Raw genomic sequence first — 143,526 nt, forward strand, 5'->3', positions numbered from 1 at the left:
ATTTCTTCTGTAGGTTTTTTTAATCTCTAAGATGGAGATGATAATGGTACTTGTTATAGTGAGGAGAAGTTGAATTAATATGAGCAAAGAATTATATTCGCTGTTATTAGTACTTTCTAATATTCACATCACTTTCTGTAATTTTTCTTGCGGTCAATATGACTGGAATAGAATTTTTTCTTTCCAGGGGATTCTCTGATTGTCCCAAGACAATTATTGAATTCATACTTACCTTTTTAACTTGAAATCCCACCTGTAAAGAATACTTATGTACACTAGAGTCTCTTTTTGAGCTCATGGTTTATTTCTGTCAATCTTACTTTCTTACTCTAGCACTTTATCTTACATATTGTAAAAATTTATTTAATATCTGACAGTGCGATTTTTTTGATTCTCTTTACCATCCCAAATTTTCTTGGCTAGTATTATGACTTTATTATTCCTGAAGAATTCTAATATAATTTTTCAAGTTAAAAAAAAAAAGAAGTGTTGTCATGGGATTTTTTAGTAATTTTGAATTATCTTTAGGAGAACGTACATTTTTTCAAAACTGCTTTCCTCCATACAAAATGTTGATGTCTCTACTTTCACACCTCTTACTTTACCCCTCAGTACAGTCCTGTACTTTCTCCATGTACAACATGGGCATTGTTTTTGAGTTTATTCCAGATTATTGTTGATGATTTTGTTAATTTTTTAAGTGAGAATTTTTTGCTATTATATTTTTTAACTGTTAAAACTGACACCTAGGAAGGAAGATTCGGTTTGTAAATACTCACTTTGTGACTTCTCATTTAAAATTGTAAGTTTTAAGTACTTGTTACAGAATCCTTTCTTTTCTGTTTTTAAAAATTTGTTTCCAAGATTCTCAAAATGGTCATAGCAAAGTAGTATAGGTGAGGAGACAGATTGAGAGAGGTAGTGTGGCTCATGTACAAACTGTGAGCACTTTCATGGCTGCCTTTATGCTGGAAAAGCTGCTGAAGAGTCCAGGATAAACCAGGGGTGGCTTTGTATGCAGTTGAAAGCCAGCTTTCCTGCCTGGTGAAGCCTGGTGGGCATGGCAGGTAGATGATCAAGGTCGAATGGAGGTTATTGGCTGCACAGAGCGCTGTGTCTGAGAACTGGAGAATATCACCATGGGAAATGCTTGGTGCCAGGAACAATGCAGAGGAGCTGGGGACCCTGTGTGTTAAGGATTTTCCAGCCCTGGGAGTGGGAAGATCAGACTCTGCATTCAGATCTGAGTTTGAATTCATCCTCTTTAGTTTACTTGTCCTCTGACTTTGGTCAAGCTATATACCCTCTTTCACTTCCTGTTTTCTTATCTCTCAAAATAGGAGAATTACAGCCTGCTGCTAGATTGTTTGGTCAGGTTAAATAATTAGTGTCTATAAGATGCCACGTACAGTCACAAGCTCAGTGAGAAATGGGCTGTCGGCTGTTCTTCTGCAACTCAGTGCTTGACAAGACATGGGGGAAAGCCAGTCCCTAATTTGTGTGTGATGCAAGTAGGAACAGAATTAATGACTTGCCTTTCCCTAGCAGTACTCTTACAGCTTTGCTTCATTTACTTCTTTCCTCCTTTCCTTTCCCCTTTGCCGTCCTACAACAAAAGAGCCTGAGATTCTCTCAGAATACTAGATTCAAATTAATTTAAAGGTTGGCTCATCCTCATGAAATGATAGTAACATAAAGAAAATCTGTGCACATCCCAGAATACATTGTATTTGATTTACACACATGCGCGTGCACACACTCACACACACAATCAGCCTCCCTCCCACTTGCAGAGGGAGAAGGACCACTTTTTCTGAGTTTTCACTCACTGAGCGTGAGAACAGTGTCTCTTACACAGACGTTCACCAGGCTTCGTGCATGGTGTTTTTAATTGAATTTCAGCTTTGTAGCCATAGATATAGTCTCCTAATAGAAGAGAGAAAGTGGAGACTTAGACATTCTGCTGAGATATTGGTGTCATCATATTTTAGTTGGAAAGGACTTAAGACAGAATAGAGTCGTAATATTTTATGGGTGAGAATCCATGATGTTGTAACTTGGACAAGAACCTGGACCTTCTGCCATCTTGTCCACAAGGGTGAAGAGGCAACTGGGCAGGGAATGGTAGGGATCCTTCTTGCTTGAGTTCCATGTTCTTGCTAGTTTTCATTGCTCAGCTGCCTTTAGTTTATGTCCATGAGGCCTCTCATGGGAAGGTCACTCTGTCCTGATAGATTGAGTTTCTTATCAGCAAAAAGCTCTGGACCCACTCATATTTCCCAGAGTTTTCTGCTGACCTGCTGACACTTTATATAATTGAGACCTAAGAAACTACTGAATATAAAATACTTATTGTTATTGTTTGCCCTCGAGTTCCATAGGAATGGGGTGCTGTCTCAGGCTGTCTAAAGCCAGATCCGAACAAAGATAGGGTGACAGGTTGTGCTGCTGTTTCTCCACAGTCGAAGGGGATTACCACCTTAGCTTTATATTCAAGGCAGATGAGTTCAAATCTTGCCTTTACCAGTTATTATCTTTGTGAATTTGGGGAGAAACTGTACTTTTTTGTGTCCAAATTTGTTTATCTGTAAATAAGTTCAGTATTTATTTTAAGGTTTCTGTTTTAGAATTGAATGAGCTAATTCCCTCATTTATACCTAAAATAGCGATCGCATGGTTCTATGCTGGTGCCTTGGTAGTTGATTACTAAGGGACACGGCAGTGAGAATGGGGGTGGGGGACCCCTGGATAATAGAGCTTATATTCCAGGATATGCTTGTAAAAGACTGGATGTGCAGTGGATTTTTAGTAAATATCTACTCCTTTCCTAATCTGCATTGATTGTGTATATATCTTTATACTAATATATGAACAAATTTTATTGCAATTTAAATATCTTTGTAGTATTTACAATATCTAGCTATAAAAATACGTGAAATAAAATGATTTGAATTTATTTTCTTTTCAATAAGCAAAACAAAATAAAATAGAAAAGAAAAAAGTTTTGAAGGAGTAGAAATAATTTTATTTCTGTGGAATCAATTCCTTATAATAGGTTTTTTGTTCGTGTTGTTAAAAAGCATATGAAATTGATAGGTTGTGACATACTGGAAATGAGGAAACAGTGGAGACATACTACCTCTAAGGCAGTCAATTTGTTACCAAGTCCAAACTCATTCTGCTTGCTGCATGACAGGCCAATAAATCGGGAGATGAGATGTTGGAGTAAGGAAAAGAGACTTTATTTGAAAAGCTGGCAGGCCCAGAAAATGGCATATTGTTATCCAGTAGAACTCTCTTCCCCAGGGCAGAATTCAGTCTCCTTTTATACCAAAAAGGGGCGGGGATGTGGCTGGTTGTTGCAAACTTCTTGTTGTATGAATTGTTTGTCCTTGAAATCCTTTGTTTCTGCAGCTGTCCATGTGGGTCAAATTATGGTGCACCCGTATAACCTCCAAAAAAAAGAAAGGTTATTCAGTATTTTACAACTTGCCATCTATACATAAGTGTAGAAGAGCAAATATTCTTAAAGATCAGAGCCCGGAGAATAGGCCCTCCTGGATATTTCAGGCTAAAGGCAACTTTCTTTTACAAAAGGTGCAGAAATATCAAGTCTGAGCCTAGAAAACAAGGTACAGGATTAAAGCCAAACGAACACATCTAACATGGAGTGAAATTTGTTCTTTCTATTACAATTTCTTTTTCTCCCTCATAAATAATTTTACTAAGAAACATGAGTAATTTTTTTATTTTTGCTTCTTAATAAAGGACTACAACTATATTTTAGTGAGCAGGGATGCTGTGCGTGCCTTGGGGTCACAGCAAACTCTTATTGGGGGTGGTCGACCCTGCAACATGCCTGATGCCCTGTGAGTGTTGGTGAGGGTCCCCCTAACCAGGGGCTCTCTTCAGGAACCACCATATGGGCGTTGACCTCTGGCACCTCTTTTTCAGCTGCAGGAAATTTTTTCAGATTCTATGATAGAAAAATCACTCCAGCTGGGGATAATCAGGGAATAAAGGAAGAGGAAATGGGCTTGAAGTAGAGTAGAAGAGAAGGACAGAAGCTCAGGGAGCCTGGGGGCTTAGCAGCGGGGCCTCAGGGGAGAGAGGAGCAGAGGTGTGGATGGGACCGGCTACGGAACCAGCTCCTGCTGCTTTCCCTGCACCCAAGCCACACAGCTTTTAATAGGGCCCAGGACTCTCTCCTGTCTGGATGTCACTCTGGGCAGAACCTTGAGAATCGAAGGTAAGGGGTGGGCAGCACTCACCTAGGGATTCACTGAGGAATTTGTTCAAGTCCACATTGACTTTTCCAGTCATGTGCCTTCACCTGTTCTTTATCTCAGGATCTGAGAAGCAGAAGCAAGGAACTCAGGGAGAGATCCAGGAAGATATCTGACTGTGTTAAGAGACGACAGTCACAGTGACACTGGGAGGGAAGACACTTGCAGCAAAGTAAAATAAATTCACAACTATTGCATCAGAGCTGCATGTGTGAGAGAGCCTAAGCCTGTCTCAGAGTGCAGGGGACAAGCGGAATGGAATGGTAAAATTAACACTGACAATTGAAATTTTGTTAAATAGCCTGCTACTTTTAATTTTATCACTTGAATGTATGCAGGTGTATTTCTATGAGCATTTATAGGTTCACACAACCCCACCAGCCCCTCTTGCCCCCATGGGGGATGGGATTTCTCAAGCACAGTGCCCCTCCTGCTTGCTTGGGCCACGCTGCGGGTCCTCGCCTGGGGACGGACTGCTACAGGACACTGAGTCCCCGAGGCACGGCCTGGGATACATGACAGGAACATCTGTGCTCTTGGATGACAGCCTCCATTTCCCCCTGCAGTGTAAGAATGCCGGTGACTCAGTTAGAAGCATGCATCCAAGCCATCCTTCCGTGTCATCACCATCTAGAAGCAGTGCCTGAATCTTCTGAATTTCTGCAGAATGTGGTTTACAATCACCTTCAACAAGTGAGTGTGTGTCCTCTTTCAAGTGGAGGAATTACTGCCGTTTTCCTGGAACTTACCACTAGTCCATCTGATTTTTCTGTGCTAGGATTCAGTATGGCCTGCTAATAACTCTGCAGTCAAATCTAGAAACCCTGATGAAGAGGATTATTTATTTTCTTTCTTTATATGATAGTATTTTACTTTCAAAATTCTTAGTTTTCAGTTCTTGGAGGAATTTTTTCGGGGGTTGGAGAAACAACTTTGCTCTTACCATCTTTGTTACCTTTTGCTATATGCGTCTCACCTGTCTTCTGTCACTTGTGAGGCGGTTCCATTTGTGACCCTGTCCGGGTTGTTCATAGTATAAAACATAAAATCTGTAAAAGTACAGTCCCTTTTACTCCGAAGACATTCCACAAATACTCCTTTAATCTGGGTGTGGTTTTAAGAAGACACAAACATTAGAATATATACTTGCAGGTTGCCAGTGCAAAATCCCCAAATTAATAGACGAGCGCAACATCTAAAATCTTTCTAATGTACCATGGATTTGTATGGATAAGTGAATTAGTTTGCTAAGAACTCAATCCTCCCAAGCTGATGCTCTGCCAGATGGTGGGGCCGAGGAACGAGGGCGTGTCCTGCCCTTCCTGAGCTGATATTTTCATGGCAAAGACCTTCACCAGGTGAAGAAATTGAAGTTTCTTCTAAGAACAGTGGGTCTGAAAAGAGTCCAAAAAGCGTGGGAGTGACACAATCCCATTTGTCTCAAGGAGGGGAGAGTGGCTGTGGGGCCACTTGGGAGACTCATGAGTCCTGGTGGGCAGTGTTGTTGGCTTCCACTTGAGCGGTGGGACGGTCAGTGGGTAAAAGCGAACATATTGAAGGCATGTTTAGATGGTAAAGAGGAAAGGGTCAATGCTTTCTGTGAAGGTAGGATGGAGTAAGGCCCAGGTTTCTGGGTGGATTAATGAGTTAAATAATGGTCCTGCTGTGTTCTGAGGAGGGAAAGCTGCAGAGGGAGTTCTGGGGGAAAACTGATGAGTTCAGCTGTTGGTAAAGTGAAAGGCTCTTAGATGCGTGGTCTGGGAGCTCTGGTAAGAGCCAATAGTGAGTAGGGGGTGGGGGGGAGAGAGACTTTCAAATCATTTTGTCTTGTGAATATACATATAAGAATGAGTAATGACACAACCCCTCTATATTCTGGATTTAAAAGCCAGTAACCTTTTGCTATATTGACTGCAGGGGTTCTTAATTTTTTAATAGAAATAAAATAAATAGAAACAAAATAGTGGAGTTAATGAATATCTTAGAGTTGATGTGTGCCCTTGTATGTATTTTCATACCTCATCTGTTTATAAACATAATCTACAAAAAGTTAACTTGCTTAGCATAAGAGTTAAACAGAGGGACGTGACACACTCTGTTGGTGGTTCAAGGTGATTTCTTAGGCAAATTATGTAGCCTCTCTCTGCCTTAGTTGCATCTTCTGTGACGGCCCCCGGGCCCCTTATCACAGCTGATTTCCTAGACTAGATGTTGGGAGGGAGGCTGCTGAAGGGAGTAAGAGGTGGCAACTGCTAGGGTCACTGAAGAGAGAGACAAAAACAGATTAAAGCCGAGAAACTGAGTGCTAATACCCTCAAAGGAGAAAGAATCCCTCAGTTTTTTGAGCCACTTAGCGTAAGGGAAAGAAAATCATGTGGATCCAAAGCTCTTGAGCATATGAGTATTGTGGGTGGGAGGGTTTCATCAGAAAAGGGTTGAGAAAAGGCCTTTTGGTTTCCCTTTACGTTTCCAGTAAGGATGAGGCGCAGAAGAAAAACCACCTGCTTCACTGTAGAAGGTGCTGTTTTTTGAGAAACTGACCAAAGGTTGGAAACCAGTCATCAGTGGTGCTGGCAAAAGAAGAGACTTCTGGATTGGGTGGGGCACTTGCTGTGACTTCCAGGTGACCTGCTGGCTGGGGGCTGTGAGGCGGGCAGTAGGTTTGCAGTGTGACCTGGGCATAATCTCTGGCATTGAGGCTGCTGTTCTGACTAGCAGAGCTGGGCAGACACCGTCCTAATGGGGCTGCTCGGGATGAGGTCTGGGACACCTGCCGTGCTGAGGGCGAGAGGAGAGCTCTCCTGAGGTTGTGTCCCTGTGAAGATTAGAAACGTCCTCCTGCAGGGGAGGAAGAGCCTCTGAGCAGCATGCCAGATGCACAGGCAAGACCAGCCTGAGCATGGAGATTTCAGGAAGCCGGAATTCATACAGGCCCGAACAGCCTTGTTCCTGAGAAACTGGAGGGAAAAGATGCTGCAAAAGCATGCTAAGTTCAGACACTGTGGTGTGTCATGAGTGATAGGAAAAGACTGTTCAGGCAGCCACGAGAGAACCCTGTGGGTGTCCCAGTTGGGCGTCACACAGGAGGGAGGAGCAGAGTTATATACTGTGTCACTTATTAGCTGTGTGACTTTGAGCAATATCACCCCACCTCTCTCTATATATATATACATCTGTAAAGTGACACAGTGACAAGCTCGTGTCATCAGAATGCTTAGTTTAGCTCTGATCCCCTTTGTCCAGTCCTGTCAGTGCTGCCCTGCAAGGTTCTGCAGCGGCTGCTCTTGCCCTGCGATGGGAGGGCATAAAAGGGCATTGTAGCACCCGAGGGCAGGAAGGGGTTGCTTTAAAAGCAGACATGTAGCCTCCTGCAGCTGCAGACCTGCAGGCAGTTTGGTTTATATTCTTGGAGAGGACTTTGGAGGCCTTTGCATCGACTTAAGACATGTTTTCCCTTGGGGACCTGATTTGCCTTTGCAGATTATTGTTGAAGATTTGGGCTTCTGGCAAAGCTGTTTTCAGAGATGGGTATATACGTAAAATATCATATAAAATAAAATGATTTATTTAACGTGTGCGACTTTGCAGCTGTTGGGAACAGCTCTGTTGGCCTGGTCTCCATGGAGGACACCAAGGATCAGCAGAGCATGCGGGAGGGAAGGCAGACTGCAGTGTTTCTGCGGGGGGTTCTCCCCAGCATGGTGCTCTGCTGAGTTGACTCTTCTCTGAGTTTGGTTGCCAGAGGAGCAGACAGCAAAGTAATGAGTTCTGGAGGGATTGTATAATGACAGGAAGAAATAGGAACCTGGAGATTTTCCGGACTAAAACACGCTTTTGGTTCCTGATTCAGTGTGTTCCATTACAGAATTGATGAGTTGTGTCTATTCTGGAACGTCATTGAAATAAACGTTCAGCCTAAATGTTAAGGGCTTTGATTTATTTGGCTGGAGGACTCGAGCCGGGATGACAGCATCTCAGATCACTCTGAGGGACTGCTCCCAGGAGGTAGGGGAGGAGCTAGGATATATAGAATCTTTACAACAAAGACCAGGTAATTGGAACAATAAAATATTGCTTGTTATCTAAAGAAAACCAGATATCTCAAGTTCAAGTATTTACTGCTTTTCTATGTATGGTGGGAAGCAAACATTTGGGTCATTGAATTCATTCCTTTGGCAAGCACCTGGCTATCTAGGGCCAGTATCCTGTCCTTTCTTGCTCTGAGTCTGCTCGGAGGGCACCACTGTGAGTGGTTGAGAGGCCGGGCTGCAGGCATGTTCGCTGGGGGTTGGCAGCAGCCGCTTTTGACTTGGATTCAGCATTCTTTGTTTACTGACATGGTTGCAGTATTTTCATGCACATTGTAGTATTTTCATTCACAGTGTTCCCCCTTGGTCCTAAATTCGACCAATATTTTGAGAGACATTTCATGACGAATTTTGTCCCACGGTGCTAGGATGGCTCATTCCAAGTTCAGGTGAAGAATCTTCTGAGTTGCCATTCAAGGTGTTAGTTTTTTTATCAGGCCCTGTTGATAGTAAAAGTTCTCTGGATCACCTGTCTTACTAGTCTATTATGATCCAGGAAGTGTTTAACCTTCTTTGCTCATTTCCATACCTAGAATCACACTATTATATTTATTTTATTCAGGGTTATAAATTTTATCTGTTTCTTCAAGATGTTTAGCCATCATCAATCTTGTGGGCCTAGTTACACATTGGGAAATGTAACAGACAACAATTTTATAAAATAGACAGGATATAAGTAATAAAGCTAGTAACGTTAATAAAGTCATGAGTAAAAATTTAATAGTCGAGAAGTTGTATTTTTGGGTTAAAATTTTGCTTGTGTTTCTGAGTTTGATCCTATGAGAAAGTTCATATTTATGGTCAGGGTCAGGGCAGGTATTAATTGTCCAGGTGAAATCTCCCACCTTGTAAGATCAACAGTGGCCTAAACAGAACTATAATTTCTTTTTAGAATAACGTTTCTGAGGGCTATCTAGTTAGAGCCTTGGAGTAGGGAAACCCACCAAGGTAACACAGAAGTACTAGACATAGGTAATTTATCATAAACTTAACAAGTGGAGTAGTTCATAATCAAAGGTTGGAGAAATTATCAAAGTAATTTTTATACAGTCCTGGTCCGGTGTCTTGGGTCAGCTGTCTGGCTCAGATGTCGTCTTCTTCTCATCCTGGTCTGGAAGCTTTTTCTCCATTTGGGCATTGTTTTAAGGTGAGCAGCGCTCTATAGGCCAGTGCACTGCAGGGGATGTTTCAGATAGGAAATTAATCCGAGACTCCGTTTCCTTCAGCTTTGGTTTGTATGGTCTAGTTAAGAGTACCTGAAAAAGGGTCTTTCCATTCAGGTTGGAGACAGTTCTTTAAGTCATGCCTGTTGCAGTATGTATAATCCCCTGGCTGCAGGTCATGAGGCATTGGAACTTTACCCAAGGATAGATTACTGAGCTTCAGAAACAAACCTAGAGTATTCTTTTCATAATTCAATTAAACTGTACAGTAAAGTGACATAACAGCAAGGAATGATCTGGGAAGTGTCCTAATAAATATGGACCTCAATTAACAAAACTAGAATTTAATATCCACTAAAATATAATTTTTTTCTCTCTAAAGTTACCCTCAGTTTTCTCAAATATAGCCAAATCAAGATTAATTTCTTTACAAGTTAAATCTGATTATTTGATCATATAGGCTTTTTAAATTGACTGTGTTGGAAGTTTTAATACGGAGTCTCAGGGTAGAATGTTAATAAGCTTTTCTAAGACCAAGAAAGCCACGTCAAGGCTTTTCATGAATTTTTGCCTTACAGATTTAGGTAAATTCTTTTCTCTTTAAAATCCTTAAAATACCTTTATACTCCTATATCTCTTAGGAGATGATCTCTCTAATTTGTCTGATAGAGCCACTGGGGACCTAAGTATTTTTAGTCTTTTGAGGGATCAGATAGAGAGAAAAGATAACTGTTCCAAGTCTGTATACATAGGTATAATTTATCAAATTGCTGTGAACCATAACTAGCTTAAGGAGAAGAGATTCTTTATGTCTTGGAAACAGGTTAAAAGCCAGTAGTATTTGAAACAAAATCAAAAATTATAACCATATTCACCAGGTTACTCAGTCCCATGTAACTAATTCTTTTAATGAGAGTTTTCATTAGAACTTTAAAATTTCTTACCCAGTTTAGTTCAGTGCTGTAGTTTGAAATTTATTAGAAATCAGTAAATCTCCTTGAAGAGAAAGCACTTTGCAAAACCATCAGAAGAAAACAATTAACTGTCTATAAATGATAAAATATTTAAAAGCATGGTTAAACACCGTTACACTATAATCAATAAAGAAACCTGTTCACTATACCCATAATTATCACTGGTAACATTTCAGATAAACCAGAATTTTAGGGAGTGCATATAATTTCTACAATACCTATATTAATAATATTTCTCATTCAATATAACCTTAGAAGTTTTATGATTCATTTGACAATTCCATGTTATTTAAAATGCCAAATGAAACTTTATAGTTAAAAATCTCTCTTTGGGATGTTTCAGGGGCCTTCTGTAGCATCCCAAACTTAACTAGAGATTAAAAGAATTTTAATTAATTAAATTAATTTTAATGTAATTAATTATAATTTTATATTTGGGGAGCTTTTTGAAAGATTTCAGAACACTTGATCAGATAAACATATAGATCACTGTAAAGTAGTACTAATTCATTAACAAGAAAATATGTCAAAGGTAAAGGCAGAACAGGTCAGCTAAGAGGTATAAGAAGTTTTACAATCTGTTACTGAAGGTGGATTAATATTTTAAGAAAATTTTTTCCTCTTAACAGAGAGAAAACCAAATCTAATCTTGTACCAGCTTACTTCTAAGATTCATTTACGTTGCCCAATTTGATTCTAAACTTAGCCAATTCTGACCTCGTACAAAACTTTCCTCAGGGTTCCTTTTCCACAAGCCTTCCACAGCTTTCTATACTTATATTAGTGTGTCCCTTATTTTGTCTTCCATTCAGAAGTAACCAGCTTCAGGAGAAAGTCACTATTTTTCATTAAGAAAGTATAATTCCATTCTTACATCTTCCTTTACACATTTATATTACTTTCCTAGGATACTGAGATCATTCCCTTACTAATAGAGACCATTTCTGTGTGGCACCAACCATTGATTAGTATTTCTAAACACCTTTAGTTTCACTGTAAGAGGAAGTTAAATGTTAAGTAATTCATATTTCAATCTTATTTTATCTGACAATGGCATAGATATTTAATAAAATCTTGTCATTTAACTTAATTTAGCACAACTCTAGAATTTAAAGATATCAAACATTTAGAGATTATTTTAAGCATACATTTTAAAAATATATTTTAATTATTTACCCAAAGCTCTCATCTCATTTGCATTTAATTTACTTAAAATTTTACCACAGCACATTACTGTTATTTTTTTTTGACAAATCTGCAACAGATATAACATGATCTTATTTGACTTTCATTAAACCTAGGTACAGTAAAGGTATTATACATAATATTGATGACTTTAAAGATGTCTATATTAATTAGAACATACTTAAACTAAACAATATCAAATATTATCTTAATATTGAATATTTTCCAATTCACATGATGCTGAAAGTCAATTTGTTAAGTTTTTATTATAAAAATACTTAATTTTTAAGCTCGTATATTTTTACGTCAATTAAGCAGAGCTCTTTGACTTTGAATTTTTTTTTAGCAGTAGAAATATCTCACTTCTATAATCTGTACGCAGGCTTATAAAAAGACAAAAGCTAGAGATCTCATAGATTCACTTAAAAACTTACTTATAAGATATTTATAATAATAGTTGGAGTAAGCTGAATTTGCTTGCTCAAATCACTAAGGCTTACTATTTATGAAACAGATAGTTAAGATTTCTTCACAAAGTCTGAAGGACCCGTCAGAGTTCTGAGTTCTAAAATGCCAAAAATTTCTTGGCCTCAAGTTTTATTTCGTTGAGCTAATTAAGCTCAGTCCTAGGTCACTGTTTGTTGTATTTATATTTCTGATCTTCAAGACAAAGACACTCTCTTCCATGTCCCCAGAGAACTGCTCTCTCACCCAGACCAAATTTTATCTCCTTAATTGGCATTTTTGTATGAGTGAGAAGAGCTGTAAACAAAGAATTCCATGTAATAAAACTTTAAGGTTTTCTTTATTATGTCTTCCAAAGCTTGCATAAGGCATTTATTAAGGTCTCTTTTCCTTGAGTTATAAGTTAAACCCAGGGTAAACCTATATTTTTTTATTAGCCACTCAAAATAGTTTTTAGTTTTACGTTATATTGGATGGCTCATGTAACTATATTGGTTTCCTTTAATTTGTTCAATTAATATTTTCAGAGGGACAGATATATGCCCAGCCTTATAATACCAAGAAGGGGAAGCGTTTTTCCACTGAAACATATCTATCCCACAACATAAGCAAAAGGTTTATACAAAGACCATTTAAATATACCAATTTCACAAACTTTTATCTCAATTTTATTAAATCTTATAACTTTAATTTTTATATTTATTAAGTTTAATCAATAATTCTTATTTCTAGAAGGAGTGCCAGAAAACTTTTTTTTGTGTGTTTGCATTATATATAATTTTATAGAAGTCTCTAGGATGCCCAAGTTTCAGCCAAAGAGCTTAGGCCCTTCTCGATTTTTAATTTCATTAATTGGTCTGTTGTCCCAATCATTGATCAAGTATTTCAGTCTACATATAAATATATTTTAAACTGTGGTAAATAAAACGGACTTGTTTAAAGTTTATTGTTGGGGGGGAGTAGGTGATCTCTTTGGCCCTTTTTTTTTTAACTTTACATAGTGTAGTATCAAAACCCTGTATGTAAATCCAAAAATGTCCATTTTATTTATCTCATTCAAAATAACCATATAAAAATATTATCGTTTTGGGATAAGCTACTTATCTGTTTTTTTGACATTTTTACAATCAATTTTCCAGTTATTCAACCTACATAACATTAATTATTCTAAGTTTTTATTAGCATCCCTAGAAACATTTATCAGAAAGGAAAAACACAAATGTAGCCTTTCAAACCAGTTATATTTTTTTATCTGAGTTCTTAGGTTAACCATTAGATATATTTTTCTGCATTTAAAATTTATTTTAATAGGTACCAATAAAACAGCTGTTTATAATGAGATCTCTTTAAACTTTCACCAATTAAAAAGTTTTTCCAAATTAAAAAATCCATCATATGGCCATCAAATTATATACAAATATATATATATATATATATATATATATATATAGTGATTTTAAACCAATAAGATGAAGAGGCCCTTCCACATGAGAGTCGGGGTGTTGCCTAAATAAAATTCAAAGGTTTACTCTCCAAAAGCTTAAAGCCTTCGTGGTCCAGGCTGATGCAGCAAAGTTTAAGATGGCAAAATATCTGAAAATTGGTACAATCAAAGAATTGCTTAGAATCCCAATTTATTTGTGTGGCCACCATATGTACACAATACTTGAAACTTTTGTATGGCAGAGTCCAAGGTTTCCTTTAAAAACTAAACTAAACATATATATACTTACATACACACACTTAAAACACCCAGAGAAAGATAAAACATTTACATTTCAAGGACACAGGAAGAGAAATCCAAGTTCCCCCTAAAGGGGATTTTGTTTTTATAAGTTCAGAATTCCAAAAAATGTTTTTATCAGGCCTGGTTATTTTCAGAGTGAGTTTTTTTTTTTTCTTATTCCCGATTAATGTTGTAAGTTTTGTATGTACATAAATCTGGCTGGGGTAATAGTTGGAGACTGGCAATCTGTCATTTCTTTTTCTTTTCTTTTTTGTTCTTTATTTTTTTTGAAAGTTCTATTCCCCATTGTAAGGTCGGGTTCTCAGAATAAATTTGCTAGTAAGTTTCCCACAGGGACAACTCTGTGGCATGAAGCCTTTGTCTCTACCACTCCTGGAAGTTTCTCTGTCACCCGAGAATGCTGTTACCAGCCAGGAGGATGGTCCGAATTTTGGAGTTGAAAATTTCCTCATAAGAGTTTTACTTTTATCCTGAAAAATTCAATGGAGGTAACCAAATGGAGGAAAATATTAGACCAGCCACTTACCTAACCACTCAGTCCTGAACCCAGTGTCTTTCAACTTGGACCCACTCGGGATGTCTCCACTGGGTGAGTATTTTCCTCATATGTTTCCACCAGCCCCACTTTGGACATATCCTCAAGGTGGGTATTTCCTGTTATCTTTCAAACAGGTCCCACCCAGTATGTCTCCACTGGGTGGGTAATTCACCTCAGTTTCTTTCAACTGGAGGGCCACGCACCTGGATACACCGCCAGATAAAACTTAGGATCATCAACCAATATGTGAAATCTGAGAACCAGGAGAGACTCAGCAAAAGTCATCTGGACTCCCCGAGGAGGCGGATGGGCACAAAGGGCCAGTGCTGGTAGCAAGGCTTCGGTTACTCGGAGAGTTCAGGTGGAGAGAAATCTGCTGTGGGTCCCTTCATGGTGTCCAAAACTGTTGACTGAAATACATGTGCAGCTTTAAAGTTAAGAGTTTTGTTTTATTTGGCGGGAGGACTCGAGCCGGGATGACAGCCTTTCAGAACTCTCTGAGGGACTGCTCCCAAGAGGTTGAGGAAGAGCTAGGATACATAGGAGCTTTACAACAAAGACCAGGTTGTTGGAACAATAAAAGATTACTTGTTATCTAAAGAAAGCCAGGTGTCTCAAGTTCACGAATTTAGTGATTTTGTATGAATGGGAGGAAGCAAATATTAGGACTCACTGAATTCATTTTTTAGACAAGCACCTAGCTATCTCAGGCCAGTAGCCCGTCCTTTCTTATTCTGAGTCTGCTCAGAGGGCACCATTGTGATTTGCTGCTGTGGCTGGGCTCCAGGCCTGTCCTCGCTGGGGGGTGACGGCAGCCTTTAATGACTTGGTATCAGTATTCTTTGTTTACTGACATGGTTGCAGTATTCTCAATCACATTGTAGTATTTTCGTTCACAGACCGATTATGGATAATCTGCAAACTTGGAAAGCAACCGAGATGGAATTACTGCAGATACCTTCTGCTTTAATAAGCCGTGTGCAAACATAAACATGGAGGAAGCATATACTTGGATTTGGAGGTGTAGGGAAGGGATTCTGCACATTACAGGAGAACGCAATGCAGAATTCCTTAAGTCCACCTTTCTTTACTGTAGTGGTTTCTGAGAACATTTTATGGTAATTAAACAACATTGACAAATGGTGGCACACATTGCATTTAAGAGATGGCCGGCTGCAAACTTGTATATTGGACAGGTGGAATTCATAGGCAAGTGGTCAGGTGGATGGGAGAGAGATGGAGCCAAGGCCTGGGCCCAGATTCTGGTTTAAATCGCCATTTCTTCAACATAGGGCCTTGGAACAGAATGCATACTCTCTTAACCTGTTGGTGAATCTGTGAAATTGGCATGATAATATTCGTTTCATCCTGGGATTGTTGTAAGATCTAAAGAGTATTATAGCACACATGAAGCATTTAACACACTGGCACTTAGCAGTGTTCACTGTGTGGGGCCGCCCCGCTTAGCGTGTGTCAGAGCCGTAAAGGCAGCATTTGTCTGTTGAGGATGCACTTGTAGCCCCTTGGCTAGGTTGTGAATTTGCTGATTTCCTTTAATACTTGTAACTCTGTGTGACATGGGCAGTTATTTTCATGGACAGATGAGGAATCTCAGGGTAAAGAAGACTGTGTAATTTGCCCAAATTCAGACCATAATTTTGGGTTCAGTGGCCTCGGTTCAGCATGGGCCCCTGGGCCTTCTGCTCTCTCCGTTCAGCACCAGAGCCAGATATGGAGTTGGCTGTTTCCCTGCCCAGAATATCCAGCAGGCCGCAAGACACCCCTGGCCCTGTGCTGCTTGAGCAAAAACTCCGGAGGAGAGGCAGTTACAAAAGGGATAAACATAAAAACAGACGACAGCAAACTGTGATCAGCCCTGAGAAGGAAAGGAACACATCTCGCCGTGCAGAGCTGGGAGCTTTCCCTTCTGGGCTGGTCTGGGTGCGTTCATCTCAGCTAAACAAGCTCTGCTGTTGCAGCAAGGTAGGAAGGCAGGGTGCGTGTGGGTAGGTAGACAGGGCCTTATTGATCGTACTCATTCCCCATTAAGTGGCAGCTTTCACGGGCACTTACCTAGTAAACAGATGTGGGCCATAATCATCACGCACATTGCTTGGAAGTTTTATTTGCCCCAGCTTTGAGATGAGGTCATTGAACCCGGGGAGTTTGCTGCATGCCCGTGATTACCTTGCAAATACCCCAACTGTTCTTTCAATCTAGACTGGTGTGGCTGTCATGCCCCAGCCCTGTGAATGGCATCGTGTAGCTTCTCCCAAGTGGCCCAAATGACTGACATTGATATGCTTAATTCGTTGGAAATGGTATGTGGCAATAATAGAAAAAGGTAGTAAGAAATTGTTTGGAAAACTGGGAAAAACCTATTCTTCCCCAGCTGGGGGAGCGTAACCTGTATCATTCACCCTACTCACTGCCTGTCACCTCCTCCCTGCCGACTCCGTGTTCAGAAGCCACTCTGAGCCTTGGGAGAACATTTTTCCTCATGACACTTTTGACTAGGACCCGCGACATCTCTGTCCCTGGTTAACTCTCTCTTCAAAGCCATTTAAATTTTTTGCAGGCTCCTCCACTCAGATGTAAGAATAGCCTCTTTAAACTTCTTGATGCAGCTCCTTAATGAAGATCTTGCGATGGAAACCTAACCAAAACTGGGATGTATGCACAGTGACTGCAACCTCAGCACATTGTGAGTTCATAATCAGAGGGGTGGGTGACTCAGGAAAGGCTTTTTTAAGGTAACAAGGGGAAAGTGAAAGGACGCAGGCTGTTTGAGAAAGAAACATCTCGGTCACAGCCAACAAGACACCTGTGTTCAGGATGGGGTGTGGCGAGTGCAGAGTTCTCACAAATAAAGAAGTGATGTGATGGGAGGGAGGACAGCTGGGTACTTTATTGGGGAGAAAAAAGTGGGCTGAACATTTCCTGGTTGAACAAGAGGATTGTGACATGATGTGCTTGTATTTTGGAGAGAAGGGTTTTGTGGGGACAGGCCTAGGATTACGCTGTCTGGCTGGGGAGTCAGCACAACAGAGAAACACAGAGATCCTGGCAGACCCCAAGGCCCAAGCTGGCGAGAGGCTGCCCACAAATTGGAGCCCTGGAGGCTGGTTCTGTCCCTTAGCTGGGGACTCAGACCTCGCTTCACAGCCCAGTCCTGTTGATACAAGAATAAAAAGCGTTGGGCATGAGAAGGGCTGTGCCCCACGCTTTCGTTTAGCCCCTGGGATGTGCCCCAACAGATTTTGTTCTTTGACTTCATGCAGTAAAGAATTCAAGAGCAAGCCAGTGTTGAATAAAGGTATATATATTCAGAGAGATACATTGAAATGCAAGAGAAACGTCACGAGGTGTGGGGGTTTGATGCACAGATTAGAAGTAGGTACACACTCCACAGACAGAGTGTGGGCCTTCTCCAAAGAGGGAGAGAGAGTGGTGACCGCGAGGTGGCGCTGTGTTGCTTGTTTTCTTGGGCTTGGTGGTTTCATATGCTAATAAGTAGAAGGACCAGCCCTAGGGCAAGGGGCTGGGATTCCCAGGGAGTTGGCCATTTCCCACCCTTTGACCTTTTGTGGCTATCATTGGGACTGCCATGTTGCCTGGGGCATGTTATTCACCACGTTACTATTACAATGGGTGTTTACTGAATCTCAAGATCTGCTAGAAGTTAAATCTCTTCATCCTGAGCCTCAAGGCCTTTTGGGGGTTGAATCCTTCACCATTTTGATGTCAATTGCTGTGGCCTTCCTTGAATGGCTGTGCTCTTCCCCCTTCCATCCTGTATCACTGTGATGACACAAAGACAGTAAAGGCTGGGCCCTAACCGTGCTCCTGCATTTAACGGCGGGAAGTGTGGGGTGGGCTTATGATGACTCTGAGTGGTGAGAAGGATGTTTCAGATTTTCTCACGTGAGACATGGGGATCTGCCAGCAGCCTCCCCAGATTTATCTCACGGGCATTATCCCTTGTGTTGTTATGGAAACAACAGGCCAGCCAAGAAACAAGAATCACACAGAGGGTTGGAGTACTGAGATTTATTACGCTGGCAGGCTCAGAGAGGTTTCTTTTCCAAAGCTCTGAGCACCTCCAAGATGTGCACATGAGGTTTTATAGGATTAATTACAAGTATGGGGCTATTAGCCAATAAGGCTCAAACAACAAAAAGCAAGGAATCAGTACACTGAAGCTTATCAATTTGGAACAGATCACGTTACTGACAAATGTTGACCTTGGATTTTCGGGTTAGCTTATTAGCCCAGTAAACTGACACTAAACTTCAGATTTACCAGGTAGCCCAGCAAAACTTACATCACTAAACCGACACTTATCACACTTAGATTTGTGACTTAGCTTGTTAGCCCAGCTGGGGTTTTCCTTCACAGTGTCACTTATTTTTTGTATTTTTCTTTTTTTCTTTTTTTAAATATTTAATCCAAATTTAATATCAGGGTTCTTTGGGAAAGAAATTTCTCTTTTTCTTTTCTTTGGGGCTCTTTTGGGGGGCAGGTAATTAGATGTATTTATGTGTTAGTGGAAGCCCTGGGGCTTCAACCCAGGTCCCCGTGCACGCTAAGCACAAGCTCTACCACCCGCCCCATCATCTTTTCTTTTTGGTTTAGCTGCCAAGAATCCTACAGCTGAATTTCTAGTCAGCCTTTAACACTTGCCCTGACTTCATGGAATCCATTTTTTATGAGTTTATCTCCCCCTGGTTTCATTTAAGTATTGAATATCCATTTTCTCTTCACTCTCCGTTTTGCCTTTTTGTTGTTATGGTTCTTAAGCTGTTTATAAAAGAATTGTTTAAATTCTCTTTTAGCAAGAGGCTGAATGTAAATAAATATGTAAACAAACAGCACAATTAAATGCTTTTATACATTCTGAGCTGTTTAGTAGTTACTTAAAAACTGAATTGAATATTAAAGTAATAGCATTTAAAAAATATTTTTTAATTTTTTATAAAAATATAGCTGATTTAAAATATGATATTAGTTTCAGGTGTACAATATATGCTCCATTTATAGTTACTGTAAAACATTGTCTGTATTCCCTGTGTTGTAAGATACATCCATCTAGCGTGTTTACATTACATGTTGCAGTTTGTATAAGAAAGTTGGGTAACGCAGAGCCTGGGACGTGGCTGTGTCTGACCCAGGTTCACGCTCATCCTGCCTGTCAGAGCTCAGGCCTTCACAACTGTCTGCACGGGAGCGAGTGGAGGCAGCTCTCATCAGTGCTGGCACCACCCTCTGAGTGGCAGTGACAGCAGTGATTTTGTGTGGAGGTGCAAAGTGTTTTTCCAAGAGCTTTATATTCGTTTCTGCATTTAATAATAAAAGCCCTCCTGTGAGGAAGCGTTTTAAGTTTTTAATGCATAATGCATTTTATTTTGATATTGATAGATTTCAAACCTCTGGAAAATTTACAGGAGTAGTAAAATAAATGCTTAGATAGAGTTCACTTTAAAGGGCACTATTTGGCTTTCTGTGTCTGGTTTATTTTAGCATTAAATTTCAAGGTTCATCCATATTGTAGCCTGAATCAGTTCTTTATTCTTTTTGTTTGATAATATCATTTTCCATTTTTTTTCGTTTTTGGTCTATTTAAAAATATTTTCATTGAAGTCTTGTTAGTTTATAATGTTGTGTCAGTTTCTTGTGTACAGCACAACACTTCAGTTAAATAGGAACATACCTGTAGTCATTTTCATACTCTTTTTAAACATAAGTTACTATAAGATATTAAATATATTCTCCTGTGCTATACAGTATAAACTTGCTGTTTATTCTTTACATACTCAGTATCTGCAAATCTTGAACTCCCAATTTATTCCTTCCCACACCCTCTCCCCACTGGTTACCATAATTTGGTTTCTAAGTCTCTGTGTCTGTTTCTGTTCTGTAGATATTTTTTTTTCTTTCTTTCTTTTTTTTTAGATTCCACATGTGAGCAATCTCATATGGTATTTTCCTTTCTCTTTCTGGCTTACTTCACTTAGAATGACATTTTCCAGGTCCATTGATGTTGCTACAATTTGCATTATTTTATTATTATTTTATGGCTGAATAGTAGTCTATTGGACAAATATGCTACAACCTCTTTATCCAGCCATCTGTCAGTGGACATTTCGGTTGTTTCCATGTCTTGCTATTGTAAATATTGCTGCTGTGAAGATTGGGGTGTAGGTGTCTTTTTGAATTAGGGTTCCTTCTGGATATATGCCCAGGAGTGGAATTGCTAGTTCATATGGGAGGTCAATATTTTGTCTTTAGAGGAACATGTATACAGGTTTCCACAATGGCTCCACCAAACTGCATTCCCACCACAGTGTAGGTGTGTTCCCAATTCTCCAGAGACTCTCCTGTATTTATTGTCAGTGAACTTCTGAAAGATGGCTATTCTGACTGGTGAGAGGTGACACTTGATTGCAGTTTTGATTTGCATTTCTCTGATAATGATATTGAACAATTTTTCATGTGCCTACTGGCCACTTGTACGTCTTCATTGGAGAAATGTTGCTTTAGGACTTCCGTAAATTTTTGAATTGAATTGTTTGTTTGTTTTTCTTATGAAGTATAAAAGCTGTTTACATATTCTGGGAATTAAGCCCCTAGCAGTTTCATTTATTGCAAATATTTTCTCCCATTCCATAGGTTGGTTGTTTTTTGTTTTGCTTACTGTTTTCTTAGCTGTGTAAAAGTTTGTAAGTTTAATTAGATCCCTCTTGTATATTTTTGGTTGTTTTTCTATTGCTTGAGTAGACTGCTCTAGGAAAACATTGCTGAGATGTATGTCAGATGTTTTGCCTATGGTTGTTTCTAAGAGGTTTATACTATCTTGTCTACATGTTTAAGTCTTTAACACATTTTGAATTCATTTTTGTGCATGCTGTGAGGAAGTAGTCTAACTTCAATGATTTACATTCAGCTGTTCAGTTTTCCCTACACCACTTGCTGAAGAGGCTGTCTTTACTCCATTCTATGCTCTGACCTCCTTTGTCAAAGTTTCAATGACCAAAAGCTTGTGGGCCTATTCTTGATAATTTTGTTTATCCGTTCATTGATGGGTGGATATTGTTAGTAACTTTTGGCTACTCTAAATGATACTGCTATGAATATTGATGTGAAATTTTTTATGAGAATATGCTTTCATTCTGTTGGCTGTACATTTGGCCCGCCATATCTGTAGTTTCCACTACATGGATCCAGATGACTGATTGTAAAGGGACTCGAACATCCCTGGATTATGGTATCCAGGGTGTGGGGTTCCTGAAACCAACCACCCAAGGGTATTGAGGGATGACTCTACATATAGGAGTGGAATTGCTGAGCCATATAACTCTAAGCTTTTGAGGAAATACCAGACTTCTCCAAAGAAGCTGCACCATTGCCCCTTTCCTCTGGCCGCATAAGAGGTCACTCTGCCTCCTGAATGACATTTCTTATTGTCCATGTTTTGGTTATAACCATCTTAGTGGGTGTAAAATGAGATCTCATTTTGTTTTTGATTTCCCTAGTGATGCTGAGCATCTTTTCATATGCTTATTGGCCATTTGTATATCTATTTAAATTCGTGGTAAATTTAAAAATTGGGCTTATTTCCTTGTATTGTTCAGTTGAAAGCATTCGTTATATATCCTGGATACTACTCTCTTATTAGATAAATGCTTTACAAAATTTTTCATCTATTCTGCACATTGTCCTTTCACTATATTTTTTTTAAACATTAAAACAATTTCTTTACAGGGGAGGTAGTTATGTAATGATTTATTTTATTTTTCTTGTTAAGCATGCACTCTCTCACTTGAGATACACATTTTCCCTGTCATTTCACTTTCTTGATGATGTCCTTTGTAAGGAAAAGGTTTTAATTTTGATGAAGTCCAGTTTATCTGCTTTTTTCTTCTATCATTTGTGCTCTTGGTTTTGTATCTATGAACCAAAAGCCTATCCTAGGCCCACAAAAATTTATACTGTGTTTTCTTTTAGAAAGTGTATAGGTTTAATTTTTACATTTCTGTCTGTGATCTATTTTGAATTAATTTTATTTGTTATATAAAATATGGGTGTTCAGATTCCAGATTGATTCTTTTGCCTGCAGACACCCAGCTGTCCCTGCACCATTTGTTGAATAGACTATTCTTTCAATGGAGTGTTTTTGGCCCCCTAGTGGAAAACTGTCTGTAAATGTAAGTTTTCCCCGTGGGTTTTTATTGTGTCTCTTAGATATATTTATCCAAACTTATGCCAGTATCATACTGACTTAGTACTATAGCATTTTAGTACACTTTAAAGTGAGTCCTCCAACTTTATTCTTCTTTTTCAAGGTTGTTTTTGCTGTCCTGGGCCCCTTGCACGTCCATGTGAATTTTGGGATCAGTTTTTCAATTTTTGCAAAGAAGTTAGCTGGAATTTTGATAGGGATTCCACTGAATATATAGATCACTTTGAGGAGTCTTAACATTTATAATAATTTTGTCAATCATTCCAAGAAAATGGAATGTCTTCCATATATGTAGATCTTTTAAAATTTATTTTGGTAATACTTCAAAAAGTTCAATGTACAAATCTTGTAAATTTTTGTTAAATGTATCTCTCACTTTATTTTTAATGCAAAGGCTGAGTTTCTTATGGGTGGGACTATATATCAATCTTCTTATTTCTAGAAGTCCTTCACAGCAAATACCCTAGGTATATATTTGCTACATAAATCTATCCACAACTATTCCCCGCCCCATGATATAAGAAACCAAGACCCAAGTTAAGCTACCTGAAAACACATATGTGGAAGTGAGAAATGAGACCCTTGGGTGGGGCTTTGTGCAGATGGTACTGAGAGCTTATTCAGAATGGCTTTTTCTTAATTTCTTTTAAACAACCCTTTCAGTGTATTTAGTCAGATACATTAAGAAAATGCCCTTTTGATGTGTGGAGTAGCTAAGACTATAATTTTCAGATAAATTCTAGTGAGAGTGTTGTACTTGAAATCTAATTTGCATCAATCTTTGAAGATTTATGTTTCAGGAGCTTTGACTAAAGAACACCTGTCTTTATTCAATAACGAGAACTAAATGCTCAAGCAACATGTAAGAGTTTGAGCAAACTGCCCCCGCCCCGTAGTGCTGGGTGGCTGCAGCTGTAACTGAGTCAGCGCTTACCTCTCCCAGTATGCTTGTGGTGATCTGCTCTAAGGGGCTCGTCCAACAGTTTGTCAGTAGTCTGTTAGACAATGTCATAAAACATTGATTGAAGGTTGCTGGAATGCAATATATTCTTATTAATATTAAGTAAGTACATATTGAGTGCTTACTGTATGATGGAATTGTCCCTCAGCCTCACATGAATATTATTTCTCTTAAAACCTCTCATATTTCCTTGTTATTCTCACTTTACAAATAAGGAGACTGAGAATTATGTCTTCTCTCTTTTGGGGGGAGCTCATTATCAATGATGAGAATTTGTAAGGAAAAAGATATTGATTCATCATGAGAAAATATTTTTGTGAGAGTCAGCAATGAAGAAGATGAACACTGAAGAAAGTGATCATTGTTCGAGTGAGACAAGCCCTGGGTTGTGCGGAGTCAGCATCCCTGTCCTGGACACGGTATGTGTAGGGCTGCGTGGTGGGTGAGGTGGCGCGGCCACGCAGGGAACGCGGATGCTGGGGCCTTAGGCTGTGCTCAAGCAGGGTGGGGCTTTCTCCTAAGGGCAGTGGACCATCATTGACAGATTTTAAGTAGGAGAGTGGGGTGCTCTCGTAGTTCACATTTGTCTTGTAGAATGCTTGGAAACATTTAGAAGGCTTGGCAGGAGGTGATGTGATGAGTCAGTGTAGGGTGGCTGCGAGGTGTAGCAGTGTTCAATTTTCAAGTGGTTTTCAGGCCCATGCTTATGGCTTAGTAGCTGTGTCAGTTTGAATGACACAGGCAAGGAAGTGAAACAATTTATCTAGTCAATTGAAGCAGTGATGTACCCAATTCCCAGGACTGTTGTGGAGATCCAGTGAGATACACTGTGCAGTGTGCAGCATGGTCTCCAGCACAGAGTCAGTGCTGTGTGAGTGCCAGTGAGTATCTGGTAGGTCAGTTTAGGGTGGTGGGACTCGGTGACTGAGGATATCTGGTCCTTGAAGGAGGGGTCCATTCGCATCTGTGAGTGATGGGCCTGAGTTGGGAGACGCAGGGAGACCTTACCCCCCGACCAGAGGCCCTGGGCAGGACGGCTCGGGAGGGGCACCGTGAAGACAGCTCTTTGCAGGTGGAGTTGGAGGTGCCCTTGAAACATCTACGTGCAGTGTCACGAGTTTAATAGGAGGTCTTGGCCCAGGCTGTGCATTTTCCTAAAATCTCAAGTCCTGAAGACGCCAAAGTATTGATCACTGAAAGTGAAGTCATACTTTAAAGGACAAATGAATAGTAGTATCATCTCTGTCATCAAAGCTCACGTCTATTTATTCATCACTCAGTTTGCTAATTGGGTACTTACAGAGCTCACTTCACCCTCCTCCCGTGGGATCAGGCTCCACAGAGAAGAGCTGGTGAGTCTCCCTCATTTCAAGAAGTAGACACATTTAGATTGTAGCGTTCTGTACCTTGCCAGACTTAGGATATTAGTCTGTTGGTTTAATTGTATTTTCTGTTGGCCATGTCCTGACAGGAGAGTAATTTTACCACATGGTCATGTTTCTATTAGCTGTTACTGAGATTTGCTGATCTGATACATAGTGTATGTATTATATTAACTTTGTAGAGTAGTTACCATTTTTCTGTCTTTGCCCTTTAATTTTGTTTGCCCCTTCAATGTTATATCCTATTTGGGGCCTTACTTTTTTTTAATTAAATAATGTCTGTTAGCAGTTAAGAAAACAAAAGCAAAGAAAAAATGCACATGAGAGCTAAATTTAGAAAATGTCTAGTGTGGTTTCTGTCTCGGCAATGGAGGGTTCTAGAAACTCTTAGAAACCTTCATTAGACAAGTGTTATAAAATGCTGATTAACAAATAAAACCTTCCTTCCTCATCTTTCAACCTGCACAACTAATTGTCAAGAAAGTGAGGGGAAATTCTCAGAAGCCAAGACAAACGAGAAAGCAGGGATTCTGGGAGATACGTGAGCGTTAGAAGCCGTGGGGTGCTGCTTGGCTTCTGGACTTATTTTCAGTTGCCTTGACAGGAGGGCAGGAGATGAGCCCCAGGCCTCTCAAAATAGGAGTTGGATGGGTGATCATATTATGGGCCTAGCCAATCCTGAGTATCTTGGTTTACTAAAGGGTGAAAGAGGAAAAAAAATTCCTCAAGGCAAGAAAGTAAGGAAAGTCAATTTTGTTGGAAGTAGGGAAAAATAACAAATCCAAAGTAAGGATATAGTTTAAAGCTGTTCTGACATTAGAGTGACCACAACCTCCTGGCAGAAAACCACAGCTACTCCTTGATTGATAAGTTGTGTTTTGAATGAATCAGTGAACAGCCATTCTGAAAAAGGCCTCCAGAGTCTTGTGGATCAAGATACTGGACAGCAAACACCTCTCTTCCAAGGTCTCATTCAAATAACCAGAATGGTTTTAAAGGAAACTATCAATAATCTGAGTTCTATTTATTGACATTACTATATGCTAGGAATTCAGAGGTGACTATGTAGTTTTCTCCTCTTTTATGGACCTTACTTTCTCTTTGGGGAGACAAAATGACATAGTTGGGTATCTTGGTGGAGGGAGGTGTTAGTCTGTTGCAATTAGCCAGGAGAGGAGATTAAGAAAACAGTGAAGGGTGGGTGAACTTTTTAGCTGAGGACAGTCTTGTTCACTTGGCTTTTAATTGCAGGCTCAATGAGCTGTCACTGGAGGGAATAGATCTTACGGAGGATGGACTTAGCTCAGGTCTCTTTGGAATGGACAAGGGAACCTTGAGATAGACTGTCAAATCTGTGCAGACATTAAATTCACTTGAACGTGCTCCATCCCTGAGCCAAAGATAGGACAAATATGCAGCACTTCTTGAGGACAGAGGAGTGGTTTTTAAGGTTCTTCAAGAATGAATCCCAGGGAACCGAGATGGCCAGTTGTAAAACTGAGACTTTGCTCTTTGGACGGTGTACCCATCAAGGGTATTGGCCTTTTATATGTTTCCATTTGTCTTTAATACATGTCTGTTGATGAGGACGTGGGCACAAGTGTTTGACACCTTGTCGAGGTGATTTTGGATACCTGCCTAGAAGCACGGGCACAGTTGCCGCTGCATCATACATCTTGCAGCCCGTCCCTTTCCCCAGCTCCGTAATCACGGCAGAGTGGTTCCTTGTTGACCTGTCCATCTCCTAAGTGACATCATAACCCATGAAAAGACCGGAGCATATTAACTTGGCTTTGTTAAAGTCAAAGGTACAGATCAAATATGGAGTCAGATTTGTAATTTCCTATTTCAGTAGTGCCATGGAGAAGACAGTTTGGTCAGCTTTTTGTAGTGCCCTGGAGGCATTCTCTCTCAGCTTCTGGGTGCCTCTGTAGAAAACCCTTCATAGCTGTCTGGCCTGCTGGAAAAGCACTCTGCCTGTTTTACCCTGAAGATGTGTTCTGTTTATAAACTCATCACTACTACTTGGAAAACAACTCAATAAAAACTCAGTTGGTTTTCCACCAGCCATGGGCAGGGGTGAGGTAAACCGTGTTATTATTTCATAAAATAATAGTAATAATAGTAATTGTGATATTAGTAGTAGTAGTAGTAGTAATAATAATAATAATAATATTAAAAGAAGTCTTAAAACAGGACTGAGCACATTGGAGAGAGTCAATAAATGCTTTCTGGCTTAAATCAAAAGTGATGACTCAGTGATTCCATGGCTGCTCTATTTGCTAAGCTAGTTACTCTTTGCTCCATTACACATTTTTTTTAAGTGAAAAAGAAATACAAGCAAATGGTTAAAAAAAACTCAAACAGAGCACAAAAATACACAAGTGAAAGAAGATTTCCCTCATCCTCTGTTCTTTCAGCCTTCTCTGGAAATGTCACTGTTTACTATCCTTTGGGTGCTTTTCCAGATATGCTTTGCACATTCCCACCTATGTATTTAAATTAGTTTAAAATTTTAGTTATTTTTAACTTAAAGGGATTTAAATCCTCAAGTGGCTTCTGGCCGGGTAATAGAAAAGAACAAATCTGACTCCATATTAGATCTGTTCCTTTGAATTTAACCCTATGCTCTGTCTCCTAGGCTTCATCTTGCTTGTAAAACAATGTTGCCTAGAGCCTGAAATAAACAGGAGATCCTATTCTGAAGGCTCTGACCTTTAAGGATATTTAACACTTTTTCATTCATTAAAAGATAGCAAATTGCATAATAGAAAATAACTTTTGTTTTGTTGGAGGATTGCAGGGATCTGACCCACGCAGATAGCTGCAAGAACAAAGGATTCTAAGAAGAAGGAATCCCTACACTAAGAAGTTTGCAACAACCAAGCACACAGGAAAGGAGCCTGAATTGTGACTTGGGGAGATGGTTTTCCAGGACATTAGTTTGCCATCTAGGTCTACAGAAACTTGCTATTCCGTGCCCCAACATCTGGTCTCCCAACTTATTGTCCTGTCCTGCACTGAGGAGAAAGAATTTCGACTTGGTAACACTCCTATCTACCTAGAAAGCTGGGCACTGGAGCTGAGTGTTATGGAAACAGGCCAGCCAAGAAAAGCACCAATCGGGGTGTTGGGTGTACTCAGAAGTATTATGCCGGTGGGCTCAGAGGGGCTCCTGCTCCGAAGTTCTGAGCACCTCCAAGACGTGCACATGAGGTTTTAAAGGCTTAATTACAAGTAAGGGGGAATTAGCCAATAAGGCTCAAAGAACAAAAAGCAAGGAATCAGTACGCTGGAGCTTATCAATTTGTAATAGATCACATTACTGACACTTGTTGAGCTTGGAATTACGAGTTAGGTTGTTAGCCCAATAAACTGACACTAAACTTCAGATATATGAGATAGCCCAGCAGAATATAGATCAGTAAACCGACACTTATCACACTTAGATTTGTGACTTAGCTTGTTAGCCCAGCTGGACTTTTCCTTCACATGAGGACAGCTCTCCCACACCCAGGGAACTACTGCGAGCCCTTGATGTTTCCACTAGGGTTGGGTATGGTTTACCCAGGAGGGATGGGGACTATGCACCAACACTCAGGCAGTCTGCTCTGTCTGGGGCTCTGATCTTGTACCATCCCGCTCCCCGCCAGCCCAACACCTGGGACAGTGGAGCTAAGGCAGTGATCATGCCTGCCTGTTTCCCAGCGTGTAAAAGGGGAATATGTACCTTTCCCAAGGTAGTTCTGAGCGACAACACCTGCGGGTGCTTGGTTCTCAGAGCAAGAGAAAACCCAGGTCCGCGTGGGGGCAATGGGTGTGATCCCCATAGGGCTTCTGCAGAAGCATCGGTTGGAGGGCTGGATCAGGGAGGTAAAACTTGAGCTGCGGGACTTGAAGGGTTACAGAATGGTACAGAGGCTCGTCTGCCACCTCTGGGTGCCCCAGAGGTAAAGCTTTTTCTCTCCAACACCGCTACCACCCTCCCCTCTCCGTATCCCTCCCTAGTCTCTGCTCATCCTGTCCATCTGTATCCCTCCACTTTTCCCCTCTGCTCCACCCACTCCCATCTTCTCCCTCCCTCGCTGTCCCACCTTCTCTCGCAGAACTCAGAGAGGATCGCTGGCCCTCCTGCGCATGCGCAGTCAGTGCCAAGTGGTCAGTGCACTGAAGACACAACTGACAAATAGAAGGGGGCCGCACCCTGTTACAGCGGGTGCTTTCACTTTTTGGGTCCTTATGTAACTGCGTGGTGTTATTCAGGATCACCCATTCTGAACTGTGTGATGGTGCTGCGGAGTCTCCTAGTTATTTGTTTCTGTAAGTACTCATGTATTTTTTCCAATGTGTGGTACTAGACATCTAAAAATGCATTTTTCAGATGAAAAATAATGTGTATTAAATATAAAAGTCTGAAAAAAGGGTCAAAAGGGTCTATCCTTTTCCCAGTATTCAGAGATAATAATTAACACTTTAAAATCTATTTTCTGTTCTTTTCATCAGTGTGTATTAACTCTGTCATAAAAACCAGCGAGCACTGTGTTCCTGTTTGCTGTATGGAGACCTCCATTTTCCATTCGGCTTATTACAATTTTTTTTACAGTATTCTATCTCTGCTGGCATGATTTTTAATGACCATTATAGCATTCTGTGTTGTGGAATCCCCGTCCATTTTACTTTGGACTTAAGTAAACTTTTAAATTCCAAGTAAACTTAACTGGAATACTGAAAAGAGAACTGTGGTGGTACCGAAAGTCCCCTACTTCCCTTCCCCTTTATTCCTGAGAGTAAAAACTGCTGACAATGTGGAGTATATATTTCATGACCTTTAGGCCTATGTCATATATATATACACATACATAAATGTATATGAGTAATCTATGTATATGTGTGTGTATATAAGCTTTATTGAAAAATAAGGCCATACTATATGTTTTCTGCAGCTCGGTTTATTCACTAAGGTATATATCACAGACGTCCTCTCCCTCCAGACTCACCCGGTCCTTTCAGATAGAGTAAAGGGGTCTCCTGATGTGCAGGTTTGGTCTCTTGTGTAAGGACACCTTTCGTGGGAGAGAACTGTGGACAAGGCCTTGGACCACGCCGAAACACCGGAACTTCAGTGGCCACAGCTCACCGTGATTTACCGCATCATTGTCTTGATGGTGGACACTTAAGTTTTCTCCATTTTCCACTGTCAGAAAGGGTGTCTGACTGGCATCCTTCTTGTACAAACATTCCTGTGATCTTGTATGAGTATTCCTTTAGTTAAGGTTTCTGGAAATTTAGTCCTTTGATGTGACAACTACATAAATCCCAGGCTCCTTTCAAGTGAATCTAGAAATTCCTTCTCCTGTGGGGAATGAAAAGATGTAGAATAAATTTTGTAACCAATTCTCTATCGCTGGGTATGATTCCACTTCAGCTTTTCTTCCCACCAATGTAAACAGTGCTGTGTAAATGCTCTGATGAGTACATCTTTTTGAACTGATTCTTTTTGTAAATGAAACGATTCCTAAAAGTGAAGTTCAGCCTGTGTGTACACACGTTTTCCAGGGTTTATATATCCATTGACATGTCGTCCTCCAAAAGATCACTCCCAGTTTGTTGTCTCAAAAATGGACACTAGCTGGAATATATTTTACAAATATTTGGCAATATGATGAGCAAAATGATTTTCATTGTTTTAGTTTGCACTTTATGACCAGTGTGGTATTGAGCATTTTTCACTCATTAGCCACCTAACTTTTAAAAAGTGAATGATCCCTTTGTCCTTTGCAAATATTTCAGTGAGGGAGCTTCTTGTTGCTTTGTGACAGCTCTATGTATATTATGAACATTAGCCCCTTGTCTTCATCAACATGTATCACAGAGCTTTCCCTTGTCATTTTTTGCCTTTCATTTTGTTCAGTAGGTTCATTTTTGTTGTGGCCCAAAATAACCTTTAGATAGTAAATGTCTTCTTTTTGGGTTTTATTCTTGATATTATTCTTAGAAATGCTTTCTTATAATGGTATAAATTTCTTCTGTAGGTTTTTTTAATCTCTAAGATGGAGATGATAATGGTAGTTGTTACAGTGAGGAGAAGCTGAATTGATATGAGCAAAGAGTTGTATTTGCTCTTATTAGTACTTTCTATTATTTACATCACTTTCAGTAACTTTTCTTGTGGTCATTATGACTGGAAAAGAATTTGTTTTTTCCAGGGATTCTCTGATTGTACCAAGACAATTATTGAATTCATACTTTGCTTTTTAATTTGAAATCCCACCTGTAAAAAATACTTATGTACACTAGAGTCTCTTTTTGAGCTCATGATTTATTTCTGTCAATCTTACTTTCTTACTCTAGCACTATATCTTACATATTGTAAAAATTTATTTAATATCTGACAGTGCAATTTTTTGATTTGCTTTTCGATCCCTATTTTTCTTTGCTACTATTATGACTTCATTTTTCCTGAAGAATTCTAATATAATTTTTTCAAGTTAAAAAAAGGATAAGTGTTGTCATGAGATTTTTTAGTAATTTTGAATTATCTTTAGGAGAACGTACATCTTTACAAAACTGCTTTCCTCCATACAAAAGGTTGATGTCTCTACTTTCATACTTCTTACTTTACCCCTCAGTACAGTCCTGTACTTCCTCCATATACAACATGGGCATTGTTTTTGAGTTTATCCCAGATTATTGTTGATGTTTTTGTTAATTTTTTAAGTGAGAAATTTTTGCTATTATATTTTTTAACTGTTAAAACTGACACCTAGGAAGGCAGATTCGGTTTGTAAATACTCACTTTGTAACTTCTCATTTAAAATTGTAAGTATTAAGTACTTGTTACAGAATCCTTTCTTTTCTGTTTTTAAAAATTTGTTTCCAAGATTCTCAAAATGGTCATAGCTAAGTAGTATAGGTGGGGAGACAGATGGAGAGAGGTAGTGTGGCTCATGTACAAACTGTGAGCACTTTCATGGCTGCCTTTACGTTGGAAAAGCTGCTGAAGAGTCCAGGTTAGACCAGGGGTGGCTTTGTATGCACTTGAAAGCCAGCTTTCCTGCCTGTATGGTGAAGCCTGGTGGGCGTGGCAGGTAGATGATCAAGGTCGAATGGAGGTTATTGGCTGCACAGAGCGCTGTTTCTGAGAACTGGAGACCATCGCCATGGGAAATGCTTGGTGCCAGGAACAATGCAGAGGAGCTGGGGACCCTATGTGTTAAGGATTTTCCAGCCCTAGTAGTGGGAAGATCAGACTCTGCGTTCAGATCTGAGTTTGAATTCATCCTCTTTAGTTTACTTGTCCTCTGACTTTGGTCAAGCTATATACCCTCTTTCACTTCCTGTTTCCTTGTCTCTCAAAGTAGGAGAATTACATCCTGCTGCTAGAGTGTTTGATCAGGTTAAATAATTTGTGTCTATAAGATGTCACGTACAGTCACAAGCTCAGTGAGAAAAGGGCTGTTGCCTGTTCTTCTGCAACTCAGTGCTTGACAAGACATGGGGGAAAGCCAGTCCCTAATTTGTGTGTGATGCAAGTAGGAACAAAATTAATGTCTTGCCTTTCCCTAGCAGTACTCTTACAGCTTTGCTTCATTTACTTCTTTCCTCCTTTCCTTTCCCCTTTCCCATCCTCCACCAAAAGAGCCTGAGACTCTCTCAGAATACTAGATTCAAATTAATTTAAAGGTAGGCTCATTCTCACGAAATAATAATAACATAAAAAAAACTGTGCACATCCCAGAATACGTTGTATTTGATTTACACACACACACGTGTGCGCGCACACACACACACACACACAATCAGGCTACCTCCCACTTGCAGAGGGAGAAGGACCACTTTTTCTGAGTTTTCACTCACTGAGCGTGAGAACAATGTCTCTTACACAGACGTTCACCAGGCTTCGTGCATGGTGTTTTTAATTGAATTTCGGCTTTGTAGCCATAGATATAGTCTCCTAATAGAAGAGAGAAAGTGGAGACATAGACATTCTGCTGAGATATTGGTGTCATCATATTTTAGTTGTAAAGGACTTAAGACAGCATAGAGTCATAACATTTCATGGGTGAGAATCCATTTTGTTGTCACTTGGACAAGAACCTGGATCTTCTGCCATCTTGTCCACGTGGGTGAAGAGGCAACTGGGCAGGGGATGGCAGGCATCCTTCTTGCTTGAGTTCCATGTTCTTGCTAGTTTTCATTGCTCAGCTGCCTTTAGTTTATGTCCATGAGGCCTCTCATGGGAAGGTCACTCTGTCCTGATAGAATGAGTTTCTTATCAGCAAAAAGCTCTGGAGCCACTCATATTTCCCAGAGTTTTCTGCTGATCTGCTGACACTTTATATAATTGAGACTTAAGAAAATACTGAATATAAAATCCTTATTGTTATTGTTTGCCCTCGAGTTCCATAGGAATGGGGTGCTGTCTCAGGCTGTCTAAAGCTCGATCTGAACAAAGATAGGGTGATAGGTTGTGCTGCTGTACCTCCAAAGTCAAAGGGGATTTCCACCTTAGCTTTTAGAATCAGGCAGATGAGTTCAAATCTTGCCTTTACCAATTATTATCTTTGTGTCTTGGGGGAGAAACTGTACTTTTTTGTGTCCAAATTTGATTATCTGTAAATAAGTTCAGTATTTATTTTAAGGTTTCTGTTTTAGAATTGAATGAGCTAATACTCTCATTTATACCTAAAATAGTGATTGCATGGTTCTATGCTGGTGCCTTGGTAGTTGATTACTAAGGGACTCCGCAGTGAGAATGGGGGTGGGGGACTCCGGGGTAATAGAGTTTATATTCCAGGATATGCTTGTAAAAGACTGGATGTGCAGTGGATTTTTAGTAAATATCTACTCCTTTCCTAATCTGCATTGATTGTGTATATATCTTTCTACTAATATATAAACAATTTTTATTGCAATTTAAATATCTTTGTAGTACTTACAATATGTAGCTTTAAAAAATACGTGAAATAAAATGATTTGACTTTTATTTTCTTTTCAATAAGCATAACAAAACAAAAGAAAAAGAAAAAAATGTTTGAAGGAGTAGAAATAATTTTATTTCTTGGAATCAGTTCCGTATAATAGGTTTTTTGTTCGTGTTGTTAAACAGCATATAAAACTGATAGGTTGTGACATTCTAGAAATGAGGAAACAGTGGAGACATACTACCTCTAATGCAGTCACTTTGTTACCAAGTCCAAACTCGTTCTGCTTGCTGCATGACAGGCCAATAAATCGGGAGATGAGATGTTGGAGTAAGGAATAGTGACTTTATTTGAAAATCTGGCAGACCCAGAAAATGGCATATTGATATCCAGTAGAACTCTCTTCCCCAAAGCAGAATTCAGTCTCCTTTTATACTAAAAAGCGGCGGGGATGTGGCTGGTTGTTGCAAACTTCTTGCTGTACGAATTGTTTCTCCTTGGAATCCTTTGTTCCTGCAGCTGTCCATGTGGGTCAAATTATGGTGCCCCCGTATAACCTCCAAAGAAAAGAAAGGTTATTCTCTATTTTGCAACTTGCCATCTGTACATAAGTGTAGAAGAGCTAATATCCTTAAAGATCAGAGCCCGGAGAATAGGCCCTCCTGGGTATTTCAGGCTAAAGGCAACATTCTTTTACAAAAGGTGCAAAAACATCAAGTCTGAGCCTAGAAAACAAGGTACAGATTTAAAGTCAGACGAACACATCTAACATGGAGTGAAATTTGTTCTTTTCTATTAGAATTAATTTTTCTACCTCATAAATAATTTTAGTAAGAAACATGAGCAATTTTTAAATTTTTGCTTCTTAATAAAGGACTAAAACTACACTTTAGTGAGCAGGGATGCTGTGCGTGCTTTGGGGTCACAGAAAACTCTTGTTGGGGGTGGTCGACCCTGCAACATGTCTGATGCCCCGTGAGTGTTGGTGAGGGTCCCCCTAACCAGGGGCTCTCTTCAGGAACCACCATATGGGCATTGACCTCTGGAGACCTGTTTTTCAGCTGCAGGAAAATTTTTCAGATTTTGTGATGGGAAAATCACTCCAGCTGGGGTAATCAGGGAATAAAGGAAGAGGAAAAGGGCTTGAATTAGAGTAGAAGAGAAGGACAGAAGATCAGGGAGCCTGGGGGCTTGGCAGCGGGGCCTCGGGAGAGAGAGTAGCAGAGATATGGAAGTGACTGGCTACGGAACCAGCTCCTGCACCTTTCCCCGCACCCAAGCCACACAGCTCTTAATTGGGCCCAGGAATCTCTCCTGTCTGGATGTCACTCTGGGCAGAACCTTGAGAATCGAAGGTAAGGGGTGGGCAGCACTCACCTAGGGGGTCACTGAGGACTTTGATCAAGTCCTCATTGACATTCCCAGTCATATGCCTTCACCTGTTCTTTATCTCAGGATCTGAGAAGCAGGAGCAAGGAACACAGGGAGAGATCCAGGAAGATATCTGACTGTGTTAAGAGACGACAATCACAGCGACACTGGGAGCGAAAACACTTGTAGCAAAGTAAAATAAATTCACAACTATTGCATCAGAGCTGCATGTGTGAGAGAGCCTAAGCCTGTCTCAGAGTGCAGGGGACAAGAGGAAAGGAATGGTAAAATTAACACTGATAATTGAAATTTTGTTAAATAGCCTGCTACAGTTAATTCTATCACGTGAATGTATGCAGGTTTATTTCTATGAGCATTTATAGGTTCACACAACCCCACCAGCCCGTCTTGCCCCCATCGGGGATGGGATTTCTCAAGCACAGTGCCCCTCCTGCTTGCGTGGGCCATGCTGCGGGTCCTCGCCTGGGGCCGCACTGCTACAGGACTACTGAGTCCCCGAGGCACGATCTGGGATACATGACAGGAACATCTGTGCTCCTGGCTGAGGGCCTCCGTTTCACCCTGCTGTGTAAGAATGCCGGTGACTCAGTTAGAAGCATGCATCCAAGCCGTCCTTCCGTGTCATCACCATGTAGAAGCGGTGTCTGAATCTTCTGAATTTCTGCAGAATGCGGTTTACAGTCACCTTCAACAAGTGAGTGTGTGTCCTCTTTCAAGTGGAGGAATTACTGCCGTTTTCCTGGAACTTACTCACCACTAGTCCATCTGATTTTTCTGTGCTAGGATTCAGTAAGGCCTGCTAATAACTCTGCAGTCAGATCTAGAAACCCTGATGAAGAGGATTATTTATTTTCTTTCTTTAGATGATAGAACTTTATTTTCAAAATTGTGAGTTTTCTGTTCTTGGAGGAATTTTTTCGGGGGTTGGATAAACAACTTTGCTCTTACCATCTTTGTGACCTGTTGCTATATGCGTCTCACCTGTCTTCTGTCACTTGTGAGGCGTTTCCATTTGTGACCCTGTCCTGGTTGTTCATGTAATAAAACATAAAATCTGTAAAAGTACAGTCCCTTTTACTCCGAAGACATTCCACAAATACTCCTTTAATCTCTGTGTGGTTTTAACAAGACACAATCATCAGAACATATACTTGCAGGTTGCCAGTGCAAAATCCCCAAATCAATTGTCTAGCTCAACATCTAAAATTTTTCTAATCTACGTTGGATTTGTATGGATAAGTGAAGTTGTTTGCTAAGAACTCAAGACCAGGTTTATAATACAGGCTGATTTAGCTCAGCAGGTCCTCCCAAGCTGAAGCTCTGCCAGAGGGCGGGGCCAAGGGGAGAGGGCGGGTCCTGCCCTCCCTGAGCTGACAGTTTCATGGCAAAGACCTTCACCAGGTGAAGGAATTGAAGTTTCTTCTAAGAAAATTGGGTCTGAAGATTCCAAAAAGCGTGGGAGTGACACAATCCCATTTGTCTAATGTAGGGAAGAGTGGGCTGTGGGGCCACTTGGGAGACTCGTGAGTCCAGGTGGGCAGTGTTGGTGGCTTCCACTTGAGCGGTAGGACAGTCAGTGGGTAAAAGCGAACAGATTGAAGGCATGTTTTGATGGTTAAAATGAAAGGATCAATGCTGTCTGTGAAGGTAGGATGGAGTAAGGCCCAGGTTTCTGGGTGGATTAATGAGTTAAATAATGGTCCTGCTGTGTTCTGAGGACGGAAAGCTGCAGAGGGAGTTCTGGGGGAAAACTGATGAGTTCAGCTGTGGGTAATGTGAAAAGGTATTAGATGTGTGATCTGGGAGCTCTGGTGAGAGCCAGTAGTGAGTAGGGGGCGGGGAGAGAGACTTTCAAATCATTTTGTCTTCTGAACATACATATAAGATTGAGTAATGACATAACCCCTTTATATTCTGGATTTAAAACCCAGTAACATTTTGCTATATAGGCTGCAGGGGTTCTCAATTTTTTAATAGAAATAAAACAAATTGAAACAAAACAGTGGAGTTAATGAACATCTTAGAGTTCATGTGTGTCCTTGTATGTATTTTGATTTCTCATCTGTTTATAAACATAATCTACAAAAAGTTAACTTGCTTAGCATAACTTTTAAATAGAGGGACGTGACACACTCTGTTGGTGGCTCAAGGTGATTTCTTGGGCAAATTATGTAGCCTCTCTGTGCCTTAGTTGCATCTTCTGTGACTGCCCCCGGGCCCCTCATCACAGCTGATTCCCTAGAATAGATGTTGGGAGGGAGGCTGCTGAAGGGAGTAAGAGGTGGCAACTGCTAGGGACACTGAAGAGAGAGACAAAAACAGATTAAAGCCGAGAAACTGAGTGCTAATACACTCAAAGGAGAAAGAATCCCGCAGTGTTTTGAGCCACTTAGCATAAGGGAAACAAAATCACGTGGATCCAAACTCTTGAGCATATGAGTATTGTGGGTGGGAGGGTGTCATCAGAAAAGGGTTGAGAAGAGGCCTTTTGGTTTCCCTTAACGTTTCCAGTAAGGATGGGGCACAGAAGCGAAAACCACCCCCTTCACAGTAGAAAGTGCTGTTTTGTGCAAACCTGACGAAGGTTGGAGACCAGTGATCAGTTGTGCTGGCAAATGAAGAGACTTCTGGATTGGGGCACTTGCTGTGACTTCCAGGTGACCTGCTGGCTGGGGGCTGTGAGGCGGGCAGTAGGTTTGCAGTGTGACCTGGGCATAATCCCTGGCTCTGAGGCCCCTGCAAGTTTCTGCAGCGGCTGCTCTTGCCCTGCGATGGGAGGGCATAAAAGGGCATTGTAGCACACGAGGGCAGGAAGGGGCTGCTTTAAAAGCAGACATGTAGCCTCCTGCAGCTGCAGACCTGCAGGCAGTTTGGTTCATTGTCGTGGAGAGGACTTTGGAGGCCTTAGCGTCGTCTTAAGACTTGTTTTCCCTTGGGGACCGGGTTTGCCTTTGCATATTAATATTGAAGGTTTGGGCTTCTGGCAAAGCTGTTTTCAGAGATAGGTATATACGTAACATATCGTATAAAATAAAATGTTTTTATTTAATATGTGGGACTTTGCAGTTGTTGGGAACAGCTCTTTTGACCTGGTCTCCACGGAGGACACTAGCGGTCGGCAGAGCGTGCGGGAGGGCAGGCAGCCTGCAGTGCTGCTGCGGGGGGTTCTCCCCAGCATGGTGCTCTGCTGAGTTCACTCTTCTCTGAGTTTGGTTGCCAGAGGAGCAGACAGCATAGTAATGAGTTCTGGAGGGATTGTATAATGACAGGAAGAAAGAGGGAGCCGTAGTTCTTCTGGACTACTACACTCTTTTGGTTCCTGATCCAGTGTGTCCCATTACAGAATTGATGAGTTGTGTCTATTCTGGGACTTGATTGAAATAAACGTGCAGCCTGAATGTTAAGAGTTATGTTATATTTGTCAGGAGGACTCGAGCCAGGATGACCGCCTCTCGGAACACTCTGAGGGACTGCTCCCAAGAGTAGGGGAGAAGCTGGGATTATATAGGAGCTTTACAACAAAGACCAGGTAGTTAGAACAATAAAACATTGCTTGTTATCTAAAGAAAGCCAGGTATCTCAAGTTCAAGAATTTAGTGCTTTTCAATATATGGGAGGAAGCCAACATTTGGGCTCACTGAATATATTCTTTAGACAAGCACCTAGCTATCTAGGGCCAGTAATCTGTCCTTTCTTATTCTGAGTCTGCTCAGAGGGCACCGTTGTGAGTGGCTGCAGGCCTGTTTTCACTGGGGTGCGGCAGCAGTCGCTGATGACTTGTTTTCAGCATTCTTTGTTTAGTGACATGGTTGCAGTATTTTCATTCACATTGTAGTATTTTCGTTCACAGAAAATTATGATATTACCCTGATTATGGATAATCTGGAACCTTGGAAAGGAACCGAGATGGAATTACTGCAGGTAACTTCTACTTTTATAAGCCGTGTGCAAACATGAACACGGAGGAAGCATACAAAAGGATTCGGTGGTGAATGGGAAGGGTTTCTGCATGTTACAGGAGAAGGCAAGGCAGAATTCCTCTTCTTTGTGGGCAGGGACGTGAGTCCATCTTTCCTTTCTGAAGTGCTTTCTGAGAACTGTTTATGGTAATTAAGGAACATAGACAAACGGTGGCACACATTGCATTTAAGAGCTGGCCGGCTTCAAACTTGGGTATTGGACAGGTGGATTTCATAGGCAAGTGTTCAGGTGGATGGGACAGAGATGGAGCCCAGGCCTGGGGCCATATTCACGTTGAAATCGCCATTACTTCACCATAGCGCCTTGGACTAGAATGTAACCACTCTTAACCTTTTGGTGAATCTGTGAAATGGGCATGATAATATTCGTTACTTCCTGGGATTGTTGTAAGTTCTAAAGGGTATTATAGCACACATGAAACACTTAACACACTGGCACTTAGCAGTTTACACTTTGTGCGGCCACCAAGCTTGGCGTGTGTCAGAGCCGTAAAGGCAGTATTTATCTGTTGAGGATGCACTGGTAGCCCCTTGGCTAGGTTGTGAATTTGGTGATTTCCTTTAATACTTGTAACTCTGTGTTCCATGGGCAGTTATTTTCATAGACAGATGAGGAATCTCAGGGTAAAAAAGACTATGTAATTTGCCCAAAGTCAGACCATAATTTTGGGTGCAGGGACCTCGGTTCAGCATGGGCCCCTGGGCCTTGTGCCTTCTCCGTTCAGCACCAGAGCCAGATGTGGGCTTGGCTGTTTCCCTGCCCAAAATATCCGGCAGGCCGCAAGACACAACTGGCCCCATGCTGCTTGAGCAAAATCTCCGGAGGAGAGGCAGTTACAAAAGGGATAAACATAAAAACAGACGACAGCAAACTGTGATCAGCTCTGAGAAGGAAAGGAACACGTCTCGCCCTGCAGAGCTGGGAGCTTTCCCGTCGGGCTGCTCTGGGGGCGTTCATCTCAGCTTAACAAACTCTGCTGCTGCACCAAGGCAGGAAGGCAGGGCGCGTGTGGCCAGATAGACAGGGCCTCGTTGATCTTACTCATTCCCCATTAAGCGACAGCTGTCTCGGGCACTTAACTAATAAACAGATGTTGGCCATAATCATCACGCATTTTGACTGGTAGCTTTATTGGCGCCAACTTTGAGAGGAGATCATTGAAGCTGGGGAGTTTGCTGCATGCCCGTGATTACCATGGAAATATTCCCACTGGTCTTTCAACCTTGACTGGTGTGGCTGTCATGTCCCGGCCCTGTGAATGGCATCGTGTAGCTTCTCCCAAGTGCCACAAATGACTTACATTGATATGCTTAATTCGTAGGAAATGGTATGCGGTAATAAGGGAAAAAAGGCAGTAAGAAATTGTTTGGAAAACTAGAAAAAAACCTATTCTTTCCCGGCTGGGGGAGCGTACCCTGTATCACCCACCCTAATCACTGCCTGTCACCTCCTTCCTGCCGACTCCATGTTCAGAAGCCACTCTGAGCCTTGGGAGAACATTTTGCCTCATGAAACTTTTGACTAGGTCCCGTGACTTCTCTGTCCCTGGTTAACTCTCTCTTCAAAGCCATGTAAATTTTTTGCAGGCTCCTCCACTCAGATGTAAGAATAGCCTCTTTAAACTTCTTGATGCAGCTCCGTAATGAAGATCTTGCGAAGGAAACATAGCCAAAACCTGGGAGTTATGCACATAGTGACTGCAACCTCAGCACTTTGTTAGTTCAGAATCAGAGGGGTGAGTGACTCAGGAAAGGCTTTTTTAAGGTAACAAGGGGAAAGTGAAAGGACGCAGGCTGTGTGAGAAAGAAACATCTCGGTCATAGCCAGCAAGGCACCTGTGTTCAGGATGGGGTGTGGCGAGTGCAGAGTTCTCACTAAGAAAAGAGTGGTGTGATGGGAGCGAGGATAGCTGGGTACTTTATTGGGGAGGAAAAAAAGTGGGCTGTACATTTCCTTCTTGAACAAGAGGATTGTGACAAGATGTGCTTGTATTTTGGAGAGAAGGGTTTTGTGGGGACAGGCCTAGGAGTATGCTGTATGGCTGGGGAGTCAGCACAACAGAGAAACACAGAGAACCGGGCAGACTCCAAGACCCATGCTGGGGGAGAGGCTGCCTGCAAGCTGGAGCCCTGGAGGCTGCTTCTGTCCCTTAGCTGGGGTCTCAGACCTCCCTTCACAGACCAGTCCTGTTGATAGAAGAATAAAAAAACGTTGGGCATGAGAAGGGCTGTGTCCCAGGCTTTTGTTGAGTCCCTGGGATGTGCCCCACCAGATTTTGTTCCTTGACTTCATGCAGTAAAGAATTCAAGAGCAAGCCAGTGTTGAGTAAAGGTATATTTATTCAGAGAGATACATTGACAGGCAAGAGAAACTTCACGAGGTGTGGGGGTTTGATGCTCAGATTAGAAGTAGGTACACACTGCACAGACAGAGTGTGGGCCTTCACCAAAGAGGGAAAGAGAGTGGTGACCGCGAGGTGGCGCTGTGTTGCTTGTTTTCTTGGGCTTGGTGGTTTCATATGCTAATAAGTAGAAGGACCAGCCTTAGGGCAAGGGGCTGGGATTTCCTGGGAGTTAGCCTTTTCCCACCCTTTGACCTTTTGTGGCTATCATTGGGACTGCCATGTTGCCTGGGGCATGTTATTCACCACGTTACTATTACAATGGGTGTTTACTGAATCTCAAGATCTGCTAGAAGTTAAATCTCTTCATCTTGAGCCTCAAGGCCTTTTGGGGGTTGAATCCTTCACCATTTTGATGTCAATTGCTGTGGCCTTCCTTGAATGGCTGTGCTCTTCCCCCTTCCATCCTGTATCACTGTGATGACACAAAGACAGTAAAGGCTGGGCCCTAACCGTGCTCCTGCATTTAACGGCGGGAAGTGTGGGGTGGGCTTATGATGACTCTGAGTGGTGAGAAGGATGTTTCAGATTTTCTCACGTGAGACATGGGGATCTGCCAGCAGCTTCCCCAGATTTATCTCACGGGCATTATCCCTTGTGTTGTTATGGAAACAACAGGCCAGCCAAGAAACAAGAATCACACAGAGGGTTGGAGTACTGAGATTTATTACGCTGGCAGGCTCAGAGAGGTTTCTTTTCCAAAGCTCTGAGCACCTCCAAGATGTGCACATGAGGTTTTATAGGATTAATTACAAGTATGGGGCTATTAGCCAATAAGGCTCAAACAACAAAAAGCAAGGAATCAGTACACTGAAGCTTATCAATTTGGAACAGATCCCGTTACTGACAAATGTTGACCTTGGATTTTCGGGTTAGCTTCTTAGCCCAGTAAACTGACACTAAACTTCAGATTTACCAGGTAGCCCAGCAAAACTTACATCACTAAACCGACACTTATCACACTTAGATTTGTGACTTAACTTGTTAGACCAGCTGTGGTTTTCCTTCACAGTGTCACTTATCTTTTCTATTTTTCTTTTTTGCTTTTTTTAAGTATTTAATCCAAATTTAATATCAGGGTTTTTTGGGAAAGAAATTTCTCTTTTTCTTTTCTTTGGGGCTCTTTTGGGGGGCAGGTAATTAGATGTATTTTATGTGTTAGTGGAAGCCCTGGGGCTTGAACCCAGGACCCCGTGCACGCTAAGCACACGCTCTACCACCCGCCCCATCATCTTTTCTTTTTGGTTTAGCTGCCAAGAATCCTACAGCTGAATTTCTAGTCAGCCTTTAACACTTGCTCTGACTTCATGGAATCCATTTTTATGAGTTTATCTCCCCCTGGTTTCATTTAAGTATTGAATCTCCATTTTCTCTTCACTCTCAGGTTTGCCTTTTTGTTGTTAAGGTTGTTAAGCTGTTTTTAAAAGAACTGTTTAAATTCTCTTTAGCAAGAGGCTGAATGTGAATAAATATGTAAACAAACAGCACAATTAAATGCTTTTATACATTCTAAGCTATTTAGTAGTTACTTAAAAACCGAATTGAATATTAAAATGATAACATTTTAGAAATATTTTTTAATTTTTTAGAAAGATATAGCTGATTTAAAATATGATATTAGTTTCAGGTGTACAATAGATGCTCCATTTATAGTTACTGTAAAACATTGTCTGTATTCCCTGTGTTGTAAGATACATCCCTCTAGCATGTTTACATTTCATGTTGCAGTTTTTATAAGAAAGTTGGGTAACGCAGAGCCTGGGACGTGGCTGTGTCTGACCCAGGTTCACGCTCACCCTGCCTGTCAGAGCTCAGGCCTTCACTCCTTTCTGCAGGGGAGAGAGTGGAGGCAGCTCTCATCAGTGCTGGCACCACCCTCTGAGTGGCAGTGACAGCAGTGATTGTGTGTGGAGGTGCAAAGTGTTTTTCCAAGAGCTTTATATGCGTTTCTGAATTTAATAATAAAAGCCCTCCTGTGAGGAAGCGTTTTAAGCTTTTAATGTATAATACATCTTATTTTGATATTGATAGATTTCAAACCACCGGAAAATTTACAGGAGTAGTAAAATAAAAGCTTAGATACAGTTCACCTTAAAGGGCACTATTTGACTTTTTGTGTCTGGCTTTTTAGCATAAAGTTTCAAGGTTCATCGATATTGTAGCCTGAATTAGTACTTTATTCTTTTTGTTTGATAATATCATTTTCCTTTTTTTCGTTTTTGGTCTATTTAAAAATATTTTCATTGAAGTCTAGTCAGTTTATAATTTTGTGTCAGTTTCTTGTGTGCAGCACAACACTTCAGTTAAATAGGAACATACCTGTATTCATTTTCATACTCTTTTTAAACACAAGATACTATAAGATATTAAATATATTCTCCTGTGCTATACAGTATAAACTTGCTGTTTATTTGTTACATACTCAGTATCTGCAAATCTTGAACTCCCAATTTATTCCTTCCCACACCCTCTCCCCTCTGGTAACCATAGTTTGGTATCTATGACTCTGTGTCTGTTTCTGTTACGTAGATAAGTTTATCTTTTTGTTTCTTTCTTTTTTTTTTAGATTCCACATGTGAGCAATCTCATATGGTATTTTCCTTTCTCTTTATAGCTTACTTCACATAGAATGACATTCTCCAGGTCCATTGATGTTGCTACAAATGGCATTATTTTATTATTATTTTATGGCTGAATAGTAGTCTATTGGACAAATATGCTACAACCTTTTTATCCAGTCATCTGTCAGTGGACATTTCGGTTGTTTCCATGTCTTGCTATTGTAAATAGTGCTGCTGTGGACATTGGGGTGTAGGTGTCTTTTTGAATTAGGGTTCCTTCTGGATATATGCCCCAGAGTAGCATTGCTAGTTCATATGGGAGGTCAATTTTTTGTCTTTAGAGGAACATCTATACACTTTTCCACAATGGCTCCACCAAACTGAATTCCCTCCACAGTGTAGGAGTGTTCCCAATTCTCCGCAGCCTCTCCAGTATTTATTGTCAGTGAACTTCTGAATGATGCCTATTCTGACTGGTGAGAGGTGATACTTGATTGCAGTTTTGATTTGCATTTCTCTGATAATGATATTGAACATTTTTTCATGTGGCTACTGGCTATTTGTACGTCTTCATTGGAGAAATGTTTCTTTAGGACTTCTGCCAATTTTTGAATTGATTGTTTGTTTTTTTTCATATTAACTGTAAAAGCTGCTTACATATTCTGGGAATTAAGCCCCTAGCAGTTTCATTTATTGCAAATATTTTCTCCCATTCCATAGGTTGGTTGTCTTTTTGTTTTGCTTACTGTTTCCATAGCTGTGCAAAAGCTTGTAAGTTTAATTAGATCCCTCTTGTATATTTTTGGTTGTTTTTCTATTGCTTGAGTAGACTGATCTAGGAAAACATTGCTGAGATGTATGTCAGATGTTTTGCCTATGGTTGCTTCTAAGAGGTTTATAGTGTCTTGTCTACATGTTTAAGTCTTTAACACATTTTTAATTCTTTTTTGTGTATGCTGTGTGGCAGTAGTCTAGCTTCAATGATTTACATGCAGCTGTTCAGTTTTCCCTACACCATTTGCTGAAGAGGCTGTCTTTACTCCATTGTATGTTGTCACCTCCTTTGTCAAAGTTTCAATGACCAAAAATTTGTGGGCCTATTCTTGGTAATTTTGTTTATCCGTTTATTGATGGATGGATATTGTTAGTAACTTTTGGCTACTCTGAATGATACTGCTATGAATATTGATGTGAAATTTTTTATGAGAATATGTTTTCATTCTTTTGGCTGTACATTTGGCCCGCCATATCTGTAGTTTCCACTACATGGATCCAGATGGCTGATTGTAAAGGGACTCGAACATCCTTGGATTATGGTTTCCAGGGTGTGGGGTTCCTAAAACCAACCACCCAAGGGTATTGAGGGATGACTCTACATATAGGAGTGGAATTGCTGAGCCATATAACTCTAAGCTTTTGAGGAAATACCAGACTTCTCCAAAGAAGCTGCACCATTGTCCCTTTCCCCTGGCTGCATATGAGGTTTCTCTGCCTCCTGAATGACATTTGTTATTGTCCATGTTTTGGCTATAACCATCCTAGTGGGTGTAAAATGAGATCACATTTTGTTCTTGATTTTGCTAGTGATGCTGAGCATCGTTTCATATGCTAATTGGCCGTTTGTATATCTATTTAAATTCATGGTAAATGTAAAAATTGTGTCTATTTCCTTGTATTGTTCAGTTGAAAGCATTCGTTATATATCCTGGATACTACTCCCTTATTAGATACATGCTTTGCAAAATTTTTCTTCTATTCTGCAAACCGTCTTTTCACTATATTTTTTTTAAACATTAAAACAATTTCTTTACGGGGGAGGTAGATAGATGAAATGATTTATTTTATTTTTCTTGCTAAGCACGCCCTCTCTGACTTGAGATAACAATTTCCCCTGTCATTTCACTTTCTTGATGATGTCCTTTGTAATAAAAAGATTTTAATTTTGATGAAGTCCAGTTTATCTGCTTTTTTCTTCTACCACTTGTGCTCTTGGTTTTGTATCTAGGAAACCAAAGCCTATCCTAGGCCCAAAAAGATTTATACTGTGTCTTCTTTTAGAAAGTTTATAAGTTTAATTTTTACATTTCTGTCTGTGATCTGTTTTGAATTAATTTTATTTGTTATATAAAATATGGGTGTTCAGATTCCAGATTGACTCTTTTGCCTGCAGATACCCAGCTGTCCCTGCACCATTTGTTGAATAGACTATTTTTTCAATGGAGTGTTTTTGGCCCCCAGGTGGAAAACTGTTTGTAAATGAAAGTTTTCCCCGTGGGTTTTTATTGTGTCTCTTAAATTTATTTATCCAAACTTATGCCAGTTTCATACTGACTTAGTGCTATAGAATTTTAGTACACTTTAAAGTGAGTCCTCCAACTTTATTCTTCTTTTTCAAGGTTGTTTTTGCTGTCCTGGGCCCCTTGCACGTCCATATGAATTTTGGGTTCAGTTTTTCAATTTTTGCAATGACGTTAGCTGGAATTTTGATAGGGATTCCACTGAATATATAGATCATTTTGAGGAGTCTTAACATTTTTAATAATATTGTCAATCATTCCATGAAAATGGAATGTCTTCCATATATGTAGATCTTTTAAAATTTATTTTGGTAATACTTCAAAAAGTTCAATGTACAAATCTTGTAAATTTTTGTTAAATGTATCTCTCACTTTATTCTTAATGCTGTTGTAAATGGAAAGGCTGAGTTTCTTATGGGTGGTACTACATATCAATCTTCTTATTTCTAGAATTCCTTCACAGCAAATACCCTAGGTATATATTTGCTACATAAATCTATCCACAACTATTCCACGCCCCGTGTTATAAGAAACCAAGACCCAAGGTAAGCTACTTGAAAACACCTATGTGGAAGTGAGAAATGAGACCCATGGGTGGGGCTTTGTGCAGATGATACAGAGAGCTTATACAGAATGGCTTCTTCTTAATTCCTTTTAAACAACCCTTTCAGTGTATTTAGTCAGATACATTAAGATTATGCCCTTTTGATGTGTGGAGTAGCTAAGACTATAATTTTCAAATAAATTCTAGTGAGAGTGTTGTACTTGAAACCTAATTTGCATCAATCTTTGAAGATTTATATTTCAGGAGATTTGACTAAAGAACACCTATCTTTATTCTGTAACGAGGACTAAATGCTCAAGCAACATGTAAGAGTTTGAGCAAACTGCCCCCGCCCCGTAGTGCTGGGTAGCTGCAGCTGTAAATGGAGTCAGCGCTTACCTCTCCCAGTACGCTAGTGCTGATCTTCTCAAAGTGGTTCGTCCAACAGTTTGTCAGTAGTCTTTTGGACAAAGTCATAAAACATTGATTGAAGGTTGCTAGAATGCAATATATTCTTACTAATATTAAGTAAGCACACATTGAGTGCTTACTGTATGATGGAATTGTCCCTCAGCCTCACATGAATATTATTTCTCTTAAAACCTCATATATTTCCTTGTTATTCTCACTTTACAGATAAGGAGACTGAGAATTAGGTCTTCTCTCTTTTGGGGGGAGCTCATTATCAATGATGGGAAGTTGTAAGGAAAAAGATATTGATTCATCATGAGAAAACATTTTTGTGAGAGTCAGCAATGAAGAAGATGAACACTGAAGAATGTGATCATTGTTCGAGTGAGACAAGCCCTGGGTTGTGCGGAGTCAGCATCCCTGTCCTGGACACGGCACGTGTAGAGCTGCGTGGTGGGTGAGGCAGCGCGGCCACGCAGGGAACGCGGATGCTGGGGTCTTAGGCTGTGCTCAAGCCCGGTGGGGCTTTCTCCTAAGGGCAGTGCACCATCATTGACAGATTTTAAGTAGGAGAGTGGGGTGCTCTCGTAGTTCACATTTGTCTTGTAGAATGCTTGGAAAAGTTTAGAAGGCTTGGCAGGAGGTGATGTGATGAGTCAGAGTAGGGTGGCTGTGAGGTGTAGCAGTGTTCAATTTTCAAGTGGTTTTCAGGCCCAGGGTTGTGGCTTAGTAGCCGTGTCAGTTTGAATGACACACGCAAGGAATTGAAACAATTTATCTAATCAATTGAAGCAGTGATGTACCCAATTCCCAGGACTGTTGTGGAGATCCAGAGAGATACACTGTGCAGTGTGCAGCGTGGTCTCCAACACAGAGTCAGTGCTGAGTGAGTGTCAGTGAGTATCTGGTAGGTCAGTTTAGGGTGGTGGTACTCTGTGACTGAGGATATCTGGTCCCTGAAGGAGGGGTCCATTCACATCTGTGAGTAATGGGCCTGAGTTGGGAGACGCAGGGAGACCTTACCCCCCGACCAGAGGCCCTGGGCAGGACGGCTATGGGAGGAGCACCGTGAAGTCAGCTCTTTGCAGGTTGAGTTGGGAGTGCCCTTGAGATATCTAGGCAGAGTCACGAGCTTAAATAGGAGGTCTGGGCCCAGGCTGTGCATTTTCCTAAAATCTCAACTCCTGAGGACGCCGAAGTATTGATCACTGAAAGTGAAGTCATATTTTAAAGCACAAATGAATAGTAGTATCATCACTGTCAACAAAGCTCACGTCTATTTATTCATCACTCACTTTGCTAATTGGGTACTTACAGAGCTCACTTCACCGTCCTCCCGTGGGCTCCGGCTCCACAGAGAAGAGCTGGTGTGTCTCCTTCTTTTCCAGAAGAAGACACATTTAGCTTGTAGCCTTCTGTACCTTGCCAGACTTAGGATATTAGTGTGTTGGTTTAATTGTATTTTCTGTTGGCCATGTCCTGACAGGAGAGAAATTTTACCTCATGGTCATGTTTCAATTAGCTGTTACTGAGACTTGCTGATCTAATACATAGTGTATGTATTATATTAACTTTGTAGAGTAGTTATCATTTATCTGCCTTTGCCCTTTAATTTTGTTTGCCCCTTCAGTGTTATATCCTTTTTGGGGCCTTACTTTTTTTTAATTAAATAATGTCTGTTAGCAGTTAAGAAAACAAAAGCAAAGAAAAAATGCACATGAGAGCTAAATTTAGAAAATATCTAGTGTGTTTTCTGTCTCGGCAATGGAGGGTTGTAGAACCTCTTGGAAACCTTCATTAGACAAGTTTCTTAAAATGCTGATTGAGAAATAAAACCTTCCTTCCTCATCTTTCAAGCTGCACAACTAATTGTCAAGAAAGGGGAAATCCTCAGAAACCAAGACAAACGAGAAAACAGGGATTCTGGGAGATAAGTGAGCGTTAGAATCCGTGGTGTGCTGGTTGGCTCCTGAACTGATTTTCAGTAGCCTTGACAGGAGGGCAGGAGGTTAGCCCCAGGCCTCTCACATTAGGAGTTGGATGGGTGATCTTATAATGGGCCTAGCCCATCCTGAGAATCTTGGTTTATTAAAGGGTGAAAGAGGAAAAAAAATTCCTCAAGACAAGAAAGTAAGGAAAGTCAATTTTGTTGGAAGAGGGGAAAAATAACAAATCCAAAATAAGGATATAGTTTAAAGCTGTTCTGGCATGAGAGTGACCACAAACTCCTGGCAGAAAAGCACAGCTACTCCTTGATTGATAAGTTGTGTTTTGAATGAATCAGTGAACAGCTATTCCGAAAAAGGCCTCCAGAGTCGTGTGGATCAAGATACTGGACAGCAAACACCTCTCTTCCAAGGTCTCATTCAAATAACCAGAATGGTTTTAAAGGAAAGTAGCAATAATCTGAGTTCTATTTATTGACATTACTATATGCTAAGAATTCAGAGGTGACTATGTAGTTTTCTCCTCTTTTATGGACCTTACTTTCTCTTTGGGGAGACAAAATGACATAGTTGGGTATCTTGGTGGAGGGAGGTGTTAGTCTGTTGCAATTAGCCAGGAGAGGAGATTAAGAAAACAGTGAAGGGTGGGTGAACTTTTTAGCAGAGGACAGTCTTGTTCACTTGGCTTTTAATTACAGGCTCAATGAGCTGTCCCTGGAGGGAATAGATCTTACGGAGGATGGACTTAGCTCAGGCCTCTTTGGAATGGACAAGTGAACCTGGAGTAAGACAGTCAAATCTGTGCAGACATTAAAGTTCACTTGAACGTGCTCCATCCCTGAGCCAAAGATAGGACAAATATGCAGCACTTCTTGAGGACAGAGGAGTGGTTTTTAAGGTTCTTCAAGAATGAATCTCAGGGAACCGAGATGGCCAGTTGTCAAACTGAGACTTTGCTCTTTGGACGGTGTACCCATCAAGGGTATTGGCCTTTTATATGTTTCCATTTGTCTTTAATACATGTCTGTTGATGAGGACGTGGGCACAAGTGTTTGACACCTTGTCGAGGCGATTTTGGATACCTGCCTAGAAGCACGGGCACAATTGCCGCTGCGTCATACATCTTGCAGCCCATCCCTTTCCCCAGCTCCGTAATCACGGCAGAGTGGTTCCTTGTTGACCTGTCCATCTCCTCTGTGACATCATAACCCATGAAAAGACCGGAGCATATTAACTTGGCTTTGTTAAAGTCAAAGGTACAGATCAAATATGGAGTCAGATTTGTTCTTTCCTATTTCAGTAGTGCCATGGAGAAGGCAGTTTGGGCAGCTTTTTGTAGTGTCCTGGAGGCTTTCTCTCTCAGCTTCTGGGCGCCTCTGTTGAAAACCCTTCATAGCTGTCTGGCCTGCTGGAAAAGCACTCTGCCTGTTTTACCCTGAAGATGTGTTCTGTTTATAAACTCATCTCTACTCCTTGGAAAACAACTCAAGAAAAACTCAGTTGGTTTTTCACCAGCCATGTGCAGGGGTGAGATAAACCAAGTTATTATTTCATAAAATAATAGTAATAATAGTAATATTAATAGTAGTATCAGTAGTAGTAGTAATAATAATAATAATAATAATAATATTAAAAGAATTCTTAAAACACGACTGCACATTGGAGAGAGTCAATAAATGCTTTCTGGCTTAAATCAAAAGTGATGACTCAGTGATTCCATGGCTGCTGTATTTGCTATGCTAGTTACTCCTTTGTTCCATTACACATTTTTTTTTAACTGAAAAAGAAATACAAGCAAATGGTTAGAAAAACTCAAACAGAGCACAAAAATACACAAGTGAAAGAAGTTTTCCCTAATCTTCTGTTCTTTCAGCCCTCTCTGGAGATGCCACTGTTTGCTATCCTTTGGGTGCTGTTCCAGATATGCTTTGCACATTCCCACATATGTATGTAAATTCCTTTAAAATTTTTGTTATTTTTAACTTAAACGGATTTAAATCCTCAAGTGGCTTCTGGCCGGGTAATAGAACAGAACAAATCTGACTCCATATTAGATCTGTTCCTTTGAATTTAACCCTATGCTCTGTCTCCTAGGCTTCATCTTGCTTGTAATCAATGTTGCCTGGAACCTGAAATATACAGGAGAGCCTATTCTGAAGCCTCTGACCTTTAAGGATATTTAACACTTTTTCATTCATTAAAAGATAGCAAATTACAGAATAGAAAATAACGTTTGTTTAGTTGGAGGTTTGCAGGGATCTGACCCACACAGATAGCTGCAAGAACAAAGGATTCTAACAAGAAGGAATTCCTACACTAAGAAGTTTGCAACAACCAAGCACACAGGAAAGGAGCCTGAATTGTGACTTGGGGAGATGGTTTTCCAGGACATTAATTTGCCATCTAGGTCTACAGAAACTTGCTATTCCGTGCCCCAACTTCTGGTCTCCCAACTTATTGTCCTGTCCTGCACTGAGGAGAAAGAATTTCGACTTGGTAACACTCCTATCTACCTAGAAAGCTGGGCACTGGAGCTGAGTGTTATGGAAACAGGCCAGCCAAGAAAAGCACCAATCGGGGTGTTGGGTGTACTCAGAAGTATTATGCCGGTGGGCTCAGAGGGGCTCCTGCTCCGAAGTTCTGAGCACCTCCAAGACGTGCACATGAGGTTTTAAAGGCTTAATTACAAGTAAGGGGGAATTAGCCAATAAGGCTCAAAGAACAAAAAGCAAGGAATCAGTACACTGGAGCTTATCAATTTGTAGTAGATCACATTACTGACACTTGTTGAGCTTGGAATTACGAGTTAGGTTGTTAGCCCAATAAACTGACACTAAACTTCAGATATATGAGATAGCCCAGCAGAATTTAGATCAGTAAACCGACACTAATCACACTTAGATTTGTGACTTAGCTTGTTAGCCCAGCTGGACTTTTCCTTCACATGAGGACAGCTCTCCCACACCCAGGGAACTACTGTGAGCCCTTGATGTTTCCACTAGGGTTGGGTATGGTTTACCCAGGAGGGATGGGGACTATGCACCAACACTCAGGCAGTCTGCTCTGTCTGGGGCTCTGATCTTGTACCATCCCGCTCCCCGCCAGCCCAACACCTGGGACAGTGGAGCTAAGGCAGTGATCCTGCCTGCCTGTTTCCCAGGGTGTAAAAGGGGATTATGTACCTTTCCCAAGGTAGTTCTGAGCGACAACACCTGCGGGTGCTTGGTTCTCAGAGCAAGAGAAAACCCAGGTCCGCGTGGGGGCAATGGGTGTGATCCCCATAGGGTTTCTGCAGAAGCATCCGATGGAGGGCTGGATCAGGGAGGTAAAACTTGAGCTGCGGGACTTGAAGGGTTACAGAAGGGTACAGAGGCAGGTCTGCCGCCTAGGGGTGCCCCAGAGGTAAAGCTTTTTCTCTCCAACTCCGCTAAGACCCTCCCCTCTCCAGATCCCTCCCTACTCTCTGCTCATCGTGTCCATCTGTATCTCTCCAATTTTCCCGTCCTCTCCACCCGCTCCCATCTTCTCCCTCCCTCCCTGTCCCACCTTCTCTCACAGAACCCAGAGAGGATCGCTGGCCCTCCTGCGCATGCGCAGTCAGTGCCAAGTGGTCCGCTGGTTGGAAGCTCCATATCCTAGCCGGGGATCGGGCCCAAAGGTTTCTCAACTCTGTCGCCCGGTAGGCCTTTGGTTCCTGTCTGGGGCCGGGGCCTCTGGCTGTGGAAGTGCAAGGTGGGGGGCTCCCGGAAAAGTGCTCAGGCGGTTGCGGGAGGGCGGTCCGCCTGTCACAGTCCCCAAGGGCGCCAGTCAGCCCGTGTTCAGATGAATTGCTCAGGCCAGACCCCTCTACCCGCGCCACCTGCCCCGGCGCCCCGGCCACAGCTGCCAAGGGCCAGGTGTGCACCTGCCACCTCTCACCCAGCCGGGATCCCCTCAGTCCGCGGCTGGCGTCCCCTTCCCCTCTCCCGCCCGCGAGTCCTCTCCTCCCTGGCTTCCTCTCCTTGGCCGCCGGCCCGTTCACGCCCCTGGGAGGGCTGTGTCCGGGCGGGCGGGGACTGCGGACTCGGACGGGGCGGGGGGCTGGGGCTGGGGCTGGGGCTGGCCTCCGAGCAGGGCTGCAGCCCCCGTCCCTCCCCTTTCCCTCCCCCCCGGGGCAGCCCTCCTCTCCCTTTCCGGCTCCCGGAGGACCAGCTCAGTGGCGCGGGCACTGCTCCCTGGGCTGAGAGCCTCAGGCTGTAACGCCCTGCTTCTCCAGTTGGAGTCGGGAAAAGGGAGCCTCAGTGCTGAGCGAGCTTCTGTCTCCTCCCTCAGTTTTTCTGCTGCAGGTAAGTACCTTGAACACTTTCAGGTGTTATCATGGCTGTGCTTGTTGATGTCACGTGTTTTTATAGTGAGAGTGATTACAGTGGTGAAAGCAGGGCTTGGTTCTGTTAAAAATGAGCTGAAGGCATGAGGCTGTGACATCCTCCTTCCTTCCCTCTCCCAGGGTGAAAGGAGTGATCCTCGATTTTAAAAAGATAGTTACAGTCCCTAACTAGCCCAGCCCAGCTAGTGTGTGTTAAGAGGAACAGCACCACCAGAGGCCTTGGAGACCCAGGGATATTGCAGTCCTAAAGAGCTCCTGGCACTGTTTGGTTTGTTTGGGTTTTTTGTTTTTCTTAAATTGTGTGATAGACTAGTGGTATAAACAGAAAAATAATTGTCAAGAAATATTTCTTCATGTAACAGTGTTATTGTGATATAGTTCACACACCATGAATTCCATCCATTTAAATGGTACAATTCCGCAGCTTTTAGCATATTCACAGTGGTGCAACCATTATTATTCCAGAACGTTTTCATCACTTCATAAAGACCAGTAGAAATGAATGACCTATCCACCCCTCCCCAGTGGTGGTTCTAAAGAAATTTCTTGGCTATTCCTGATCATAAATTAACTTGTTACATTCCAAGAAAAATCTGGTAGGAATTCTAATCAGAATTGCAATGAATCTGTCTATCAAACCTGGAAGAATTAATGTCTTTATGGCATAAACTTCTTCTACCCATGAATATATCTGGGACCCTATCTTTTCATCTGTCCAGTGCCTGGCCCATGGGAAGTCCTCACTACTTGTTGTACTTGTGAATGATGAGATTCTATACATCGTTAGTTGCAACTGTAGCCTTTCACAGAAGAGAAAAGTAACCTCAGGGAAGCAAGTGACTCTCTGATGGTCAGAAAGAGTGACAGCCAGTGCTGAAGTGATCTAGTGGACTTGGTGCTTGCAACCAGTATTCTCCACCACATACAGTTAAGGGGATTAGAGTGTTCTTTTTTTTTTCTTAATGGCGTTGCTTTTATTTTTACTTATTTTTTTAAATTATTTTTTATTTAAGTGTAGTCAATTTACAATGTTAGTTTCAGGTGTACAGCAGAGATTCAGTTATAAACATATGCCTATATATATATATGTTTTAGATTGTTTTTAGTATAACTCATTACAAGGAATTGAATATAGTTCCCTGTGTTATACAGCAGGTCCTTGTCATTTATTTTATATTTACTAATTTGTATCTGTTAATCCCCCCTTTCCTGCCTGCTAAACACAGTTTACTTTCTATGTTCATGAGTCCATTTATAGGAGCACCGTTTTTCCTAGTAATATATGCTCTTTGGCTGCTTTCAGTTTCAGTAATTTCATCTTATCTGTGGGTGCTTTTATTCTGGTGGCCTTTATGTGGTTTGCACATGTGGTAATAGAGATCTGTATTTGGGAGAAATTCAGGCCTCTGTAGTCCCTGGTACAGAGTGCCCACTGAATTGATGCTTGAACTGGGAAAAAGGCACAGTAAATTTTGGAATTTCAACTATGGTTGAGAATTCCAGGGTTCTATAACCTGTTTAGACAACCTTAATATTGGCTGCACCCATACTGGGTAATTTGGTGGAAATTCATGGTATGGTGGTGTAGAGACAGGGCCTTGTATGCTTCTTCTCTTTCTGTTTTATTACACTCATTCTCCTGGGCCTCCCAGATCCACCCCCAGAAGGGCCCAGGGCTGGCTTGGTGCTGCGCTGAGGCAATATTTGTTAATAAGGCCCTTTCCTCTTCTCATCTGAGCCTCCGGTTCTTTCTCTGCACAATGAGGGCTAAGACTTGATAAGTACTTTTCAGTTTCTTTTAAAGCCATGTTTCCTTTGAGAAACAGAAAATGCAAATCTCTCCTCTCAGCCCAACCCTTTAGATTTTGATAAGTCCTCCAAGGAGTGACATAGCTCTTTGTGGAAAATGAATGTGATTGTGATCCCAGGTGAAACAGAAAAGACTCTTCAGAGATTGATTGCAGGGAGAGGGCAGGAAAGCGGCATTATGTCACACTTTCTAGTGTGAGATCTGGAGCAGGGGCTTGGATTTAAATATGGTGACTGACGTGGCCTCTCTCTAATCTTGTAGAATGTGATAAACTTCTCTACCTCAGTTTCTTGATGTGTCAAGTTGGGGTGATAATATTTTAAGGCTTTTGTGAAACATTATACACATAAGCCATTTGTGTCTCGGTAGAAACCAGACCTGCTAGGGATTCAGGGATTTGTTTAAAAAAAATCTTGTCCATAGCAGACTTTCTGTGTGTATTTTAAGTTCCTGGAGGGTGAGGGTGGGTCTATAGCCCATCGTGGGACAGGTGGCCCATAGTTCTCTGTGCCCCAGATTACCCCTTCCTCCCCAGTCCTCTTCCTCAGTCCAGGATGAAGTTCCCTTGTAGATTTACTCAGAGGTCTTGTGGAAATAGCTTTTCATTTTATTGTTTCACCAAGAAGGGCTGCCATCATGATCTCTTTGGTCAGGCTTTGAAGGGCTGCCATCATGATATCTAGTAAGAATTCTATGGAATTGGGAGTTTCTATTTAATGAAAAGGAAAAAAAATTACAAATAGAAAATTAGAACAAGGGTGGTTTCAGGGGCTCTTTGAAATGGACACCATTAGCTTTGTTAGCTTCAGGTGCTGTGGCCTGTTGCCACGAGGACCCATTCTCTTGCTCTGAAGTTGGAGGTACCAGTGGGTTCAGTGGGAATGATAACTGAGTGTATCTCATGGGCTGGGCATTGACCTATTTGTACTGTGTGTTCCTAATTTGACACAGTGAGCTTACCTAACCTCAATAACCTCTTTAAAAAATTAGACTTCTTATTTTGAGATGTAATGTAGATTCCCATGTGGTAGTAAGAGATTATATGGAGAGGGCATATGGACCCTTTGCCCAGGTTTCTTAACGGTTCCATCTTGCAGTGTTGGGGTACAATTCATTACTGGCTCACTAACAATTTGAGGTTTGTGTTATTGCCCTCATTTCTATTCATGATTAAACTGGGGCTTAGAGAAGCACACAGGCCTACCCAGGTCACCCATTTTGTTAGTGCAGAGTCGGGTGAACGTGGGCTTGGGATTTCCAGGCAGTACCATTATGATGGTCTGTGGCAGGGAGCAGCATTCACTTGCTTGTTTATTCATTCATTCAACAAACATTTATTGAGTAAACTCTGTGGGTCATATGCTTTCTTTGGCTTATCTGATTATTCATCACTACTGAGAATCAGGCAATGTTTATATTTTTTAATCTGAGAAAATTAGCTCTGAGAGGTTATAACCCCCCCAAAGGAAGTATAGCTCATTAAGGAGGGATAGTACATTTGTACAGTCACCTCTTTTTATGCAGGTGGTACCCTAGACATTTTACATTTGCAAACATCCGTAATTCAGATATATTCTTGTAAGGCAAGGATTTTTTTTTAATTGAAGTATAGTCAAGTTTACAATGTTGTGTCAATTGCAAGGTGTTTTTTGACTTTTGAATTAAAAAATACTTTTTCAGGAGGGTAATTAGGTGTATTTATTTGTTTCATTTTTTAAAATGAGGTACTGGGTTTTGAACCCAGGACCTCGTACATGGTAAACATGTGCTGTACCACTGAACTGTATCCTCTTCCCCTAGGCAAGTTTTCTTATCCATTATTATGAAGCTTAGGGGTTCAAATAATTTGGATAGAAATCCAGATCTTTTAATCCTACTGTGGTCCTTTTCTTTATATTCTGCTGAAGGGGTTTGGGGAAAGCATTTTCTTTGTTCATTTTTTATTCAGCATTTTTGAGCAGTGACTTTGCATCAGGGCCTTGCTAGGTGCTTGGAAATAGAAAATAAGAAATGACCCTTCTCTGCAGAGGCAGGAAGCCTAGACCAAAAGCTGGGTAATATGATTTGAGATACATTAGCCATGTGCAGACTCTGAGGACAAACTGTACCCCCGGATTTGCTTTGGCTTCCCTTGCCTTCTGGCTGGTACACACCAGGTCACAGCAACCCAGATGGGCCTGTAGCACACAGCAGATTATATACCTCCATCTCCTCACCCCTCTCGGCAGGGCCAGCAACATGAGCATCCCTGACTACGTGCAGTGTGCTGAGGACCACCAGACACTTCCCATTGTGGTCCAACCAATGGAGATCATCTCAGAGGAGAATTTCTTTTGCATCTATCAGCTACTCACCTCGGTGAGCCATATCAGCCCATGCGGCTCCCAGTGGACATTCTGTATCCACTACAGGCACCACTATGTGCCTGAGAATGGGTGGAGCGTCTTCCAGACACACCGCAAAGTCGTGGGCCTTGTCACCATTACCAACTGTCTCTCTGCCAAGGCCTTGGAGAAGCTGCACGTGCAGAGGGGCTGTATGGCACCGGGCTTAATGACCCTCAGCTCTTTGTCTTTGTGCTGCATGGGGAGGTAGCCGAGCAGCCGTTCACCGACGTGTCCTTCAATCTACGAGGACTGCAGGGTGGTGGAGAAGAGGATCGAGGACTTCACTGACTCACTCTTCATCTTGCTCAAGTCCAAGTGGCTGGATGGTGGCCACAAGAATTTTGGGGCAAGATTCCCCTCATCTGCATCCCTTTTGAGAAGGAGACACAGACAGCAGGTAAGTTTACCTGGAGGCCAGCCCACCCTGGCTGTGTGCCGGATTTCTTCCCTACATCCAGAAAGGGATCAGCAAGGAAGAAGTCTGTCTTGTAGCCAAGGGGGGAGGGAGGTGCAGCCCGCCGGTTTACAGACATTTCAAAGTGAATCCGCCTTTGTTTCAGAGAGATCCTTTTAGGGTTAGTGTGGACACTTACTCCCGCTTTACAGCCAGGACCATGGTGGGAACCCTGGAGTTGCTGTCCAATAAATTAGCCAAAGCCACTGCTGCTAGGAGCACTGGGGAGGTGGCTGGACTGAGCTGAGATATGCTGTAGGTCAAATGCACATCAGACGCTGAGGCTTGTCTAGCAAAAGTATATAAACTATCTCTTTACTTCCTACATTGATTACATGTCAAAATGATAGTATTTTGCATACAGTTGATTAAGTAAGATCTGTTCTTAAAATCAGTTTCTAGTATTTGTTTTTTGTTTGTTGGTTTGTTTCTTTGTTTACTATTTTAAACGTGGCAACTGGGAAACTTTCTTTACATGGCTCTCATTTCATTTCTGTTGGGCAGCCTGTCCTGGGACAGTCTCATCCCTTTGCTTTTGGATGAGATGCTTAACCCCGAGAGGCGGAACGAGGCGCTGGTTGAGCTGGGGCTGGAGCCGGTGTCTCCTGCCTCCCAGACCCAGCACCTGTTCGGCTCAGGCCCTCTCTTCTTGCCCGACAGCCACCATGCCAAGTTAGGACATCAGAAACACCGCCAGGGACTTCCGAATGAACTCCTTATGCAGGGAAAGGCGTATCACGGTGTATGGGACAGAGCAGGGAAATGTTCATTCTCAGTTTGTCCCTGTGATTAAGTCAAAGGCCCCACTTTGCCTCGGAAGTACAGACGAGCTCTTTTGGGCTGCCTACCCCCCCCACCTTCTGCTCTGTTTCCCAGTGTATCTATCGTGCTGTCCCTCGGGCAGAAGAGGGTGAGATGTCTTTGCCGAGAAGTGGTCCCCCTTTGCTGGGGAGAGTTAGGGAGGCTGTGTCCCCCCGTCCTACGGCCTCTGTCCTTGAGTCTGGAGAGGGCTCATGGTGGTCCCACAGGTGACGGTCGGAGAACCTGGCACATGCTGCTGGGCCCGCCGTGAAGGCAGTGCTCTGTGATTCTTGAACTTACCTAAGATCAGATCCTACTTTCTGGTTGTTGGTAAGTTGGAGGAGAAGATGTTAGAGAATTGATAAAAAGAATGTCTAGACCAGCCCTGTGAGTGAGAAGAGAAGTGGACCCGAGTCCCACCTGCGAGAGCCCACCTAGCGGTCTCTGGATGAATTTTCTGTTCCTCCCAGATATACCTGTATGGCTTAAGGAAGGGGAGAGGCTTGTCGTGGCCATGATCTGTGCTTGTCCTCACAGGGTCCTGTGACCTACATGCCCGCACTCCCCTTCTGCTTCTTGGGGATGTGCTGGTATGTTTAGGAGCCTGGGCACTGCTGAGGGCATAGCTCCCAGCACCGTGCTACACCGAGTCTGGCTCTGTTCACCTCACCTGTCAACACCTGCTGAGGCCCCAGGCATTAGTCAAGGTAGGTGCATCGGTGCAACGTAAGCAGGGACCACCTTCTCCCCCTGGACAGACTGGTGAGTGAGCATTGGAAGCCTTGAGCCCTGCCCCAGCCCCCACGCCAGTGCCTCCTCTTTTGTCATAGGAGTCACTGGTGACATTTTTACTCAACAAATGCTTGTCTCTGAGTCTGCAGAGCCACCAAAGAATGCCAGCTTGTTTTTGTCTTTTGAAGTCTGCACTTGGGACTTGGCGGAGTAGCCGGATGTGTACTTAGCCCACAGTGTTTGACACTGTCACCATTGATTACCCAGAACCTCATGTACCAGGCATGGCTCCCGGCATCAAAATACAGCCGCGCATTAAATCTCCCTCCTTGTGGGTCTGTCTGTCCTGGTACCATAAGAGCTCAGCCAGTATCTGAACGTCAGTGAGATAACGCGGCCAGTGAGCTCGGGTCAAGCACATTCTCCTCCAGTCACTTTTACCCCATTGTTGCTTTTAGTATTCCACAGTCATTAGTTTTTTAAACAATGATTTGGTGCAGGAGCAGAGCCTAATTCTCTCCTGCTACTCTTGGTGGAAGTGAGTAAAACGGTCCAGACTGAAATGCGACCACAATTTGTAGCTCAAAATCTGCCTAGACGCTTGTAGGTGGAATTTGGGTTAGGGGCGCTGACCACGTTGGGGTCGTCCGGCAGCACCGCTCCCCTCAGGCCCCTGCTTTCCCTGGAGCAAGAGGTGAGGGTGGGTTTCACCATCCCCGCGTTCCTGGCCTCACACACTCACGTAAATTCTTGTACATGCTGTCAAAATCATTTTTGTTCTTGTGTGTTTCTAATTTCTCTTGTTCCTCTTTTCCTTTTTCTTTATTCCTTTTTCACTTGTACTGCCCAGTGAGCATGTTGTTCCATCTGAAAATGTGGGCTGTGCACATCCTGCATTGGAAATAGCCAGATTGCCATCCGTGCTGTCTCAATCGTTTTAAAAAGCAAAAACTTTACAGCTGTGTTGATCCATGTATTATCCTCGTCATTTTGTATTTTCTTAATTTTTGGACTATTTACTTTGTTTGCACATTACCCACTGGTTTTTGATACCTGTTAAAATCCTTGCTTTGAGGAACCTGTTTGGTCCTCCTTTTATTTGGTGACAAATGCGCCCTTATTAAATTTGTTTCATTGTTTTGAAGAAGTGAGATGCGAATTGATTTAGGCGGCTGCTGAGGGATTCTTTTCATGGAGTATTTAAAATTGTAAAGTCAAATTCTGCGGCAACTTGCACGATTCCTGCTTTTATACAAATGTGCTCGGCACGCGGTTCCTGGCTGTCGCTGTGTGACTTGCGTGACGGCGCTTCCTAGCCGGCGGTCACTGGTGAGGAAGTGGCCGGCTCGGGGGTGAGCATCTGCAGGGGACGCTGTTGGAGGAAGCAGTCACCGTTTGGTTCTTTAATTTTCTTTTTTTGCATTCAACTTCCCCGTGCCATTTACTTTACTTTGCCTTCATAAAGGGGCTGAATTGGGTCTAAAATCCATGCCACTATTTTGTTCCCTTTACGAGGCTGGTTTTTCTGAGTATCAGGAATACATGGCCTTCTCCTAAGTAGCTGGCTCACCTGGATCTGTTGGACACAGGGACAGCTAAAACGGCCATAGCTTCCTCTCTGCTTCAGCCAGTGGGCATTCAGAGCTGGGTCTGTGGTTTGCCTCAGCAGCCGTGCAGACCTCCCTACCCAGGGATTTACTTTTAACCCATGTTGGTAGTAAATAGCTGAATCCGTTTCTGTTGCAGCTGACGTCCACCACTGACGGCCATGTCATTAGTTTGTGGTAGTCAGTCTCCAACACCCCAGACAACCGTGAAGGAAGATGATTTGGCCGACGTAGGACCTTGGATTCTCACCCTCACCATGGTTCATCTCACCCGGTGGAAGGGCGTGGCCACCACCATCATGCTGACCATGAGGCCTTGTTTCTCCTTTCATGCTCTGGTCCAAATGTGGACACTTCATTTTTCACTGAATTTGTCTCACTTGAGACAGGCCAGAATATCTGAATGAGTCCGTCACATTCTGGGTGGTGAACAGAACAGAAGTAAGTGTCGCAAGTAGATGGAGTCTAGGCTGTCCGGGTTGGCAATTGCAGGCTGGGATCTGTGATGGCCGGGCTGTACCCTGGACACAGGCCTTTCCCGTGGCTCCCGTGAGCCCAGGAGTTGGAGTGAGAACAGCCTTGCCTGGGTTCCCACATCCTCATCTGCTCACTTTCAAGTGTGTCTGCTAATTAGGAGCTCCCCCAGACCTCGGGCCCTTCAAAGCTCAGACCACGGGAGAACCTTGAGTCCCTTCTCCTGGGCCTCCTGTGTGAGAATCCAGTGCCTTCTGAGGTGGCCAGTGGCAGGAGATGCCTCCCCCGCCGGGGAGCACCCTACGGAGGACTGTTACTCAGTGCACCATGCTGTGAGCTTGTGGGGTTCCGGCCATGGTCCCTGCAGAACCACACTTGAGATGGACTTATTGTCATAAATAACAGGACTGATTGCAGGGCAGGGCCGGGGGGAGGGAAGAGTGGAAATTGAATGTGACCTGAGACAACTAGGTGGGTGCTGGGGCTGTTACTAAAATGGGGAGTCTGGGAGATACCTGCCAGGAATCGAATTCCAGAGTAAATGGTGGACATGAGGCATTTTTAAGATGCCATTTTTCATCCAAGTTAGGACTTCAAAGAGGCACTCGGGTCGATGAGCCTGGGGCTCAAGTGAAGGAGCCGGACTAGAGATACACGTTGGGAGTCGTCATTCTTTGCTGGTGTTCACAGCCTTGCATGTGAATTAGATCTTCTCGAGGGCTGCAGACTGAGGCTGAGGGGGGGCAGGGCTGTGCCTGGGTTGGAGGAAAGCCCAGACCATGCAGCTTTGGTGTGTCAGTTAGCGGCGTTTCCCATTTTCAGAGCAATGCTATTTATCCTTAAGGGGCCGGGGGGTGGGCAGGGCCAGCCAGGAAGAAATCTGCAGGGAGGGTCGTGGCCACATGTGCGTCTTGGGAAGGTGCAGAGGCTGCAGGGTCTGGGAGGGTAGAGCCCTCAGAAGCTGAAGTTGGAGTGGGGAGTGGGGAGAATGTAGTCACAGTCACCTGTGAGGGAGGGAGGGAGGCCTAGGGAGTCCCCACCCTACCGGACTCTCTTTCCCATGAACAGAAGGCAGTCAGACAGAGGATCTGAGGTGAGAAGGGATGGGCAAAGGGAGGGGAGCCAACCTGGAGAATGGTGCTTGGAAAGTTCTGGAGTAGTCTCCCTGAAAAATAGAGCTAAAAATACCCAGACTCTTAAGAACATTGTTAGTGACTTGGGAGGAGGCAGTTGTTTTTCTGGCCTCCTAAGGGTAAGGCATGTATCCAGGGATACACAGAAGATACGGGTAGTCTGTTCTGGGGGCTTGATCATTACCGGGGGAACAGTGCAAGTTTAAAGGGGGAGAAGGGCAGCGGAGGGAAACTAGCCAGGCCCCGTGTCAGGTACCAGTCGGCCACCCTACTTGCGTATTTCATTCACATCCATGCCTCCCAGGTGGGCGGTGGCAGCCCCCTTTTGCAGATTGGGAAGCCTTCTCAGAGGGGTTAAGGAATTGGTCTGTTTAGCGGCTAGTAAATGCTGTAGCAGGATTCCCAGGTGGGCGGTGGCAGCCCCCTTTTGCAGATTGGGAAGCCTTCTCAGAGGGGTTAAGGAATTGGTCTGTTTAGCGGCTAGTAAATGCTGTAGCAGGATTCAAGCAGGGCCTTGTCAGACTTCAAGGTCATGTTCTCTCTACTGTTTCCAGTACTTCCCTGTTATACCTGGAATGGTGAAGTGGGTCAGCTTTGGAGCCTTTCAGAAAAAGTATGATTTAAGTGCCTCAGGACTGTTTCACAAAGCTCAGCATTCTTTGATGATTCTGAAGCACGCAGTGCTTTTCGCCCCACAGAGGTAACGTCTAACTCCTTTGAAGATGACGTGGTTGCAAATGATGTACAGGTGCAAAACCAGACTTTGCAGCTTCTGAACGGAAACTCTCCAGTTCTCCCTTGGTCAGCTTTCTTCCACGGGATGTACATGTGCTGCGGCGTAAGCCTGAGCTTTCCATATGGAGTGAGTGTTTAATATCCAAAGTTAGCATAAAACGGTCAGATGAAGAAAACCGACGTTGACAATTTATTTTTGGGTTCCATTAGTCAAGATATACTATCAGTTAATGACCCATATAGCAAATCAAATTCAGTATAGTACATTGCATTTCTTGCTTTCTATTTAGAGTTCTCTTACAGAATAAGGTTGCCTGCTTTGGAACATCAGCTCCACCACCACGGCACCTATCAGTTTGTTGGTGTGATTTCATTTACAGAGTGAATCTAATCTGGGCTTCCTAAGCCCCAAACACTCCTGTGCAAAATCACAGACTGTAGCCATCTGTTAGTCACGCAAATACTTCTAAAATTATATGATTCCAGAAAAGAAAGAAGAGAGAGAGAGAGATTGCCTTTATCAAATTTCCTTTCAGTTCTAACTGCAAACTGTTGTTGAGCAGCTCTTGTTTCCTTTGGATATGAATATATACATTTCTTTGCATGTAACCTAGGTTTTGGACTAGAACACCAAGTTCTTGCTGTCCACAAGCCACAAAAATAGTAGCCAAATTGGACACGTGTGAAATAGTTTATACTTTTTTATGAGAAAGTATCCTTGAATTTGGGACTTGGGCTGTGATTTTTGCTTTTTGATTTCCCCATCCTTCTTGTAATCTCTCACTCCTTCCCACGTGGCCCCCAAGGGTTCATGGTCTTATTAGGAGCAGGCACCCAGTTGGTCTCCATATATTGCTGCTATAGATAGAGCCCAGACAAGACCTAAAGGACATTATCAGAGAGGACTTCCTGGAAGAAATGGGCTCTAAATTCAGTTGTGAGGACAGAGTAAGAGTCAGCCAGGAGGAGTCAAGAATGTGGCTCAGGTCGCAGGTGCAGCCCAGGCAGAGGCCTGGAGGCTTTTGGCGTGGGGACCCGGGGAGAGTGCCCTATGCAGTCCACGGTGGAGGGAGCCCCTGCTGGGGAGGACACTGGAGAGAGTCTGGGGTGTAGGGCTTTGGAATAAGTTGAGTTTTACTAGAACTGACACAGTAGGCAGTGAAGGGTGTCAACAGAAAGTGACCCTCAGGGAAGGTACTTCAGGTTTTGCTTCTGATATTCTACAGACAGAAGGATCGGGATGGGCGAGAGCAGGTATGTCAGTCCCTTTGAGACCCAACCCGTCATTCATTTATTCATAACACGTGCACTTCTGTGAGTATAGGGGAGAGAGGGTATAGCCACGATAATAAGCAAAATGTATTTGCTTCTTGAGAGCTTAGCATTGTCAGAAGTTGACTTAGCCTAGAAAGCTCTAGGAAGAGAGGAACAAATTATGGAGGTTGGAGGGAAGGAAGGCTTCCTTGGGAAACAGTCAAAATGAGCCTGGAGGCAAGTGAGAGGGAGGAGCATGTCAGGGGACCCCTGAGGTCACTGGGAACCTGTGTACTGAGGTGAGGCTGGGCAAGCAGGGTCTGGGGTGGGGCTAGAACTCTAACAGGGAGCCTCTGAAGCATTTGAAGTGGGGTTGATGTAATCAAATTTGTGATTTGGGAAGGCTGCCGTGGCTCTGTGTGTGTAGCGGGGATGAGGGGGTAGGTGCCACCAAATGGGGGATCATTAGAAGACCATTCACAGGCTGGAATATGGGCATCGGGGCTACTTGGGGACGGCAGGGGCAGTGTGGATGCCGGCTTTCTTTATGGGGGGCTTGTTAGCGGGGCCGCCCTAGAGGCACCTTGTGGCTGGAAGAAAACTGATGGAGGCTGCCAGGTGGACTTTCGTCTTCTCTCTTTCCCTTCCTTGTTTGATTATCTTAGCTCAGCCAACATTTGGAACAAAAGAGCTAATTTCCAGGGTTGCCCAGGACTTTGTTGAGCTCGTTCAAGTGAGATCTGATTGGATTTAGGTTTGTGTTCAGATCTGGATGTTCACTTAGCTAGAAACGTCCTGTCATTTCGATTTCCATAGGGGTTTTTATTCTTGACAAAGATTGCTTTCTTGGTGAGAGGAAATTTAAAACAGCTGTTGTCTTTTTCAAAAAAAATCATCTTTTAAGAATTTTAATATTCAAAAGAATACGAATATATAAAATATTTAAGGAAGTCTTTGGTGTAGTTTCTTTGCTTTCTGAGCTAATGTGGAGTTAGAGCCTTTGCATTACTTAATAGCATATCCTTGTCAGTATTTAAAGAGCTGTTAGTGAGCGCCCCAGGTCCCACCTCTCAAAGAATCGTTAAAGTTTGCTCTGAAATAGTGAGGTCATAAAGGTCTTGTTTTCAGAAATCAAACGGTTTATAATACACAGCATAACTCCATTTATAAAATAATAATAAGTTCAAAACTAAGAAAGTGGAGGATAAATGATTTTTTTAAAGCCTAAACATAAATTTTCTTGTGCTAATGTTGCAAGTGGAAATTTTGAAAAGAAAAATCCTACTGCAATATCATCTATTTGGAATACATATATGAGTTTCACGCTTGAAAAGTATCTGCGCAGTGGTTTTCGAAGTCAGGAGCATTCCTGCTCAGATACTGGCAGTGATGGTTGCTGGTTTTCAATGCAAGAGACTAAATTTCCCTTCTTAGCTTTTTGGTTTTTTTATAGTGAGAGGGTTGAGTAGTGCTTTGCCAGCATGATTTTGGGGCAATTTGAGGGCAGATGTCGTGTACCAGCAGTGAGAAATTTCCATGCATTTTATTTTCTGGACATCACCAGGGTACATGTGGGGTTTGTGCCTGCAGGCTGGAATGCTGCAGGACTCCCTGATCATTCACCTTTATGTCCTGGAGCTGCTCCGGTCAGTGAATGATTTTCTGTGGCTTGGAGATAATGTGATCTGATGGAGATGATCAGATGTGCAGTTAAAATGCTATTACTTGAAATAAGAGTAACCTAGAAACATTTCTCTAACAATACAGGATGAGGGAGGAGGATTGGCTGAGCTGCTTGCAGTGGGGAGTCTTAGTTGACTCCCTCACCGTGACTCCTGCCAATATCCACCCCAGCCCTGCACGGTAGTCCTGCCGAAGCAAGCAAGCACTTTGCTCAGAAACACACTGAATTTCCTTGTGCCTCTCTTTGTTGGATTTTTTTGAAAGCACATTTTGCCCTTTGCTTAAATGCCATCCATGCTAGTCACCTCTTACACTCATTTTTCTGGCCTCGTCCTTAAATAGCTGCTGAATGGATGAACAGAATGTAGTATCTCCATGTAGTGGAACATTATTCATACGTAAGAGTGAATAAAAAAGACAAAAAAGAAGAGGAAAATGAAAAATGCCACCTGTTTTGGGAAGTCCACTTTGACTGTTCAACCCACACTTTTCCCTTTGAAACCCAATCACTTATGCTCCACTCTACTCTTGCTGATAGTACTTACAACCTTCTAATAATCTTTAAAGTTTTCAAAAAAAAAAAAAAGAAAGAGATGCTGATACCACTTCAAAATGTACAAGCCTTGATAACAGCATGTTAATTGAAAGGAAGCAGACACAAATGGCCACATATTGTTGATTTCAGTGACATGAAAAGCCCAGAATAGGCACATGCAGAGGCAGAGAGCAGGTGATGGTTGGAAGGAGCTGGTTGGAGGGGGATTAGGGAGTGACTGCTAGTGACAGGGGGATTCTTTGGGGGTGATGAAGTGTTCTGGAAATAGAAGGTGATTAGGACTGCACAACCGTGAGTGTGCAGAAGACTGCTGAGCACTGTCTCTGGGAGTGCCTGTTGTCGGGGCATCTTTATTTTTTTCTCATCCTGCAATGTGAAGAACCATCTTCTGCTCTGGCCGTTCTACTCCTGTGAGTGGTGCGGGTCAGAGACTTTGTAGAGTCATGTTTCTTTTTTCCCCCTGGCTGAATGTAGGCAAAAAAGATTTAAGCCTGAGAAAGTGCTCCATCTGCAGAAATGTCTTTTAGATTTGCATGGTGTAAAAATCTTGAGATCTTTTAATCGTTGAGGCCAGTCTGTGGGGGGAAATACCCCGTGAAGCCTGGGTGACCCGGGGAAGAGCCGCGCTTCTCTCCCAGACACGGGTGGGGATTGCACCCCCGTTCAGGCAGTGAAGGGCCCAGACCCGTGAGCAGAGTTGACAATTGTGAATATTTACGTGTATCCGCTGCTTCATCTTGGATATTAATTTCAAGCTGAGTCAGTTTGTGGCGGCAGCCTCATCCTACATCAGGAATTTATAGTATCTGCTCTTTGAGGTGAAGACCTGACAGACTTGATTATTTAACAGTCTGCCTTGAATTGATATCTCAGATTCCTTTGTCAAAAGCAAACAGCAGAAATACAGAAGTCCTTTAATGCCAATGTGACCTGGAACGGGTTTAGTCTCTGCCTCAGTGGCCTTATCTGTGAGTGGGGAAGATGATAACAGTGCTTCCCTCAGAGGAGCTGGTGAGGGGAGAGTCAGAAGCACAAATGGAGGACTTACAAAAGATGCTCTTGAATGACCGAATTTAGTGCTCTCATCCTGGTGAGGCCTGAGGGGCAGAGATGTCAGAACAGAGCAGTCCTAGCCGGAGCTCGATCCGTGATGGCAGCTGTTATGATCAGTATCACCACTGTGCGTTATCAGGTAATTTTAAGACTTGGTAATATGAATTCTTGAATAATGTTAAAGGACTAGACATCTCAGATCCAGTTTACATAGTCCTCAAGATTTCTTCTGAGAAATGGATGGTTTCTTCCCCATCTTAAATCTTAGATGAGTCTCTAAAAAATTCTGTATTCCTCCATCTTTTTGCTTTAATTTTCCATTTCCTAAAAAACAATGTTTTTAAATGGAGTTAATGGGGACTGAACTGAGTGCCTCATGCATGCTAAGCACATACTCTCCCAAATGAGGTATAATCTCCTCCGTGATTTTTTTTTAAAATTTACTTTCTTAGTTTACAGAGGTAAGAGGCCTCTAATTCTTTTTCTGGAGACTTGTCCATGAACCTGTAAATCTATAATTAATGGACAAAATTTGGTTTATTAAAAAATCATTAGAATATTCTGCAATTCATCCAAAAGGAAATGCTCATTGACTTAAAATGTTTCTCCTTTAAGGTGATTTCTCCTGTTTGGTCGAGCTTAATTTGTTAACAGCCATCCTCATCATCATAATGACCAAACTCGCTGTGAGTGGACACCTACCTAAGGCTAAAATGCTTTCCTCATGTTTTACTTCATAGCAGGTGTTTGATTGTAGGTATCAGTGTCTCCTTTTTTGCAGCTGAGGGATTGAGAGATGGGGCAGCTTGTCCCAAATTACACACAGCAGGCTGTGGCTAGCTCGGTGCTGGAACCCAGGCTGCACAGAATGCATTCTTAATTGCTCCTCTTATCAGCCTACCGTTAAGTGGTTACCCGAACACCTGTGACTCCATAAATGGCCGAGTTTAGTGATCTCAGACTGATGAGGCCTTGAAAGGAGAGACACCATTGAGAAGTTGAGACAGAGTGGCAGAAATTAAAATTGTTCATTTTCACAAATTTTTAATTCTCAGGTAATTACATAAAAAGTTATTTTTATTTTAGTGCTCTGTAAGCACTAAAAACAAAACATTAAAAATAATTATAGTGCAAAAGAGAAGTGAGCTCTTAAAGTCCAACCACTGCTAATGATGTTGCTTGTTTTTCTCTTGTGGCCCTTTTTGACAGAAATACTTACAAAGACTGAATTGGTTTTATGTAGTTTTAATATGGAAGAAAAGATTGTCAGTGAATATTGTAAGAAAAGTCTTTACTCTTTTCTTTCCTGTTGATGAATATGTACGTTATTTTCATGGCTTAAGTACATTTCCTCATTTGTGAAATTTGAGTAATATCGTTTAATATGTCTGACTGTGAGAGGTAGATGCCTTGTATACAAAGAACCCAAGAGGTGCTTAAAAAAAGTGTGCTGTCACAATGACAGATATTTTAGAAGGATCAACTCTGAATACTAAAGAGTGTCGCTTATTTCTGATACATATTCAATATGTATTTGTATGATATATTTGAATATGGTTTAAAGTAACAAGGATTCATTTATTTTTTTTGGTGTAGTATGAAGTTTTAATGAAATCTGTATCATTCTAGTGAGACAGGGACTAGTTAAATTGCCTTAATCAGATGACCTTGAAGATTATTTACACAGAATATGTATTGTTACAAATCAGAATTTATGTTGCCGTGTAACCATCCACTCAGACATTTAAATTCGTGGGATTCTGACCAGATCCGTTAAGTTTAGTAAAATCCATATTGATCATTTTCAGGGAATAAGCTCCTCTATTTTGTGATTAAAGAAAATTTTGATTTTTTTCTACATTCTTAACAGGTTTAAAATATCAAAATATTGATTTGACATGTCACTTTTTTAATAGAGAGAATAAAGCTCATGCTGTTTTATTATGTAAATAAATGTTTTTGTATGGCAACAAAATTGTATGATATCCTGGCTCTTTTAGTATTTTGCAAGATACTTAGATAACCTACTGTTGGAAAAATACAAACGTGAATTTTATGAATATAGGCCTAATACAGATCTGTTGGTTTTTGCTACAGTGCAAGACATGAGGCATAGGAGAGCTTTGCTGCTGATTGCCAGGAGGACAGATCCCATGTCTCAGTTTCCCCTCCTGTAAAATGAAGTGGCTGAACTGGATTCTTTCCTCTTCTAAGATGAGTTTCCATGAGCCTATGTCTTCTGTTTATATTCAGGAGTATTAGCAATATCAGATTAAATACTGAATATCCCTCCTTTCCCCCGAATCAAAGTGCAGCATGTGCTGCACTTTTATTTATCTGATTCTCGTTACTGATCCTACAGGCAATTTTTGTGTTGCATCTTTCCCGGTAACCTGAAAGGTCATTTTAGCCATAGGTGGCACTGTTGCACCTTCTTACAGTCTTAACTTTCCTGTTTGTAAAAGAAGGCTTAAACAACGTTATTTTATTTTGATTACTTTACTTAATGCTTCAGAATAGCCCAATGTCCATTATGTCTGTCTAACTGGAAAAGTTATTCTGCTTATATCTTAGATTTATTCTGTCATCTCACTGTGAACATTTCAGACTTGCTGTGCAAACAATAGCAAAATCGGGCTTTTCTTCTAGTATTAGAAACCAGTGAGCCGGGATTTTATAAAACAGCTAGAAGCGGCATCTGGAGGACCTTAAAGGTGAAAAGTGTATTGAGTTCCCTGAGTTTTGACCCCGCCGCTGTGTGTTAATTGGTGGTAGGAGATTTGGTACATATACGAAGGGGTGTAGTTTTTGATATGGTTTGCCTGCACGCGCTGCCACTGAGCCACTTGAGCCTGAGTCAGTTCGTTTTGAGTTTTTCCCTCGTCTGTGAGATAGGGACATTCGTATCTGATTTGTAGAATTGTGAGAATTAGAAATTATGTGCAGTGTTTACCACAGTGTGTATGTCAAGAGGGCTCTTAAACTTCAGCTGCTGTTTTGTGTGAAGCCATCATTTGAGAGTCTTTGGCAATTACTAAGAAACAGGAAAATAAGAAGAGATGGTTTTATGATGAAAGATATTTGAGGAGGTTCCATAGTTCCTATACCCATAATTTAGCATCAGCAGAGTCAGAACTGTTACACAGTCGCCCTAAACCAACGTTAAGCCACAGAATTATTTGTTACTTCATATATTTTGGGGTTTAAGGAGATCCAATACTTATACACATGTTGTCTCCAGCAGCCGACTGAGAGATGACACAAAAGAGTATACAGGCGATAAATGTCTTCTTTGTTACTGATGAAGCCACGTTCTCCATGAACTTCAAGGCTGCGCGAAAATGCGTGTCATGATACTGTGTCCCAGAAATACAGAATCACCCTGTCCCATGTAGCTCTGGGCCACAGCGAGCCTTCCCTTGAGAAGACCTGCCCTTTCATGCACAGGGCTTTCCTGCCATGGAGCTGAGCATCCCGCGTGCTTCCCAATGGTGACCAACACTGGAGTGAAAGGAAGGGTTTCACATGCCCTGCTTGTCTCCCCGGACTCACACCTCACTCTGTTAGTGTAATGAGTGCTAGCTGTGGGCCAGAGGCCAGGGGTGTGAATGGAGAAGCACTCTCCATGGCCCAGAGGAGTGGTTAGGAGACATCTACTCCCTCAGTTTAAACAGGTGGTTGGATGGAACATAAGGGTGCTCCCCAAGAGTGTATAAAAGGAGAAATAAGGATTTTATTTGGGACTTAGGCTAGCCAGGAAACACATAAGATGATTAGAGGGGAGACTTGTAAAACAATTTGATATTAAGTTGACATTTGTTGAACACCCAAAATGTGCTACATTCTTTTCTGAGAGTTTTACAGAAATGAATCCTTCAATCTTCTCAACAAGCGAGTAAGGAAGGTTTGATTGTTATCCCAGTTTTACAGTGTGGAAATTGAGGCACACAGAGGGTAATTAAGTTGGCAAAATCACAGAACTAGTAATTGGCAGAGCTGGTATTTAAACCCTGGATGTCTGGTTTTGAGGTTCCCAGAGATGGGCTTTGGGTGTTTAGCATTATCGGCATCCCTGAATCTTTGTACCTCTGTGCATCAGTTAGCCTAGAAAGGACAGGGAAAGGAGTGTTACACAGGAGCTCATAGTCATGTCTTGGCCACTGTCCACGGAGAGTGCACCGTGATTGGCGTTAATTGACTTCTGGGCAGTAGATCTGTTCGTATAATAGAAATATACTCCATTGAATTAATCTAGAAACCCTTCCTGCTCCGTTTCTGTCCATGCTTGCCATGTGACTGCCTGCCCGTGATTGGGCCGTGGAGGAGAAAATGTACTCATGGTTGAACTCTGATATTTCAGTCTGGTTCATAGATTCACATCTTCTGTTACATTAAAAAGTTAAGTTTCTGGTTTTCTTGCATCAGTGTCTCATGAGTTTGGTTAATGTGAAACCAGTCCATGGGAGCCCAGGGATGATGACGGTATAATTTCTGAGCACGTTGAGGCACTTCTACCCGTGCAGACGTGGCTGGAGGATGTCCAGCTTCCTCACTGATTTTCCCCAACAGCATGGTCCTCTCCCACCCCTGGATGTGAGGTTGGGAGCTCTCTGAGTAGGCCAGTCAGAGGCCGAGTCCACCAATCAGAAAATGATGAAGTACCTGGAAGTGGGTTTAATAGAAGACAAGGGCTTCCAGGTTGTCAGATGGGCTGTTCGAGTCCATTTGGTGAAAAGCTGTCCACTGTCTGTGGTTGAGCTACTTCTTTGCTGTTGAAAAGTCTGGAGTAGATGAAGGGATTTTAAAAAGCAGAAAGGAGTGCTTTCAGGTGGTACGTCCACACCGGTGAGAAGTGATGGATGACCGCCTTTGTGAGTCATAGACAGTCTTACAAACTTCATAAAACAGCTTTAAAAGCTCTTCCATCTGAGTGCACTTCATATGGGGTCCAGATCATCACTGGTCACACTGTGAGGGCAAGTAACTGATAATGGCAGAAAGGACACGGAGGCATCAAAAAGGTCTCAGTCACTTTCCCTGTTTAAAGGATGCAGCACAGTGTAATATATTTTAGCTGGTTTTTCACTGAAAAGTTTTTAGTGTTTTCTGGGACTCCCCAGTGCCCCAAGGTTCCATGCAGCTGGGTGTCCCCTCAGTGCAGCTCTGTCAGCGCTTGCCCTGGGCTGACACGGTGTCACGGGGAGCAGGACGGTCAGCGTCCCCGGCTCCTCCGAGCTCCGTCTCCTCATCTGCAGAGCCGGGTTTCTCATCCGTGTCTACTTAGTAGGGTTGCTGAGAATCACACGTGATGCTTCATGTGTGACTTGTGGTTGTCTCTGTGATTGGCATATAGTTAATATTTGATAGAAACACTTGTTTTTTTAGTATAATTGTGGCACCTAGATTGCAGTGGTTTTTAGTCTGCATTTTTTATAACTTTATTCTTATTTTTAAATATGCACTTATTTTTATTTATTTTTTTTGGAGGTACTGGGGACTGAAGCCAGGACATTGTGCATGCTAAGCAGGTGCTCTACAACTGAGTAATACACACCCTCCTTTTCTGCACTTGAAAGTAAATATTGCTATACACAAAATAGCTCTTAAACACCATCATGGGACCTAGTCACTGTATAGACAATTGAACACGTATACTATTTCAATAGGAATAAATGTTTTTGAGACATACATTTCTGAATCTGTTAATGTGCTTAAAAACGATCATAGGTAGTGATAAACACGAATCTTTGATCCAGTACTTCTTAGAGTCTGTTTTGCCATCAAGGGAAATTACATTCTACAGCGAAGGCTAATTGGGTCTCTTTGATATTTGGATGGTTTAGCAGATGATGAAGGCTTTCAAAAGCTGACAGTTTTGTATTTTAAAGTAACTACAAAGTTACCTTCTACAATTTGTAAGTACTAAGCTTGTGAAGTGCCCAGTAATCCAGGGGGTATTTGTCTGTGTCTGTGTCTGTGTCTGTGTCTGTGTGAACGTTGGTTTGTGTGATTTCAGGAAGGTAGAAAGAAATTCCATATAGACTTCTGATACCTTTCTCCTCCATTTCAAGGTGTTGGCATATATTTACACTAATAAATTGATATTCAGTTGTCATTTGGCATATTGGGAATAAGACTTTCTCATACTTGTTTCAGAAGGGTTAGGGAGCATGAGCTTAAGAAATGGGAGGAGATAGAGGCAGGGAGGTTCTTTAAACTTTGTGCAGAATTAGAAACAGTAACTTTTCTCTTTTCTTCTAAAGCAAACTGGCACTGAATTGTAACATACTATTACTCAGAATTGCTTTTCTGATCAGATACAAGTACCTCAGATTTTTAAAGGCAACATGAATGATGAAATGTGTTTTAGCAGTTATTTTTTAAAGTAGTCTCTTTTCAAGTAAAAGGCTATAGCCTGTTCTTTCTTCCAGCGGTACAAGAAATTCTCATTGTTCTGTTGAAATGATCTATGTGCTTACTTTCTTTTCTTTTTTTCTTTAAGTGCTTTTTTCATTGTGGTTTGAATGAATGTTTAAAATTTCTGGTTTTTGATCTTTAGAACATGCTGATTTATCAGAACTGTCAAAAACCTGATTGTTCATTGCTCCTTGTTTGGTGGGGCACCCTATTGATTTCTGTTGTCTGTTAAAGAGTGAAATTCTTCCTCTAGCCTGCAGATCATTAAGTGAATGGTTTGCAGTGTGCCTTTAAAATTATTTGTATGCATTGAGCATGTTTGTCCAGTGAATTTTAAATTGACTCACTGTAATGACTTTGATTTGATTCTGTGGCTTTTGCTCCTCTCCACAAGAATTTGAATTCTCTGTTGCATTTTGTATACGTGTTCTTAACAGGGGAAGAAATTTTGCATATTTTACAGAGGTGGGTTTTCCTATCCCCTCTGAATGCCTTCTAAAATTGATACAATAAAAATCAGTTATTGCAGTGCATAATTATTTCATAAATTATTTTTTGGCATAATCAGAAACAATGACCAAGAATGATAATAAAAAATACGAAAACCTTCCTTCCTTTGAAGAATAGAAATCAGGTAGTCAGGCTCCCGCATGCTTTGTGCCTGACACACTTACTCTCATGTCATTGTGTATCATGATTCGGAGATGGTATTGTTTCAGGTTTATAGATTTTTGTTTTAACATTTGTGTTGAATTCTTTCTCCAGGCTGATGTTTCCTGTTGGGTTTGTGGAAAGAGTAGAAGGGAAACAAATACTTTGTTTTGTTTTCAGGAGGCCTGAGTTGATGGGAAAAGAGTTGAGGGTGGGCTGAGGAAAAGAGTGACACTCCCTCTCCTCCTGGCTGAAATTGATAAACAAAGAAATCAATTAAGTGTATCGATATTTGACCAAAAGAATTTAGCGAGCCCAAACTGGCTAGAAATACACAATGGAAATTACTGAATTCAGCTTCAGAATGAGGTGCTTTACCAAGTAGAAGCAGCTTAGAGCAATCAGAAAATCAGTAATATGATGAGATATAAATGGAATATTATATCTTTTATTGCTGAAACTTTTCTACGTTAAGTTGTGTAGAGCTAAAATTAAGTTTCAATCACCAGGAGTTAAGACAGTGAGTGGTACTGTAGGATCGTTATTCACGGATGTGCCTAGACCCTGATAGAGTGGCTGAAGATGGCAGGAAAAGACCCACATCCAGGATTTTCATCCTAGGGTGTCCTCCATAATGGTTCCATGTGGAAGCAGATGATTGGGTTAACAAATTGTAACACACCCCAGTCGCCTCTGAATTTTAAGAAGAAAAAATATGCTTTGATACTGCTTTATAAGCAAGTTCCTGTGCATCCTCACTCCAGACTCCTTGCCTTAAAAATCAGAGACAATGCTTTGCTTGTGTAGTTGAGGTTTTAGATAGCACTCTGCTGGTTGTAAAGCAAGGACCGAGACCCTCAGCTATAAACGCTGGGCTTGTGTGTTGTTAGATAGTGTATTATCCCCAAAACAAGGACCTGGCTGGTCTGGTGGTCTGCTTTTTAATGAACATATCTAAAAATGTATCTTGTTCCCCTCACCCCATGACTTCCCTAAAGATACACTAATCCTTTGTACTCATTGTGTATTCTACAATCTCTGCCTCATCCTGTCTTTCCCGAATTTCCTCCTTACTATCTCACAACTGTTAACGAAGTTTTCCTTTGATTATACCCTATAAATATGGGAGCATTTGAGAGGCTCATGGAGATGGCTCCCTACTCCCTCTCGATTTCTTGACTTTTTCCACAGAGTCTTGAATAATCATTCCGTGTCAGTAAGACTTCTGCCAGCCAGAACCCACAGTTCCAGGTGAGAAGGATGCAGGCTTTATCTCTCCTACCGGAGGCAGAGACAGAAGAGAATTGAGATATGCTCCCCCGTGATCCCTTCCTGCCCCAGGTCTACTGCACTTCACTTGCAGCCTTCGGGCCTCTGCTCAGAGGGCCTCTGTCCCAGGACTGACCTCAGCGTTTTCTTCCCTTGTCAATATTTCCTGTGCCTTTCAGAACTTGGTCTCTTCTCTGCAATTCAAACCTGGCAGATGTGATGGTGGTCAGCGTGCTGGTGGGCAGTCCTTTGGGGACCCCCAGGAGCCATGTTGATTCTCCTGAGTCTCTCAATCGGGGTTAAAGAACAGTCCAGCACCGAAGGAAGCCCATTCTCGAGCGGTCAACAGATCATTTCATCACTTTCATTTTATTTTTCAATTTTTGATGGAGAAATTATTTGTAGCGAACTGTTCCAGATATTCGCCGCCTGCTTTCCTCATCACCATTCCTTGTTGTCTCTGGTGCTAGTTTTATAAACCAGGTTTCTTCTCTGGTCATTTCTGGCAGCTGGGCTTGCCGAATCCTTGATCTGTATTTGAAACAGAATGCTTCCTCGTGATGTCAAGGTGATTTTCCTATTTCTGAATATTTCGTGTACACTCAGCAACTGTTTCAAGTGAAATGCTCTTGTCCAATTTCGGTTAACTCACATTTGCTGATCTCCTGCTTTCATGCTGAGAGCAGTTTCTTTTTCCTCTAATAAAAGTTAGCAATTTGCATTTACTATGGAAGATACTGGCCCAAGGTCCTTTTGTTCTTAAGAGTTTGAATAGAATTCACCCATTAAATGTACAGCGGTTTTTACTCTATGCCCAGAATTGTGCATCCCAGTCAATCTTAGAATATTTTCATCCCCCCAACAGGAAGCCCCGTACGCATAAACAGACATTCTCATCTTCCCCATCCTCCCCCAGCCCCAAGGAGCCAATTTTCTCTCTGTGGATTTGCCTGTGCTGGACATTTCATGTAAATCGAGTCACTTCATATAAGTGGAAACGTCTATTGTGACTGACTTCTTTCACACTGAGTAACGTTTTCAATGTTTGCTCATGTTGTGGCCTTAGTCACTATTCTGTGCTATGCTATTGCTGAATAACATTCCACTCTATGGCTGGGCCCCACTGTTTACCCATTCATCAGCTGATACGCATTTGGGTTGTTTCTGTTTTTGGCTGTGATGAGTAATGTCGCCGTGAACACTCATGTGGTATTATTTATGTGGATATTTGTTTTCCATTCTCTTACCTGTGTGCCCAGAGAGCAGAATTGCTGGGTAAGTCAGAAACGAAATGTTCAACTCTCTGAGGCCCTGCCAGGCTGTTTTCCAAAGTGGCCACGCTGTGTTACATCCTCACCAGCAAGGGCTGCGTTCTCCGCTTCCTCTCTGTCCTCTTTAGTGCTTGTTACCATTTTTTTTATTATACCCTATTGTAGTGAGTGTGAAGCGGTTTCTCCTAGTGGTTTTGACTTGATTTCCCTTACAGCTAATGCTATTGAACATCATTACATTGTGCTTTATGGACATTTGTATATTTTCCTTGAAAAATACCTTTTCAGATACTTTATTAACCTTTTAATTGAGTTGCCTTTTTATTGTTGACTTGTAGGTTATTTTTTTTTCTTCATTTTGAGATACAAATTCCTTACCAGATAAGTGATTTGAAAAAATTTTCTCCTCTGTGTTGTTGTTTCACTTTCTGGATGGTGCCCTTTGAAGCAAAGTTTTAAATTTTGATGAACTGCAATTTGTCTCTGTTTTCTTTGTTTCTTGTGCTTTTGGGGTATTATTTAAACTCTGAGGTATTTTATTTAAGCTTTTATATATAAAATAACTTAATTCTTAGGACCGTTATAGGAGATGGGTGCAGTTGTTGTCCCCAGTCTATGGATAGGAGACTGAGATGCAGAAAATTTCACTGAAATATCAGTGTCACATCTACCTAGTGCTGTGGGATTTCAGACCCTCATGTTTGTCCCCAGCATTTATGATCTTCACCACCATGCTCCACTACTGCCTGGAATCATTAATGAAAATAACTTTCATTTTTTGATTTCTTGTTAGTTTGTTTTCTCATTGGGGACCTCATCTCCTTATTTTCCTTTCGGATATCAGTGTAGATTTATTTTAGGTCTCATGTAGGCAGAAGCATTGCTATCAGTTAACTTCTTTATTACTCACTCTCCAGTGATGATTGTTGCTAGTTGACCTAACCAAGTCATGCTTAAGTCTTTCCTGCTAATGACACTAAAAACAGTCATGACTTATAGAATGCTCAAAGAAAGTACTTGATTGATTTTATTTTGCTACCCAATCAAACCAATCAAGTAAAAACCCCAGTGTTGACACAGACTATAAGCACTCCAGTATAGGGTCACTGTCTTCCTTCTGTTTCATTTATTTGGTCACAGTGTCTGGATAGTGACTTGCTGTCCAGCAGTTTTGTGAGGATACTGTGCTCGTGAATCATTGTAAGGACAGAATTTTGAAAAAAGACTGTGTTGTTCATTTCACAAGGGAAAAGATAATATAGAAATACTGCTCAGATCTATTTTAAAATTAAACTTGGAATTTTGAGAAGAATTCAAGAAACCATACAAAGCTCTTTTTCACTAATTTTAGATCTATCTTAGACACATATGGTTACATAGCAGAGTAACTTATCAAGTACATTTGACAATAGGAGTGTAATATTGATTATTTGTTTTAGTTGAAATATTCTACCTGGGATAAAGTAATCAGTGCCCATAAATGAACAAATATGTTTGTATTTCTATGCAACATGGGAGCAGAGTTCATGTTTCTATATAATATGTATGACTGTGTGTTTTAATCTGTCTGTCAGTGTTTTTATAGTTTTTCAGCCATGTTGTAACTTCAGAATTCTTCTAACATATTCACTCCCGATACTACTGCAGTTTGTACTGTGTATCCTATCTTATGCATGGGATTCCACTGTCCCCTCAGTGAGGAATTTCCTCTCCTATTGAGCTAGTAGCAGAGTTAAAGGAACAGTGATTTCAAGGCCTTTGCTCTCCACGTGTTCGCAGTTGCCTGTCAATCACGATTTTCCCTTTCTTGTGTTTTCATTGTGCAATTAGAATTTTTGAAAATAATTATTAATATGTTTCACCAGTCTCCCTAGAAACTTGATGTGTTTGTGCTTTTCAGTTTTCAATTTATGAAAATTGTAAATGCACACTTGTTTTTAAGTAGTCCTTTTTCACTAGATATTTGTTTACCTCTTTATAGTTAAAATAATTTTTCCCAATGAATGAATCGGTGTGCATGTTTTAAAAGATACCTTACTTTTTATTTTTCTTATTCTAACAGGTATATTCGTTGTACAGAATTTAGAAAATAAGGATAAACACAATAATAACTTAAAAATGGCCTCTAATCTCACTTGTAGATACAGTTGTAATGTTTGAAATTGAGAATTACAAGTCCTCTCACTTTGTTCTACTCTTTCAAGTAAGTTTTGGTTACTGAGACCCTCGAATTCCCATATGAATTGTAGCAGAAGCTAGTCAGTTATTGCAGAGGAGCCCGCTGGGATTGTGATCGAGACCACGTTGTATGTGTGCTTCACTCTGGGGAGCACTGCCATCCCAAGAATATTGTCATCTGATCCAGGAATTTGCGTGGTTTGTCTTTCCAGGTATTTAGGTCTTCTTTAATTTATTTCAGCAATGTGTATGGTTTACATAGTATTATTTTACTTTAATTTTTGCCTTTATACTGAGGACAAGTGTGCAAGGTACCAGGATTAGAATTGTATTATAGCCCCGCAACTTGCTGCCACCATGGACGCTGCGGTCTCTCTTTGCCCTTTGTAAAATCTCGCACAAAATAGGACCTAAGTAACTCTCTCTTGAAAGAATGATTATATGATTGCTGGATGATGCTTGAGAGTCCTTGTGATGATGTCTTTTTCCCAGACTTTCCCCTCTTCTTAAATATGCCCTTTCTCTTCCTTTCCTCCAGCCTGGGTTTCAGCCTGCCTGTGGCATTGATTTTCCTTGTCTATGGACTCTTCCTTTCACTAGTTCCTGATAATGTTACATGTCGGCTGTGGAAACTTGCTAGATGTCAAGAAAGAGCAAATCCATTGCATGCTAGTATTTTTAGAGTGTGTTATTGAATTATCAATTGAAATTAAATCAGGCTGACCCATTGAGCCATCCCCTGAGCTCTTTTCGCCTTCCTACAGGTGATACTGCTCTCGTTGCTGCATGTGCCCTTCCCCCAGACTTAGTTTTGGAGTTGAGTAAATCACCATCACTGGAGCCCTCTCTTGAAAAGATGAAGAGAGCATTTGCTTGGGGACTTGGATGAGATGAGGTAACAGATAAAGAATGGAGCCCCACCTCATTCTGACCACTGCTCTTTCCGTTCATTTCTCCAGGGGAAGAGTACAATTCAAAAATATAAAGATTGTGAGCTAATGAAATATACAAGACAACCGATCATTTATTAAATACACTTTCATGCCAGAAACAAATGCATTATACACACAAAAAGCACATAAAGTACGGTAGTACTGTGGTTACAAACGTGGGCCGAGTTCGAGTCCTGCTCTGGAGTGACAAGTTCTGTGAGATGGAGAACTTGTAGGTCGGCTTAGCCTCTCCCGGACTTTTTTTCTGTCCTGCAGAGACAGGGCTCGCTAGTCATCCCTCCCCCGTAGAGGTGCTGTGGGTTGTAAATGATGCGCGTGGGCAGGCCGAGCACAGCTGCTCGTTCCTCGTAAGTGCAGGATAGCACAGCTTTTGCGGTTACGGCTTTATGACCGCACCGTGTAGACTCTCAGTGCTCCGAAGGGATGTCTTGCGGATTGGAGATGGGATTCTCACTTCTGTAAATACCCAAAGATTGTGTTATTGAGCCTTGCTGATATAAATCTATTCTTTAGAAAGTACATAATGTAGATATATTTTTCAAACATGCATGCTTTTTGTCTTTTATTATTTATACTTCTACCCTCTCATCACGTGGTGTGACTTTTGATGGAATCCAGGAAACAGTCCTAAGCCACCTGCCTCTTCACACTTCTTCGTGATGGTTTTCTTCCTTGACTAGAAGAGGGTTTTGCATAGGAAATTTTGTTTGCTCCCCTTCTCTTGGAGTCTCCCTGTTTGTCTGCCCATCTCTCACCTGTCCATCTGTCCATTTCTCTACCCACTCATTCTTCTAACTTGTTCCAAGAAGCACTTCAGGCAGCTTACAGAAGAACAGATACCAAATAAACAGGTGAGAAAATGGGGCCAAGTTCACAAATTGAGGCTTGGAGTTGAGCCTGTGTGAGAGTTGCAGGCGTGAGACACACGCCTCTGCCTTGTGACTTATAAGATAGACAGCATCAATGTGCCTGAGGCTCCCAGCACACACAGGGAAGCAGGATTTGTGGGAGATGCTCACTGGCTGTGAAATAAATAAGTGGCTTAGGAGAAGCCCAGCCTTTCCAACTACTAAGACTTAGGAGAATATTTTGAGTGTCTTCCAAAATCTGAGTATTGCATCTTTTCTTTTTCAGAGTTTTATGTATAGTTGGTTAACATTCTATAACTGGAAATTTCTCCAAAACTGCTGTCCACGTGAGTCCCATGACTCGGGAATGGGGTGGTTCTGCTCATTGACGGGTGTTGGCCAGAAACGGAAAATGACAGCCTCAAAGGAGCCTGGGATTTGTCAGTTATGTTTTGTCAGTGCTGTAGATTTCAGAAAATGCTTTTACCGTTTCTCTCCATCTGAGGAAGCAGCGTGCTCTCTTCCCAGCATAAGGAGCTCAGGGTCTCGGGATGGTGGGGGCTGACTGCACTGCCGTAAAGACAGCTGAGCTAGTCACTGCATGTGTGGTGCTTTCATGTAGTGCATTTCATGTTTTTTAAAAGGTTTCAACAGGTAGTTAATTAACTGAGTTAATTAACATTTAATAAATATGAGGCTTTTTTGAAAAGTCAGTTATAGGGAGAATATAAGTTGTGAACACTTTAAAAATGGCTTCATTACTGAAATTTCAGTAAGGAAGATTCAGTTTATCTTATTTACGCCTCTCTTTAAAAGTAACAAAGAAACAAGACAGAAAAAGCAGAGGATTATTTCTGTTCTTCCTCTCGGTTTGCAGGTGCCCTCACCTCCAGTGGCATCCATCCAGACACCAGCACTGACACTGGCCGTGCTCAGAAATGCCTCAGCCCTGAAGACACAACTGACAAATAGAAGGGAGCCGCGGCCTGTTACAGCGGGTGCTCTCACTTTGTGGGTCCTTATGTAACTGCGTGGTGTTATTCAGGATCGCCCTTTCTACACTGTGTGACGGTGCTGCGGTGTCTCCTAGTTATTTGTTTCTGTAACTACTCATGTATTTTTTTCAATGTGTGGTACTAGACATCTAAAAATGCATTTTTCAGATGAAAAATAATGTGTATTTAATATAAAAGTCTGAAAAAAGAGTCAAAAGGGTCTATCCTGGTCCCAGTACTCAGAGATAATAATTAACACTTTAACATCTATTTTCTGTTCTTTTCATCAATGTATATCAGCTCTGTCATAAAAACCAGCGAGCACTGTGTGCATGTTTACTGTGTGGAGACCTCCATTTTCCATTCGGCTTATTACACATTTTTCTACAATATTCTATCTCCCCTGACATGATTTTTAATTACCAGTATAGCATTCTGTTTTGTGGAGGCATCGTCCATTTTACTTTGTACTTAAGTAAACTTTTAAATTCCAAGTATACTTACTTGAAATTCTGAAAAGAGAACTGTGGTGGTACCTAAAGTCCCCTACTTCCCTTCCCCTTTTTTCCTGAGAGTAAAAGCTGCTGACAATGTGGAGTATATATTTCATGACCTTTATGCCTTTGTCATATATATATACACACATACATACACGTATATGAGAAATCTATGTATATGTGTGTGTATATATGCTTTATTGAAAAATAAGGCCATACTATATGTTTTCTGCAGCTCGGTTTATTCACTAACGTATATATCATAGACGTCCTCCCCCTCCAGACTCACCCGGTCCTTTCAGATAGAGTAAAGGGGTCTCCTGATGTGCAGGTTTGGTCTCTTGTGTAACGACACCTTTCGTGGGAGAGTACTGTGGACAAGGCCTTGGACCACGCCGAAACGCCGCTACTTTAGTGCCCACAGCTCGCCGTGATTTACCGCATCATTGTCTTGATGGTGAACACTTAAGTTTTCTCCATTTTCCACTGTCAGAAAGGGTGTTTGACTGGCATCCTTCTTGTACAAACATTCCTGTGATCTTGTATGAGTATTCCTTTAGCTAAGGTTTCTGGAAATTTAGTCCTTGGATGTGACAACTTCATACATCACAGGATCCTTTCAAGTGAATCTAGAAATTCCTTCTCCTGTGGGGAATGAAAAGATGTAGAATAAATTATGTAACCAATTCTCTATCGCTGGATATGATTTCACTTCAGCTTTTCTTCCCACCATTGTAAACAGTGCTGTGTAAATGTTCTGATGAGTACATCTTTTTGAACTGATTTTTTCTAAGTGTAACGATTCCTAAAAGTGGAGTTCAGCCTGTGTGCACACACGTTTTTCAGAGTTTACATATCCATTGACATGTCATCCTCCAAAAGATCGCTCACAGTTTGTTGTCTCAAGGATGGACACTAGCTATAATATCTTTTAAACATATTTGCCAATATGACGAGCAAAATGATTTTCATTATTTTAGTTTGCACTTGATGACCAGTGAGGTTTTGAGCATTTTTCACTCATTAGCCATATGACTTTTAAAAAGTGAATGATCCCTTTTGTCCTTTGCAAACATTTAAGTGGGGGAGCTTCTTGTTGCTTTGTGACAGCTCAATGTATATTATGAACGTTAACCCCTTGTCTTCATCAACATGTATCAGAGAGCTTTTACTTGTCATTTCTTGCCTTTCATTTTGTTCAGTAGGTTCATTATTGTTGTGGCCCAAAATAATCTTAAGATAGTAAATGTCTTCTTTTTGGGTTTTATTCTTAGAAATGCTTTCTTATAATGGTATAAATTTCTTCTGTAGGTTTTTTTAATCTCTAAGATGGAGATGATAATGGTACTTGTTACAGTGAGGAGAAGCTGAATTGATATGAGCAAAGAGTTGTATTTGCTCTTATTAGTACTTTCTAATATTTACATCACTTTCTGTAATTTTTCTTGCGGTCATTTTGACTGGAATAGAATTTGTTTTTTCCAGGTATTCTCTGATTGTAACAAGACAATTATTAAATTCATACTTTGCTTTTTAATTTGAAATCTCACCTGTAAAAAATACTTATGTACACTAGAGTCTCTTTTTGAGCTCATGATTTATTTCTGTCAATCTTACTTTCTTACTCTAGCACTATATCTTACATATTGTAAAAATTTATTTAATATATTACAGTGTGAATTTTTTGATTCTTTTTTCGATCCCTAAATTTCTTGGCTTGTATTATGACTTTATTATTCCTGAAGAATTCTAATATAATTTTTTCAAGTTAAAAAAAACAGATAAGTGTTGTCATGGGATTTTTTAGTAATTTTGAATTATCTTTAGGAGAACGTACATCTTAAAACTGCTTTCCTCCATACAATATGTTGATGTCTCTACTTTCACACTTCTTACTTTACCCCTCAGTACAGTCCTGTACTTTCTCCATGTACAACATGGGCATTGTTTTTGAGTTTATTCCAGATTATTGTTGATGTTTTTGTTAATTTTTTAAGTGAGAAATTTTTGCTATTATGTTTTTTAACTGTTAAAACTGACACCTAGGAAGGCAGATTCGGTTTGTAAATACTCACTTTGTAACTTCTCATTTAAAATTGTAAGTATTAAGTACTTGTTACAGAATCCTTTCTTTTCTGTTTTTAAAAATTTGTTTCCAAGATTCTCAAAATGGTCATAGCTAAGTAGTATAGGTGGGGAGACAGATGGAGAGAGGTAGTGTGGCTCATGTACAAACTGTGAGCACTTTCATGGCTGCCTTTATGCTGGAAAAGCTGCTGAAGAGTCCAGGTTAGACCAGGGGTGGCTTTGTATGCACTTGAAAGCCAGCTTTCCTGCCTGTATGGTGAAGCCTGGTAGGTGTGGCAGGTAGATGATCAAGGTCGAATGGAAGTTATTGGCTGCACAGAGCACTGTGTCTGAGAACTGGAGACCATCGCCATGGGAAATGCTTGGTGCCAGGAACAATGCAGAGGAGCTGGGGAGCCTTGTGTTAAGGATTTTCCAGCCCTGGGAGTGGGAAGATCAGACTCTGCGTTCAGATCTGAGTTTGAATTCATCCTCTTTAGTTTACTTGTCCTCTGACTTTGGTCAAGCTATATACCGTCTTTCACTTCCTGTATTCTTGTCTCTCAAATTAGGAGAATTACAGCCTGCTGCTAGAGTGTTTGATCATTTTAAATAATTTGTGTCTATAAGATGCCACGTACAGTCACAAGCTCAGTGAGAAATGGGCTGTCGCCTGTACTTCTGCAACTCAGTGCTTGACAAGACATGGGGGAAAGCCAGTCCCTAATTTGTGTGTGATGCAAGTAAGAACAAAATTAATGTCTTGCCTTTCCCTAGCAGTATTCTTACAGCTTTGCTTCATTTACTTCTTTCCTCCTTTCCTTTCCCCTTTCCCATCCTCCACCAAAAGAGCCTCTCAGAAAAGTAGTTTCAAATTACTTTAAAGGTTGGCTCATCCTCATGAAATGATAGTATCATAAAAAAAAACTGTGCACATCCCAGAATATATTTTATTTGATTTACACACACACATGTGCATGCAAACACACACACACACAAAATCAGTCTACCTCCCACTTGCAGAGGGAGAAGGTCCACTTTTTCTGAGTTTTCATTCACAGAGAGTGAGAACAATGTCTCTTACACAGACTTTCACCAGGCTTCGTGCATGGTGTTTTTAATTGAATTTCTGTTTGTGGCCATATATATAGTCTCCTAATAGAAGAGAGAAAGTGGAGACATAGACATTCCGCTGAGATATTGGTGTCATCATATTTTAGTTGTAAAGGACTTAAGACAGCATAGAGTCACAACATTTTATGGGTGAGAATCCATGATGTTGTAACTTGGACAAGAACCTGGGTCTTCTGCCATCTTGTCCACGCGGGTGAAGAGGCAACTAACTGGGCAGGGGATAGTAGGGATCCTTCCTGCTTCACTTCCATGTTCTTGCTAGTTTTCATTTCAGCTGCCTTTAGTTTATGTTCATGAGGCCACTCATGGGAAGGTCACTCTGTCCTGATAGATTGAGTTTCTTATCAGCAAAAAGCTCTGGACCCACTCATATTTCCCAGAGTTTTCTGCTGACCTGCTGACACTTTATATAATTGAGACCTAAGAAACTACTGAATATAAAATCCTTATTGTTATCTTTTCCCCTCGAGTACCATAGGAATGGGGTGCTGTCTCAGGCTGTCTAAAGCCAGATCTGAACAAAGATAGGGTGATGGGCTGTGCTGCTGGACCTACACAGTCGAAGGGGATTTCCACCTTAGCTTTATAATCAGGCAGATTAGTTCAAATCTTGCCTTTACCAATTATTATCTTTGTGTCTTGGGGGAGAAACTGTACTTTTTTGTGTCCAAATTTGTTTATCTGTAAATAAGTTCAGTATTTATTTTAAGGTTTCTGTTTTAGAATTGAATGAGCTAATTCCTTCATTTAACCTAAAATAGTGATCGCATGGTTCTATGCTGGTGCCTTGGTTGTTGATTACTAAGGGAATTGGCAGTGAGAATGGGGGTGGGGGACCCCTGGATAATAGAGCTTATATTCCAGGATATGCTTGTAAAAGACTGGATGTGCAGTGGATTTTTAGTAAATATCTACTCCTTTCCTAATCTGCATTGATGGTTTATATATCTTTATACAAATATATGAACAATTTTTATTGCAATTTAAATATTTTTGTCGTATTTACATTATGTAGCTATAAAAAATACGTGAAATAAAATGATTTGACTTTTATTTTCTTTTGAATAAGCAAAACAAAATAAAATAGAAAAGAAAAAAGTTTTGAAGGAGTAGAAATAATTTTATTTCTTTGGACTCAATTCCGTATAATAGGTTTTTTGTCGTGTTGTTAAACAGCATATAAAATTGATAGGTTGTGACATACTGGAAATGAGGAAACAGTGGAGACATACTACCTCTAATGCAGTCATTTTGTTACCAAGTCCAAACTCGTTCTGCTTGCTGCATGACAGGCCAATAAATGGGGAGATGAAATGTTGGAGTAAGGAATAGTGACTTTATTTGAAAATCTGGCAGACCCAGAAAATGGCATATTGATATCCAGTAGAACTCTCTTCCCCAAAGCAGAATTCTGTCTCCTTTTATACTAAAAAGCGGCGGGGATGTGGTTGGTTGTTGCAAACTTCTCGCTGTACGAATTGTTTCTCCTTGGAATCCTTTGTTCCTGCAGCTGTCCATGTGGGTCAAATTATGGTGCCCCCATAAAACCTCCAAATAAAAGAAAGGTTATCTATTTTGCAACTTGCCATCTGTACATAAGTGTAGAAGAGCTAATATCCTTAAAGATCAGAGCCTGGAGAATAGGCTGTCCTGGATATTTCAGGCTAAAGGCAACTTTTTTTCAAAAGGTGCAGATAGCAAGTCGGAGCCTAGAAAACAAGGTACAGTTTTAAAGCCAAACAAACACATCTAACATGGAGTCAAATTTGTTCTTTTCTATTACAATTTCTTTTTCTAACTCATAAATAATTTTAGTAAGAAACATGAGAAATTTTTTTTATTTTTGCTTCTTAATAACGAATTACAACTACACTTTATTGAGCAGGGATGCTGTGCGTGCCTTGGGGTCACAGCAAACTCTTGTTGGGGGTGGTCGACCCTGCAACATGCCTGATGTCCTGTGTGTGTTGGTGAGGGTCCCCCTAACCAGGGGCTCTCTTCAGGAACCACCATATGGGCATTGACCTCTGGAGACCTCTTTTTCAGCTGCAGGAAATTTTTTCAGATTTTGTGATGGAAAAATCACTCCTGCTGCAGATAATCAGGGAATAAAGGAAGAGGAAAAGGGCTTGAAGTAGAGTAGAAGAGAAGGACAGAAGATCAGGGAACCTGGGGGTTGGCAGCGGGGCCCCGGGAGAGAGAGGAGCAGAGGTGTTGTGGGTCCCGGCTACGGAACCAGCTCCTGCACCTTTCCCCGCACCCAAGCCACACAGATTTTAATTGGGCCCAGGACTCCCTCCTGTCTGGATGTCACCCTGGGCAGAACTTTGAGAATCGAAGCTAAGGGGTGGTCAACACTCACCTAGGGGGTCACTGAGGACTTTGCTCAAGTCCACATTGACTTTTCCAGTCATGTGCCTTCACCTGTTCTTTATCTCAGGATCTGAGAAGCAGGAGCAAGGAACTCATGGAGAGATCCAGGAAGATATCTGACTGTGTTAAGAGACGACAGTCACAGCGACACGTGGAGCGAAGACACTTGCATTAAAGTAAAATAACTTCACAACTATTGCATCAGAGCTGCAAGTGTGAGAGAGCCTAAGCCTGTCTCAGAATGCAGGGGACAAGAGGAAAGGAATGGTAAAATTAACACTGACATTTGAAATTTTGTTAAAAAGAATGCTACTGTTAATTGTATCACTTGAATGTATGCAGGTGTTTTACTATGAGCATTCATAGGTTCACAAAACCCCACCAGCCACTCTTGCTCCCATCTGGTGTGGGCTTTCTCAAGCACAGTGCCCTTCCTGCTTGGGTGGGCCACGCTGCTGGTCCTTGCCTGGGGCCGGACTGCTACAGGACACTGAGTCCCCAAGGCACGGCCTGGGATACATGACAGGAACATCTCTGCTCTTGGCTGAGGGCCTCCGTTTCCCCCTGCAGTGTAAGAATGCCGGTGACTCAGTTAGAAGCATGCATCCAAGCCATCCTTCCGTGTCATCACCATCTAGAAGCGGTGCCTGAATCTTCTGAATTTCTGCAGAATGTTGTTTACAATCACCTTGAACAAGTGAGTGTGTGTCCTCTTTCAAGTGGAGGAATTACTGCCGTTTTCCTGGAACTTACTCACCACTAGTCCATCTGATTTTTCTGTGCTAGGATTCAGTATAGCCTGCTAATAACTCTGCAGTCAGATCTTGAAACCCTGATGAAGAGGATTATTTATTTTCTTTCCTTATATGATAGTATTTTACTTTCAAAATTCTGAGTTTTCTGTTCTTGGAGGAATTTTTTGGGTGTTTGGAGAAACAACTTTGCTCTTACCATCTTTGTGACCTGTTGCTATATGCATCTCACCTGTCTTCTGTCACTTGTGAGGCGGTTCCATTTGTGACCCTGTCCGGGTTATTCATGTTATAAAACATAAAATCTGTAAAAGTACAGAACCCTTTTACTCCGAAGACATTCCACAAATACTCCTTTAATCTGGGTGTGGTTTTAACAAGACACAATCATTAGAACATATACTTGCAGGTTGCCAGTGCAAAATCCCCAAATGAATAGTCTAGCTCAACATCTAAAATCTTTCTTATCTACCTTGGATATGTATGGATAAGTGAAGCAGTTTGCTAAGAACTCAAGACCAGGTTTAGGATACAGGCTGATGTAGCTCAGCAGGTCCTCCCAAGCTGATGCTCTGCCAGAGAGTGGGGTTGAGGGGAGAGGGCGTGCCCTGCCCTCCATGAGCTGACAGTTTCATGGCAAACACCTTCACCAGGTGAAGAAATTGGAGTTTCTTCTATGAACAGTGAGTCTGAAAAGAGCCCAAAAAACGTGGGAGTGACACAATCCCATTTGTCTCAAGTAGGGGAGAGTGGCTGTGGGGCCACCTGGGAGACTCGTGAGTCCAGGTGGGCAGTGTTGGTGGCTTCCACTTGAGCGGTAGGATAGTGGGTAAAAGCGAACAGATTGAAGGCATGTTTAGATGGTAAAAAGAAAGAATTAAAGCTGTCTATGAAGGTAGGATGGAGTAAGGCCCAGGTTTCTGGGTGGATTAATGAGTTAAATGATGGTCCTGCTGTGTTTTGAGGACGGAAAGCTGCAGAGGGATTTCTGGGGGAAAACTGATGTGTTCAGCTGTGGGTAAATTGAAAGGTTGTTAGATGTGTGGTCTGGGAGCTCAGGTGAGAGCCAGTAGTGAGTAGGGAGAGGGGAGAGAGACTTTCAAATAATTTTATCTTGTGAACATACATATAAGGATGAGTAATGACACAATTAACCCCTCTATATTCTGTATTTAAAACCCAGTAACATTTTGCTATATTGATTGCAGGGGTTCTTAATTTTTTAATACAAATAAAATAAATAGAAACAAAATAGTGGAGTTAATGAATATCTTAGAGTTGATGTGTGTCCTTGTATGTATTTTGATTTCTCATCTGTTTATAAACATAATCTACAAAAAGTTAACTTGCTTAGAATAAGAGTTAAACACAGGGACATGACACACTCTGTTGGGGGTTGAAGGTGATATCTTTGGCAAATTATGTAGCCTCTCTTTGCCTTTGTTGCATCTTCTGTGAATGCCCCCGGGCCCCTCATCACAGCTGATTTCCTAGACTAGAAGTTGGGAGGGAGGCTGCTGAAGGGAGTAAGAGGTGGCAACTGCTAGGAACAAAGAAGACAGAGACAAAAACAGATTAAAGCCTAGAAACTGAGTCCTAATACCCTCAAAGGAGAAATAATCCCACAGTGTTTTGAGCCACTTACCATAAGGGAAACAAAATCACGTGGATCCAAATCTCTTGAGCATATGTATATTGTGGGTGGGAGGGTGTCATCAGAAAAGGGTTGAGAAGAGGCTTTTTGGTTTCCCTTAACGTTTTCAGTAAGAATGGGGCGCAGAAGCGAAAACCACCCGCTTCACAGTAGAAGGTGTTGTTTTGTGCGAAACTGACCAAAGTTTGGAAACCAGTCATCAGTGGTGCTGGGAAATGAAGAGACTTCTGGATTGGGTTGGGCACTTGCTGTGACTTCCAGGAGACCTGCTGGCTGGGGGCTGTGAGGCGGGCAGTAGGTTTGCAGTGTGACCTGGGCATAATCCCTGGCTCTGAGGCTGCTGGTCTGACTAGCAGACCTGGGCAGATGCAGTCCTATTGGGGCATCTCGCGATGTGGCCTGGGACAACTGCCATGCTGAGGGGGAGAGGAGGGATCCCCTAAGGAGGTGTCCCTGTGAAGAGTAGAAACGTCCTCCTGCAGGGGAGGAAGAGCCTCTGAGCAGTGGGCCGGATGCACAGGCAAGAGCAGTCTGAGCACGGAGATTTCGGGGACCTGGAAGTCATAAAGTGGCCCGAACAGCCTTGTTCCTGAGAAACTGGAGGGAAAAGAAGCTGCAAATGCAGGCTAATTTCAGACCCTGTGGTGGGTCATGAGTGATAGGAAAGAAATGGTCAGGGAGGCACGAGAGAACCCTGTGGTTCTCCCAGTTGGGGCGTCACACCAGAGGGAGGTGCAGAGTTATAGACTTTGTCACTTTTTATCTGTGTGACTTTGAACAATATCACCCCACCTCTCTCTATATATATCTTCATCTGTAAAGTGACAGAGTGACAACTCGTGTCATCAGAAGGCTTAGTTTAGCTCTGATCCTCTTTGTGCAGTCCTGTCAGTGCTGCCCTGCAAGGTTCCGCAGTGGCTGCTCTTACCCTGAGATGGGAGGGCGTAGAAGGGCATTGTAGCACCCGAGGGCAGGAAGGGGTTGCTTTAAAAGCAGACATGTAGCCTCCTGCAGCTGCAGACCTACAGGCAGTTTGGTTTATGGTCGTGGAGAGGACTTTGGAGGTCTTAGCATCGCCTTAAGACTTGTTTTCCCTTGGGGACCTGATTTGCCTTTGCAGATTAATGTTGAAGATTTGGGCTTCTGGCAAAGCTGTTTTCAGAGATGGGTATATATGTAACATATAGTATAAAAGGAAAGGTTTTATTTAATATTTGGGACTTTGTATCTGTAGGGAACAGCTCTGTTGGCCTGGTTTCCACGGAGGACACTAGCGGTCGTCAGAGCGTGCGGGAGGGCAGGCAGCCTGCAGTGCTGCTGCGGGGGTTCTGCCCAGCAGGACGCTCTGCTGAGTTGACTCTTCTCTGAGTTTGGTTGCCAGAGGAGCAGACAGCAAAGTAATGAGTTCTGGTGGGATTGTATAATGACAGGAAGAAAGAGGGAGCCGTAGTTCTTCGGGACTACTATACTCTTTTGGTTCCTGATCCAGTGTGTCCCATTACAGAATTGATGAGTTGTGTCTATTCTGGGACTTGATTGAAATAAACGTGCAGCCTGAATATAAGAGTTATGTTTTATTTGTCAGGAGGACTCGAGCCAGGATGACCGCCTCTCGGAACACTCTGAGGGACTGCTCCCAAGAGTAGGGGAGAAGCTAGGATTATATAGGAGCTTTACAACACAGACCAGGTAGTCAGAACAATAAAACATTGCTTGTTATCTAAAGAAAGCCAGGTATCTCAAGTTCATGAATTTAATGCTTTTCAATATATGGGAGGAAGCCAACATTTGGGCTGACTGAATATACACTTTAGACAAGCACCTAGCTATCTAGGGCCAGTAATCTGTCCTTTCTTATTCTGAGTCTGCTCAGAGGGCACCGTTGTGAATGGCTGCAGGCCTGTCTTCACTGGGGGGTGGCGGCAGCCGCTGATGACTTGTTTTCAGCATTCTTTGTTTAGTGACATGGTTGCAATATTTTCATTCAATTTGTAGTATTTTCTTTCACAGAAAATTATGATATTACCCTGATTATGGATAATCTGGAAGCTTGGAATGGAACCGAGATGGAATTACTGCAGGTAACTTCTACTTTAATAAGCCATGTGTAAACATGAACATGGAGGAAGCATACAAAAGGATTCGGTGGTGAATGGGAAGGGTTTCTGCACGTACAGGAGAAGGCAAGGCAGAATTCCTCTTCTTTGTGGGCAGGTATGTGAGTCCAACTTTCCTTTCTGAAGTGCTTTCTGAGAACTGTATATGGTAATGAACCAACATTGACAAACGGTGGCACACATTGCATTTAAGAGCTGGCTGGCTTCAACTTGGGTATTGGACAGGTGGAATTCATAGGCAGTGGTCAGGTGGATGGGACAGAGATGGAGCCCAGGCCTGGGCCCATATTCAGGTTGCAATCGCCATTTACTCACCATAGCGCCTTGGACTTGTATGTAACCTCTCTTAAACTGATGGTGAATATGTGAAATGGGCATGATAATATTCGTTACTTCCTGGGATTGTTGTAAGTTCTGAAGATTATTATAGCACACATGAAGCACTTAACACACTGACACTTAGCAGTGTACACTTTGTTCGACCACCACGCTTGGTGTGTGTCAGAGCCTTAAAGGCAGCATGTGTCTGTTTAGGATGCACTGGTAGCCCCTTGGCTAGTTTGTGAATTTGGTGATTTCCTTTAATACTTGTAACTCTGTGTGCCATGGGCAGTTATTTTTATGGACAGATGAGGAATCTCAGGGTAAAAAAGACTGTGTAATTTGCCCAAAGTCAGACCATAATTTTGGGTGCAAGGGCCTCGGTTCAGCATGGGTTCCTGGGCCTTCTGCTCTCTCCGTTCAGCACCAGAGCCAGATGTGGGCTCGGCTGTTTCCCAGCCCAGAATATCCGGCAGGCCACAAGACACACCTGGTCCTGTGCTGCTTGAGCAAAATCTCCGGAGGAGAGGCAGTTACAAAAGGGATAAACATAAAAACAGATGACAGCAAATTGTGATCAGCTCTGAGAAGGAAAGGAATACGTCTGGCCGTGCAGAGCTGGGAGCTTTCCCATCGGGGCTGCTCTGGGGGCGCTCATCTCAGCTAAACAAGCTCTGCTGCTGCACCAAGGCAGGAAGGCAGGGCGCGTGTGGCCAGGTAGACAGGGCCTCGTTGATTGTACTCATTCCCTATTAAGTGGCAGGTGTCACAGGCACTTAACTAATAAACAGATGTTGGCCATAATCATCACGCATTTTGCTTGGTAGTTTTATTGGCGCCAAATTTGAGAGGAGGTCTTTGAATCTGGGGAGTTTGCCGCATGCCCGTGATTACCATGGATATACCCCCACTGGTCTTTCAACCTAGACTGGTGTGGCTGTCATGTCCCAGCCTTGTGAATGGCATCGTGTAGCTTCTCCCAAGTGGCCCAAATGGCTGACATTGATATGCTTAATTCGTAGGAAATGGTATGTGACAATAAGAGAAAAAGTTAGTAAGAAATTGCAAAACTAGAAAATAACCAATTCTTCCCCTGCTGGGGGACCGTACACTGTGTCACTCGCACCACTCACTGCCTGTCACCTCCTCCCTGAGGACTCCGTGTTCAGAAGCCACTCTGAGCCTTTGAAGAACATTTTGCCTCATGACACTGTTGACTAGGACCTGCGACCTCTCTGTCCCTGGTTAACTCTCTCTTCAAAGCCATTTAAATTTCTTGCAGGCTCCTCCACTCAAATGTAAGAATAGCCCCTTTAAACTTCTTGATGCAGCTCCTTAATGAAGATCTTGGGAAGGAAACCTAGCCAAAACCTGGGAGGTATTCACATAGTGAATGTAACCTGAGCATTTATTGACGTTCAGAATCAGAGCGGTGGGAGACACAGGAAGGCCTTTTTAAGTTAGAAAGTGGAAAGAGAAAGGACTCAGGATGTTTGAGACTGAAACATCTCAGTCCCAGCCAGCAAGGCACCGGCGTTCAGGATGGTGTGTGGGGAGTGCAGAGTTCTCAAAAAGAAAGAAGTGGTGGGATGGCAGGGAGGACATTTAGGTACTTAACTGGGGAAGGAAAAAGTTGGCTGAACAATTCATGGTTGAACAAGAGGATTGTGACATGATGTGCTTGTATTTTGGAGAGAAGGGTTTTGTGGAGCCAGGCCTAAGGAGAAATCTCTCTGACTGGGGAGTCAGCACAACAAAAAAACACAGAGAACCGGGCAGACCCCATGGCCCCTGATGGGGGAGAGGCTGCCCAACAATTGGAGACCTGGAGGCTGCTTCTGTCCCTTAGCTGGGGCCTCAGACCTCACTTCACATCCCAGTCCTGTTGATACAAGAAAAAATATGTGGGGCATGAGAAGGGCTGTGTCCCAGGCTTCCGTTGAGCCCCTGGGATGTGCCCCACCAGATTTTGTTCCTTGACTTCATGCAGTAAAGAATTCAAGAACAAGCCAGTGTTGAGTAAAGGTAGATTTATTCAGAGAGATACATTGACAGGCATGAGAAACATCACGAAGTATGGGGGTTTGATGCTCAGATTAAAAGTAGGCACATACTCCACAGAAATAGTGTGGGCCTTCTCCGAAGAGGTAGAGAGAGGGGTTCCTGGGAGGTGGCTCTGTGTTGCTCCTTTTCTTGGGCTTGGTGGTTTCATATGCTAATAAGTAGAAGGACCAGCCTTAGGGCAAGGGGCTGGGATTCCAGGGAGTTGGCCATTTCCCACCCTTTGACCTTTTGTGGCTAGCCTTGTGACTGCCATGGTGCCTGGGGCCGTGTTATTCACCATGTTACTATTACAATGGGTGTATAATGAAGCTCAAGATCTGCTAGAAGTTAAATCTCTTCATCCTGAGCCTCAAGACCTATTGGGGGTTGAATTCTTCACCATTTTGATGTTAATTGCTGTGGTCTTTCTTGAATGGCTTGCTCTGCCCCCTTCCATCCTGTCTCACTGTGATGACACAGAGAGAGCAAAGGCCGGGCCCTGCGTGTGCTCCTGCATTTAACAGTGGGAGATGTGGGGTGGGCTGAGGATGAATCTGAGTGGTGAAAAATATGTTTCAGATATTCCCACATGAGACATGGGGACCTGCCAGCAGCCATCGCAGATTTATCTCACGGGCATTATCACTTGTGTTGTTACGGAAACAACAGGCCAGCCAAGAAATAAGCACCACACAGAGGGTGGGAGTACTGAGATTTATTATGCCAGTGGGCTCAGAGGGGCTTCTGTTCCCAAGCCCTGAGCACCTCCAAGACGTGCACATGAGGTTTTATAGGGTTAATTACAAGTATGGGGCTTTTAGCCAATAAGGCTCAAACAACAAAAAGCAAGGAATCAGTACACTGAAGCTTATCAATTTGGAACAGATCATGTTACTGACAATTGTTGACCTTGGATTTACGAGTTAGCTTGTTAGCCCAGTAAACTGACACTGAACTTCAGATTTACGAGTTAGCCCAGCAAAACTTAGATCAGTAAACCGACACTTATCACACTTAGATTTGTGACTTAGCTTGTTAGCCCAGCTGGGGTTTTTGTTCACAGTGTCACTCATCTTTTCTATTTTTCTTTTTTTTTTAAAGTATTTAATCCAAATTTAATATCAGGATTTTTTTGGAAAGAAATTTCTCTTTTTCTTTTCTTTGGGGCTCTTTTGGGGGGTAGGTAATTAGGTATATTTATCTGTTAGTGGAGGCCCTGGGGCTTGAACCCAGGACCCCGTGCACACTAAGCACACGCTCTACCACCTGCCCCATCATCTTTTTCTTTTTGCTTTAGCTGCCAAGAATCTTACAGCTGAATTTCTAGTCGGCCTTTAACACTTGCCCTGACTTCATGGAATCCATTTTTATGAGTTTACCTCCCCCTGGTTTCATTTAAGTATTGAATCTCCATTTTCTCTTCACTCTCAGTTTTGCCTGTTTGTTGTTATGGTTGTTAAGCTGTGTTTAAAAAATTGTTTAATTTCTCTTTTAGCAGGAGGCTGAAGTAAATAAATTTGTAAACAAACATCACACTTAAATGCTTTTATATATTCTAAGCTGTTTAGTAGTTAATTAAAAACCAAATTGAATATTAAAGGGATAACATTTTTAAATTATTTTTTAATTTTTTATAAAGACATAGCTGATTTAAAATATATGTTTCAGGTGTACAATAGATGCTCCATTTATAGTTACTGTAAAACATTGTCTGTATTCCCTGTGTTGTAAGATACATCCCTCTAGAGTGTTTACATTACATGTTGCAGTTTGTATAAGAAATTTGGGTAACGCAGAGTCTGGGACGTGGCTGTGGCTGACCCAGGTTCACGCAAACCCTGCCTGTCAAAGCTCAGGCCTTCACTCCTGTCTGCAGGGGAGCGAGTGGAGGCAGCTCTCATCAGCGCTGGCACCACACTCTGAGTGGCAGTGACAGCAGTGACTGTGTGTGGACGTGAAAATTGTTGTTCCAAGAGTTTTACATGCTTTTCTGCATTTAATAATTAAAGCCCTCCTGTGAGGAAGCGTTTTAAGTTTTTAATGAATAATACATTTTATTTTGATACTGATAGACTTCAAAACTCCGGAAAATTTACAGGAGTAGTACAATAAATGCTTAGATACAGTTCACCTTAAAGGACACTATTTGCCCTTTTGTGACGGGCTTATTTTAGCATAAATTTTCAAAGTTCATTCATATTGTAGCCTGAATCAGTACTTTATTCTTTTTGTTTGATAATATCCTTTTCCTTTTTTTTGTTTTTGGTCTATTTAAAAATATTTTCATTGAAGTCTAGTCAGTTTATAGTGTTGCATCAGTTTCTTGTGTACAGCACAAAACTTCAGTTAAATAGGAACATACCTGTATTCATTTTCATATTCTTTTTAAACATAAGTTACTATAAGTTATTAAATATATTCTCGGGTGCTATACAGTATAAACTTGCTGTTTATTGTATACATACTCAGCATCTGCAAATCTTGAACTCCCAATTTATTCCTTCCACACCCTCTCCCCTCTGGTAACCATAGTTTGGTTTCTATGTCTCTGTGTCTGTTTCTGTTCTGTAGATAAGTTTATCTTTTTGTTTCTTTGTTTTTGTTTTTTCTGTTTGTTTGTTTTAGATTCCACATGTGAGCGATCTCATATGGTATTTTTCTTTCTCTTTCTGGCTTATTTCACTTAGAATGACATTCTCCTGGTCCATTCATATTGCTGCAAGTGGCATTATTTTATTATTATTTTATTGCTGAATAGTAGTCTATTGGACATATATACTACAACCTCTTTATCCAGTCATCTGTCAGTGGACATTTAGGTTGTTTCCATGTCTTCATATTGTAAATAGTGCTGCTGTGAACATTGGGGTGAAAGTGTCTTTTTGAATTACGGTTCCTTACGGATATATGCCCTGGAGTGGGATTGCTGTGTCATCTGGGCCCCCAAGGTTTTGTCTTTTGAGGAACCTCTATACAGTTTTCCACAATGGCTCCACCAAACTGCATTCCCACCACAGTGTAGGAGTGTTCCCAATTCTCCACAGCCTCTCCAGCATTTAGTGTCTATGAACTTCTGAATGATGGCTATTCTGACTGGTGAAAGGTGATACTTGTTTGCAGTTTTGATTTGCATTTCTCTGATAATGATATTGAGCATTTTTTCATGTGCCTATTGGCCATTTGTATGTCTTCATTGGAGAAATGTTTCTTTAGGTCTTCTGCCCATTTTTGGATTGAATTGTTTGTTTTTCTTTTTTATCAAGTGTAAAAGCTGTTTACATATTCTGGGAATTAAGCCCTTGTCACTTTCATTGAATGCAACTATTTTCTCCCATTCCATAGGTTGTCTTTTTGCTTTAATTTTTGTTTTCTTTTCTGTGCAAAAGCTTGTAAGTTTAATTAGAACCCACTTGTATATTTTTGCTTGTATTTCTATTGCTTGAGTAGACTGCTCTTGGAAAACATTGTTGAGATATATGTCAGATGTTTTGCCTATGTCTTCTTCTAAGAGGTTTATAGTGTCTTGTCTACAATTTTAAGTCTTTAAGCCATTTTGAATTCATTTTTTTGTATGTTGTGAGGGGGTAGTCTAACTTCATTGATTTACATGCAGCTGTGCAGTTTTCCCTGCACCATTTGCTGAAGAGGCTGTCTTTACTCCATTGTATGTTCTCACCTCCTTTGTCAAAGATTCAATTACCAAAAGTTTGTGGGACTATTCTTGGTAATTTTGTTTATCCATTCATTGATGGATGGATATTTTTAGTGACTTTTAGCTACTCTGAATGATACTGCTATGAATATTGATGTGCAAGTTTTTGTGAGAATACATTTCCATTCTGTTGGCTGTACAGTTGGCCCACCATATCTGTAGTTTCCACTTCATGGATCCAGATGGCTGATTGCAAAAGGACTTGATCATCCTTGGATTATGGTATCCAGGGTGAGGGGTTCCTGAAACCAACCCCCCGAGGACACTGAAGGATGACTCTACATGTAGGAGTGGAATTGCTCAGCCACATAACTCTAACCTTTTGAGGAAACATCGGGCTTTTCCAAAGAAGCTGCCCCATTGCCCCTTTCCAACGGCTGCATATTGAGGGTATCCATTTCTCTGCCTCCTGACTGACACTTGTTATTGTCCATGTTTTGATTATAACCATCCTAGTGAGTTTAAAATGAGATCTCATTTTGATTTTGATTTCGCTAGTGATGCTGAGCATCTTTTCAGATGCTTATTGGCCAATTGTGTATCTATTTAAATCCTTGGCAAATTAAAAAATTGGGTCGATTTTCTTTGTATTGTTCAGTTGTAAGCATTTGTTTTATATCCTGGATACTAGTCTCTTATTAGATATATGCTTTGCAAGATTTTTCTCCTTTTCTGCAGATTGTCATTTCACTTTAATTTTTTTAAACATTAAAACAATTTCTTTATAGGGGAGGTAATTAGATTTATTCATTTTGTTTTTCTTCCTTAGCACGCACTCTATCATTTGAGCTACCCCTTTCCCCTTTCATTTCACACTCTTGATGATGTCCTTTGTAACAAATGATTTTAATTTGATGAAGTCCATTTTATCTATTTTGTTTTATCACTTGTGCTCTTGGTATTGTATCTAGGAAGCCATAGCCTATCCTATGACCACAAAGATTCATACTATGTCTTCTTTTAGAAAGTTCATACATTTAGTTTTTACGTTTCTGTCTGTGATCCATTTTGAATTAATATTTGTTATATAAAATACGGGGTCCAGATTCCAGATACATTCTTTTGCCTTCAGATACCCAGGAGTCTCTGCTCCATTTGTTGAATAGACTATACTTTCAATGGAGTTTTGTTGGCACATTTCTGGAAAACTGACTGTAAATGTATGTTTCCCCCCAGGATTTTTTATTGTGTCTCATAGATTTCTGCATCCAAACTTATGACAGAAGCATAATGACTTGAGTGCTATAGATTTGCTGTAACCTTTGAGTGAGTCCTCCAAATTTGCTCTTCTTTTTCAAGATTGTTTTGGCTGACCTGGGTCCCTTGCTTTCAATATGAATTTTGGGATCACTTTTTCAATTTTTGCAAAGAAGTCAGCTGGAATTTTGATAGGGATTCCATTAAATATGTGGATTACTTTGGGAAGTCTTAACATTTTTAACAATATTTTCTACCATTGCATGATCATGGGATGCCTTCCATATATGAAGATATTTTAAATTTTTTTTGGTGATACTTCAAAATATTCAATGTACAAATCTTGTAAACTTTTGTTAAATGTATCCCGCATTTTATTTTTTATGCTGTTGTAAATGGAAAGGCTTAGCTTCATAAGGGTGGGACTATATATATCAATTTATTTATTCCTAGGATTCCTACATAGCAAATACACTAGGTTTATATTTGCTACATTGATCTATCCACAATTCTTCCCACCCCCGTGTCATAAGAAACCAAGACCCAGCTTAAGCCATCTGAACACCTATGTGGAAGTGAGAAATGAGACCTTTGGGTGGGGTTTGTGTAGATGATACTGAGATCTTATTCAGGATGGCTTCATCTTAATTTCTTTTAAACAATCCTTTCAGAGTATATAGTCAGATACATTAGGAAAATGCTCTTTTGATGTGCAGAGGAGCTAAGACTATAATTTTCAAGTAATTTCTAGTGAGAGTGTTGTACTTGAAACATAATTTGCATCAATCTTTGAAGATTTATGTTTCAGGAGCTTTGAGTAAATAATACCTGTCTTTATTCAATAACTACAACTAAATGCTCAAGCAACATGTAAGAGTTTGAGCAAACTGCTCCCGCCCCGTAGTGCTGGTTGGTTGCAGCTGTAACTGGAGTCAGCGCTTACCTTGCCCAGTACACTTGTGCTGATCTGCCCAAAACAGTTCGTCCAACAGTTTGTCGGTAGTCTTTTAGACAAAGCCATAAAGCATTGATTTAAGGTTGCTGGAATGTAATCTATTCTTATTAATATTAAGTAAGCACATATTGAGTACTTACTGTATGTTGGGAATTGTCCCTCAGCCTCACATGAATATTACTTCTAATAAAACCTCTCATATTTCCCTGTTATTTGCACTTTACAGATAAGGAGACTGAGGATTAGGTCTTCTCTCTTTTGGGGGGAGCTCATTATCAATGATGGGAAGTTGTAAGGAAAAAGATATTGATTCATCCAGAGAAAATATTTTTCTGAGATTCAGTATTGAAGAAGGTAACCACTGAAGAGGGTGATCATTGTTTGAGTGAGACGAGCCCCGGGTTGTACGGAGTCAGCATCCCTGTCCTGGATGCTTCACGTGTAGAGCTGCGTGGTGGGTGAGGTGGCACGGCCGCGCAGGGAAAGCGGATGCCGGGCCGTTGGGCTGTGCTCAGGCCCGGTGGGGCTTTCTCCTAAGAGCAGTGGACCGTCATTGACAGATTTTAAGTAGGCTAGTGCGGTGCTCTCGTAGATCACTTTTGTCTTGTAGAATGCTTAGAAACATTTAGAAGGCTTGGCAGGAGGTGATGTGATGAGTCAGAGTAGGGTGGCTGCGAGGTGTAGCAGTGTTCAATTTTCAAGTGATTTTCAGTCCCAGGTTTGTGGCTCAGTAGCCGTGTCACTTTGGATGACACACCCAAGGAAGTGAAACAATTTATCTAATCAATAGAAGCAGTGATGTACCGAACTCCCAGGACTGCTGTGTAGATCCAGTGAGATAACGTGTGCACAGTGTGCAGCATGGTCCCCAGCACAGAGTCAGTGCTGAGGGAGTGCCAGTGAGTACCTGGTAGGACAGGTGTGGGTGGTGGATCTCGTTGACTGAGGAAATTTGTCCCTGAAGGAGGGGTCTTGTCACATCTGTGAGTGATTGGCCTGAGCTGGGAGAGGCAGGGAGACCTTGTCCCCGACCATGGGCCCTGGGCAGGATGGCTATGGGAGGAACACCGTGAAGTTAGCTCTTGGCAGGTGGAGTTGGAGGTGCCCTTGAGACATCTAAGTGCAGTGTCACAATCACAGAAGTGGTCTGGTCCCGGGCTGTGCATTTTCCTGCCGAGATATTGATCTCTGAACGTGAAGACATACTTTACAGGACAAGTGAATAGTAGTATCATCTCTCATCAAAGCTCACATCTCTTTATTCATCACTCACTTTGCTAATTGGGTACTTACAGAACACACTTCACTGTCCTCCCCTGGGCTCAGGCTCCACAGAAAAGAGCTGGTGAGTCTCCCTCTTTTCCAGAAGAAGACACATTTAGCTGGTAGACTTCTATACCTCGCCAGACTTAGAATTTTAGGTTGTTGATTTAATTCTATTTTCTGTTGGTCATCTCCTGACAGGAGAGACGTTTTACCTCATGGTCAGGTTTCAATTAGCTGTTACTGAGAATTGCTGGTCTGATCCATAGTGTATTTATTCTATTAACTTTGTAGAGTAGTTATCATTTTTCTGTCTTTGCTCTTTAATTTTGTTTGCCCCTTCAATTTTCTATCTTATTTGGGACCTTATTTTATTTTTTAATTAAAAAATGTCTATTAGCAGTTAACAAAACAAAAGCAAAGAAAAAATGCACATGATAGCTAAATTTAGAAAATATCTTGTGTGTTTTCTGTCTCAGCCATGGAGGGTTCTAGAAACTCGTGAAAAGCTTCATTACATAAGTTCCTTTAAATTCTGATTAAGAAATAAAACCTTCCTTCCTCATCTTTCAAGCTGCACAGCTAATTGTCAAGAAAGTGAGGGGAAATTCTCAGAAGCCAAGACAAACCAGAAAGCAGGGATTCTGGGAGATACGTGAGCCTTAGAAGCCCTGAGGTGCTGGTTGGCTCCTGAACTGAGTTTCAGTTGCCCTGGCAGGAGGGCAGGAGGTGAGCCTGTGGCCTCTCACACTGGGAGTTGGATGGCTGTTCTTATGTAAGGCCAAGCACATCCTGAGAATCCTGCTTTATAAAAGGTTGAATTAGAAAGAAAAGAATAAAAGCATTCCTCAAGGCAAGGAAGTAAGGAAAGTAAAATTTTTTGGAAGCGGGAAAAAATAACATATCCAAAGTAAGGATTTAGTTTAAAGCTGTTCTGGCATGAGAGTGACCACAAACCCATGGCAGAAAATCACAGCTCCTCCCGGAAAGAGAAGGTGTGTTTTGAATGAATCAGTGGACAGCCATTCTGAAAAAGGCCTCCAGAGTCTTCTGGATCAAGATACTGGACTCAAACACCTCCCTTCCATGGTCTCATTTAAATAACCAGAAAGGTTTTAAAGGAAAGAAGCCACAATCATATTTCTATTTATTGACATTACTTTATGCTAGGAATTCAAAGGTGACTATGGAGTTGTCTCCTCTTTATGGACCTTACTTTCTATTTGACATAGTTGGGGAACTTGGTGGAGGGTGGTGTTAGTATGTTGCAATTAACCAGGAGAGGAGTTTAAGAAAGCAGTGAAGGGTTGGTGACATTTTTCGCTGAGGACAGTCCTGTTCAGTTGGCTTGTAATTACAGGCTCGTTGAGTTGTCACTGGAGGGAATTAATCTTAAGGAATTTGGACTTAACTCAGGCCTCTTCAGAATGGACAAGTGAACCTGGAGAAAGACAGTCAAATCTGTGCAGACATTGAAGTTCACTTCAACATGCGGTATCCATGAGCCAAAGATAGGACTAGTAGGCAGCACTTCTTGAGGACAGAGGAGTGGTTTTTAAGGTTCTTCAAGAATGAATCCCAAGGTACCGGGATGGCCAGTTGTCAAACTGTGACTTTGCTCTTTGGACAGTGTATCCACCAAGGGTATTGGCCGTTTACAAGTTTATAAGTTTATAAGTTTCCATTTACATGTCAGGTTATGAGGACGTGGGCATAAACGTTTCACACCTTGTCAAGGTGACTTTGGGTACCTGCCTAGAAGCATGGGCACAGTTGCGGCTGCGTCATACATCTTGCCGCACATCCCGCTCCCCGGCTCCGTGATCACGGCAGAGTGGTTCCTTATTGAGCTGTCCATCTCCTCTGTGACATCGTAACCAAACAAAAGACTGGAGAGTATTAGCTTGGCTTTTTTCTTTTCTAACATTCCCTTCAAATTATGATGACTGATAGTGGACCCAGTTACGTTTGCAGATGATTTACAAGTAGGGCTGTCAGTACAAACCTTGTAATCCCCGCTGTGTGATCTAGAGAAGAAAGTTACACTCTTTCCAAATTGTTTTGATGCACTTATGTGGGAAAATGATGTATGTTTGAATATGTATTTCCTCTCTTAATCATCATGGCTAGAGATGAATATTTGTAGACATGGAATGAGTACTCTGTATTTGAACTGTATGGTCCCCTAAATTCTCCCCAGCTTTTTAAAGTCATCACTGGAGTGCTACCTCCAGAGTGCCGCAAAGCATCCAACACTGCCTGCTCTTCGGACACTGTAAGTTTCCAAGTTGGAGAAGGCTGCTGGCTGGTGAGGCATTCTCTCGCACATCTCTGGTTGGGTGATGTGAGCTGAGAACACAAGAATTGGCAGACAGTAACTAACCACGATCACGTCCATTTCTGGAACACTCATGGAGGATTTTACACCTATGCTAGTGGAATACATTATTTCATTTAGTTTTCCCAACAATCATAATTAGATTTTATCACCTGTATTAAAAAGGAAACTGTCAAAGCGAGTGACGTGCAGACTTTGGACTGGAACACGGGTCTTTCTGATCCCTGTCTCTGTTCCCTCCCCGGCCTATCCTTGCAAGTGACCAGGAGACTCTTCCTCAGTCTTGAGTTTCCCTCTGATGTTACCGCTCTCTTTGTTTCTAAGAGAGGAAAACAAGTCTAAACTTACTTTCCAGTCGGAAATGGAATGGAGAGTTAACGTTGGAAGCCGGGAGAATCTGTCCTGTGATGAAGTGGTCTCCGAGCCACTTCCACTGGGATGTCACATCACTGTCTGGGCCCCTTGCTCAGCCTGTGCACAGGTGACAGCGCAGTTGTGCCGAGCAGTCCTCCCGGACAGGGCAGTGGGTTGGAAATGAGTTTGGGGATTTGGTTTCATTACACAAGTTCCTGAGGGCCTTGACCTGGCACTTCGAGTGGGAGCATTCCCTGTCCCACAGACTGTGCTCTGGGCCCATGCAGACCTGACGTGGCCTCAGCGTGAGTCTCAGGGCCCGTGGTGATGAGGAGCATTTTAGCCCAGGGTCTGCCGGAGGCTCTGAGACTACTGGGCTGTGGGACTTTGTCCAGGATGATAATAATTCCTCCCCGAGTTTCAGATTTCCTTGCCTGTGGGCCGGGGTAGTAGTTGTTTCTGAGATGATTGTAATGATTCAGTAACGGGCGCAGCATATGCTGACAGGTAGCTGGGTGCTTTAGGAGCAGAAGTCGCAATCACTCTGTCAGCCTCTCCCTGTGCGCTCTGTGCTTTGAGAAGTTGTGTGTTTGGTGAAAGTCCCGCCCAGACCCTAGGGTCTAGATGAACTGTTGTTCCTTTACTTTCCCTTCCTTTTCCTCTTTCCCTTCTCTGTGTCCCATGTTTAGGTAGCAGATTCCTCTATTTCAGGGAATACGGGCTTTTCTAGTAAAGGGACAGGTGGAATGCGGAGAGGTGGGGCCCAGAGGGGGTCTGGAGTGTCTGCACAGTGCTGCTTCCCTGCGTTTCTGCATCCGGTCCCATCAGTGCACTAAGTCAGCCTTCCTCTTCCTTCCTGTGTCATCGGGTCTCTGTTTTAAGGGAAAACCATTTTTATGGGTCTTTTTTCACTTACGTGTTTCATTCAGATGCTTGTTGCTTTTCTCCCTGTGCTTCAGCGTTCCGAGGAGAGAATTCAGCCGTGCAGCATCCTCTCCGAGCTCTACGAGTTGATCGGCTTCTACTGCAAGTCCACCTTCTTCAAGCGGGTGGCCCCCGTGCGGCACGCGGCCCCCGGCATCCCAGAGCCTGGCGGGAAGGCCTGCTCCCGACTCCTCCTGCAGACGCTTCCTGGCTACAGTCTGTCGCTGGACCTGCAGGACTTCAGCAAATGTGTTGGAACTAAAACATTGCTTCAGTCCCATTAACCATGCCTGGTTTGGGCCCTGCTGTCCTGCCTCATCAGGGTGAATTTTGATTCATTTAGAACAGGGCTCAGCAGACTTTTCCTTTCAAGGGCTTGGGGGTAAATATTTCAGGGTCTGAAAACCTCCTGATCTCTGGTGCAGCTGCTCAGCTCTGCTGTTTAGATGCCAGAACAGCCAGACAGTCCACACACCCATAGAGCTTTATTAACAGCGGTGGCTGGGGCTGGATTGGGTGTATGAACTGCAGTTTGTCCCCACAGCCTCCTCAATATTGACACCTGCAACAGAGTGTACATTTGTGACAATGGGTGAACCTACACTGACACATCATCATCACCCATAGCCCATACTTGACACTAGGATTTACACATTGTGTTGTGCACTCTGTGGGTTTGGACAGATGTACAATGACATGTATCCACCATCACAGCATTATACAGAGTCGTCTGTCTTAGTGACCTTAAAATGCTCCGTGCTGCACCTCATTCATTGCTCTTTCCCCTCTAGCCTCTGGCAGCCACTGATCTTTCAGTCTCTGTGTTTTTCCCTTTCCCAGAACACCATACAGTTGGAATCTGACAGTTGCTGAAACTTCCCAGATTGGCTTCTTTCACTTGGTAATATGCATTTAAGGTTCCTCTATGTCTTTCCATTCCTTGATAACTCATTTCATTTTAGCACCAAATAATAGTCCATTTTCTGGCGGAACCACAGTTTATTTATCCATTCACTTACTGAAGAAGAGCTTAGTTGCTTCTGAATTCTGTTGAGTATGAATAAAGCTGCTATTAACATCTGTATGCAGATTTGTGTGTGAACATAAGTTTCCATTTCATCGAGTAAACACCAAGGAGCACAGTTGCCAGATCAGATGTTAGAATTACGTCTAGCTCTGTAAAAAATTGCCAGAACATCTTCCAAAGTACCTGGGCCATTTTTCATTCCCACCAACAATGCATTAAAATTTCTGGTGCTCCACATCCTCACCAGCATTCGGTGCTGTCAGTGTTCTGCATTTTGGCAGTTCTGACAGGTGTGCAGTGGTATCTCGCTGTTTCAGTCTGCATCCCCTTGATGACAGGTGCTGTGGAGCATCTTTCCAAAGGCTTCTTTGGCATCTAGATTTCTTCTTTGATGAGGTGTGTTTTCAGGCATTTTGCTCATTTTTTAATCAGGTTATTCATCCTTCTTGTTGAGTGTAAAGAAATTTTGGTATATTCTGGATTTCAGCCCTTTATCAGTGTGTCCCTGCCCTTCACCTGCAGTGTCAGAGTTGTCCTTTGGGTCTCAGTGGAGTGTTAGATCTTCAAAGAGATTCCCTGTCTTCCCTCAGCCTAAATACTGTCCTTGTATTTTTCACTTTCATTGACTCATTTTGTTCTTTTTAAATAGCATTTCCCATAATTTGTAAGTACATAAAAGAGAAAAGGGCAATGATTGAACACCGCCTGCCCCACCAGGCTGTGTGCCCTGTGAGAGCAGAGGCCATGTCCCCACTCACCGTTTCCCATGACAGCACATGGCACATGTCCATGTAAAAGTGTGTAACGTGGGGCCAAACCTGATGAGCAGCTATGACGACATGTGTTGTCTAACATTTATTGAGTAGACTTTGTTTCTGATCTTAATTATTAAATCATATGAATGAAACTTGGTTGTTTTGAAAAATAAAACAACAAAGCACACCTCAATGTGATTGGTAATTTCTACTTAGATTTCTGACCCAGGAGGGGATGTTCACCATCATTTTGTGGAGGAGGTTGGGGAGGTAAAGTAAGAGAGTGAGATCAAATAAAGTAAAAATGATAACTGTCAGTTGGCTTTATTTTCACTGACATAAAAGGTACTTTAAACCCAATCTCAGCTGTTGTCCTGTGGTTTTAAATATTTCTCATAGAATTAAATGGAAGCCCACTAAACCCTGAAAGGGAAATTGTGTGCTCAGGTCTGAAAAATGTTTATGTCTATTCCTTGAGATGCACATTTCCCTACTGGTTAAAGAAATTCGAGGCGGGAACACAAAAGTGCACGGTGTGTGTCTGCCGGATTCACAGGCTGCTCAGTGTCATTTTCATTTTCTTGTGTTGCAGTTTATGACGGTTTTCCATGAGATATATTGCTCAGCATTTTCCTGAATGAAGGATTGAATTTTTTACAGGAAATCTAATGACAGAGAGTGACAAGGCACATGGGTTTCCCATAAAGGAATAGTTGATGTAAAAAACTCGCACTATGGTGAATTTTTTAATAAACCAGTTGGAAATTTTATCACTAGGTCATATGGCACAAAAACGTCTTAAGAAAAAAAGATTCAAATTTCATAGAAGAAGCAGTTTGAATGAAGTAGAAATTATGATTTGTACATTATTTGTTGTTAGAACATATACTCAGTCTTATCATAATAGACTGTGGTAGGAACAGGATAATTATTTATTTATTTAAATAAAATACACGAGATGCTATTTGCCCCATTCTTGATGAGGCAGTGCTGTCCTTAGTTAAGTTGGGCCATTTAGGAATCTTAGCTAGGGTTTCCGGACATTGATTTCAGAGACTTTAACTTTTCTACATCTCTTGTTTTGTGTCGGCCTATGGTCCATACATATATATGGGGAGGTAAAAGCTCCAACTCGGTTTTACAGTGAAAACGGCAGGCACTTCAAACCGGGACTAGGAAACACACTGAGAAACCAGAGTACGTGTTTCACCTGCAACCCGTTCCCTTTGTGCTGGATGAGCGAACATCTCTCCACATGCTCAGTTCTGAGAGATAAGTGTGTGTGAAAGCCGTCCTGCACCTAGCTTGAAGGGAACACAAAGTTTCTTTTCAGTTGCCAACTCCACTCCATACATATATATGGGGAGGTACAAGCTCCAACTCGGTTTTACACTGAAAACGGCAGGCACTTCAAACCGGCACTAGGAAACAGACTGAGAAACCAGAGTAAGTGTTTCTCCTGTAACCCGTTCCCTTTGTGCTGGATGAACGAACGTCTCTCCACATGCTCAGTTCTGAGAGATAAGTGTGTGTGAAAGCCGTCCTGCACCTAGCTTGAAGGGAACACAAAGTTTCTTTTCAGTTGCCAACTCCACTCCATAAATATATATGGGGAGGTACAAGCTCCAACTCGGTTTTACACTGAAAACGGCAGGCACTTCAAACCGGCACTAGGAAACAGACTGAGAAACCAGAGAAAGTGTTTCTCCTGCAACCCGTTCCCTTTGTGCTGGATGAACGAACGTCTCTCCACATGCTCAGTTCTGAGAGATAAGTGTGTGTGAAAGCCGTCCTTCACCTAGCTTGAAGGGAACACAAAGTTTCTTTTCAGTTGCCAACTCCACTCCATACATATATATGGGGAGGTACAAGCTCCAACTCGGTTTTAGAGTGAAAACGGCAGGCACTTCACACCGGCACTAGGAAACAGACTGAGAAACCAGAGTAAGTGTTTCTCCTGCAACCCGTTCCCTTTGTGCTGGATGAACGAACGTCTCTCCACATACTCAGTTCTGAGAGATAAGTCTGTGTGAAAGCCGTCCTGCACCTAGCTTGAAGGGAACACAAAGTTTCTTTTCAGTAGCCAACTCCACTCCATACATATATATGGGGAGGTACAAGCTCCAACTCGGTTTTACAGTGAAAACGGCAGGCACTTCAAACCGGGACTAGGAAACAGACTGAGAAACCAGAGTAAGTGTTTCTCCTGCAACCCGTTCCCTTTGTGCTGGATGAACGAACGCCTCTCCACATGCTCAGTTCTGAGGGATGAGTGAGTGTGAAAGCCGTACTTCACCTAGCTTGAAGGGAACACGAAGTTTCTTTTCAGTTGCCAACTCCACTCCATACATATATATGGGGAGGTACAAGCTCCAACTCGGTTTTACAGTGAAAACGGCAGGCACTTCACACCGGCACTAAGAAACAGACTGAGAAACCAGAGTAAGTGTTTCTCCTGCAACCCGTTCCCTTTGTGCTGGATGAACGAACGTCTCTCCACATGCTCAGTTCTGAGAGATAAGTGTGTGTGAAAGCCGTCCTGCACCTAGCTTGAAGGGAACACAAAGTTTCTTTTCAGTTGCCAACTCCACTCCATACATATATATGGGGAGGTACAAGCTCCAACTCGGTTTTACAGTGAAAACGGCAGGCACTTCACACCGGCACTAGGAAACAGACTGAGAAACCACAGTAAGTGTTTCTCCTGCAACCCGTTCCCTTTGTGCTGGATGAACGAACGTCTCTCCACATGCTCAGTTCTGAGAGATAAGTCTGTGTGAAAGCCGTCCTGCACCTAGCTTGAAGGGAACACAAAGTTTCTTTTCAGTTGCCAACTCCACTCCATACATATATATGGGGAGGTACAAGCTCCAACTCGGTTTTACAGTGAAAACGGCAGGCACTACAAACCGGCACTAGGAAACACACTGAGTAACCAGAGTAAGTGTTTCTCCTGCAACCCATTCCCTTTGTGCTAGATGAACGAACGCCTCTCCACATGCTCAGTTCTGAGAGATGAGTGTGTGTGAAAGCCGCCCTTCACCTAGCTTGAAGGGAACACGAAGTTTCTTTTCAGTTGCCAACTCCACTCCATACATATATATGGGGAGGTACAAGCTCCAACTCGGTTTTACAGTGAAAACGGCAGGCACTACAAACCGGCACTAGGAAACACACTGAGTAACCAGAGTAAGTGTTTCTCCTGCAACCCATTCCCTTTGTGCTAGATGAACGAACGCCTCTCCACATGCTCAGTTCTGAGAGATGAGTGTGTGTGAAAGCCGCCCTTCACCTAGCTTGAAGGGAACACGAAGTTTCTTTTCAGTTGCCAACTCCACTCCATACATATATATGGGGAGGTACAAGCTCCAACACGGTTTTACAGTGAAACGGCAGGCACTTGAAACCGACACTAGGAAACAGACTGAGAAACCAGAGTAAGTGTTTCTCCTGCAACCCGTTCCCTTTGTGCTGGATGAACGAACGTCTCTCCACATGCTCAGTTCTGAGAGAAAGGTGTGTGTGAAAGCCGTCCTGCACCTAGCTTGAAGGGAACACAAAGTTTCTTTTCAGTTGCCAACTCCACTCCATACATATATATGGGGAGGTACAAGCTCCAACTCGGTTTTACAGTGAAAACGGCAGGCACTTCACACCGGCACTAGGAAACTGACTGAGAAACCAGAGTAAGTGTTTCTCCTGCAACCCGTTCCCTTTGTGCTGGATGAACGAACGTCTCTCCACATGCTCAGTTCTGAGAGATAAGTGTGTGTGAAAGCCGTCCTGCACCTAGCTTGAAGGGAACACAAAGTTTTTTTTCAGTTACCAACTCCACTCCATACATATATATGGGGAGGTACAAGCTCCAACTCGGTTTTACAGTGAAAACGGCAGGCACTACAAACCGGCACTAGGAAACACACTGAGTAACCAGAGTAAGTGTTTCTCCTGCAACCCGTTCCATTTGTGCTAGATGAACGAACGCCTCTCCACATGCTCAGTTCTGAGAGATGAGTGTGTGTGAAAGCAGTCCTTCATCTAGCTTCAAGGGAACACGAAGTTTATTTTCAGTTGCCAACTCCACTCCATACATATATATGGGGAGGTACAAACTCCAACACGGTTTTACAGTGAAAACGGCAGGCACTTCAAACCGGCACTAGGAAACAGACTGAGAAACCAGAGTAAGTGTTTCCCCTACAACATGTTCCCTTTGTGCTGGATGAACGAACGTCTCTCCACATGCTCAGTTCTGAGAGATAAGTGTGTGTGAAAGCCGTCCTGCTCCTAGCTTGAAGTGAACACAGAGTTTCTTTTCAGTTGCCAACTCCACTCCATACATATATATGGGGAGGTACAAGCTCCAACTCGGTTTTACAGTGAAAACGGCAGGCACTTCACACCGGCACAAGGAAACAGACTGAGAAACCAGAGTAAGTGTTTCTCCTGCAACCCATTCCCTTTGTGCTGGATGAACGAACGTCTCTCCACATGCTCAGTTCTGAGAGATAAGTGTGTGTGAAAGCCGTACTGCTCCTAGCTTGAAGGGAACACAAAGTTTCTTTTCAGTTGCCAACTCCACTCCATACATATATATGGGGAGGTACAGGCTCCAACTCGGTTTTACAGTGAAAACGGCAGGCACTTCACACCGGCACTAGGAAACAGACTGAGAAACCAGAGTAAGTGTTTCTCCTGCAACCCGTTCCCTTTGTGCTGGATGAACGAACGTCTCTCCACATGCTCAGTTCTGAGAGATAAGTGTGTGTGAAAGCCGTCCTGCACCTAGCTTGAAGGGAACACAAAGTTTCTTTTCAGTTGCCAACTCCACTCCATACATATATATGGGGAGGTACAAGCTCCAACTCGGTTTTACAGTGAAAACGGCAGGCACTTCAAACCGGCACTAGGAAACACACTGAGAAACCAGAGTAAGTGTTTCTCCTGCAACCCGTTCCCTTTGTGCTGGATGAACGAACGCCTCTCCACATGCTCAGTTCTGAGAGATGAGTGTGTGTGAAAGCCTTACTTCACCTAGCTTGAAGGGAACACGAAGTTTCTTTTCAGTTGCCAACTCCACTCCATACATATATATGTGGAGGGACAAGCTCCAACTCGGTTTTACAGTGAAAACCGCAGGCACTTCAAACCGGCACTAGGAAACAGACTGAGAAACCAGAGTATGTGTTTCTCCTGCAACGCGTTCCCTTTGTGCTGGATGAACGAACGTCTCTCCACATGCTCAGTTCTGAGAGATAAGTGTGTGTGAAAGCCGTCCTTCACCTAGCTTGAAGGGAACACGAAGTTTCTTTTCAGTTGCCAACTCCACTCCATACATATATATGGGTAGGTACAAGCTCCAAATCGGTTTTACAGTGAAAACGGCAGGCACTTCAAACCGGCACTAGGAAACAGACTGAGAAACCAGAGTAGGTGTTTCTCCTGCAACCCGTTCCCTTTGTGCTGAATGAACGAACGTCTCTCCACATGCTCAGTTCTGAGAGATAAGTGTGTGTGAAAGCCGTCCTGCACCTAGCTTGAAGGGATCACAAAGTTTCTTTTCAGTTGCCAACTCCACTCCATACATATATATGGGGAGGTACAAGCTCCAACTCGGTTTTACAGTGAAAACGGCAGGCACTTCAAACCGGCACTAGGAAACAGACTGAGAAACCAGAGTAAGTGTTTCTCCTGCAACCCGTTCCCTTTGTGCTGGATGAACGAACGTCTCTCCACATGCTCAGTTCTGAGAGATAAGTGTGTGTGAAAGCCGTCCTGCACCTAGCTTGAAGGGAACACAAAGTTTCTTTTCAGTTGCCAACTCCACTCCATACATATATATGGGGAGGTACAAGCTCCAACTCGGTTTTACAGTGAAAACGGCAGGCACTTCAAACCGGCACTAGGAAACAGTCTGAGAAACCAGAGTAAGTGTTTCTCCTGCAACCTGTTCCCTTTGTGCTGGATGAAGGAACTTCTCTCCACATGTTCAGTTTAACTCTCAGAATTAAGCATGTGTAAAGACGTTCTTTCATATAGCATTAAGGGAATAGTTAGCAATAGGAACACTTACTCTGGTTTCTCAGTATTTTAACTAGTGCCGGTCTGAACTTCATGCATTTTGCACTTTTGAGCCGACTTGGAACTAGTACCTCCTCATTTATACGTATGTAGTGTATTTCCCCAATCAAAAGTAACTGTGTGTTCCCTGCCATCTAAGTGATAAATGGCTTTTGCACAGAGTCTTCTCTCAGAACTGAGCATGGGGTGAAGCGTTAGTTCATCTAGGATCAAGGGAATGGTTTGCAGTTGAACCACTTATCTGGATTCTCAGTTATGTTTCCTAGTGCCAGTTTGAAATTCATTCAGTTTTCATGTAAAATCGACTTCTGTCTAGTACCTCCCTGTATATATGTATGTAGGTAGTTCGGCACTCAAAAGAAACTGCGTTCCCTACAACCTAAGTGATAGATGGTATTCGCTAGCATTAAACTCAGAACAGAGCATGTGGACAGGCTTTCGTTCGTCTAGTATAAAGGGAATGGGTTGCATTAGAAATAATTACTCTTGTTTCTTAGTATGTTTCCTAGTGTCGGTAAATTTGCTGCAGGTTTCACGGTGAAACAGTTGGACCTAGTACCTCTCCATATATATGAATGTATTGTAGTTTTCCACTCAAAAGAATATGTTTGTATCCAACAAGCTAGGTGACTGTCGGCTTTCACACACACTTAACTCTCAGAATTGAGCATGTGGAGTCTGGTTCGTTCATCTAGCATAAAGGGAATGGGTAGCATAAGGAACACTTACTCTGATTTCTCAGTATGTTTCCTATTGCCGGTTTGAATTTCATGCAGTTTTCACTGTAAAACCGAGTTGGAGCTTGTACCTCCCCATATATATGTATGGAGTGGAGTTGGCAACTGAAAAGAAACTTTGTGTTCCCTTCAAGCTAGGTGCAGGACGGCTTTCACACACACTTATCTCTCAGAACTGAGCATGTGGAGAGACGTTCGTTCATCCAGCACAAAGGGAACGGGTTGCAGGAGAAACACTTACTCTGGTTTCTCAGTCTGTTTCCTAGTGCCGGTTTGAAGTGCCTGCCGTTTTCACTGTAAAACCGACTTGGAGCTAGTAACTCCCCATATATATGTATGTAATGTATTTCCCCAGTCAAAAGAAACTGTGTGTTCCCTACAAGACTACTGATAGATGATTTTGCACACATTCAACCCTCAGAACTGAGCCTGTGGAGAGACGTTCGTTCATCTATGATGAAGGAAATTATTTGCCGTAGAATCACTTACTATGGTTTCTCAGTATGTTTCCTCGTGCCGGTTTGAATTTCATGCATTTTTCACTGTAAAACCGAGTTGGAGCTAGTACCTCCCTATTTATATTTATATAGTGTTATTCCCAACTCAAAAGAAGCTGTGTGTTCCCAAAAAGCTAGGTGATTGACGGCTTTCACGCACACTTAATTCTCAGAAAAGATCATTTTAAGATACGTTCATTCATCTAGCATAAAGGGAATGGGTTGCATTAGAATAACTTACTCTGGTTTCTCAGTTTCGTTCCTAGTGCTGGTATGAATTTCATGCAGTTTTCACTGTAAAGTCGACTTGGAAATATTACCTCCCATAAATATGTATGTATTGTTTTTCCCCACTCAAAAGAATCTGTGTGTTCCCTACAAGCTAACTGATAGATGGCTTTTGAACACATTCATCTCTCAGAACTGAGCATGGAGAGAGCCGTTCATTCATCTAGGATGAGGGCAATGGGTTGCAATAGAAACACTTAATCTGGTTTCTCATTATTTTTCCTAGGTCAGGTTTGAATTTCATGCAATTTCCACTGTAAAACCATGTTGGTGGTAGTATCTCACCCTATAGATATTGTGTAGTTTCCAATAGAAAAGAAACTGTGTTTTCCCAACAAGCTAGTTGTTTGATAGCTTTCACACACATTCAACTCTCAGAATTGAACATGTGTAGAGGCTTTCGTACATGTAGCATAAATGGATTTTGTAACTTTAGAAACACTGCGATTTGTACGTATGTTTTCTAGTGCCGGTTTGAAGTTCATGCAGTTTTCAGTGTAAAACCGTGTTGGAGCTACTACCTATCCATATATATATATGTAGTTTAGTTCCACAGTCTAAAGAAACTGTGTGTTCACAACAAGATAGGTCATTGACCGATTACATGCACATTCAACTCTCAGAATTGAGCATGTGGAGATGCGTTCGTTAATGTAGCATAAAGGGATTGAGGAGCCATAGAAACAATGTGATTTCTCAGTATGCTTCTTAGTGTCAGTTTCAAGTTCATGCACTTTTCTCTGTTAAACCGAGTTGGAGCTAGTACCTCCCCATATATATTTATGTCGTGTATTTTCCCACTGAAAAGAAACTCTGTGTTCCCAACTAGCTAGGTGATTGACGGCTTTCATACACACTCAGCTGTCAGAATTGAGCATGTGGAGAGGCGTTCGTTCATCTAGCATAAATGGAATTTGAAAGAGATTATAGTGACCAATGTTGGTATTAAAACAGTAAAGGGAGGATTAATTTAGAGCCTGTAGAGTTATGGTCAGCATACATGACAGATTTTCATTTTCAGCATAAGATTTCTTTTTTTTAAGGTTCAGAAAACTTAATTCTTTCCTGCAACTGGATATAGATAGTGAATGTTTTAAAGTCTTTGAGCAACTGCTTTAAACTAGAATTGTTACTTTGCTTTTGGTCTTTAACCTAAGGGAATATCCAGAATTCCAGTGGCAGTTCAAAAGCAAGGGCCTGAAATTTGCCTATTACTTGTTTTAAGTACAGTAAGAATAACTGTAGACTAGGGTACTGTGGCTAACTGAAGGGCTGCTTGGATATGTTATATGTAAGCTATATTTTCAAAAATTATTAATATCATGAAAATCAATCAACCTTGGTGATCTATCTGGTATAATTTAATCTTTAATAATGTCGATTTTGATAGCCCTTTTATTTATGTAACTTATGAAAATAAGTTGGCTTTATATAACTACTTTTTAAATAAATGATTAAATTTTGGGGTTTTTTAATCATTTGTTTCTTAAAAATAGGATATTAATTACAAAATATGTATTTTCCTTCAAGTTCATACTTTTTTCCCAAAACTATCTTGACTTGTTTAGATAAGTTAACCCATAGTCTGATTTATTTTAAACACTCAGAATATTCTTATGTATGTTGCTTTATTAGAGAGCAAGAATTTCTTATTATTTTTAATAAAATATACTTGCAGGAAACTATACTGGGATTCTTTCATTCACAGAGTCAAGCAATGATTCCTGTTTTGTTAGATCAGGTGTCTAGTCCTCTCAACTTCCAAAAGATTACATGGACAAAGTTAAAAACGCCATTAATATTCGACTAAGAAAGTTTATTGTGTTCCTTGATTAAAAGTATAAATATGGGTCAGCCTTAAATTCGGATGTAAAGCTGCTATGAATTACATGAGTCTTCTCCAAAATTCTTTTTTTAAACATTTTTTATTGATTTATAATCATTTTACAATGTTGTGTCAAATTCCAGTGTTCAGCACAATTTTTCAGTCATTCATGGACATATACACACTCATTATCACATTTTTTCTCTGTGAGTTATCATAACATTTTGTGTATATTTCCCTGCAAAATTCTTTAATTTGGGCTTTTAACCCTCCAGTAAAATACTGGTTTGAAGGAAGAAGAAAGTCGAGAATTGATTCAATCCAAATTCTATGGGAATAAACAAAGTTAAATGTTTCAGTCATTTTTTGAAGCAGAATAGATATGTTTTCTGCACCATATGATTTTAATATTATTCATCTGAACATACGGTTTAGACACCATGAGACCACAAGCCAACAAACAAGATGTCAGGTAAAGCAAGAAAAACAACTGAGGGGATTTTCTACTGCAAAATTTCCCCTAACTCGAACTGTAATAGAGAACAAATCTGACGCCACATTGGATCTGTTCCTTTTGTTTGAAGCACTGTGCCCTGTTTTCCAGGCTTAATCTTGCTGGCTCTGCACCTTTTGTAAAACAACGTTGCCTTTAGCCTAATACCTACAGGAAAGCCTAATCTCGGGGCTCTGACCTTTAATGATGTTAGCACTTCTGCACTTACGCAGGGATGGCAAGTTGCAAAATAGAGAATAACCTTTGTTTTGTTGGAGATTTACAGGGACACCACAGCCTGACACACATGGATGACTGCAAGAACAAAGAATGCCTGCAGCAAGAAGTTTGCACAGCCAACCACACTCCCTCCCCTTTTTAGCTTAAAAGGGGCCTGAATTCTGACTTGAGCAAGATGATTCTCCAGGACATTAGTCCCCCATCTTCTTGGTCTGCCAGCTTTCTGAGTAAAGTTAATATACATTGCTCCAAAACCTTGTCTCCTGATTTATTTTTTTATCACTGTTGTGTAGCGAGCAGAACAAGTTCAGCCTCGGTATCAGAACCAGCTTTGTCATTCTGTCTGATGTGAAATCTCTCTGGGTGTACAAGTGCTTGCCTGGTGGTGGTGGTGGTGGTGGTAGGCAAAAATATTTCACTTCTCCTGATTTCAATAGGCTAAAATTTCCTGCTATTTATGTCAACTCTAGACTTTTACAGAATCACCTGCAGATGTGTTTCTGGAAGCTAGAAATATTCCAACAATGAAAATAATTATATTGTCTCCAGACAAGATACTTTTCCTCAAAACTGAGTAGCTGTGAGACACACTTCAGGAGTACAGATACATGCAGTGTGCTTCATTTCCCATGTTGTTCCAACACAATTTTCCAGTTGTATCAAAGTAAATTAAAATCTGTCTTCAATAGCAGATGCTCTGGCATGATACAACAATGTCAATTCCACTTATTTATTGAGCCAGAGAAGCTTTAGAGTAAATGATTTTATACCAAACTCCTGCTTGATGTCCTGTCTTCTCCCTGGTGGCTAATTCCTTCTTCTTTCTTCCTAAAAGTTCTCCTGTTATGGGAAGTTAGCCTTTACTGTGCACATTCAATTGGGAAGGCACAAGTTAAATATATGAGGGGATGACATGCATATTTAATTCTTACTTATACATAAATACAAACACACAGGACATGTGTCTTGGAAGGCGTCACTTCCTAATGTGGGCAAGAGGATGGTCAATAGTTCAATCAATGATCTAAAAGCAGTTTTCTAGGATATAATAAAGCAATGCCTGAGTTATAAGACAGAACAACCCCTGGATATGAATCAGTGGCACCAATCAGTGGGGGCACATGTGTGCACACACACGGCCATGCACACTGAGCAGCCTTGGAGACACTCCATCTGTGCTGATGGAGCAAAGTCATGCTGGGGAGATGAGGAAAAAGTGCCTAATACAATCAAACCAGGACACCTGAGGAATGGGTAATAGGAGTCAATTGAATTTTCTGGTTAGCTGAAGGTCAAACAAAAACACTTTTAATTTCAAACGTCATTACTAAAAATTTTCTTAAAGCACAGAAGCCTGTTTTCCTGCCTTGCTTAGTGTCATATGCCATATTAAACATGACAGATTCATTCTTCTCTGACTGTGGAACGGGAAAGGCCTTGCTGTCATATTCTGAACATTAGTCTATGTTTTGCAGCACAGTGGATACTGAAAATGGGGCAAATTGAGTGAATGGGAATGGATGGACATAAACTTGCAGTCATTGACTGTGTGATTTGCCAACTTTCTCCAAAAAGAAGGGGTAGCAAGCAAATCAGATAAATTCAGGGATCTTGGGGTGGGGAGTCTGGTGGGCTGACAGCTGAGTGGTCTCAGGTAGCTGTTTTACTGTGTAAAATAGTGACTATGATCCACAGTGACACATTGTCAAATTCTTGTGCCTGTAGCTGTGATACCTGGCCAAGTCTGTGCAGCCAATTTTATCGATGGTGCATAATGAAAATAACTAACCTTCCCTGAGGACCATCTTATGTGACATCCATTCATTGACTCACTGAATTCCCTAAGCACACTTTTTGGTACATAACAGTCTTAAAATATGAAGCAGGGATTAAATGAAGCTCTGATGTGTTGAAGCCTTGCCCGAAATCATGCAGATGGGAAGACACCATGCTGGGAGCAAATCTTGGGCCAGACTACAGAACCTGAAGGGCCCAGCAAGTCCCCTCACCCAGGAACCTGGCCCACAGCCACTGCCAGGCCCTGTTCTGTTTCTATGAGTGCTCATGGGAAAGTGCCAGGGACTTAGTGTAAATATGACTTGATTAAGGCATTCAAACTGGGATAGCCTTTTCTTGGGGACTATAACCTGGGAGTGAAACTGGCAGTGAAGTAAGGGAAGAAACAGCCCTGGTTGTAAGAACATTTCTAGGGAAGAAGTCTCCCTGATGGGCTGGCATGGGAATCGCTGTGGTTGTGAGGCCCCTGTTGCCCTGTGGGGGTGTGGGCAGGGAAGGAGAGAGACTGTTCAGACTGGTCATAGTCACTACAGTTTGTAAACAGCTGAGTTCTGTTTCCTCACAGAACAGACACATGCAGGACATGAGGAAGCTTAGCTAATGGCCAACAGTGGGTAGCAAAGGCCAAGAGTGGGGTGGGGAGGAGAAATGGGACCACATTCTGGAAGAACCTCTGCTCCAGGGGTCCAGGAATATAATGAATCATTGGGGATGCACAAAGGGTTTGTATGGCCTCATCATGTTTTTCCTACTTTAAACTGATAGTCTGCAATATATGGTAAAATACGGTGGAATGACTGCTCTTATTTTAGGTTCTACAAACTCTTAAATGGATGGATTTCTATCTCCATTATGCAAGCACTGCTGGGAAACCTTTAAAGCCAAGTGAGGATCAAACGAGTGAGTACTTATTAATACTATTACCATGCTTCTACTGAATTAACACTTCAGCAACAGTATAATGGCCACGCTTCTTAACAACTGCTTCTGTAAGAGCTCTTGTATGTCACAAATAATAATTATAAAAAATATTAAAATAATAACAATTACAGTTACAACAAATATGTTGTTTATAGCGATGATAGTGTTAGCATCTCCCTCTCATATTAAACAATACTCAACACTGGATTCCTTAGGAAGCAATGCCTATGCATGTTTGGACTTTTCAAAGTCTTCAGCCCATGAAGCCTTTTTACTCACATTGGTCCACCACAGCCAGAATTGCTGTTCCTTGCATGGTGGGCTGCCATGCTGCGATGTCCTGGGCTTTTTTTGGCACCATGCGTCTATACTGGGTAGTCAAGTTTCCACATAACCACTCTGATTTGCAATATATTGTTCTCCAGAGCCAACAGAGGGGCCACTGGAAAGAGGCCACAGATAAGGTGGTGAACCCAAACTGAATACCTGTTGAAAGAATGGACACACAACATGGAGTGGTGGATGGATGGAAGGACAACAGCAATTCCTCTACTCCTGTAAAGAGAGAGGGGCAAATGGTGAACTAAATCCCAAAGAGAAAAGACACTCATGGTAATAATATTGTTCAACAGTGAAAGAATCCAAACAAAAGGCAAATATAAAATCTCTGGGAAGAAGACTCATTACAACCTGTTTCTTTCACGTATATAACCTTAGTAGGAATAACATACTTAAAAACCTTCAACCAACCATAGTTATTTGCTGGTAATAAACTTGGGAATCTTGAAGCATATTATTCACTCTCAGTGTTGAAATAATACAATCTTGGAAGATGATTTGTCATTGAGGATTAAGAAAAAGAATATTGTGGTTGTATATAAGAATTTAAATCGGAATAAGGAATGTACTTTTGGGAAAGCTCTGCATAGAGAATGTTGGAGGAAATGCACTGAAAATAGGAAAGTGAGCAAGCTCCCTTGAGTCTGGGAAGGTGAGTGCAGCACATTCAGAGAGTCTATGAAGTTATTACAAGTCACAGAAAGGTATGCAATTAAAGTGTCTTCCTTAGCAAAATATCCTTCTTCAGGAATTTTTATCTTGATATTTCTATGGTCTGTGTGGTCACAAGAAGTCAAAGTTATGGTGGTGGCTTAGAAGTTCTTTTCTCTCTGTCTGTAATTTACAGGGCATTGCTACAGATGGGGCAGAAGGGATCTGCATTAAGCTGTTCCATGGGGTGGGGGAGCAGTTAGAAATGATAAGGCCAGAGATCTAAAAGACTTTTAGACCCTAATTGGCAGACATTAAAGTAAACTAGCACAGGTATGTAACTAAGACAGTGGATGAGAGGCAAGTTTGTAGTCCCTTTAGTGTTACTGCTCAGTCAAGGGATAGGGACCACTCTGGGCAGGAACGGCAAGACCGTGGATGGGGTGGATGGGTAGGAGGAGCTGACATTTGCTTCTGACCTGAGAGGCAGGGGTGTGTTGCAGAAAAACCGACAGTGCTGTAAAGATGCCTCATGTCCACAGCCCAAAAGGAGCTGTCATATTCAGGAAGGTCACAGAGAAAGAACCAGAGTTAGTGATGCCACAGTGTCAGCAGTGTGGCAGCAGTGACGTCAGTATCTGTTTCCATAACCCACCTAACCCTACATGAACACATCTGCCTACAGGGGGCAGGTAAGTAGCAGAAATATGTGGAGTGGGTGCAGCCACTGGCAAATTGGCAAGTGGACATCCTAATGAAATGCACTGCTCACAGTCACCATATTGGAAAGAGGGCCCCACACTGTCTGATCCCCTTCTTATTCAAGAGAAACTAGAAATTAAGACTTCATTAGCAATCATCCCTGTTCAAACCCAGAAAAGTTACCATTTATAATGACAACAAAGGCACAGACTCTTCAGAAATAAATTAATGAAAAATGTTAAAATGATTCTGATAAATGACTTAAAAAAAGAGAAAAAAATGATGATTGAATGAACAGTAGAATGCACCATCCTCTTCAGTTGGCAGACTCAAATTTGAGGGACATAGAACATTTTTTCTCCAAAATAAATTTAGTATCTGAATGCAAATTTACTTAATAAACCTGAATGGATTTAAGAAAAAATTCTGAAAGGTGATCCTAAATTTCTTCCAGAAATATACACAAATGTACAAATAAAATAATGAGGAGGGATGTTTGAATTTGTAATATTAGGGACATTCTGGAAAAGGATAAAATAGAACCAATTGTAGGAGGTATTAATCTATGGTCGTGGAAACAGTATAGTAATAGTGCGCTAAGAGTATGAATGAAATAGAATACATTTCAAGAATAGGCATGGATATTTAAGAGATTTTAGTAATATTATAAAACTGACACTTAAAATCAGTGGATTCAGGTACTGGTGTAATTAGCTAAATCACTAGACGGCCTGGTACATTGTCCTCACTTTTGACATTAAAATAAATTCCAGATAATTTTTTAATTAAAAAATAAAACACTAGAAATAACCCAACATGATTTAATCTGTTCAGATATTCAAGCGACAAGAACTTTCTAAAAAGCTTTTGGAACAAAGACCAAGAAGAACAAAGGCCTAGCAACTCAGCAAGGCCAGAAACGCCCCCCTGTAAAACAAAACTGACCCTCGCCCAACCCTCTCTCACTGCCCTGTATTGCTCTCTGTTACTTTCTATACTTTCTTCTTCCCTTTAAAGTTTAGTTTCTTGGAGAAGTGCCTCCGCTGATGACTCCTCCAGGGCTCAGAGCACTGCAACCCCCACGGCCCTCACCTTGGCAATGAGACAGGAGCTGCACTGCCAGTGGCTGCGTGTTTCAAACCAGTGGGCATTTTCAGCTCCTCTTTATTTGATTACCAGGTAGCTTTTGCCGTGGACATATATTTTCCTCTCAGGGGAATATTTTCCCCCCTTAATTTTTGTTTTACTTAAATAAATTTTAAAAGCCCAGGCAGAAAGGTGTGTGTGCACATATGCACACACACAGATACACACAGATCTGTTTTTTAAAGGCTACCTAAGTGTAGTCCTCCTCCACCTTTTCCTCAGTTTAAACAATTAAAAGTGGGATTTAGCCCTTGCTTTTTTGCCCCACACACCCCCCTTTCTCACTATGCTCCTTTTAGTCATTGTTCAAATCCCTCTTAAGCCAGGTTACAGCCTTTTCTGTGTTGCCTCAACTAGTTTTCTCTCAACTGCTCTGCTATTCTTTCCCTTGGTGGATTTCTCTTCTCCCTTTTGCCATGTACATGGCCCTTTTCCCCAGGGCCTCATCTTCAATCCTCCGCCTGGCAGGACTGAATTGCCCCCACGGCCTCACCCACAGCTCCTTTGAGCTCCTGACTGGTGAATCCAGCTTAACAATGGACATCACCCCTTAGATATCCCATAGACACTTCGCACTGAAAATGCCACACACAGAAATATCTCCTCGAAACCAGCTCCTCCCCTTACACTCCCCCTGCAGATCCGCTCCCCGGATGGGTCACTGGAAAGTCACCTGAGCAGCTCTGTGGCCGGCCGCCCTGGCCCTGCTGTCCCCACTGCAGCAGTCACCACTTCTGCCGCCCATGTCTCCCTCCTTCTGCCCAGGGCCTCACTGCAGGCGTGTGCCACTTGTTGTCTGGGTTACCTGGGCTGGTCCCCGAAATATCCTTTCCCCCCAAAATATGGGCCTCCCCCCAAAAATAGTATCTTCCATTCTGCTGCCAAAATAACCAGATATTCTTCAACATAAACGTTATGCAATTCTCTTACTTACAAATATTCCAATATATCCCTGCTTCCTTAAGGATATATTGAAGTCTAAGCACACAAGGCCCATCATGACAGAGGCCTTGTTCACCTGATATTCCCACCTACGTATCCTTTGTTCTAGGCCTACATGTTGTTCTTCAGTCTGGCCAAGCCGCTTCATGCCGTGTACTCTTATATGTCTCTACCTCTCTGCATGTAGTGTCCACTCCCTCTACCACAAAATAGAGAGCTAACTTCCTTTCACCTTTCAAGATTCAGTTCAAATATTTCCAGCTCTAAGAAGTCCAATTTGTTTTCCCCTGCTTAGCAATCCATCAACTACTCGCCATGCCTTGCCTGGCCTGGGGAGTGCAGACACCAAGTCTTACCTGTCTTGGTCCCCCAGCAGCTGATACAGTGTTTGGCATAGCTGTGCTCAATGTTTGTTGGTTGGATAAATGAATGAATCAGTAAAGGGATGAGAGGTCTACCATCCCCCCCAGTTACTCAGCTGCCATTTTGGAAAGTTCATTCTGCGGAGTTAAGGAAATGTCAATGCAGGTGTTGGGCAGACAGAACAGAGGTGAGGGCGTGGGGGAGACAGGCCTGGTCCTGGAGAGCGCAGGAGAGGCGTGGGTGGGAGAGCACTGGAGAGAGAGGGAATGGAGGGGGCAGGTGCAAGGAGATGTTGAAGTACAACTGATATTAAATGCAGTAAATTAAATGGAGAACATAATATATGAAGGGAAGATCAAATTAAGACATCAAGGGTTGAAAAGGCAGTACCAGAAATGAAGAGCTCTCACTTCATCCCTCACAGCATTTCACTTATGGCACCTGCCCTCTGGGAAGGCAGTGTCAAATTCTTGAGAGACTGGTGTTTGTGCTGTGGGTGCTCTAAGTACAAAACGGTATCTTATGGCTTCCAGATTTTAAGACTGATAGATTATTTCTCTTATGTCCCATGTCTGAGTTCTCAGGCAGCAGGATCATTGGCTGGTGGGGGGAGAGATATTGTGGTTAACAACTCAGGGTTACTCTAATAATCTCAAAGGACAGTGGGGAATTCATGAAAACAAAAAAAGAGAAATTTCTCTCAGAAAAAAGCATATGCCATATAGAACCTTGTGGGGGCCTTGGGGACAATTTTACCGCCACCTCATCTAACAGTTGTATGTGAGTGTGTTGAAACTCCAAGCTCAAGTCACTTAAACACGTATGAGAACCTGGGTCCAGGCTGTGGTGCACCAGACATGGACGGGAATATGAAAAGCCTGACTACTGCCTCCGACAGGATCAGTCCATCCGGGGAGCACAATGGACACGGACACGATCACGCACCATCAAGACAGGAATCAAGTGCAATTCATGCCTAGAAAGGAGAGCAGAAAATCTCTAAAAAGTGGAGGGGTTCCTGCCAAGGCTTGGCAAGAGTCCTTCCAGGCAGAAAAGCAGAGAAAGTTACTTCAGGCGAAGGAGACTAGTGTTGTTGGCTGGTTTCGAGGCCAAACGAGGCACGGGTGGAGGGCTCCAGGGTCATCTGTCAGAAGCTGTTCCCCTTCAGCAGCTAAGAGGCATAACTAAAAAGGCAGGTGGGGTGTCATTAATGATCATGGGAAAAACTGGGAGGAGGAAACTGAGGTCAGGAGATCACCACCAAAGGCACTTTATTTTAGAGGAACAAAAAGAATTCAAAAAACACTTGGAAATTCTATCTCCCGTGAATGAAAAGAACACAAAAATAAGTTTCACTCCAGCGTTGAATACAGAATAACAGGCTGCCTACTCTCAGAAATGGATTGAATTTTCTAATTCATCAGGGATTATTTAGATAATAGGAAAATGAATTAATCTGAACAATCTCTCTAGAATAGCTGTTATTCCATCCTGTTATGTAGGGTAGAGTTAGGCTGAATTATTTAATTGGTATTTTAATGAGACTATAAAGTTCTAAAAGTCCTATCAATTTCTCCCAAAAGTGTACAATTTTTCCTTTCATGACCTTTATTTGACTTAATTAGAACAATAACTTTTTTCCAAGGCTTTTTTTTGTGTGTATTAAAATACCAAATGATATGCTGCCCCCAAAATGTTGTTGTTATTACTAATGCTGATAATAGCCCCAATAACACATATTTACAATTATGACTCATTTTGGAATAACAGGTCATTGGCTTAAAGTCCTTTTGAAAATAAGAAGAATAAACGAACATAATTTCTACACCAGGGACAGCAGCTGCACCCTTAATGGAACCTGGTCACTAAACACAACAAAAGCAAAGATGAAACTCAAATCAGACACCAGGCCACAAAGCATAGCTGACTGAAGATGCCACAAGATGACCTTTCATTCACCGAGGGAACCAGATGCATTTCTATGTATAATGTATATTTTTAAAAGCAGTTATTTTATATATAGAATGTAAATTAGGAAAAAGAAAACTCCCTCTATCTGTAGACTTATAAACAGGAAGCACAAAGGGGTGACTTTGCAGGCATGAACCTGCATGCTTAAATGCAAAGCCTATTGACAAAAATCCTTTCCTGTCTCCTAAGCTAAAAAAAAAAAAAAAACAACTACTTCAAGGCAATGGTGAGCTGAAAGGGCTCAGATATAAAACGTGCACATCATCAGCCTTCTAGTAGATAAAAGTGCGCCATGCATAATAGTAAAGATAAAGTTTCCTATGGAAATCTATTTTGAGATGCAACAATTTAAAGGCAACTGAGAGCTCAAAACCAAGTTCAACCAAAGAGAAACAGAGCCCAAGCAAATGTACAGAAATGGACGAAGATATTGGAGAAGGAGGGGTCTGTGTTCTACCGATACTCCAGATCAGCAAATTCATCCTGAAATCAAGCCAGTGATGTGCCATGAGGTCACTCAAGGAATCAGGCAGAAAACATCGGCCAGAAGAAATAGGAACAATATCAAAGACAGGTGTGAGATGTGGAAGGGGTGACCCTGTGAACCTTGCTGCAATGAGGCAGGATGCTTTTGCGGGCTTTCTGCACAGGCTGGCTGGCTCACATGACTCTGTTTAGAAGGATATCAGCCAACAGCTGTGCCACACGGGCTACAGCCCGAGCTGAGTCACATCTAGTAATGGTTCTGAGTTCATCCTTAGACGACATGACCAGAAGGATCTGAGAATCAATGGTGGAGATGTACCTGAATGAGTATTCCATTTCATTCTTTGGCAGTCAATCTTCAGCTTTGTACAACATAAATATTGACAAAGATACACACAGGCACCCTATTTGAAAGCCTGACTGCATAATTGCACCTCATGGAGAAAAGTGGGCTCCGTTTCGGTATGCTAGGTCATTGTTTGGCACGGTAACCGATGCTCCTGGGACCCAAAGCATATTCTAGTATAACCGACAGCACAGAAATCTCCACTGATGACTTACTCATTTCAGGGTATTCATAAAATAACCCCTGTTTGTCCATGGGATACAGATGGTTGTCCCGTTCCCATCGTGGAGTGGTCTGTTCTGCTCCCGAAACTGTGGCACCATTAGATTCATGACCCAGCTGTCAAACAGATCAAATTATAAGGCAGGATATTATCAGACCAAGGTCATAAAAGTATTACTGACATCTCAAGCTGAACACATCATCTTCCCAAGAATTTAATTTCTTGTTTTCAGGATAAATTTCTTTTTATTGCTGCCTCCCTACCCTCAAATATTGTGAAAACTAGTCCTGACTACGCACCTTAGGTTTACCAAAATTGTAACGACTACTACTACTTTATCTCCTACCTCCTTTTCAGGTGGGCATTTTAGATTTTAGAAGATGCCTTCCCTCTTTTGACATTTTTACCCCCATTTCTCTGCTATTATCCACCATGGCCTTTCCAGTCTGAAAATCGTCAGAGAAAATAAGTAAAAGAAAGTAATACAGGGACTTTGAGCTGGTGATAAGTGCTGTGGAGGAAAATAAAGGAGGGTGAGGAATGTGTGCTTGGGAGGAGTGGGGATGGGGCAGTGACCTTTGAATAAGGCAAAGACAGAAGCAAAGGAGTGGGCAGCGGAGGGGCAGAGGGAACAGTGATCACAGGCCTGGAGGACCCTCACGCAGGACAGACAGCATGGAGACTGGTGTGGGCCACAGTGAATAGGAAATAAGTGGTGGTTTTGGGGGTGGAGCCTTAGAGGCTGCCGTGAGGATGTGGGCATCTTTCCCTTTGAAGGAATTGCAGAGCCATGGAGGGTCACCGAGCAAAAAAGTGATACTCTAACGTTGGATAGAACAGGTCTAAAACCCTAATTTAAGCTGAACAAATCAAGGGCCAAAGAAGTGACATGCCACCTCAAATTCAGTGCAGAGCTTGAAAGAAACACAGCCTCGACTCGCAGCCCAGTGCTCTGCCCCCTTCTGGATGCTGTCCCATAGAGCTATCTCTAAGGATTTTTTTTCCTCACTCAGAGGCTTGTGGGTCAACTGAATGCTTCCCCCTTTTTCAAATGGCAATTTGTCCTAAAGGAAATCAGATTTGGCAGTGAAACAAGGCATGGACCTGTGACCTACAGAGCTCTTGTCCCTGAAAGCAACAGCTGGCACGTGGTTTACTCGTGGAGTTCAGCAGAAGAGACAGAGCAACAACAGACAACATAGCGTCTGGCTGAGCTTCGACTGACTGCACTGCACGTTTGGATGGATTTCAAATTTGGACAGTGAGGCGGCTTCACATGAAAGGCAGGTGTATACATCATACATGCCCACACGTCTGTATGCATACACACGTAGACACACACAGAGCATATGATGTGACTTGTAAAGAGCTGCCTCTGCTTGGTTTCCCACGGCCTCTAATCTCAGCATTAACCTTTCACTGGCCATGCTCCCAGGTTTGCTACGAGATTTCTTTGCAATGGAACATGCCCTTCGCTTCACAAACTTTCCCCACTTCTTTCAATGACATTAGGGGAAGAGCAGGGAGCTCTGGGAAGTGCTGGGGATATGGACTCGAGATACCCCTGAATCTGAATCCGCACTTCATGGCTTATTTGTTATTTAACTTTATTTACATTCAAAATGCAATTGTTGCAGATCTCAGAAGGTGACTTACACTCACTGCTATGGCAGAATGTTGCGGTTAGTAGACCCACCACTGGATCCTCTTATTCAACACGTTCTTCCAATATTTCAGATATTACTGTGTCACAAATGCCCATTTCTTTATTTTGATATCTGCTTTTCAGTATAATTATCTTCCTTCTTTATTCTCTAAATCTTATGATTTTAAAACATTTTTCTGAGAAGTGTTCCACAGGCACTTTACATATGATAATTTGATAAAGCGATCCTGGAGATCAAAACCACATTTAAATCCTGAGATAAACTCAACTGTGTCATATATATGGCTAGGTTTAGTCTGCTTACTTTGTTACTTTGTTTAGTAATTTTTGTTTCAAACAACAAAATCCTACTGTATAGCACAGGGAACTACACTCAATAACTTTTAATAGCCTATAGTGGAAATGTATATAACAAGGAATATATATATATATATGAACATATATATATGAATCACTATGCTGTACACCAAAAATTAACACAGTATTGTAATCCAATTATACCTTCAACAAAAAAAGTTGAAATAAAGTTGAGAGATGAAACTTCCACCATCCAGGATGCTATCATGATGAAACGATTCAAAGCAGGCCAGGTATTAGCAACCCCCTGACACAGCAAAACCCCATGTGGGGTCTTCCTTTTGAGCAGCACAGGCTAACCGGCTGTGGTCACCTGTAAATAGGGTTGAAGTCACTTAGATCCTTGGCTTGGGATCACCGTGGCCACAGGGGTGGGGGTCATTGCAGCACCTACGAGAATGACGGGGCCAGCCTGCTGCTGAAGCCGCTCCCCAGGCCGCAGCCCAGAGCGCTGCAGGCAGGTCTGAAGTCCGGCCGGGGGCGCGCAGCTCCACAGCCACTCGGAGCCCTGCGGTGCGGGTGGTGCTGGGACCGCGCTCATCCATCACCCTCCCTGGCAACCAGACTCGGGATTCTCCTGGGGGAATTTTTCTCTGCCTCATACTTCCTGTGTCAGCCACTTGTGGAATCCGGTCCATGCCCCAGCGAAGAAGGGCTTTTACCCTCCGGGACCCAAATCCATCACGGTTTGGATCCAGAATGAAACTTCCATGTTAACTCACCTGGCGCTCCCTTCTTGTGCTGAACTGCCCTCCCACGTCGGTGGAATTAGGTCATATTAGAAGTCCCGACTTGCTTGTCCTTAGCTAAGACTCTGAGCCTCTTGCTCAGTCTTCCTGAGTGGAACCACTCATCAGTGGCAGAAAAGCTTGGGCTGTCATCCACCCATCATTGTCCTCGGTCTTTTGGGTTTTCTGTTGGGTTATGGTTCTCATGCAGGGATATCAATTTGCACATGAGAAGCACCTTTAGACATTTTAAAAAATACAGACACTGGATCCTCCCCCCTCTCCAGCCAAGGCTGGAAGCTTTCTCCCTCTAGCGGGGGTTACACAATCATTTGCTTGGGAATTGACCACACATATTGGCATAATCATAGTAAATTGCCCTTTACTCTGTGCTTGCCACGTGGCATTTTCTACTTCATGTTGTCTTTGTACCTTTATTATCACATTTAATCCCTGAATTATAGATTATCACCATTTCTGTTGAGGACACTCCTACTTGCTAATCTTGAATACAAGTATTTTTGATTCTCTTAATCTATTTCATTCCTGAGTTTCCTGTTCCTGAACTTAAAGAGTGAATTATGGACACATGTATTTAAGATTCTCTTATTATATGTATCTGACTCATCCTCTAACCAAATCATATCTGGAGAAGAGAGATTTTCTCTTTTAATCATTTGATTTTCTTATTATATAGTAGTACATACACACAGTGGAAAATGTAGAAAACATATAAAGTAAGAAAATTACAGCCATACATTAGCTAAACACCAAAAGACAATGCTATGTCATTTTGGGCATTTAACTATTTTTCTTAATATTTTATCATAAAATTTCCCTAGGAAAGTTGCTTAACCCTGGAATTGTACTAGCCTTTTGTCCAGTACAGAATAACATTCCCAGAAATGACCCCAACATCCAAATGGTATGTGAGGCTGGGAAGGCCACAGGGCACTCAGCTTATCCTCTGAGTCCTACAAAGAATGCTGTTAATTCACTGATGTTACGCATTCGATGCCTGTGAGTCAGTCACTCACTCAGCTGGCTCGGACTGAGACCTACGTTATACCAGGTGCCGATCCAAGTGCTGGGGAGACCCCAGAGGGAGCCTGGATCACGGCATCACTGTCCTTCTTTATTTGCTCCCAGAATCCTACTCAAGAACCCTACATGGGATTGGGGGGATGGAGGCAGGTGAGATACAGTGAAATTCATTTCATTATGTTCCTTTAGACATATTTAAATAGCATGAAAATTGTCGCTAATTTTGATAAGTTTTCTTTTCCCTTCCTATGTATTTTTGAGGATGGGTATAGTTTTGGTGCAGCAACAGTAATTGATAGATCTTTGGTATGTTAGGATTTTATATGAAAAATTAAGAAGGAAACTGCACTTATACAAAGAGAAGAGGCAGTGAGGAAAAAACAAGCCACCCTCGAACTTGGCTACAATTCAGAATTCCTGGTTTTCAAAAAAGGGAAACATAATTCAAAATATATTCTCTAAATATTTTAGCCCTTAGTAGAAATACATGGAGGCAAAGTTCAGCTCACTGGAACCTAGAACAATGTGCTTACTTAAGCGAAGGTATAAACAGACCACAGATACTATAATGCATCCTTTATTTTAAACTAGTTCATGTGAGCAAGTTTCATTTCACATAAACTGCTAAGTAGCTGTTTTGGAAATATATCCTTCTTGATTGGTAAAAATAGCTCACGGATTACCAGATTCAACAAAATTTAATATTAAATAATTTACTTATTTCCTTCAGGAAATTCTTTTGAGTAATCTGAGTTAAGTATTTCCTCTATCTGATCTAGTACTTTTCACAGAGAAAAGTAGTATTATTTGCACATGACCTACTTTTACTCCTCTGGAAATATCTGACTGTGAGCTCAGGTTACGGGTTGTCTACTGCACAGTAGGGAAAAAAAAGTTTCATTTCACAGCGAAGATCAGAATCTTTTTTTTGAGGGGCGTGGTGAGCTGGGGGACAAGGGAAATGCCTTTGTTTCGAGACAGACCCCAGTAATCCATACTGAAGCTGAAAGATGGAGCCCATGTGAAGAAACTTGGAAGGACACACTGACACCCAAAGATGTTCACTCGGCAAAAACAGAAAGAAAGAAACAAAGAAAAAATAATTTAACTGCCCTATAAAGAGAATGGACAGAAACTTGGTAATAAGGGAGAGAGAAGGAAGGTTAGGGAAGGGAGGAGAAACAATGAAAAGAAACTTGGATGTGGTGGGCAGAATACCAGGTTTCTGGAGCCTACAATGAAGGATGATAAGAAAAAAAGTAAAGTTTAAAAAAAGTTACAAAGTTTAAAATAGTTTAAAAATTAAAAAACCAAGTTAAAAAAATTAATTTTTTTATAGTGGCATGGAAGATTTTAAAATGATGGAGGTTTTTTATTTCAAAATTCAAGTTGTTTGAGTTTCTCCCCCATGCTACAAACAACAATAAGACCTGCTTGTGTAAGTGGTTTTGGGGGACACCACAGAGAGGGGCGAGCTCTGCAGTTAGGTTGGCCAGGAGCAGAATGCTGGTGTGGAAGGCAAGACAGAAGAGAGATCAACAGTTTCATGAAAACAGAAACTCAAAGCCAGAAATTATCTTAAAAAAGTTAGTGTGGTAGGCAGAAAAATGTTCCCCGCCATTATGTCTATGTCCTTATCCCCAGAACATAGGAAGAGGTCAGATTCCCTGGCAAAGGGGCCTATGGTTGCAGATGTGGTTAAGGTTGCTAACCAGTCAACTCTAAGAGAGACCAGCTGGATTATAGATGTGGGCCCAGTGTAATCACCAGGGTCGTTAAAGGAGGAAGAAGGAGGCAGAAGAGGGGAGAGAGGACAGGAGATCTGACCACAGGATCAGAGTCAGAGGCACACAACCATGCTGACCTTGAGATAGAGAAAAGAGGTCACAGGCCAAGAGACGCAGGTGGCCTCTGGAAGACAGAAAAGTCAAAGATACAGGTTCCCCTGAGGCCTTCAGAAACAGCCGTGCCAACACTTTGACTTCAGCAGGCTTCTGTGTTCAAGAACCCTACAAGGTTAAATTTGTGTTGTTTAGTGGAGACTTTTTCTTTTTTCTTCCTACTACCATGATGTTTGGGGATACTAGTTACAACAGCAACAGAAAGCGAATACAGTAAGCTTCTTGAAATGTTCAGAAATTGCAGATAACACTGGACAGTCCACTTTGATGTGGGATTGTGCTTATGTGAAAATCAAAAGGACAGTGTGACCTTTGCTAACATCTGCTTTTCTCATTTTTAGGAAGAGAACAGTAAGTCAAAACCTCTGTTGTTATTATTTTAGACAAGTGTCTCTTAAAACATTATGTAACCCTGTGCCTTCGGACCCTAAGAGAGTCTCTGTTCTTAGAAGAGCCTGGATTCAGAGAGATAGGGTCTTACATCTGAGTCCCACAGTGGTCTCTTATTGGCAATGAGAGCTTGGGCAAATCAGTTACCCTCTTTAAGCCACAGGATCTTCATTTACAAAAGGAAGATAAGAATAAGGATTCTTTGGGTGATTAAATTGTACACACACACACACGCACACATACATATTTGTACAACATTTAATACAGTGACTAGCACATACTAGGCACTCAACAAATTCCTGTTATGGATTTTTAAATGCATATATAAAAGGAGGAGAAATTTGCAGGAAGTTGTAGGAAAACTTAGTTCATGGACCCAAAAAGGGCCATCTCTCAATGGGCTCTGATCAGTCAGTCCCCAGTGATGTGCTAATAAGCAGAGACTATAGCACTTGAGGATTTATGTTAAACATAAAAAGGAAGGTATTTAAACATAATTATTAAACAGCAGGTACGTTTATAATGTTGGCTGGATCATCTTATCTGGAGAGCTTTAATAAGCAGAGAGTCTCCCCTGTTCTAGAGATGGGCACGCAGGAAAATGACGTGGGTGGGTGAGCCATTCTCACCCCAAGATCACATGACTGAGTACTCACGGAAGTAACACTTCTTTTATGTTATTCCAGATGGACTGTCCTCCCATGATTATTGTCAGCTGTGTCATCAGTTCAAGGAGACAGCCACTTGGGTCACACTGGAATATTAGAAAGAAAATCTCATCTAAATTTTAGATAGCTCTAACATGAAATAAAGTCATTATTTTATGCCTAAAAAAAATCTAAGGAACAGAGAGTAAAGACACTCCTCATTGGGCAACTAAGAGAAAACCTGAAACAGGTTAGACTGTCAGAACACAAAGCTGTATTCACACCTCTTCATTTCTGTATTGTTACAGGCAATACACCAGATCTCACGGATAAGTCACAAATCTGCCCTTAAAGAATGTGATGTAGAAACACGAGGAGTAGTAGTTGACAAAATGGAACAAGAACACCTTCATGGCTGGGTTGTTCTCATAGTCAGTCTGGTCCTTCGGAGCTCTGCAGCTAGAATAAAGAAAAGGTAAGTCTGTAAAACTGTGAACGGCTTTGAGACCCTAATCAAAGCCACGGACACATGAGTTAACACAATAAATATGTATATAAATATATATATTTATATACACACACAATTATATATTATATATTATATATATATTTATATACACACACAATTCACACTGTTTTCATATCAGCTGTTTTGAATTTCTTAACATATCCACTATGTTAAGTCCAACTGTACACATTGTTGTAAGAGTTTCTCCCACTAAGAACGCAATATCCCACAAGGCAAAAAAAAAAAATCACCCGTTCCTTAAAATTTATAAGCACAACAGTATCCAATGGGCAAGAACTGTCCTCTGTCAGGTGTTATTTGAAAGAAAGCTACTTCTAAACATCCTGCTAAATAATATTCTCTTGTCTCCCTGAACGGCAGTAAGGTAGGACTATTGAAGAAGACAAACAAAACACGGGGCAACTTGCTAGAAGCATTTGGGGAACATAAAACGGGTCATCCTCCTAGTTCAGAATTTGAATTGGTCTTAGTATTTTCAGAAGATGACCACTGAGCAGACCACTGGGAGAATCACCCAGCCACATGCAATGTGTGGGAAGCACTTAACTTAGGCTGCTAAGCCGCTGGGTGGGATACAAGCCAGAGAGAAGAAACATTTATTATAGAAGCCACAGCTGATGAGAATGGAGCTACACTAACAGGAAAAGCATGGGGGGAAGACACATAACAGTGTAATTACTTATCCTCTCCGTAACGCACAAGCAAATCTGCCACTGGAGCCACGACCCTCTTCCACTTATTTGCAATACAGAGACTATTTACTTTCAACAGTAGGGTACATTATCTAATGTAATTGAAATTATTATTAAGCACTGACATATTTATCCAGAGCTTGGACATTCTAAAGCTTCCTTTGTCCCTTTTACTAATGCAAAAATGGAGCTAATTCACTTCTCATATAGGCTAGAGAAAATAGGTTTGCACTTGAAGTTAACTAAAGACTATAATGTACTGCAATTGAAGTGCCTAAAAGATAGTCTCTCTTTTGACCTGGTTCTAAAACTGGTGTAGAAATTATCTCAGCTGCTGGAGGAGCTTACCAGAGTCAGTCATCATGATTGCCACTTTCTCATATATGGCGTTCAGGGTCACCATGATGATAAAACTGATGAGGGAAGCAGTGATGGGCATGGCCCACCTGCACAGTCAGGTACTTTTGGATTGGGTCTGTTCCATTCAGGTTCTTGGGAAGTTTTGCAGAAAATGCAATGAACACTGAAAGTCCGTAGACAATTATCCAAATAACTGAAGCAATGGTCAACAGGACCTGACAACCCAAAAACCCAGCAGCATGAGACTCACAAATGATCGTATTTTTACACAGAAAACTTGCCCCCAACCCAGCTTAAACAGAAAACATGCATGTGTTGTAAACTTCACATAAACGTGAGAAGTGATATAAATCGCACGTAAATGCCATAAGAGACGTGAATATCAGGCATGTTAAATTTTAGTGGAGGAGGGATGGAAGATGTCAAAAAGAATGAGTGCATCCACTAATGTAACACGCTGGCAGCAGGAGCAGCTGTGTGCAGGGCATAGGGAATATATGGGAACTCCACTTTCTGTGAATTTTTCTGTAAACCTAAAACTGCACTAAAGAAGGAAGCCTGTTAAGTATATTTTAATGGGTGAAAATGGGGTAACTGGTGGCATGTTCTTTTGGAGGGAAGTCTGTGATAGCAGAACCAATGAAAGTATCCCTTCTACATCTGTAGAATTACTTTGGTTATGAACTAGTTGTAACCCATGAAGGGGATATGCTTCCTTTCAAGGGAGAACCTATCACTGATTCAGGGGTCAGCAGGTGCTAGCTGTCGTCTTCATTCTGAATAGAACCAGTGAAGCTGTGGACATGCCCTGAGGGAAAGAGTGGAAGTGACAGCAGGTCTCTGCTGATGAAAGCTTCACATGCTTTTCATACTCCTTGAGATCTTAAAATGGCAGGTATTCCTACTCCCTGCATTTGCACAAGTTTCATGTCCCTGATCCACTGTAGTTCTGACTGTGTGGACCCAAGGGCAGCGGGGGTGTCTGAAGCCTAATTTGCACGTGGCTAATAGGGTTTCAGTTCCTCACTAGGCAGGTTTTTTTCTGGCCACTGAAGAATGCACATTAAAGATCCCATTTTTAAACAGTTTTCCTTCCATCTACGTTCTTGGTCATAGTCCAGAAGCATGTACTCAGTGTCCCTGGCTGCTCCTGCTGGCTGCCCCAGAGAGAAAGCTACAAAGAATGTGAATTTCAGGACTAAGTGAACCACATCATGTTATTTACAGTAACAGCGGGCGGCTGGCTTGCACCTGCAGGGGAGAGCAGTGGGAGTGTTTAAAAGCCCCTCCTGGAGCCACACTCCTGCATCTGGATCCCAGCTCCGATGCTAGCTGTCCGGCCTTGTGCAAACTTCTTAACCTCTAGGGGCTTCAATCTCCTCACCCATATAATGGGGGGATAAGAATAGCAATTTATAGGACTATTGTGATGAGTCAATTATTTACTAATTGTGAAAACATTTGGAACATTAACCGCAGGCATGTGAAAAACTCTACCTAAGTATAAGCTATGAATACGGTGACCAAAGTCTTAAAAAGGTGTTTTTCTTAGTTTTTAAGCCATCAGTTTGTAGAGAAAGCATTTTATTTTCTCCTCTACTCTCTTTCATCGTCCTTTTCTTCACAGTTAAGTCTTCATGCTTGTGAAAGGAATAACTTTTTGGTGTGTGTGTGATTAAATGTGAAAATTAGTTAAGGCTGAGAAAAATGTATTATAGAAGGTATATTAAGCCTTCCTCTCTTGTACAGCACATATAGGTCATTTAAATAGTAAGCATTTTTTAAAAGCTTGCATAATAATTTTTTAATTATGTATTAAGTAAACATAATATTTAAGAATGCTTAAATGCTTACTATTGCTTCAGCACACATCTATTTTTAAAAATCCTCACAATCGCCCTGTGGGGAAGGTAATATTATATCTCTTTTACAGATGTGGAAATAGAGCCACGTGGAGATGTTGCAATTTGCCCCAAATGAAGCAGCTATTAAGTGAAAGTACTGAAATACTCAAACAGCCCAAAGACACACTAACTGTATATCACTGTCTCCTACATGGTCTGTAAAATCAATTCTAATTCATTTCAGAACTTTTACAAACTTGACACATTTCCATTTTTCTTCCAAGCACTTAATGGGTTCACTATTTCTTAAGAAACAGGAAAGCTTTCCATTCCCCTTCGTCAAGTTTCTTCTTACTTATCATCTTTTCTGATCATAAATTTAACATTTGCTCATTAAAGAAAATTTGAAAGTACTCAGTAGTGGACAGAACTGCTGTCCTGGATCTGTCCCCAGTCTTAGAAGAGGACCCAGAACTGGCTTTAGGATAAATAACCTCCCTTTTGTTTTTAGTCCTGTGATTTAACCTCGATTGACCCACTCTTTCTGAAGCACCAGAAGTAGATCTCAGTTGGTTTAAGACAAATAATACCCCTCATTCTATTGGCCTCGCACATGATTGGAGAATTGACAAATAACTCAGGAAGAGCCACTATTATGTGAGGAGATACATGCTGATGCCCATGTGAATCATAAGCTTCCTCTATCAAGAGAGGAAGCTGCCAAAAGAGACCTGTCTTGGTTTGGATGGATGATCTGGGATGCTGCGTGCCTAGAAGCATCATGCTGAGACATCTTTGGACACAGAATGAAGACAGGACAAAAGCAGCCCTTGACATCATCTGGGCTAGGGTATCTCTCCTTGACTGAAGCCAGACCTCAGACCTGAGGTTTTCATTTACAGGAACCAATAAATCCCATGGATCCTCATTTTTTGGTTGTCGTTTAAACACATTGGAGATTGATTTTGTCACCTACAATCAAAAGACTCCAACTCTGAAAATGAATAAAAAATAATATAAGAATAATGCTTCGACCTATAGACATAATTCCTTCAGAACGGTGCATTGTTTGTATATTACAAATCATTTTATATATTAATTTAATTCTCCAATCTATCATAAGCATAACACTTTGACATGTCATAAAATATTTTCATGGACACACTTTTTCATGACTGCATACTATTCTACTTTGTGAAGAGTTGGAAGAATATTTTGGCTGAGATTTTATATATATATATACACATATAAAAGTATGTCTGTGACTTGCAACCATACTGACTTTTCCCTGCCATTTTGAAATAATTCCTGATTAAAAGTTTTTCAAAGCTGAATTAGTGGATTAAAACATATGAATATTTTTGACTCGATATCAACTGCCAGACTGCTTTCTAAGAAGGCTTGAGAAGTACACCAGAAATTAACACAGCATTGTGAATCAACCATACTTCACAAAAATTATCCAGTAACCTAGGCATGGGATTGGTGATCACTGGCATTTCATCCCCATAAACAGAGCTGTGTCACTTGAGAGGTGGAAAACTATTTCATTTTGATGTGCACTGAGTGAATTACCATTGAAGTGTGCCATCAATTTTTTCTTTTGTGAATGTGTGTTCATCTTCTCTGCCTTCTACGCTTCTGAGATATTTTGATATTACCTTTGAAGTGTTCTGAACTCTCTATGTATTGAAGGAATTAGCCCCTTGTTGGATTTGTAAACAAATAACATTCTCTGGTGTTTTGTTTAAAATTAGGATGCTCTGATGCATGGAAATCTTTGTATACTTTCCTCTGAAATTTACTGTTCATCTAGAGGTTGTATACTCATCCATATTTATTTCTAGTTTTTTTCTAATTGTGTTACTTTTTAAATGTTTCTGGAATTTATCACAATATATGGTTCACTGTATGATTTCAATCTTTTCTTTTCCCCCCAAGTAGCTAACAAGTGTTCCATTCACTGAATAACCTTTATTTATCTCCCTGATTTGTAATGCCTTCCATCTCTTATATTAAATTATTATTGATATCAGAGCCCATATCTGGACTTCCTGCCCTATTTTCTAATCTGGCTATTCTTGAACTAGTAAAACTCTCATTATCTTATTAATTATTATATTACTAATATGATTTTATTCACAATAAACCCAAATCAATTTTATAACTTCTGATATTTTGGAGATATGATCTTTTAATCTAGAATCGTGTGATTAAAGCACCTTTTATATCTTTCAGTAGTTTTTACTTTTATTTTTTGATAGTTCCTACTATCCTTTTGTTAGGCTATTCTTAGACATTTTACCTTGGTTGTTACACTTGGAAAATTTTAGAAATCTTAATGCCTCCATCTGGTCTCTTAATCAGACCCTGGAGAATCCTAAACCACTGATCTGATTTGAACAAATGAGGTGAAAAGAATTGGGAAAGCACTGTGAGCAGAAGAGACTGTGGAACCTCCAGAGCGGTGCCCTGCGTTGGCTCAGATGTTCTCTGGAAAAAGTTTTCTCTATGAGACTACATAGTTCCCAGCTTGACTTTCAGTTTTCTCAGCATTTCACATTAGATTTTAAAAGTCTGTGGCAGGTTCTTACCCAGCAAAAGAGCACTTGCACAAAGGGTTATATGTATACACTATCCCCAGGTGGTAAAGGGAACACGCTCTTCTTCCTAATTAAAAAAACAAGTTTAGTCAATCAAGGGATTACAACAATGAAATGATATTTCTCCTAACTGGTCACTAAATCCTAAAAATAATATAAAAAAAATTTTAAGACATAGCCTCCTTGTTTGTGAATGCATGGGTTTTTTCCTGTTTTTTGTTCCTTTTCTTTCCTGTTAATGATGTCAAACACACAACAAAATATGTACAGTGTTCGTTTAAATACTAGTTTTTGAAAATGCACATGTGAACAGTAAACTGTTTCCCTGCCATGGTCTGAGCACCTGACGAGGCCAAGATTTAAAGCTCTATTCCTTAGCTTGCCTTTGATTTCAGAAGTGAAGGTAGTGACAGCTTAGAGTCTGTGCAGGACAGAAAGTATCACAGGTGTCTGCAGCTAACTGGTGTCCACTGTGTGTTTCTTGGTTGAGCTTTATGTGTTAATTAGCTACAAATATGAAGTTGAAGAGTTTCCATTTTAGAGTTTATATTTAGAATTTTTTAAGAGATGAAATCAGTAAGAATCAAGATTTAACTGGATTATAAAACCAGATATAGTATAATAATAGCTGTAACTAAGTACATGGCCCTTCCTCTGTGCCAGGAAGCCTTCCAAGTAGATTCTATACATTACTTCGACCCGTCCTTACCACTGTCATGAAGAAGCAACACTCTTATTCATATTTTATAGGAAACTATGGCACAGAGAAGTTAAGTTGTCCAAGATCACGCAGGAAGCAAGCTGCTGTGTTCAAATATGAATTTAGGCAACTTCATTCCCAAGATCTCACTACCACAACGCTGGCCTCTCTAAACAATGGAGCATGCTTTCACAAGTAAAGTAAAATACTTCAAATAAGAAACTAAAAAAAAAAAATAATAAGGCAATTTTTTAAATAAGGAAGAACGATAAAGTTAAATGAGTCTTCATCTTCAATTTTTCAACAAGCATGTTCCAATGAAAATTTAAACTTATTAGCTTGCAAATTTAAATTTAAACTTGGCAGTTTAAATGACCAAAAAACTTTTCTTCAGTATTTTTTGTATGCTGTCAATATGATAAGTTTTTGTTTTTCAGGACTCAAAAGCATTATGAACATCTAATTTTGTCTAAGATTCAGCTTTCATCTCTGAATGTACAGTCTTTCACCAACATATGCTTTTACACCCATCTTCAGTTGTAAACAATGGGAACTATTCATAATGGGGATTATTAGAAGCTTATTACATTGTAAAAGACAAATGTCACTTTCTATTGGTAGCTGAACCTCATTTTTTTCCATTTATAAAAAGAGGAGTTTGACTTACTCCCTCCATATCTTTTCAGTGCCAACATTCTGTAGATCTGTGATTCAATTTATTAAATCTATATTTGGAGACATTTTCAGATACTCCTAGTAAAAGCATTTTTTCCCCAAGAGTTATTCATGCTCACAACCTACTCTCCTGCTGCTGCTGACTGCAAGCACCATCAGCTCTAAATTATCTCAGCTGATGGAAAGAAGCAATAATACAAATGACTCAAAAATCATCTTTTCATAGCTCTGGAATGTTGATACAAAGATATACAGTTTTACTTTTTTAATTTTGCAGCAGGAGTGGCAGCAATAAATTTACATTTCCAATTATGTAAAATGACTAGGTCAAACACTGCTCAAACACTGATGGCACCTCAACATATGTTTCCCTGCTTCCTCTACCCTTTCTCTGACTTTAGGATGAGAGCCATGCTTCTTTGTGCACATCCCAATAGGAAGGGGGAGTAGTGACCGGGACTTAGTTCAAGACAAAGGGGCACCTAGTCTATGATGAAAAGGAGGCCTCAATAATGAAGGCGCATGTAAAAAAATGGGAGTCAACTATAAAAACCAATTTGTCTTTCCTTCTACATCTATGTCATTGCAGCTAATTTATATTTTGCATTTTTTATTGGTGTTATGAAAGGATACAAATCAATGCCTCTTTTCATATACAGTTTTACCAGTCTTTTTCTTTTCCCCCTTTTTACAGTTAATATGAAGGAAGGACCTCATTTCTCTTCTGTGTCCACCATTCCAGGCAGT

The 143,526-nt window shown here is 41.7% G+C and overlaps 1 protein-coding gene across 3 annotated transcripts; it reads left to right on the top strand.

Annotated features, from left to right (window-relative positions):
- The first annotated feature begins 16,155 nt into the window (after nt 1-16,155).
- LOC140699573 (trafficking protein particle complex subunit 9-like) lies at nt 16,156-107,376 on the top strand. Of its 3 annotated transcripts, none has more exons than XM_072972232.1 (4): nt 16,156-16,429; nt 17,025-17,150; nt 89,754-89,880; nt 106,849-107,376. In XM_072972232.1, the coding sequence occupies exons 2-4, from the start codon at nt 17,122-17,124 to the stop codon at nt 107,095-107,097; spliced, it is 405 nt and encodes a 134-aa protein (XP_072828333.1). In that variant the 5' UTR covers nt 16,156-16,429; nt 17,025-17,121; the 3' UTR covers nt 107,098-107,376. The 3 variants fall into 3 exon arrangements, with proteins under 3 accessions (XP_072828333.1, XP_072828334.1, XP_072828335.1); XM_072972233.1 differs by lacking the exon at nt 16,156-16,429 and adding an exon at nt 93,600-93,670; XM_072972234.1 differs by lacking the exons at nt 16,156-16,429; nt 17,025-17,150 and adding an exon at nt 93,585-93,670.
- The last annotated feature ends 36,150 nt before the right edge of the window (nt 107,377-143,526 follow it).

This window comes from Vicugna pacos, chromosome 11, assembly GCF_048564905.1.
Source record: "Vicugna pacos chromosome 11, VicPac4, whole genome shotgun sequence".
NCBI lineage: Eukaryota > Metazoa > Chordata > Mammalia > Artiodactyla > Camelidae > Vicugna > Vicugna pacos.

Coding starts and splice junctions, on each gene's coding strand:
- LOC140699573 (XM_072972232.1), top strand. CDS start 17,122: ATGCACAGTGACTGCAACCTCAGCACATT. Junction 17,151..89,753: donor GACTGCAACCTCAGCACATT/GTGAGTTCATAA, acceptor TTCCCCCTGCAG/TGTAAGAATGCCGGTGACTC. Junction 89,881..106,848: donor TTTACAATCACCTTGAACAA/GTGAGTGTGTGT, acceptor CCTGTGCTTCAG/CGTTCCGAGGAGAGAATTCA.